Below are 144179 nucleotides of genomic sequence, written 5' to 3'. Positions count from 1 at the left end.
GGAGGCACCGAGCCTCTCAACACAGTGACAGAAGGCGGAGGAGGCACCGAGCCTCTCACCACAGTGACAGAAGGCAGAGGAGGCACCGAGCATCTCACCACAGTAACAGAAGGCGGAGGAGGCAACGAGCCTCTCACCACAGTAACAGAAGGCAGAGGAGGCACCGAGCCTCTCACCACAGTAACAGAAGGCGGAGGAGGCACCGAGCCTCTCACCACAGTGACAGAAGGCAGAGGAGGCACCGAGCCTCTCACCACAGTGACAGAAGGTGGAGGAGGCACCGAGCCTCTCATCACAGTGACAGAAGGTGGAGGAGGCACCGAGCCTCCTCACCACAGTGACAGAAGGCGGAGGAGGCACAGAGCCTCTCACCACAGTGACAGAAGGCGGAGTAGGCACCGAGCCTCTCACCACAGTGACAGAAGGCGGAGGAGGCACCGAGCCTCTCACCACAGTGACAGAAGGCAGAGGAGGCACAGAGCCTCTCACCACAGGAACAGAAGGCGGAGGAGGCACCGAGCCTCTCACCACAGTGACAGAAGGCAGAGGAGGCACAGAGCCTCTCACCACAGGAACAGAAGGCGGAGGAGGAACCGAGTCTCTCACCACAGTAACAGAAGGCGGAGGAGGCACCGAGCCTCTCACCACAGTGACAGAAGGTGGAGGAGGCACCGAGCCTCTCATCACAGTGACAGAAGGTGGAGGAGGCACCGAGCCTCCTCACCACAGTGACAGAAGGCGGAGGAGGCACAGAGCCTCTCACCACAGTGACAGAAGGCGGAGGAGGCACCGAGCCTCTCACCACAGTAACAGAAGGCGGAGGAGGCACCGAGCCTGTCAACAGTGACAGAAGGCGGAGGAGGCACCGGGCCTCTCACCATAGAGACTGAAGGCGGAGGAGGCACCGAGCCTCTCACCACAGTGACAGAAGGCAGAGGAGGCACCGAGCATCTCACCACAGTAACAGAAGGCGGAGGAGGCAACGAGCCTCTCACCACAGGAACAGAAGGTGGAGGAGGCACCGAGCCTCTCACCACAGTGATACAAGGCGGAGGAGGCACCGAGCCTCTCACCACAGTAACAGAAGGCGGAGGAGGCACCGAGCCTCTCACCAGTGACAGAAGGTGGAGGAGGCACCGAGCCTCTCATCACAGTGACAGAAGGCGGAGGAGGCACAGAGCCTCTCACCAGTGACAGAAGGCGGAGGAGGCACAGAGCCCCTCACCACAGTGACAGAAGGCACCGAGCCTCTCACCACAGAGACAGAAGGCGGAGGAGGCACCGAGCCTCTCACCACAGTGACAGAAGGTGGAGGAGGCACCGAGCCTCTCACCACAGTGACAGAAGGCGGAGGAGGCACCGAGCCTCTCACCACAGTGACAGAAGGCGGAGGAGGCACCGAGCCTGTCAACAGTGACAGAAGGCGGAGGAGGCACCGGGCCTCTCACCATAGAGACTGAAGGCGGAGGAGGCACCGAGCCTCTCACCACAGTAACAGAAGGCAGAGGAGGCACCGAGCCTCTCACCACAGTAACAGAAGGCGGAGGAGGCACCGAGCCTCTCACCACAGTATCAGAAGGCGGAGGAGGCACCGAGCCTCTCACCACAGTGACAGAAGGAGGAGGAGGCACCGAGCCTCTCACCACAGTAACAGAAGGCAGAGGAGGCACCGAGCCTCTCAACACAGTGACAGAAGGCGGAGGAGGCACCGAGCCTCTCACCACAGTGACAGAAGGCAGAGGAGGCACCGAGCATCTCACCACAGTAACAGAAGGCGGAGGAGGCAACGAGCCTCTCACTACAGTAACAGAAGGGGGAGGAGGCACCGAGCCTCTCACCACAGTAACAGAAGGCAGAGGAGGCACCGAGCCTCTCACCACAGTAACAGAAGGCGGAGGAGGCACCGAGCCTCTTACCACAGTGACAGAAGGCGGAGGAGGCACCGAGCCTCTCACCACAGTGACAGAAGGAGGAAGAGGCACCGAGCTTCTCACCACAGTAACAGAAGGCGGAGGAGGCACCGAGCCTCTCACCACAGTAACAGAAGGCAGAGGAGGCACCAAGGCTCTCACCACAGTGACACAAGGTGGAGGAGGCACCGAGCCTCTCACCACAGTGACAGAAGGCGGAGGAGGCACCGATCCTCTCACCACAATGACAGAAAGCGGAGGAGGCACCGAGCCTCTCACCACAGTAACAGGAGGCGGCGGAGGCACCGAGGCTCTCACCACAGTAACAGAACGCGGAGGAGGCACCGAGCCTCTCACCACAGTAACAGGAGGCGGCGGAGGCACAGAGCCTCTCAACACAGTGAAAGAATGCGGAGGAGGCACCGAGCCTCTCACCACAGTAACAGAAGGCGGAAGAAGCACGAGCCTCTTACCACAGTGACAGAAGGCGGAGGAGGCACCGAGCTTCTCACCACAGTAACAGAAGGCGGAGGAGGCACCGAGCCTCTCACCACAGTAAAAGAAGGCAGAGGAGGCACCGAGCCTCTCACCACAGTGACAGAAGGCGGAGGAGGCACCGAGCCTCTCACCACAGTGACAGAAGGCGGAGGAGGCACCGAGCCTCTCACCAGTGACAGAAGACGGAGGAGGCACCGAGCCTCTCGCCACAGTGACAGAAGGCGGAGGAGGCACCGAGCCTCTCGCCACAGTGACAGAAGGCGGAGGAGGCACCGAGCCTCTCACCACAGTGACAGAAGGCGGAGGAGGCACCGAGCCTCTCACCACAGAGACAGAAAGCGGAGGAGGCACCGAGCCTCTCACCACAGTAACAGAAGGCGGAGGAGGCACCGAGCCTCTCACCACAGTAACAGAAGGCGGAGGAGGCACCGAGCCTCTCACCACAGTGACAGAAGGCAGAGGAGGCACAGAGCCTCTCACCACAGTAACAGAAGGAGGAGGAGGAACCGAGTCTCACCACAGTAACAGAAGGCGGAGGAGGCACCGAGCCTCTCATCACAGTGACAGAAGGTGGAGGAGGCACCGAGCCTCCTCACCACAGTGACAGAAGGCGGAGGAGGCACAGAGCCTCTCACCACAGTGACAGAAGGCGGAGGAGGCACCGGACCTCTCACCATAGAGACTGAAGGCGGAGGAGGCACCGAGCCTCTCACCACAGTGACAGAAGGCAGAGGAGGCACCGAGCATCTCACCACAGTAACAGAAGGCGGAGGAGGCAACGAGCCTCTCACCACAGGAACAGAAGGTGGAGGAGGCACCGAGCCTCTCACCAGTGACAGAAGGATGCACCGAGCCTTTGACGACAGTGACAGAAGGCGGAGGAGGCACCGAGCCTCTCACTACAGTAACAGAAGGGGGAGGAGGCACCGAGCCTCTCACCACAGTGACAGAAGGCGGAGGAGGCACCGAGCCTCTCACCACAGTGACAGAAGGCAGAGGAGGCACCGAGCCTCTCACCACAGTGACAGAAGGTGGAGGAGGCACCGAGCCTCTCACCACAGTAACAGAAGGCGGAGGAGGCACCGAGCCTCTCACCACAGTAACAGAAGGCGGAGGAGGCACCGAGCCTCTAACCACAGTGACAGAAGGCGGAGGAGGCACCGAGCCTCTCACCACAGTGACAGAAGGCAGAGGAGGCACCGAGCCTCTCACCACAGTGACAGAAGGCAGAGGAGGCACCGAGCATCTCACCACAGTGACAGAAGGTGGAGGAGGCACAGAGCCTCTCACCACAGTGACAGAAGGCGGAGGAGGCACAGAGCCCCTCACCACAGTGACAGAAGGCACCGAGCCTCTCACCACAGAGACAGAAGGCGGAGGAGGCACCGAGCCTCTCACCACAGTGACAGAAGGCGGAGGAGGCACCGAGCCTCTCACCACAGTGACAGAAGGCGGAGGAGGCACCGAGCCTCTCACCACAGTGACAGAAGGCGGAGGAGGCACCGAGCCTCTCACCACAGTGACAGAAGGCGGAGGAGGCACCGAGCCTGTCAACAGTGACAGAAGGCGGAGGAGGCACCGGGCCTCTCACCATAGAGACTGAAGGCGGAGGAGGCACTGAGCCTCTCACCACAGTAACAGAAGGCAGAGGAGGCACCGAGCCTCTCACCACAGTAACAGAAGGCGGAGGAGGCACCGAGCCTCTCACCACAGTATCAGAAGGCGGAGGAGGCACCGAGCCTCTCACCACAGTGACAGAAGGAGGAGGAGGCACCGAGCCTCTCACCACAGTAACAGAAGGCAGAGGAGGCACCGAGCCTCTCAACACAGTGACAGAAGGCGGAGGAGGCACCGAGCCTCTCACCACAGTGACAGAAGGCAGAGGAGGCACCGAGCATCTCACCACAGTAACAGAAGGCGGAGGAGGCAACGAGCCTCTCACCACAGTAACAGAAGGCGGAGGAGGCACCGAGCCTCTCACCACAGTAACAGAAGGCGGAGGAGGCACCGAGCCTCTCACCACAGTGACAGAAGGCAGAGGAGGCACCGAGCCTCTCACCACAGTGACAGAAGGAGGAGGAGGCACCGAGCCTCTCATCACAGTGACAGAAGGTGGAGGAGGCACCGAGCCTCCTCACCACAGTGACAGAAGGCGGAGGAGGCACAGAGCCTCTCACCACAGTGACAGAAGGCGGAGTAGGCACCGAGCCTCTCACCACAGTGACAGAAGGCGGAGGAGGCACCGAGCCTCTCACCACAGTGACAGAAGGCAGAGGAGGCACAGAGCCTCTCACCACAGGAACAGAAGGCAGAGGAGGCACCGAGCCTCTCACCACAGGAACAGAAGGCAGAGGAGGAACCGAGTCTCTCACCACAGTAACAGAAGGCGGAGGAGGCACCGAGCCTCTCACCACAGTGACAGAAGGTGGAGGAGGCACCGAGCCTCTCATCACAGTGACAGAAGGTGGAGGAGGCACCGAGCCTCCTCACCACAGTGACAGAAGGCGGAGGAGGCACAGAGCCTCTCACCACAGTGACAGAAGGCGGAGGAGGCACCGAGACTCTCACCACAGTAACAGAAGGCGGAGGAGGCACCGAGCCTGTCAACAGTGACAGAAGGCGGAGGAGACACCGGGCCTCTCACCATAGAGACTGAAGGCGGAGGAGGCACCGAGCCTCTCACCACAGTGACAGAAGGCAGAGGAGGCACCGAGCATCTCACCACAGTAACAGAAGGCGGAGGAGGCAACGAGCCTCTCACCACAGGAACAGAAGGTGGAGGAGGCACCGAGCCTCTCACCACAGTGATACAAGGCGGAGGAGGCACCGAGCCTCTCTCCACAGTAACAGAAGCCGGAGGAGGCACCGAGCCTCTCACCACAGTGACAGAAGGCGGTGGAGGCACCGAGCCTCTCACCAGTGACAGAAGGAGGCACCGAGCCTCTGACCACAGTGACAGAAGGCGGAGAAGGCACCGAGCCTCTCACTACAGTAACAGAAGGGGGAGGAGGCACCGAGCCTCTCACCACAGTGACAGAAGGCGGAGGAGGCACCGAGCCTCTCACCACAGTGACAGAAGGCAGAGGAGGCACCGAGCCTCTCACCACAGTGACAGAAGGCGGAGGAGGCACCGAGCCTCTCACCACAGTGACAGAAGGCGGAGTAGGCACCGAGCCTCTCACCACAGTAACAGAAGGCGGAGGAGGCACCGAGCCTCTCACCACAGTGACAGAAGGCGGAGGAGGCACCGAGCCTCTCACCACAGTGACAGAAGGCAGAGGAGGCACCGATCATCTCACCACAGTAACAGAAGGCGGAGGAGGCAACGAGCCTCTCACCACAGTGACAGAAGGTGGAGGAGGCACCGAGCCTCTCATCACAGTGACAGAAGGCGGAGGAGGCACCGAGCCTCCTCACCACAGTGACAGAAGGCGGAGGAGGCACAGAGCCTCTCACCACAGTGACAGAAGGCGGAGGAGGCACAGAGCCCCTCACCACAGTGACAGAAGGCACCGAGCCTCTCACCACAGAGACAGAAGGCGGAGGAGGCACCGAGCCTCTCACCACAGTGACAGAAGGCGGAGGAGGCACCGAGCCTCTCACCACAGTGACAGAAGGCGGAGGAGGCACCGAGCCTCTCACCACAGTAACAGAAGGCGGAGGAGGCACCGAGCCTCTCACCACAGTAACAGAAGGCGGAGGAGGCACCGAGCCTCTCACCACAGTGACAGAAGGCGGAGGAGGCACCGAGCCTCTCACCACAGTGACAGAAGGCGGAGGAGGCACCGAGCCTCTCACCACAGTGACAGAAGGCAGAGGAGGCACCGAGCATCTCACCACAGTAACAGAAGGCGGAGGAGGCAACGAGCCTCTCACCACAGTGACAGAAGGTGGAGGAGGCACCGAGCCTCTCATCACAGTGACAGAAGGCGGAGGAGGCACTGAGCCTCCTCACCACAGTGACAGAAGGCGGAGGAGGCACAGAGCCTCTCACCACAGTGACAGAAGGCGGAGGAGGCACAGAGCCCCTCACCACAGTGACAGAAGGCACCGAGCCTCTCACCACAGAGACAGAAGGCGGAGGAGGCACCGAGCCTCTCACCACAGTGACAGAAGGCGGAGGAGGCACCGAGCCTCTCACCACAGTGACAGAAGGCGGAGGAGGCACCGAGCCTCTCACCACAGTGACAGAAGGCGGAGGAGGCACCGAGCCTCTCACCACAGTGACAGAAGGCGGAGGAGGCACCGAGCCTGTCAACAGTGACAGAAGGCGGAGGAGGCACCGGGCCTCTCACCATAGAGACTGAAGGCGGAGGAGGCACTGAGCCTCTCACCACAGTAACAGAAGGCAGAGGAGGCACCGAGCCTCTCACCACAGTAACAGAAGGCGGAGGAGGCACCGAGCCTCTCACCACAGTATCAGAAGGCGGAGGAGGCACCGAGCCTCTCACCACAGTGACAGAAGGAGGAGGAGGCACCGAGCCTCTCACCACAGTAACAGAAGGCAGAGGAGGCACCGAGCCTCTCAACACAGTGACAGAAGGCGGAGGAGGCACCGAGCCTCTCACCACAGTGACAGAAGGCAGAGGAGGCACCGAGCATCTCACCACAGTAACAGAAGGCGGAGGAGGCAACGAGCCTCTCACCACAGTAACAGAAGGCAGAGGAGGCACCGAGCCTCTCACCACAGTAACAGAAGGCGGAGGAGGCACCGAGCCTCTCACCACAGTGACAGAAGGCAGAGGAGGCACCGAGCCTCTCACCACAGTGACAGAAGGTGGAGGAGGCACCGAGCCTCTCATCACAGTGACAGAAGGTGGAGGAGGCACCGAGCCTCCTCACCACAGTGACAGAAGGCGGAGGAGGCACAGAGCCTCTCACCACAGTGACAGAAGGCGGAGTAGGCACCGAGCCTCTCACCACAGTGACAGAAGGCGGAGGAGGCACCGAGCCTCTCACCACAGTGACAGAAGGCAGAGGAGGCACAGAGCCTCTCACCACAGGAACAGAAGGCGGAGGAGGCACCGAGCCTCTCACCACAGTGACAGAAGGCAGAGGAGGCACAGAGCCTCTCACCACAGGAACAGAAGGCGGAGGAGGAACCGAGTCTCTCACCACAGTAACAGAAGGCGGAGGAGGCACCGAGCCTCTCACCACAGTGACAGAAGGTGGAGGAGGCACCGAGCCTCTCATCACAGTGACAGAAGGTGGAGGAGGCACCGAGCCTCCTCACCACAGTGACAGAAGGCGGAGGAGGCACAGAGCCTCTCACCACAGTGACAGAAGGCGGAGGAGGCACCGAGCCTCTCACCACAGTAACAGAAGGCGGAGGAGGCACCGAGCCTGTCAACAGTGACAGAAGGCGGAGGAGGCACCGGGCCTCTCACCATAGAGACTGAAGGCGGAGGAGGCACCGAGCCTCTCACCACAGTGACAGAAGGCAGAGGAGGCACCGAGCATCTCACCACAGTAACAGAAGGCGGAGGAGGCAACGAGCCTCTCACCACAGGAACAGAAGGTGGAGGAGGCACCGAGCCTCTCACCACAGTGATACAAGGCGGAGGAGGCACCGAGCCTCTCACCACAGTAACAGAAGGCGGAGGAGGCACCGAGCCTCTCACCAGTGACAGAAGGTGGAGGAGGCACCGAGCCTCTCATCACAGTGACAGAAGGCGGAGGAGGCACAGAGCCTCTCACCAGTGACAGAAGGCGGAGGAGGCACAGAGCCCCTCACCACAGTGACAGAAGGCACCGAGCCTCTCACCACAGAGACAGAAGGCGGAGGAGGCACCGAGCCTCTCACCACAGTGACAGAAGGCGGAGGAGGCACCGAGCCTCTCACCACAGTGACAGAAGGCGGAGGAGGCACCGAGCCTCTCACCACAGTGACAGAAGGCGGAGGAGGCACCGAGCCTGTCAACAGTGACAGAAGGCGGAGGAGGCACCGGGCCTCTCACCATAGAGACTGAAGGCGGAGGAGGCACCGAGCCTCTCACCACAGTAACAGAAGGCAGAGGAGGCACCGAGCCTCTCACCACAGTAACAGAAGGCGGAGGAGGCACCGAGCCTCTCACCACAGTATCAGAAGGCGGAGGAGGCACCGAGCCTCTCACCACAGTGACAGAAGGAGGAGGAGGCACCGAGCCTCTCACCACAGTAACAGAAGGCAGAGGAGGCACCGAGCCTCTCAACACAGTGACAGAAGGCGGAGGAGGCACCGAGCCTCTCACCACAGTGACAGAAGGCAGAGGAGGCACCGAGCATCTCACCACAGTAACAGAAGGCGGAGGAGGCAACGAGCCTCTCACTACAGTAACAGAAGGGGGAGGAGGCACCGAGCCTCTCACCACAGTAACAGAAGGCAGAGGAGGCACCGAGCCTCTCACCACAGTAACAGAAGGCGGAGGAGGCACCGAGCCTCTTACCACAGTGACAGAAGGCGGAGGAGGCACCGAGCCTCTCACCACAGTGACAGAAGGAGGAAGAGGCACCGAGCTTCTCACCACAGTAACAGAAGGCGGAGGAGGCACCGAGCCTCTCACCACAGTAACAGAAGGCAGAGGAGGCACCAAGCCTCTCACCACAGTGACACAAGGTGGAGGAGGCACCGAGCCTCTCACCACAGTGACAGAAGGCGGAGGAGGCACCGATCCTCTCACCACAATGACAGAAAGCGGAGGAGGCACCGAGCCTCTCACCACAGTAACAGGAGGCGGCGGAGGCACCGAGGCTCTCACCACAGTAACAGAACGCGGAGGAGGCACCGAGCCCCTCACCACAGTAACAGGAGGCGGCGGAGGCACAGAGCCTCTCAACACAGTGAAAGAAGGCGGAGGAGGCACCGAGCCTCTCACCACAGTAACAGAAGGCGGAAGAAGCACGAGCCTCTTACCACAGTGACAGAAGGCGGAGGAGGCACCGAGCTTCTCACCACAGTAACAGAAGGCGGAGGAGGCACCGAGCCTCTCACCACAGTGACAGAAGGCGGAGGAGGCACCGAGCCTCTCACCACAGTGACAGAAGGCGGAGGAGGCACCGAGCCTCTCACCAGTGACAGAAGACGGAGGAGGCACCGAGCCTCTCGCCACAGTGACAGAAGGCGGAGGAGGCACCGAGCCTCTCGCCACAGTGACAGAAGGCGGAGGAGGCACCGAGCCTCTCACCACAGTGACAGAAGGCGGAGGAGGCACCGAGCCGCTCACCACAGAGACAGAAAGCGGAGGAGGCACCGAGCCTCTCACCACAGTAACAGAAGGCGGAGGAGGCACCGAGCCTCTCACCACAGTAACAGAAGGCGGAGGAGGCACCGAGCCTCTCACCACAGTGACAGAAGGCAGAGGAGGCACAGAGCCTCTCACCACAGTAACAGAAGGAGGAGGAGGAACCGAGTCTCACCACAGTAACAGAAGGCGGAGGAGGCACCGAGCCTCTCACCACAGTGACAGAAGGTGGAGGAGGCACCGAGCCTCTCATCACAGTGACAGAAGGTGGAGGAGGCACCGAGCCTCCTCACCACAGTGACAGAAGGCGGAGGAGGCACCGAGCCTCTCACCACAGTGACAGAAGGCAGAGGAGGCACCGAGCATCTCACCACAGTAACAGAAGGCGGAGGAGGCAACGAGCCTCTCACCACAGGAACAGAAGGTGGAGGAGGCACCGAGCCTCTCAACAGTGACAGAAGGATGCACCGAGCCTTTGACCACAGTGACAGAAGGCGGAGGAGGCACCGAGCCTCTCACTACAGTAACAGAAGGGGGAGGAGGCACCGAGCCTCTCACCACAGTGACAGAAGGCGGAGGAGGCACCGAGCCTCTCACCACAGTGACAGAAGGCAGAGGAGGCACCGAGCCTCTCACCACAGTGACAGAAGGTGGAGGAGGCACCGAGCCTCTCACCACAGTAACAGAAGGCGGAGGAGGCACCGAGCCTCTCACCACAGTAACAGAAGGCGGAGGAGGCACCGAGCCTCTAACCACAGTGACAGAAGGCGGAGGAGGCACCGAGCCTCTCACCACAGTGACAGAAGGCGGAGGAGGCACCGAGCCTCTCACCACAGTGACAGAAGGCAGAGGAGGCACCGAGCATCTCACCACAGTGACAGAAGGTGGAGGAGGCACAGAGCCTCTCACCACAGTGACAGAAGGCGGAGGAGGCACAGAGCCCCTCACCACAGTGACAGAAGGCACCGAGCCTCTCACCACAGAGACAGAAGGCGGAGGAGGCACCGAGCCTCTCACCACAGTGACAGAAGGCGGAGGAGGCACCGAGCCTCTCACCACAGTGACAGAAGGCGGAGGAGGCACCGAGCCTCTCACCACAGTGACAGAAGGCGGAGGAGGCACCGAGCCTCTCACCACAGTGACAGAAGGCGGAGGAGGCACCGAGCCTGTCAACAGTGACAGAAGGCGGAGGAGGCACCGGGCCTCTCACCATAGAGACTGAAGGCGGAGGAGGCACTGAGCCTCTCACCACAGTAACAGAAGGCAGAGGAGGCACCGAGCCTCTCACCACAGTAACAGAAGGCGGAGGAGGCACCGAGCCTCTCACCACAGTATCAGAAGGCGGAGGAGGCACCGAGCCTCTCACCACAGTGACAGAAGGAGGAGGAGGCACCGAGCCTCTCACCACAGTAACAGAAGGCAGAGGAGGCACCGAGCCTCTCAACACAGTGACAGAAGGCGGAGGAGGCACCGAGCCTCTCACCACAGTGACAGAAGGCAGAGGAGGCACCGAGCATCTCACCACAGTAACAGAAGGCGGAGGAGGCAACGAGCCTCTCACCACAGTAACAGAAGGCGGAGGAGGCACCGAGCCTCTCACCACAGTAACAGAAGGCGGAGGAGGCACCGAGCCTCTCACCACAGTGACAGAAGGCAGAGGAGGCACCGAGCCTCTCACCACAGTGACAGAAGGAGGAGGAGGCACCGAGCCTCTCATCACAGTGACAGAAGGTGGAGGAGGCACCGAGCCTCCTCACCACAGTGACAGAAGGCGGAGGAGGCACAGAGCCTCTCACCACAGTGACAGAAGGCGGAGTAGGCACCGAGCCTCTCACCACAGTGACAGAAGGCGGAGGAGGCACCGAGCCTCTCACCACAGTGACAGAAGGCAGAGGAGGCACAGAGCCTCTCACCACAGGAACAGAAGGCAGAGGAGGCACCGAGCCTCTCACCACAGGAACAGAAGGCGGAGGAGGAACCGAGTCTCTCACCACAGTAACAGAAGGCGGAGGAGGCACCGAGCCTCTCACCACAGTGACAGAAGGTGGAGGAGGCACCGAGCCTCTCATCACAGTGACAGAAGGTGGAGGAGGCACCGAGCCTCCTCACCACAGTGACAGAAGGCGGAGGAGGCACAGAGCCTCTCACCACAGTGACAGAAGGCGGAGGAGGCACCGAGACTCTCACCACAGTAACAGAAGGCGGAGGAGGCACCGAGCCTGTCAACAGTGACAGAAGGCGGAGGAGACACCGGGCCTCTCACCATAGAGACTGAAGGCGGAGGAGGCACCGAGCCTCTCACCACAGTGACAGAAGGCAGAGGAGGCACCGAGCATCTCACCACAGTAACAGAAGGCGGAGGAGGCAACGAGCCTCTCACCACAGGAACAGAAGGTGGAGGAGGCACCGAGCCTCTCACCACAGTGATACAAGGCGGAGGAGGCACCGAGCCTCTCTCCACAGTAACAGAAGGCGGAGGAGGCACCGAGCCTCTCACCACAGTGACAGAAGGCGGTGGAGGCACCGAGCCTCTCACCAGTGACAGAAGGAGGCACCGAGCCTCTGACCACAGTGACAGAAGGCGGAGAAGGCACCGAGCCTCTCACTACAGTAACAGAAGGGGGAGGAGGCACCGAGCCTCTCACCACAGTGACAGAAGGCGGAAGAGGCACCGAGCCTCTCACCACAGTGACAGAAGGCAGAGGAGGCACCGAGCCTCTCACCACAGTGACAGAAGGCGGAGGAGGCACCGAGCCTCTCACCACAGTAACAGAAGGCGGAGGAGGCACCGAGCCTCTCACCACAGTAACAGAAGGCGGAGGAGGCACCGAGCCTCTCACCACAGTGACAGAAGGCGGAGGAGGCACCGAGCCTCTCACCACAGTGACAGAAGGCAGAGGAGGCACCGAGCATCTCACCACAGTAACAGAAGGCGGAGGAGGCAACGAGCCTCTCACCACAGTGACAGAAGGTGGAGGAGGCACCGAGCCTCTCATCACAGTGACAGAAGGCGGAGGAGGCACCGAGGATCCTCACCACAGTGACAGAAGGCGGAGGAGGCACAGAGCCTCTCACCACAGTGACAGAAGGCGGAGGAGGCACAGAGCCCCTCACCACAGTGACAGAAGGCACCGAGCCTCTCACCACAGAGACAGAAGGCGGAGGAGGCACCGAGCCTCTCACCACAGTGACAGAAGGCGGAGGAGGCACCGAGCCTGTCACCACAGTGACAGAAGGAGGAGGAGGCACCGAGCCTCTCACCACAGTAACAGAAGGCAGAGGAGGCACCGAGCCTCTCACCACAGTGACAGAAGGCGGAGGAGGCACCGAGCCTCTCACCACAGTGACAGAAGGAGGAGGAGGCACCGAGCCTCTCACCACAGTAACAGAAGGCAGAGGAGGCACCGAGCCTCTCACCACAGTGACAGAAGGCGGAGGAGGCACCGAGCCTCTCACCAGTGACAGAAGGCAGAGGAGGCACCGAGCCTCTCACCACAGTGACAGAAGGCGGAGGAGGCACCGAGCCTCTCACCACAGTAACAGAAGGCGGAGGAGGCACCGAGCCTCTGACCACAGTGACAGAAGGCGGAGGAGGCACCGAGCCTCTCACTACAGTAACAGAAGGGGGAGGAGGCACCGAGCCTCTCACCACAGTAACAGAAGGCAGAGGAGGCAACGAGCCTCTCACTACAGTAACAGAAGGGGGAGGAGGCACCGAGCCTCTCACCACAGTAACAGAAGGCAGAGGAGGCACCGAGCCTCTCACCACAGTAACAGAAGGCGGAGGAGGCACCGAGCCTCTTACCACAGTGACAGAAGGCGGAGGAGGCACCGAGCCTCTCACCACAGTGACAGAAGGAGGAAGAAGCACCGAGCCTCTCACCACAGTAACAGAAGGCAGAGGAGGCACCGAGCCTCTCACCACAGTAACAGAAGGCAGAGGAGGCACCAAGCCTCTCACCACAGTGACACAAGGTGGAGGAGGCACCGAGCCTCTCACCACAGTAACAGAAGGCGGAGGAGGCACCGAGCCTCTTACCACAGTGACAGAAGGCGGAGGAGGCACCGAGCCTCTCACCACAGTGACAGAAGGCGGAGGAGGCACCGAGCCTCTCACCAGTGACAGAAGGCGGAGGAGGCACCGAGCCTCTCACCACAGTGACAGAAGGCGGAGGAGGCACCGAGCCTCTCGCCACAGTGACAGAAGGCGGAGGAGGCACCGAGCCTCTCGCCACAGTGACAGAAGGCGGAGGAGGCACCGAGCCTCTCACCACAGAGACAGAAAGCGGAGGAGGCACCGAGCCTCTCACCACAGTAAGAGAAGGCACCGAGCCTCTCACCACAGTAAGAGAAGGCAGAGGAGGCACCGAGCCTCTCACCACAGTAACAGAAGGCGGAGGAGGCACCGAGCCTCTCACCACAGTGACAGAAGGCAGAGGAGGCACAGAGCCTCTCACCACAGGAACAGAAGGCGGAGGAGGAACCGAGTCTCTCACCACAGTAACAGAAGGCGGAGGAGGCACCGAGCCTCTCACCACAGTGACAGAAGGTGGAGGAGGCACCGAGCCTCTCATCACAGTGACAGAAGGCGGAGGAGGCAACGAGCCTCTCACCACAGGAACAGAAGGCGGAGGAGGCACCGAGACTCTCACCACAGTGATACAAGGCGGAGGAGGCACCGAGCCTCTCACCACAGTAACAGAAGGTGGAGGAGGCACCGAGCCTCTCACCACAGTGACAGAAGGCAGTGGAGGCACCGAGCCTCTCACCAGTGACAGAAGGAGGCACCGAGCCTCTGACCACAGTGACAGAAGGCGGAGGAGGCACCGAGCCTCTCACCACAGTAACAGAAGGGGGAGGAGGCACCGAGCCTCTCACCACAGTAACAGAAGGCAGAGGAGGCAACGAGCCTCTCACTACAGTAACAGAAGGGGGAGGAGGCACCGAGCCTCTCACCACAGTAACAGAAGGCGGAGGAGGCACCGAGCCTCTCACCACAGTAACAGAAGGCGGAGGAGGCACCGAGCCTCTTACCACAGTGACAGAAGGCGGAGGAGGCACCGAGCCTCTCACCACAGTGACAGAAGGAGGAAGAGGCACCGAGCCTCTCACCACAGTAACAAAAGGCGGAGGAGGCACCGAGCCTCTCACCACAGTAACAGAAGGCGGAGGAGGCACCAAGCCTCTCACCACAGTGACACAAGGCGGAGGAGGCACCGAGCCTCTCACCACAGTAACAGAAGGCGGAGGAGGCACCGAGTCTCTTACCACAGTGACAGAAGGCGGAGGAGGCACCGAGCCTCTCACCACAGTGACAGAAGGCGGAGGAGGCACCGAGTCTCTCACCAGTGACAGAAGGCGGAGGAGGCACCGAGCCTCTCACCACAGTGACAGAAGGCGGAGGAGGCACCGAGCCTCTCGCCACAGTGACAGAAGGCGGAGGAGGCACCGAGCCTCTCGCCACAGTGACAGAAGGCGGAGGAGGCACAGAGCCTCTCGCCACAGAGACAGAAAGCGGAGGAGGCACCGAGCCTCTCACCACAGTAACAGAAGGCGGAGGAGGCACCGAGCCTCTCACCACAGTAACAGAAGGCAGAGGAGGCACCGAGCCTCTCACCACAGTAACAGAAGGCGGAGGAGGCACCGAGCCTCTCACCACAGTGACAGAAGGCAGAGGAGGCACAGAGCCTCTCACCACAGGAAGAGAAGGCGGAGGAGGAACCGAGTCTCTCACCACAGTAACAGAAGGCGGAGGAGGCACCGAGCCTCTCACCACAGTGACAGAAGGTGGAGGAGGCACCGAGCCTCTCATCACAGTGACAGAAGGCGGAGGAGGCACCGAGCCTCCTCACCACAGTGACAGAAGGCGGAGGAGGCACCGAGCCCCTCACCACAGTGACAGAAGGCACCGAGCCTCTCACCACAGAGACAGAAGGCGGAGGAGGCACCGAGCCTCTCACCACAGTGACAGAAGGCGGAGGAGGCACCGAGCCTCTCACCACAGTGACAGAAGGCGGAGGAGGCACCGAGCCTCTCACCACAGTAACAGAAGGCGGAGGAGGCACCGAGCCTGTCACCACAGTGACAGAAGGCGGAGGAGGCACCGAGCCTGTCAACACAGTTACAGAAGGCGGAGGAGGCACCGGGCCTCTCACCATAGAGACTGAAGGCGGAGGAGGCACCGAGCCTCTCGCCACAGTGACAGAAGGCGGAGGAGGCACAGAGCCTCTCGCCACAGAGACAGAAAGCGGAGGAGGCACCGAGCCTCTCACCACAGTAACAGAAGGCGGAGGAGGCACCGAGCCTCTCACCACAGTAACAGAAGGCAGAGGAGGCACCGAGCCTCTCACCACAGTAACAGAAGGCGGAGGAGGCACCGAGCCTCTCACCACAGTGACAGAAGGCAGAGGAGGCACAGAGCCTCTCACCACAGGAACAGAAGGCGGAGGAGGAACCGAGTCTCTCACCACAGTAACAGAAGGCGGAGGAGGCACCGAGCCTCTCACCACAGTGACAGAAGGTGGAGGAGGCACCGAGCCTCTCATCACAGTGACAGAAGGCGGAGGAGGCACCGAGCCTCCTCACGACAGTGACAGAAGGCGGAGGAGGCACAGAGCCTCTCACCACAGTGACAGAAGGCGGAGGAGGCACCGAGCCCCTCACCACAGTGACAGAAGGCACCGAGCCTCTCACCACAGAGACAGAAGGCGGAGGAGGCACCGAGCCTCTCACCACAGTGACAGAAGGCAGAGGAGGCACCGAGCCTCTCACCACAGTGACAGAAGGCGGAGGAGGCACCGAGCCTCTCACTACAGTAACAGAAGGCGGAGGAGGCACCGAGCCTGTCACCACAGTGACAGAAGGCGGAGGAGGCACCGAGCCTGTCAACACAGTTACAGAAGGCGGAGGAGGCACCGGGCCTCTCACCATAGAGACTGAAGGCGGAGGAGGCACCGAGCCTCTCACCACAGTAACAGAAGGCGGAGGAGGCACCGAGCCTCTCACCACAGTATCAGAAGGCGGAGGAGGCACAGAGCCTCTCACCGCAGTAACAGAAGGCGGAGGAGCACCGAGCCTCTCACCACAGTAACAGAAGGCGGAGGAGGCACCGAGCCTCTCACCACAGTAACAGAAGGCGGAGGAGCCACCGAGCCTCTCACCACAGTAACAGAAGGCGGAGGAGGCACCGAGCCTCTCACCACAGTAACAGAAGGCGGAGGAGGCACCGAGCCTCTCACCACAGTAACAGAAGGCGGAGGAGGCAACGAGCCTCTCACCACAGTAACAGAAGGCGGAGGAGGCACCGAGACTCATCACAGTAACAGAAGGCGGAGGAGGCACCGAGCCTCTCACCCCAGTAACAGAAGGCGGAGGAGGCACCGAGCCTCTCACCCCAGTAACAGAAGGTGGAGGAGGCACTGAGCCTCTCACCACAGTAACAGAAGGCGGAGGAGGCACCGAGCCTCTCACCACAGTAACAGAAGGCAGAGGAGGCACCGAGCCTCTCACCACAGTAACAGAAGGCAGAGGAGGCACCGAGCCTCTCACTACAGTAACAGAAGGCGGAGGAGGCACCGATCCTCTCACCAAAGAGACAGGAGGCGGAGGAGGCACCGAGCCTCTCACCACAGTAACAGAAGGCGGAGGAGGCACCGAGCCTCTCACCACAGTGACAGTAGGCGGAGGAGGCACCGAGCCTCTCACCACAGTAACAGAAGGCAGAGGAGGCACCGAGCCTCTCACCACAGTGACAGAAGGCGGAGGAGGCACCGAGCCTCTCACCACAGTGACAGAAGGCAGAGGAGGCACCGAGCATCTCACCACAGTAACAGAAGGCGGAGGAGGCAACGAGCCTCTCACCACAGGAACAGAAGGCGGAGGAGGCACCGAGCCTCTCACCACAGTGATACAAGGCGGAGGAGGCACCGAGCCTCTCACCACATTGACAGAAGGCGGAGGAGGCACCGAGCCTCTCACTACAGTAACACAAGGGGGAGGAGGCACCGAGCCTCTCACCACAGTAACAGAAGGCAGAGGAGGCACCGAGCCTCTCACTACAGTAACAGAACGGGGAGGAGGCACCGAGCCTCTCACCACAGTAACAGAAGGCAGAGGAGGCACCGAGCCTCTCACCACAGTAACAGAAGGCGGAGGAGGCACCGAGCCTCTCACCACTGTGACAGAAGGAGGAGGAGGCACCGAGCCTCTCACCACAGTGACAGAAGGCGGAGGAGGCACCGAGCCTCTCACCACAGTAACAGAAGGCGGAGGAGGCACCGAGCCTCTCACCACAGTAACAGAAGGCGGAGGAGGCACCAAGCCTCTCACCACAGTGACACAAGGCGGAGGAGGCACCGAGCCTCTCACCACAGTAACAGAAGGCAGAGGAGGCACCGAGCCTCTTACCACAGGGACAGAAGGCGGAGCAGGCACCGAGCCTATTACCACAGGGACAGAAGGCGGAGGAGGCACCGAGCCTCTGACCACAGTGACAGAAGGAGGAGGAGGCACCAAGCCTCTCACCACAGTTACAGAAGGCGGAGGAGGCACCAAGCCTCTCACCAGTGACAGAAGTAGGCACCGAGCCTCTGACCACAGTGACAGAAGGCGGAGGAGGCACCGAGCCTCTCACTACAGTAACAGAAGGGGGAGGAGGCACCGAGCCTCTCACCACAGTAACAGAAGGCAGAGGAGGCACCGAGCCTCTCACTACAGTAACAGAAAGGGGAGGAGGCACCGAGCCTCTCACCACAGTAACAGAAGGCAGAGGAGGCACCGAGCCTCTCACCACAGTGACACAAGGCGGAGGAGGCACCGAGCCTCTCACCACAGTAACAGAAGGCGGAGGAGGCACCGAGCCTCTTACCACAGGGACAGAAGGCGGAGGAGGCACCGAGCCTATTACCACAGGGACAGAAGGCGGAGGAGGCACCGAGCCTCTGACCACAGTGACAGAAGGAGGAGGAGGCACCAAGCCTCTTACCACAGTTACAGAAGGCGGAGGAGGCACCAAGCCTCTCACCAGTGACAGAAGTAGGCACCGAGCCTCTGACCACAGTGACAGAAGGCGGAGGAGGCACCGAGCCTCTCACTACAGTAACAGAAGGGGGAGGAGGCACCGAGCCTCTCACTACAGTAACAGAAAGGGGAGGAGGCACCGAGCCTCTCACCACAGTAACAGAAGGCAGAGGAGGCACCGAGCCTCTCACTACAGTAACAGAAAGGGGAGGAGGCACCGAGCCTCTCACCACAGTAACAGAAGGCAGAGGAGGCACCGAGCCTCTCACCACAGTAACAGAAGGCGGAGGAGGCACCGAGCCTCTCACCACAGTGACAGAAGGCGGAGGAGGCACCGAGCCTCTCACCACAGTGACAGAAGGCGGAGGAGGCAACGAGCCTCTCACCACAGTAACAGAAGGCGGAGGAGGCACCGAGCCTCTCACCACAGTGACACAAGGCGGAGGAGGCACCGAGCCTCTCACCACAGTAACAGAAGGCGGAGGAGGCACCGAGCCTCTCACCAGTGACAGAAGGAGGCACCGAGCCTCTGACCACAGTGACAGAAGGCGGAGGAGGCACCGAGCCTCTCACTACAGTAACAGAAGGGGGAGGAGGCACCGAGCCTCTCACCACAGTAACAGAAGGCAGAGGAGGCACCGAGCCTCTCACTACAGTAACAGAAGGGGGAGGAGGCACCGAGCCTCTCACCACAGTAACAGAAGGCAGAGGAAGCACCGAGCCTCTCACCACAGTAACAGAAGGCGGAGGAGGCACCGAGCCTCTCACCACAGTGACAGAAGGCGGAGGAGGCACCGAGCCTCTCACCACAGTGACAGAAGGCGGAGGAGGCACCGAGCCTCTCACCACAGTAACAGAAGGCGGAGGAGGCACCGAGCCTCTCACCACAGTGACACAAGGCGGAGGAGGCACCGAGCCTCTCACCACAGTAACAGAAGGCGGAGGAGGCACCGAGCCTCACCACAGTGACAGAAGGCGGAGGAGGCACCGAGCCTCTCACCACAGTAACAGAAGGCGGAGGAGGCACCGAGCCTCTCACCACAGTGACAGAAGGCGGAGGAGGCACCGAGCCTCTCACCACAGTAACAGAAGGCGGAGGAGGCACCGAGCCTCTCACCACAGTGACAGAAGGCGGAGGAGGCACCGAGCCTCTCACCACAGTAACAGAAGGCAGAGGAGGCACCGAGCCTCTCACCACAGTAACAGAAGGCGGAGGAGTCACGGAGCCTCTCACTACAGTAACAGAAGGAGGAGGAGGCACCGAGCCTCTCACCACAGTAACAGAAGGAGGAGGAGGCACCGAGCCTCTCACCACAGTAACAGGAGGAGGAGGCACCGAGCCTCTCACCACAGTAACAGAAGGAGGAGGCACCGAGCCTCTCACCACAGTAACAGAAGGAGGAGGAGGCACCGAGCCTCTCACCACAGTAACAGGAGGAGGAGGCACCGAGCCTCTCACCACAGTAACAGAAGGAGGAGGCACCGAGCCTCTCACAACAGTAACAGAAGGAGGAGGAGGCACCGAGCCTCTCACCACAGTAACAGGAGGAGGAGGCACCGAGCCTCTCACCACAGTAACAGAAGGAGGAGGAGGCACCAAGCCTCTCACCACAGTAACAGAAGGAGGAGGAGGCACCAAGCCTCTCACCACAGTAACAGAAGGAGGAGGAGGCACCAAGCCTCTCACCACAGTAACAGAAGGAGGAGGAGGCACCGAGCCTCTCACCACAGTAACAGGAGGAGGAGGCACCGAGCCTCTCACCAGTGACAGAAGGCGGAGGAGGCACCGAGCCTCTCACCAGTGACAGAAGGCGGAGGAGGCACCGAGCCTCTCACCACAGCAACAGAAGGAGGAGGAGGCACCGAGCCTCTCACCACAGTGACAGAAGGCGGAGGAGGCACCGAGCCTCTCACCACAGTGACAGAAGGCGGAGGAGGCACCGAGCCTCTCACCACAGTGACAGAAGGCAGAGGAGGCACCGAGCCTCTCACCACAGTGACAGAAGGCGGAGGAGGCACCGAGCCTCTCACCACAGTAACAGAAGGCGGAGGAGGCACCCAGCCTCTCACCACAGTAACAGAAGGCGGAGGAGGCACCGAGCCTCTGACCACAGTGACAGAAGGCGGAGGAGGCACCGAGCCTCTCACTACAGTAACAGAAGGGGGAGGAGGCACCGAGCCTCTCACCACAGTAACAGAAGGCAGAGGAGGCAACGAGCCTCTCACTACAGTAACAGAAGGGGAAGGAGGCACCGAGCCTCTCACCACAGTAACAGAAGGCAAAGGAGGCACCGAGCCTCTCACCACAGTAACAGAAGGCGGAGGAGGCACCGAGCCTCTCACCACAGTAACAGAAGGCGGAGGAGTCACGGAGCCTCTCACTACAGTAACAGAAGGAGGAGGAGGCACCGAGCCTCTCACCACAGTAACAGAAGGAGGAGGAGGCACCGAGCCTCTCACCACAGTAACAGGAGGAGGAGGCACCGAGCCTCTCACCACAGTAACAGAAGGAGGAGGCACCGAGCCTCTCACCACAGTAACAGAAGGAGGAGGAGGCACCGAGCCTCTCACCACAGTAACAGGAGGAGGAGGCACCGAGCCTCTCACCACAGTAACAGAAGGAGGAGGCACCGAGCCTCTCACAACAGTAACAGAAGGAGGAGGAGGCACCGAGCCTCTCACCACAGTAACAGGAGGAGGAGGCACCGAGCCTCTCACCACAGTAACAGAAGGAGGAGGAGGCACCAAGCCTCTCACCACAGTAACAGAAGGAGGAGGAGGCACCAAGCCTCTCACCACAGTAACAGAAGGAGGAGGAGGCACCAAGCCTCTCACCACAGTAACAGAAGGAGGAGGAGGCACCGAGCCTCTCACCACAGTAACAGGAGGAGGAGGCACCGAGCCTCTCACCAGTGACAGAAGGCGGAGGAGGCACCGAGCCTCTCACCAGTGACAGAAGGCGGAGGAGGCACCGAGCCTCTCACCACAGCAACAGAAGGAGGAGGAGGCACCGAGCCTCTCACCACAGTGACAGAAGGCGGAGGAGGCACCGAGCCTCTCACCACAGTGACAGAAGGCGGAGGAGGCACCGAGCCTCTCACCACAGTGACAGAAGGCAGAGGAGGCACCGAGCCTCTCACCACAGTGACAGAAGGCGGAGGAGGCACCGAGCCTCTCACCACAGTAACAGAAGGCGGAGGAGGCACCCAGCCTCTCACCACAGTAACAGAAGGCGGAGGAGGCACCGAGCCTCTGACCACAGTGACAGAAGGCGGAGGAGGCACCGAGCCTCTCACTACAGTAACAGAAGGGGGAGGAGGCACCGAGCCTCTCACCACAGTAACAGAAGGCAGAGGAGGCAACGAGCCTCTCACTACAGTAACAGAAGGGGGAGGAGGCACCGAGCCTCTCACCACAGTAACAGAAGGCAAAGGAGGCACCGAGCCTCTCACCACAGTAACAGAAGGCGGAGGAGGCACCGAGCCTCTCACCACAGTAACAGAAGGCGGAGGAGGCACCGAGCCTCTCACCACAGTGACAGAAGGCGGAGGAGGCACCGAGCCTCTCACCACAGTGACAGAAGGAGGAAGAGGCACCGAGCCTCTCACCACAGTAACAGAAAGCGGAGGAGGCACCGAGCCTCTCACCACAGTAACAGAATGCGGAGGAGGCACCAAGCCTCTCACCACAGTGACACAAGGCGGAGGAGGCACCGAGCCTCTCACCACAGTAACAGAAGGCGGAGGAGGCACCGAGTCTCTTACCACAGTGACAGAAGGCGGAGGAGGCACCGAGCCTCTCACCACAGTGACAGAAGGCGGAGGAGGCACCGAGCCTCTCACCAGTGACAGAAGGCGGAGGAGGCACCGAGCCTCTCACCACAGTGACAGAAGGCGGAGGAGGCACCGAGCCTCTCGCCACAGTGACAGAAGGCGGAGGAGGCACCGAGCCTCTCGCCACAGTGACAGAAGGCGGAGGAGACACCGAGCCTCTCGCCACAGTGACAGAAGGCGGAGGAGGCACCGAGCCTCTCGCCACAGTGACAGAAGGCGGAGGAGGCACCGAGCCTCTCACCACAGTAACAGAAGGCGGAGGAGGCACCGAGCCTCTCACCACAGTAACAGAAGGCAGAGGAGGCACCGAGCCTCTCACCACAGTAACAGAAGGCGGAGGAGGCACCGAGCCTCTCACCACAGTGACAGAAGGCAGAGGAGGCACAGAGCCTCTCACCACAGGAACAGAAGGCAGAGGAGGAACCGAGTCTCTCACCACAGTAACAGAAGGCGGAGGAGGCACCGAGCCTCTCACCACAGTGACAGAAGGTGGAGGAGGCACCGAGCCTCTCATCACATTGACAGAAGGCGGAGGAGGCAACGAGCCTCTCACCACAGGAACAGAAGGCGGAGGAGGCACCGAGACTCTCACCACAGTGACAGAAGGCGGAGGAGGCACCGAGCCTCTCACCACAGTGACAGAAGGCAGAGGAGGCACAGAGCCTCTCACCACAGGAACAGAAGGCAGAGGAGGAACCGAGTCTCTCACCACAGTGATACAAGGCGGAGGAGGCACCGAGCCTCTCACCACAGTAACAGAAGGCAGTGGAGGCACCGAGCCTCTCATCACAGTGACAGAAGGCGGAGGAGGCAACGAGCCTCTCACCACAGGAACAGAAGGCGGAGGAGGCACCGAGACTCTCACCACAGTGATACAAGGCGGAGGAGGCACCGAGCCTCTCACCACAGTAACAGAAGGCAGTGGAGGCACCGAGCCTCTCATCACAGTGACAGAAGGCGGAGGAGGCAACGAGCCTCTCACCACAGGATCAGAAGGCGGAGGAGGCACCGAGACTCTCACCACAGTGATACAAGGCAGAGGAGGCACCGAGCCTCTCACCACAGTGACAGAAGGCAGTGGAGGCACCAAGCCTCTCACCAGTGACAGAAGGAGGCACCGAGCCTCTGACCACAGTGACAGAAGGCGGAGGAGGCACCGAGCCTCTCACCACAGTAACAGAAGGGGGAGGAGGCACCGAGCCTCTCACCACAGTAACAGAAGGCAGAGGAGGCAACGAGCCTCTCACTACAGTAACAGAAGGGGGAGGAGGCACCGAGCCTCTCACCACAGTAACAGAAGGCAGAGGAGGCACCGAGCCTCTCACCACAGTAACAGAAGGCGGAGGAGGCACCGAGCCTCTTACCACAGTGACAGAAGGCGGAGGAGGCACCGAGCCTCTCACCACAGTGACAGAAGGAGGAAGAGGCACCGAGCCTCTCACCACAGTGACAGAAGGAGGAAGAGGCACCGAGCCTCTCACCACAGTAACAGAAGGCGGAGGAGGCACCGAGCCTCTCACCACAGTAACAGAAGGCGGAGGAGGCACCAAGCCTCTCACCACAGTGACACAAGGCGGAGGAGGCACCAAGCCTCTCACCACAGTGACACAAGGCGGAGGAGGCACCGAGCCTCTCACCACAGTAACAGAAGGCGGAGGAGGCACCGAGTCTCTTACCACAGTGACAGAAGGCGGAGGAGGCACCGAGCCTCTCACCACAGTGACAGAAGGCGGAGGAGGCACCGAGCCTCTCACCAGTGACAGAAGGCGGAGGAGGCACCGAGCCTCTCGCCACAGTGACAGAAGGCGGAGGAGGCACCGAGCCTCTCGCCACAGTGACAGAAGGCGGAGGAGGCACCGAGCCTCTCGCCACAGTGACAGAAGGCGGAGGAGGCACCGAGCCTCTCGCCACAGAGACAGAAAGCGGAGGAGGCACCGAGCCTCTCGCCACAGTAACAGAAGGCGGAGGAGGCACCGAGCCTCTCACCACAGTAACAGAAGGCAGAGGAGGCACCGAGCCTCTCACCACAGTAACAGAAGGCGGAGGAGGCACCGAGCCTCTCACCACAGTGACAGAAGGCAGAGGAGGCACAGAGCCTCTCACCACAGGAACAGAAGGCGGAGGAGGAACCGAGTCTCTCACCACAGTAACAGAAGGCGGAGGAGGCACCGAGCCTCTCACCACAGTGACAGAAGGCGGAGGAGGCACCGAGCCTCTCATCACAGTGACAGAAGGCGGAGGAGGCACCGAGCCTCCTCACCACAGTGACAGAAGGCGGAGGAGGCACAGAGCCTCTCACCACAGTGACAGAAGGCGGAGGAGGCACCGAGCCCCTCACCACAGTGACAGAAGGCACCGAGCCTCTCACCACAGAGACAGAAGGCGGAGGAGGAACCGAGCCTCTCACCACAGTGACAGAAGGCGGAGGAGGCACCGAGCCTCTCACCACAGTAACAGAAGGCGGAGGAGGCACCGAGCCTGTCACCACAGTGACAGAAGGCGGAGGAGGCACCGAGCCTGTCAACACAGTGACAGAAGGCGGAGGAGGCACCGGGCCTCTCACCATAGAGACTGAAGGCGGAGGAGGCACCGAGCCTCTCACCACAGTAACAGAAGGCGGAGTAGGCACCGAGCCTCTCACCACAGTATCAGAAGGCGGAGGAGGCACCGAGCCTCTCACCACAGTAACAGAAGGCGGAGGAGGCACCGAGCCTCTCACCACAGTAACAGAAGGCGGAGGAGGCACCGAGCCTCTCACCACAGTAACAGAAGGCGGAGGAGGCACCGAGCCTCTCACCACAGTAACAGAAGGCGGAGGAGGCAACGAGCCTCTCACCACAGTAACAGAAGGCGGAGGAGGCAACGAGCCTCTCACCACAGTAACAGAAGGCGGAGGAGGCACCGAGACTCATCACAGTAACAGAAGGCGGAGGAGGCACCGAGACTCATCACAGTAACAGAAGGCGGAGGAGGCACCGAGACTCATCACAGTAACAGAAGGCGGAGGAGGCACCGAGCCTCTCACCCCAGTAACAGAAGGCGGAGGAGGCACCGAGCCTCTCACCCCAGTAACAGAAGGCGGAGGAGGCACCGAGCCTCTCACCCCAGTAACAGAAGGCAGAGGAGGCACCGAGCCTCTCACCACAGTAACAGAAGGCGGAGGAGGCACCGAGCCTCTCACCACAGTAAGAGAAGGCAGAGGAGGCACCGAGCCTCTCACCACAGTAACAGAAGGCAGAGGAGGCACCGAGCCTCTCACCACAGTAACAGAAGGCGGAGGAGGCACCGATCCTCTCACCATAGAGACAGGAGGCGGAGGAGGCACCGAGCCTCTCACCACAGTAACAGAAGGCGGAGGAGGCACCGAGCCTCTCACCACAGTGACAGTAGGCGGAGGAGGCACCGAGCCTCTCACCACAGTAACAGAAGGCAGAGGAGGCACCGAGCCTCTCACCACAGTGACAGAAGGCGGAGGAGGCACCGAGCCTCTCACCACAGTGACAGAAGGCGGAGGAGGCACCGAGCATCTCACCACAGTAACAGAAGGCGGAGGAGGCAACGAGCCTCTCACCACAGGAACAGAAGGCGGAGGAGGCACCGAGCCTCTCACCACAGTGATACAAGGCGGAGGAGGCACCGAGCCTCTCACCACAGTAACAGAAGGCGGTGGAGGCACCGAGCCTCTCACCAGTGACAGAAGGAGGCACCGAGCCTCTGACCACAGTGACAGAAGGCGGAGGAGGCACCGAGCCTCTCACTACAGTAACAGAAGGGGGAGGAGGCACCGAGCCTCTCACCACAGTGACAGAAGGCGGAGGAGGCACCGAGCCTCTCACCACAGTGACAGAAGGCGGAGGAGGCACCGAGCCTCTCACCACAGTGACAGAAGGCAGAGGAGGCACCGAGCATCTCACCACAGTAACAGAAGGCGGAGGAGGCACCGAGCCTCTCACCACAGTGACAGAAGGTGGAGGAGGCACCGAGCCTCTCATCACAGAGACAGAAGGCGGAGGAGGCACCGAGCCTCCTCACCACAGTGACAGAAGGCGGAGGAGGCACAGAGCCTCTCACCACAGTGACAGAAGGCAGAGGAGGCACCGAGCCTCTCACCACAGTAACAGAAGGCGGAGGAGGCACCGAGCCTTTCACCACAGTGACAGAAGGCAGAGGAGGCACAGAGCCTCTCACCACAGGAACAGAAGGCGGAGGAGGAACCGAGTCTCTCACCACAGTAACAGAAGGCGGAGGAAGCACCGAGCCTCTCACCACAGTGACAGAAGGTGGAGGAGGCACCGAGACTCTCATCACAGTGACAGAAGGTGGAGGAGGCACCGAGCCTCCTCACCACAGTGACAGAAGGCGGAGGAGGCACAGAGCCTCTCACCACAGTGACAGAAGGCGGAGGAGGCACCGAGCCTCTCACCACAGTAACAGAAGGCGGAGGAGGCACCGAGCCTGTCAACAGTGACAGAAGGCGGAGGAGGCACCGGGCCTCTCACCACAGTGACAGAAGGCAGAGGAGGCACCGAGCATCTCACCACAGTAACAGAAGGCGGAGGAGGCAACGAGCCTCTCACCACAGGAACAGAAGGTGGAGGAGGCACCGAGCCTCTCACCACAGTGATACAAGGCGGAGGAGGCACCGAGCCTCTCTCCACAGTAACAGAAGGCGGAGGAGGCACCGAGCCTCTCACCACAGTGACAGAAGGCGGTGGAGGCACCGAGCCTCTCACCAGTGACAGAAGGAGGCACCGAGCCTCTGACCACAGTGACAGAAGGCGGAGGAGGCACCGAGCCTCTCACTACAGTAACAGAAGGGGGAGGAGGCACCGAGCCTCTCACCACAGTGACAGAAGGCGGAGGAGGCACCGAGCCTCTCACCACAGTGACAGAAGGCAGAGGAGGCACCAAGCCTCTCACCACAGTGACAGAAGGCGGAGGAGGCACCGAGCCTCTCACCACAGTAACAGAAGGCGGAGGAGGCACCGAGCCTCTCACCACAGTAACAGAAGGCGGAGGAGGCACCGAGCCTCTCACCACAGTGACAGAAGGCGGAGGAGGCACCGAGCCTCTCACCACAGTGACAGAAGGCGGAGGAGGCACCGAGCCTCTCACCACAGTGACAGAAGGCAGAGGAGGCACCGAGCATCTCACCACAGTAACAGAAGGCGGAGGAGGCACCGAGCCTCTCACCACAGTGACAGAAGGTGGAGGAGGCACCGAGCCTCTCATCACAGTGACAGAAGGCGGAGGAGGCACCGAGCCTCCTCACCACAGTGACAGAAGGCGGAGGAGGCACAGAGCCTCTCACCACAGTGACAGAAGGCGGAGGAGGCACAGAGCCCCTCACCACAGTGACAGAAGGCACCGAGCCTCTCACCACAGTGACAGAAGGCGGAGGAGGCACCGAGCCTCTCACCACAGTGACAGAAGGCGGAGGAGGCACCGAGCCTGTCAACAGTGACAGAAGGCGGAGGAGGCACCGGGCCTCTCACCATAGAGACTGAAGGCGGAGGAGGCACCGAGCCTCTCACCACAGTGATACAAGGCGGAGGAGGCACCGAGCCTCTCACCACAGTAACAGAAGGCGGTGGAGGCACCGAGCCTCTCACCAGTGACAGAAGGAGGCACCGAGCCTCTGACCACAGTGACAGAAGGCGGAGGAGGCACCGAGCCTCTCACTACAGTAACAGAAGGCAGAGGAGGCACCGAGCCTCTCACCACAGTAACAGAAGGCAGAGGAGGCACCGAGCCTCTCACCACAGTAACAGAAGGCGGAGGAGGCACCGAGCCTTTCACCACAGTGACAGAAGGCAGAGGAGGCACAGAGCCTCTCACCACAGGAACAGAAGGCGGAGGAGGAACCGAGTCTCTCACCACAGTAACAGAAGGCGGAGGAGGCACCGAGCCTCTCACCACAGTGACAGAAGGTGGAGGAGGCACCGAGACTCTCATCACAGTGACAGAAGGTGGAGGAGGCACCGAGCCTCCTCACCACAGTGACAGAAGGCGGAGGAGGCACAGAGCCTCTCACCACAGTGACAGAAGGCGGAGGAGGCACCGAGCCTCTCACCACAGTAACAGAAGGCGGAGGAGGCACCGAGCCTGTCAACAGTGACAGAAGGCGGAGGAGGCACCGGGCCTCTCACCATAGAGACTGAAGGCGGAGGAGGCACCGAGCCTCTCACCACAGTGACAGAAGGCAGAGGAGGCACCGAGCATCTCACCACAGTAACAGAAGGCGGAGGAGGCAACGAGCCTCTCACCACAGGAACAGAAGGTGGAGGAGGCACCGAGCCTCTCACCACAGTGATACAAGGCGGAGGAGGCACCGAGCCTCTCTCCACAGTAACAGAAGGCGGAGGAGGCACCGAGCCTCTCACCACAGTGACAGAAGGCGGTGGAGGCACCGAGCCTCTCACCAGTGACAGAAGGAGGCACCGAGCCTCTGACCACAGTGACAGAAGGCGGAGGAGGCACCGAGCCTCTCACTACAGTAACAGAAGGGGGAGGAGGCACCGAGCCTCTCACCACAGTGACAGAAGGCGGAGGAGGCACCGAGCCTCTCACCACAGTGACAGAAGGCAGAGGAGGCACCAAGCCTCTCACCACAGTGACAGAAGGCGGAGGAGGCACCGAGCCTCTCACCACAGTAACAGAAGGCGGAGGAGGCACCGAGCCTCTCACCACAGTAACAGAAGGCGGAGGAGGCACCGAGCCTCTCACCACAGTGACAGAAGGCGGAGGAGGCACCGAGCCTCTCACCACAGTGACAGAAGGCGGAGGAGGCACCGAGCCTCTCACCACAGTGACAGAAGGCAGAGGAGGCACCGAGCATCTCACCACAGTAACAGAAGGCGGAGGAGGCACCGAGCCTCTCACCACAGTGACAGAAGGTGGAGGAGGCACCGAGCCTCTCATCACAGTGACAGAAGGCGGAGGAGGCACCGAGCCTCCTCACCACAGTGACAGAAGGCGGAGGAGGCACAGAGCCTCTCACCACAGTGACAGAAGGCACCGAGCCTCTCACCACAGAGACAGAAGGCGGAGGAGGCACCGAGCCTCTCACCACAGTGACAGAAGGCGGAGGAGGCACCGAGCCTCTCACCACAGTGACAGAAGGCGGAGGAGGCACCGAGCCTCTCACCACAGTGACAGAAGGCGGAGGAGGCACCGAGCCTCTCACCACAGTGACAGAAGGCGGAGGAGGCACCGAGCCTGTCAACAGTGACAGAAGGCGGAGGAGGCACCGGGCCTCTCACCATAGAGACTGAAGGCGGAGGAGGCACCGAGCCTCTCACCACAGTAACAGAAGGCAGAGGAGGCACCGAGCCTCTCACCACAGTAACAGAAGGCGGAGGAGGCACCGAGCCTCTCACCACAGTATCAGAAGGCGGAGGAGGCACCGAGCCTCTCACCACAGTGACAGAAGGAGGAGGAGGCACCGAGCCTCTCATCACAGTAACAGAAGGCAGAGGAGGCACCGAGCCTCTCAACACAGTGACAGAAGGCGGAGGAGGCACCGAGCCTCTCACCACAGTGACAGAAGGCAGAGGAGGCACCGAGCATCTCACCACAGTAACAGAAGGCGGAGGAGGCAACGAGCCTCTCACCACAGTAACAGAAGGCAGAGGAGGCACCGAGCCTCTCACCACAGTAACAGAAGGCGGAGGAGGCACCGAGCCTCTCACCACAGTGACAGAAGGCAGAGGAGGCACCGAGCCTCTCACCAGTGACAGAAGGCGGTGGAGGCACCGAGCCTCTCACCAGTGACAGAAGGAGGCACCGAGCCTCTGACCACAGTGACAGAAGGCGGAGGAGGCACCGAGCCTCTCACTACAGTAACAGAAGGGGGAGGAGGCACCGAGCCTCTCACCACAGTGACAGAAGGCGGAGGAGGCACCGAGCCTCTCACCACAGTGACAGAAGGCGGAGGAGGCACCGAGCCTCTCACCACAGTGACAGAAGGCGGAGGAGGCACCGAGCCTCTCACCACAGTGACAGAAGGCGGAGGAGGCACCGAGCCTCTCACCACAGTAACAGAAGGCGGAGGAGGCACCGAGCCTCTCACCACAGTAACAGAAGGCGGAGGAGGCACCGAGCCTCTCACCACAGTGACAGAAGGCGGAGGAGGCACCGAGCCTCTCACCACAGTGACAGAAGGCGGAGGAGGCACCGAGCCTCTCACCACAGTGACAGAAGGCAGAGGAGGCACTGAGCATCTCACCACAGTAACAGAAGGCGGAGGAGGCAACGAGCCTCTCACCACAGTGACAGAAGGTGGAGGAGGCACCGAGCCTCTCATCACAGTGACAGAAGGCGGAGGAGGCACCGAGCCTCCTCACCACAGTGACAGAAGGCGGAGGAGGCACAGAGCCTCTCACCACAGTGACAGAAGGCGGAGGAGGCACAGAGCCCCTCACCACAGTGACAGAAGGCACCGAGCCTCTCACCACAGAGACAGAAGGTGGAGGAGGCACCGAGCCTCTCACCACAGTGACAGAAGGCGGAGGAGGCACCGAGCCTCTCACCACAGTGACAGAAGGCGGAGGAGGCACCGAGCCTCTCACCACAGTGACAGAAGGCGGAGGAGGCACCGAGCCTCTCACCACAGTGACAGAAGGCGGAGGAGGCACCGAGCCTGTCAACAGTGACAGAAGGCGGAGGAGGCACCGGGCCTCTCACCATAGAGACTGAAGGCGGAGGAGGCACTGAGCCTCTCACCACAGTAACAGAAGGCAGAGGAGGCACCGAGCCTCTCACCACAGTAACAGAAGGCGGAGGAGGCACCGAGCCTCTCACCACAGTATCAGAAGGCGGAGGAGGCACCGAGCCTCTCACCACAGTGACAGAAGGAGGAGGAGGCACCGAGCCTCTCACCACAGTAACAGAAGGCAGAGGAGGCACCGAGCCTCTCAACACAGTGACAGAAGGCGGAGGAGGCACCGAGCCTCTCACCACAGTGACAGAAGGCAGAGGAGGCACCGAGCATCTCACCACAGTAACAGAAGGCGGAGGAGGCAACGAGCCTCTCACCACAGTAACAGAAGGCAGAGGAGGCACCGAGCCTCTCACCACAGTAACAGAAGGCGGAGGAGGCACCGAGCCTCTCACCACAGTGACAGAAGGCAGAGGAGGCACCGAGCCTCTCACCACAGTGACAGAAGGTGGAGGAGGCACCGAGCCTCTCATCACAGTGACAGAAGGTGGAGGAGGCACCGAGCCTCCTCACCACAGTGACAGAAGGCGGAGGAGGCACAGAGCCTCTCACCACAGTGACAGAAGGCGGAGGAGGCACCGAGCCTCTCACCACAGTAACAGAAGGCGGAGGAGGCACCGAGCCTGTCAACAGTGACAGATGGCGGAGGAGGCACCGGGCCTCTCACCATAGAGACTGAAGGCGGAGGAGGCACCGAGCCTCTCACCACAGTGACAGAAGGCAGAGGAGGCACCGAGCATCTCACCACAGTAACAGAAGGCGGAGGAGGCAACGAGCCTCTCACCACAGGAACAGAAGGTGGAGGAGGCACCGAGCCTCTCACCACAGTGATACAAGGCGGAGGAGGCACCGAGCCTCTCTCCACAGTAACAAAAGGCGGAGGAGGCACCGAGCCTCTCACCACAGTGACAGAAGGCGGTGGAGGCACCGAGCCTCTCACCAGTGACAGAAGGAGGCACCGAGCCTCTGACCACAGTGACAGAAGGCGGAGGAGGCACCGAGTCTCTCACTACAGTAACAGAAGGGGGAGGAGGCACCGAGCCTCTCACCACAGTGACAGAAGGCGGAGGAGGCACCGAGCCTCTCACCACAGTGACAGAAGGCAGAGGAGGCACCGAGCCTCTCACCACAGTGACAGAAGGCGGAGGAGGCACCGAGCCTCTCACCACTTTAACAGAAGGCGGAGGAGGCACCGAGCCTCTCACCACAGTAACAGAAGGCGGAGGAGGCACCGAGCCTCTCACCACAGTGACAGAAGGCGGAGGAGGCACCGAGCCTCTCACCACAGTGACAGAAGGCAGAGGAGGCACCGAGCATCTCACCACAGTGACAGAAGGCGGAGGAGGCAACGAGCCTCTCACCACAGTGACAGAAGGTGGAGGAGGCACCGAGCCTCTCATCACAGTGACAGAAGGCGGAGGAGGCACAGAGCCTCTCACCACAGTGACAGAAGGCGGAGGAGGCACAGAGCCCCTCACCACAGTGACAGAAGGCACCGAGCCTCTCACCACAGAGACAGAAGGCGGAGGAGGCACCGAGCCTCTCACCACAGAGACAGAAGGCGGAGGAGGCACCGAGCCTCTCACCACAGTGACAGAAGGCGGAGGAGGCACCGAGCCTCTCACCACAGTGACAGAAGGCGGAGGAGGCACCGAGCCTCTCACCACAGTGACAGAAGGCACCGAGCCTCTCACCACAGTGACAGAAGGCGGAGGAGGCACCGAGCCTCTCACCATAGAGACTGAAGGCGGAGGAGGCACCGAGCCTCTCACCACAGTAACAGAAGGCAGAGGAGGCACCGAGCCTCTCACCACAGTAACAGAAGGCGGAGGAGGCACCGAGCCTCTTACCACAGTGACACAAGGCGGAGGAGGCACCGAGCCTCTCACCACAGTAACAGAAGGCGGAGGAGGCACCGAGCCTCTCACCACAGTAACAGAAGGCAGAGGAGGCACCAAGCCTCTCACCACAGTGACACAAGGCGGAGGAGGCACCGAGCCTCTCACCACAGTAACAGAAGGCGGAGGAGGCACCGAGTCTCTTACCACAGTGACAGAAGGCGGAGGAGGCACCGAGCCTCTCACCACAGTGACAGAAGGCGGAGGAGGCACCGAGCCTCTCACCAGTGACAGAAGGCGGAGGAGGCACCGAGCCTCTCACCACAGTGACAGAAGGCAGAGGAGGCACAGAGCCTCTCACCACAGGAACAGAAGGCGGAGGAGGAACCGAGTCTCTCACCACAGTAACAGAAGGCGGAGGAGGCACCGAGCCTCTCACCACAGTGACAGAAGGTGGAGGAGGCACCGAGCCTCTCATCACAGTGACAGAAGGCGGAGGAGGCAACGAGCCTCTCACCACAGGAACAGAAGGCGGAGGAGGCACCGAGACTCTCACCACAGTGATACAAGGCGGAGGAGGCACCGAGCCTCTCACCACAGTAACAGAAGGTGGAGGAGGCACCGAGCCTCTCACCACAGTGACAGAAGGCAGTGGAGGCACCGAGCCTCTCACCAGTGACAGAAGGAGGCACCGAGCCTCTGACCACAGTGACAGAAGGCGGAGGAGGCACCGAGCCTCTCACCACAGTAACAGAAGGGGGAGGAGGCACCGAGCCTCTCACCACAGTAACAGAAGGCAGAGGAGGCAACGAGCCTCTCACTACAGTAACAGAAGGGGGAGGAGGCACCGAGCCACTCACCACAGTAACAGAAGGCAGAGGAGGCACCGAGCCTCTCACCACAGTAACAGAAGGCGGAGGAGGCACCGAGCCTCTTACCACAGTGACAGAAGGCGGAGGAGGCACCGAGCCTCTCACCACAGTGACAGAAGGAGGAACAGTCACAGAGCCTCTCACCACAGTAACAGAAGGCGGAGGAGGCACCGAGCCTCTCACCACAGTAACAGAAGGCGGAGGAGGCACCAAGCCTCTCACCACAGTGACACAAGGCGGAGGAGGCACCGAGCCTCTCACCACAGTAACAGAAGACGGAGGAGGCACCGAGCCTCTTACCACAGTGACAGAAGGCGGAGGAGGCACCGAGCCTCTCACCACAGTGACAGAAGGCGGAGGAGGCACCGAGCCTCTCACCAGTGACAGAAGGCGGAGGAGGCACCGAGCCTCTCACCACAGTGACAGAAGGCGGAGGAGGCACCGAGCCTCTCGCCACAGTGACAGAAGGCGGAGGAGGCACCGAGCCTCTCGCCACAGTGACAGAAGGCGGAGGAGGCACCGAGCCTCTCGCCACAGAGACAGAAAGCGGAGGAGGCACCGAGCCTCTCACCACAGTAACAGAAGGCGGAGGAGGCACCGAGCCTCTCACCACAGTAACAGAAGGCAGAGGAGGAACCGAGTCTCTCACCACAGTAACAGAAGGCGGAGGAGGCACCGAGCCTCTCACCACAGTGACAGAAGGTGGAGGAGGCACCGAGCCTCTCATCACAGTGACAGAAGGCGGAGGAGGCACAGAGCCTCCTCACCACAGTGACAGAAGGCGGAGGAGGCACAGAGCCTCTCACCACAGTGACAGAAGGCGGAGGAGGCACCGAGCCCCTCACCACAGTGACAGAAGGCACCGAGCCTCTCACCACAGAGACAGAAGGCGGAGGAGGCACCGAGCCTCTCACCACAGTGACAGAAGGCGGAGGAGGCACCGAGCCTCTCACCACAGTGACAGAAGGCGGAGGAGGCACCGAGCCTCTCACCACAGTAACAGAAGGCGGAGGAGGCACCGAGCCTGTCACCACAGTGACAGAAGGCGGAGGAGGCACCGAGCCTGTCAACACAGTGACAGAAGGCGGAGGAGGCACCGGGCCTCTCACCATAGAGACTAAAGGCGGAGGAGGCACCGAGCCTCTCACCATAGAGACAGAAGGCGGAGGAGGCACCGAGCCTCTCACCACAGTATCAGAAGGCGGAGGAGGCACCGAGCCTCTCACCACAGTAACAGAAGGCGGAGGAGGCACCGAGCCTCTCACCACAGTAACAGAAGGCGGAGGAGGCACCGAGCCTCTCACCACAGTAACAGAAGGCGGAGGAGGCACCGAGCCTCTCACCACAGTAACAGAAGGCGGAGGAGGCAACGAGCCTCTCACCACAGTAACAGAAGGCGGAGGAGGCAACGAGCCTCTCACCACAGTAACAGAAGGCGGAGGAGGCACCGAGACTCATCACAGTAACAGAAGGCGGAGGAGGCACCGAGACTCTCACCCCAGTAACAGAAGGCGGAGGAGGCACCGAGCCTCTCACCCCAGTAACAAAAGGCAGAGGAGGCACCGAGCCTCTCACCACAGTAACAGAAGGCGGAGGAGGCACCGAGCCTCTCACCACAGTAACAGAAGGCAGAGGAGGCACCGAGCCTCTCACCACAGTAACAGAAGGCAGAGGAGGCACCGAGCCTCTCACCACAGTAACAGAAGGCGGAGGAGGCACCGATCCTCTCACCATAGAGACAGGAGGCGGAGGAGGCACCGAGCCTCTCACCACAGTAACAGAAGGCGGAGGAGGCACCGAGCCTCTCACCACAGTGACAGTAGGCGGAGGAGGCACCGAGCCTCTCACCACAGTAACAGAAGGCAGAGGAGGCACCGAGCCTCTCACCACAGTGACAGAAGGCGGAGGAGGCACCGAGCCTCTCACCACAGTGACAGAAGGCAGAGGAGGCACCGAGCATCTCACCACAGTAACAGAAGGCGGAGGAGGCAACGAGCCTCTCACCACAGGAACAGAAGGCGGAGGAGGCACCGAGCCTCTCACCACAGTGATACAAGGCGGAGGAGGCACCGAGCCTCTCACCACAGTAACAGAAGGCGGTGGAGGCACCGAGCCTCTCACCAGTGACAGAAGGAGGCACCGAGCCTCTGACCACAGTGACAGAAGGCGGAGGAGGCACCGAGCCTCTCACTACAGTAACACAAGGGGGAGGAGGCACCGAGCCTCTCACCACAGTAACAGAAGGCAGAGGAGGCACCGAGCCTCTCACTACAGTAACAGAACGGGGAGGAGGCACCGAGCCTCTCACCACAGTAACAGAAGGCAGAGGAGGCACCGAGCCTCTCACCACAGTAACAGAAGGCGGAGGAGGCACCGAGCCTCTCACCACTGTGACAGAAGGCGGAGGAGGCACCGAGCCTCTCACCACAGTGACAGAAGGCGGAGGAGGCACCGAGCCTCTCACCACAGTAACAGAAGGCGGAGGAGGCACCGAGCCTCTCACCACAGTAACAGAAGGCGGAGGAGGCACCAAGCCTCTCACCACAGTGACACAAGGCGGAGGAGGCACCGAGCCTCTCACCACAGTAACAGAAGGCGGAGGAGGCACCGAGCCTCTTACCACAGGGACAGAAGGCGGAGGAGGCACCGAGCCTATTACCACAGGGACAGAAGGCGGAGGAGGCACCGAGCCTCTGACCACAGTGACAGAAGGAGGAGGAGGCACCAAGCCTCTCACCACAGTTACAGAAGGCGGAGGAGGCACCGAGCCTCTCACCAGTGACAGAAGGAGGCACCGAGCCTCTGACCACAGTGACAGAAGGCGGAGGAGGCACCGAGCCTCTCACTACAGTAACAGAAGGGGGAGGAGGCACCGAGCCTCTCACCACAGTAACAGAAGGCAGAGGAGGCACCGAGCCTCTCACCACAGTAACAGAAGGCGGAGGAGGCACCGAGCCTCTCACCACAGTGACAGAAGGCGGAGGAGGCACCGAGCCTCTCACCACAGTGACAGAAGGCGGAGGAGGCACTGAGCCTCTCCCCACAGTAACAGAAGGCGGAGGAGGCACCGAGCCTCTCACCACAGTGACACAAGGCGGAGGAGGCACCGAGCCTCTCACCACAGTGACACAAGGCGGAGGAGGCACCGAGCCTCTTACCACAGGGACAGAAGGCGGAGGAGGCACCGAGCCTCTTACCACAGGGACAGAAGGCGGAGGAGGCACCGAGCCTCTCACCACAGTGACAGAAGGAGGAGGAGGCACCGAGCCTCTCACCACAGTAACAGAAGGCGGAGGAGGCACCGAGCCTCTCACCACAGTAACAGAAGGCGGAGGAGGCACCGAGCCTCTCACCACAGTAACAGATTGCGGAGGAGGCACTGAGCCTCTCACCACAGTGACAGAAGGCGGAGGAGGCACCGAGCCTCTCACTACAGTAACAGAAGGAGGAGGAGGCACCGAGCCTCTCACCACAGTAACAGAAGGAGGAGGAGGCACCGAGCCTCTCACCACAGTAACAGGAGGAGGCACCGAGCCTCTCACCACAGTAACAGAAGGAGGAGGCACCGAGCCTCTCACCACAGTAACAGAAGGAGGAGGAGGCACCGAGCCTCTCACCACAGTAACAGGAGGAGGAGGCACCGAGCCTCTCACCACAGTAACAGAAGGAGGAGGCACCGAGCCTCTCACCACAGTAACAGAAGGAGGAGGAGGCACCAAGCCTCTCACCACAGTAACAGAAGGAGGAGGAGGCACCAAGCCTCTCACCACAGTAACAGAAGGAGGAGGAGGCACCGAGCCTCTCACCACAGTAACAGGAGGAGGAGGCACCGAGCCTCTCACCAGTGACAGAAGGCGGAGGAGGCACCGAGCCTCTCACCAGTGACAGAAGGCGGAGGAGGCACCGAGCCTCTCACCACAGCAACAGAAGGAGGAGGAGGCACCGAGCCTCTCACCACAGTGACAGAAGGCAGAGGAGGCACCGAGCCTCTCACCACAGTGACAGAAGGCGGAGGAGGCACCGAGCCTCTCACCAGTGACAGAAGGCGGAGGAGGCACCGAGCCTCTCACCACAGTGACAGAAGGCGGAGGAGGCACCGAGCCTCTCGCCACAGTGACAGAAGGCGGAGGAGGCACCGAGCCTCTCGCCACAGTGACAGAAGGCGGAGGAGGCACCGAGCCTCTCGCCACAGTGACAGAAGGCGGAGGAGGCACCGAGCCTCTCGTCACAGTGACAGAAGGCGGAGGAGGCACCGAGCCTCTCACCACAGTAACAGAAGGCGGAGGAGGCACCGAGCCTCTCACCACAGTAACAGAAGGCAGAGGAGGCACCGAGCCTCTCACCACAGTAACAGAAGGCGGAGGAGGCACCGAGCCTCTCACCACAGTGACAGAAGGCAGAGGAGGCACAGAGCCTCTCACCACAGGAACAGAAGGCAGAGGAGGAACCGAGTCTCTCACCACAGTAACAGAAGGCGGAGGAGGCACCGAGCCTCTCACCACAGTGACAGAAGGTGGAGGAGGCACCGAGCCTCTCATCACAGTGACAGAAGGCGGAGGAGGCAACGAGCCTCTCACCACAGGAACAGAAGGCGGAGGAGGCACCGAGACTCTCACCACAGTGATACAAGGCGGAGGAGGCACCGAGCCTCTCACCACAGTAACAGAAGGCAGTGGAGGCACCGAGCCTCTCATCACAGTGACAGAAGGCAACGAGCCTCTCACCACAGGAACAGAAGGCGGAGGAGGCACCGAGACTCTCACCACAGTGATACAAGGCGGAGGAGGCACCGAGCCTCTCACCACAGTAACAGAAGGCAGTGGAGGCACCGAGCCTCTCATCACAGTGACAGAAGGCGGAGGAGGCAACGAGCCTCTCACCACAGAAACAGAAGGCGGAGGAGGCAACGAGCCTCTCACCACAGAAACAGAAGGCGGAGGAGGCACCGAGACTCTCACCACAGTGATACAAGGCGGAGGAGGCACCGAGCCTCTCACCACAGTGACAGAAGGCAGTGGAGGCACCGAGCCTCTCACCAGTGACAGAAGGAGGCACCGAGCCTCTGACCACAGTGACAGAAGGCGGAGGAGGCACCGAGCCTCTCACCACAGTAACAGAAGGGGGAGGAGGCACCGAGCCTCTCATCACAGTGACAGAAGGCGGAGGAGGCAACGAGCCTCTCACCACAGGAACAGAAGGCGGAGGAGGCACCGAGACTCTCACCACAGTGATACAAGGCGGAGGAGGCACCGAGCCTCTCACCACAGTAACAGAAGGCAGTGGAGGCACCGAGCCTCTCATCACAGTGACAGAAGGCGGAGGAGGCAACGAGCCTCTCACCACAGGAACAGAAGGCGAAGGAGGCACCGAGACTCTCACCACAGTGATACAAGGCGGAGGAGGCACCGAGCCTCTCACCACAGTAACAGAAGGCAGTGGAGGCACCGAACCTCTCATCACAGTGACAGAAGGCGGAGGAGGCAACGAGCCTCTCACCACAGGAACAGAAGGCGGAGGAGGCACCGAGACTCTCACCACAGTGATACAAGGCGGAGGAGGCACCGAGCCTCTCACCACAGTGACAGAAGGCAGTGGAGGCACCGAGCCTCTCACCAGTGACAGAAGGAGGCACCGAGCCTCTGACCACATTGACAGAAGGCGGAGGAGGCACCGAGCCTCTCACCACAGTAACAGAAGGGGGAGGAGGCACCGAGCCTCTCACCACAGTAACAGAAGGGGGAGGAGGCAACGAGCCTCTCACTACAGTAACAGAAGGGGGAGGAGGCACCGAGCCTCTCACCACAGTAACAGAAGGCAGAGGAGGCACCGAGCCTCTCACCACAGTAACAGAAGGCGGAGGTGGCACCGAGCCTCTTACCACAGTGACAGAAGGCGGAGGAGGCACCGAGCCGCTCACCACAGTGACAGAAGGAGGAAGAGGCACCGAGCCTCTCACCACAGTAACAGAAGGCGGAGGAGGCACCGAGCCTCTCACCACAGTAACAGAAGGCGGAGGAGGCACCAAGCCTCTCACCACAGTGACACAAGGCGGAGGAGGCACCGAGCCTCTCACCACAGTAACAGAAGGCGGAGGAGGCACTGAGTCTCTTACCACAGTGACAGAAGGCGGAGGAGGCACCGAGCCTCTCACCACAGTGACAGAAGGCGGAGGAGGCACCGAGCCTCTCACCAGTGACAGAAGGCGGAGGAGGCACCGAGCCTCTCACCACAGTGAGAGAAGGCGGAGGAGGCACCGAGCCTCTCGCCACAGTGACAGAAGGCGGAGGAGGCACCGAGCCTCTCGCCACAGTGACAGAAGGCGGAGGAGGCACCGAGCCTCTCGCCACAGAGACAGAAAGCGGAGGAGGCACCGAGCCTCTCACCACAGTAACAGAAGGCGGAGGAGGCACCGAGCCTCTCACCACAGTAACAGAAGGCAGAGGAGGCACCGAGCCTCTCACCACAGTAACAGAAGGCGGAGGAGGCACCGAGCCTCTCACCACAGTGACAGAAGGCAGAGGAGACACAGAGCCTCTCACCACAGGAACAGAAGGCGGAGGAGGAACCGAGTCTCTCACCACAGTAACAGAAGGCGGAGGAGGCACCGAGCCTCTCACCACAGTGACAGAAGGTGGAGGAGGCAAAGAGCCTCTCATCACAGTGACAGAAGGCGGAGGAGGCACCGAGCCTCCTCACCACAGTGACAGAAGGCGGAGGAGGCACAGAGCCTCTCACCACAGTGACAGAAGGCGGAGGAGGCACAGAGCCTCTCACCACAGTGACAGAAGGCGGAGGAGGCACCGAGCCCCTCACCACAGTGACAGAAGGCACCGAGCCTCTCACCACAGAGACAGAAGGCGGAGGAGGCACCGAGCCTCTCACCACAGTGACAGAAGGCGGAGGAGGCACCGAGCCTCTCACCACAGTGACAGAAGGCGGAGGAGGCACCGAGCCTGTCACCACAGTGACAGAAGGCGGAGGAGGCACCGAGCCTGTCAACACAGTGACAGAAGGCGGAGGAGGCACCGGGCCTCTCACCATAGAGACTGAAGGCGGAGGAGGCACCGAGCCTCTCACCACAGTAACAGAAGGCGGAGGAGGCACCGAGCCTCTCACCACAGTAACAGAAGGCGGAGGAGGCACCGAGCCTCTCACCGCAGTAACAGAAGGCGGAAGAGGCACCGAGCCTCTCACCACAGTAACAGAAGGCGGAGGAGGCACCGAGCCTCTCACCACAGTAACAGAAGGCGGAGGAGGCACCGAGCCTCTCACCACAGTAACAGAAGGCGGAGGAGGCACCGAGCCTCTCACCACAGTAACAGAAGGCGGAGGAGGCACCGAGCCTCTCACCACAGTAACAGAAGGCGGAGGAGGCAACGAGCCTCTCACCACAGTAACAGAAGGCGGAGGAGGCACCGAGACTCATCACAGTAACAGAAGGCGGAGGAGGCACCGAGACTCCTCACAGTAACAGAAGGCGGAGGAGGCACCGAGACTCATCACAGTAACAGAAGGCGGAGGAGGCACCGAGACTCTCACCCCAGTAACAGAAGGCGGAGGAGGCACCGAGCCTCTCACCCCAGTAACAGAAGGCGGAGGAGGCACCGAGCCTCTCACCCCAGTAACAGAAGGCGGAGGAGGCACCGAGACTCATCACAGTAACAGAAGGCGGAGGAGGCACCGAGACTTATCACAGTAACAGAAGGCGGAGGAGGCACCGAGCCTCTCACCCCAGTAACAGAAGGCGGAGGAGGCACCGAGCCTCTCACCCCAGTAACAGAAGGCGGAGGAGGCACCGAGCCTCTCACCACAGTAACAGAAGGCGGAGGAGGCACCGAGCCTCTCACCACAGTAAGAGAAGGCAGAGGAGGCACCGAGCCTCTCACCACAGTAACAGAAGGCAGAGGAGGCACCGAGCCTCTCACCATAGAGACAGGAGGCGGAGGAGGCACCGAGCCTCTCACCACAGTAACAGAAGGCGGAGGAGGCACCAAGCCTCTCACCACAGTGACAGTAGGCGGAGGAGGCACCGAGCCTCTCACCACAGTAACAGAAGGCAGAGGAGGCACCGAGCCTCTCACCACAGTGACAGAAGGCGGAGGAGGCACCGAGCCTCTCACCACAGTGACAGAAGGCAGAGGAGGCACCGAGCATCTCACCACAGTAACAGAAGGCGGAGGAGGCAACGAGCCTCTCACCACAGGAACAGAAGGCGGAGGAGGCACCGAGCCTCTCACCACAGTGATACAAGGCGGAGGAGGCACCGAGCCTCTCACCACAGTAACAGAAGGCGGTGGAGGCACCGAGCCTCTCACCAGTGACAGAAGGAGGCACCGAGCCTCTGACCACAGTGACAGAAGGCGGAGGAGGCACCGAGCCTCTCACTACAGTAACACAAGGGGGAGGAGGCACCGAGCCTCTCACCACAGTAACAGAAGGCAGAGGAGGCACCGAGCCTCTCACTACAGTAACAGAACGGGGAGGAGGCACCGAGCCTCTCACCACAGTAACAGAAGGCAGAGGAGGCACCGAGCCTCTCACCACTGTGACAGAAGGCGGAGGAGGCACCGAGCCTCTCACCACTGTGACAGAAGGCGGAGGAGGCACCGAGCCTCTCACCACTGTGACAGAAGGCGGAGGAGGCACCGAGCCTCTCACCACAGTAACAGAAGGCGGAGGAGGCACCAAGCCTCTCACCACAGTGACACAAGGTGGAGGAGGCACCGAGCCTCTTACCACAGGGACAGAAGGCGGAGGAGGCACCGAGCCTATTACCACAGGGACAGAAGGCGGAGGAGGCACCGAGCCTATTACCACAGGGACAGAAGGCGGAGGAGGCACCGAGCCTCTGACCACAGTGACAGAAGGAGGAGGAGGCACCAAGCCTCTCACCACAGTTACAGAAGGCGGAGGAGGCATCGAGCCTCTCACCAGTGACAGAAGGAGGCACCGAGCCTCTGACCACAGTGACAGAAGGCGGAGGAGGCACCGAGCCTCTCACTACAGTAACAGAAGGGGGAGGAGGCACCGAGCCTCTCACCACAGTGACAGAAGGCGGAGGAGGCACCGAGCCTCTCACCACAGTGACAGAAGGCGGAGGAGGCACCGAGCCTCTCACCACAGTGACAGAAGGCGGAGGAGGCACCGAGCCTCTCACCACAGTGACAGAAGGCGGAGGAGGCACCGAGCCTCTCACCACAGTAACAGAAGGCGGAGGAGGCACCGAGCCTCTCACCACAGTGACACAAGGCGGAGGAGGCACCGAGCCTCTCACCACAGTAACAGAAGGCGGAGGAGGCACCGAGCCTCTCACCACAGGGACAGAAGGCGGAGGAGGCACCGAGCCTCTCACTACAGTAACAGAAGGGGGAGGAGGCACCGAGCCTCTCACCACAGTAACAGAAGGCAGAGGAGGCACCGAGCCTCTCACCACAGTAACAGAAGGCGGAGGAGGCACCGAGCCTCTTACCACAGGGACAGAAGGCGGAGGAGGCACCGAGCCTATTACCACAGGGACAGAAGGCGGAGGAGGCACCGAGCCTATTACCACAGGGACAGAAGGCGGAGGAGGCACCGAGCCTCTGACCACAGTGACAGAAGGAGGAGGAGGCACCAAGCCTCTCACCACAGTTACAGAAGGCGGAGGAGGCATCGAGCCTCTCACCAGTGACAGAAGGAGGCACCGAGCCTCTGACCACAGTGACAGAAGGCGGAGGAGGCACCGAGCCTCTCACTACAGTAACAGAAGGGGGAGGAGGCACCGAGCCTCTCACCACAGTAACAGAAGGCGGAGGAGGCACCGAGCCTCTCACCACAGTGACAGAAGGCGGAGGAGGCACCGAGCCTCTCACCACAGTGACAGAAGGCGGAGGAGGCACCGAGCCTCTCACCACAGTAACAGAAGGCGGAGGAGGCACCGAGCCTCTCACCACAGTGACACAAGGCGGAGGAGGCACCGAGCCTCTCACCACAGTAACAGAAGGCGGAGGAGGCACCGAGCCTCTCACCACAGGGACAGAAGGCGGAGGAGGCACCGAGCCTCTCACTACAGTAACAGAAGGGGGAGGAGGCACCGAGCCTCTCACCACAGTAACAGAAGGCAGAGGAGGCACCGAGCCTCTCACCACAGTAACAGAAGGCGGAGGAGGCACCGAGCCTCTCACCACAGTGACAGAAGGCGGAGGAGGCACCGAGCCTCTCACCACAGTGACAGAAGGCGGAGGAGGCACCGAGCCTCTCACCACAGTGACAGAAGGCGGAGGAGGCACCGAGCCTCTCACCACAGTGACAGAAGGCGGAGGAGGCACCGAGCCTCTCACCACAGTGACACAAGGCGGAGGAGGCACCGAGCCTCTCACCACAGTAACAGAAGGCGGAGGAGGCACCGAGCCTCTCACCACAGGGACAGAAGGCGGAGGAGGCACCGAGCCTCTCACCACAGGGACAGAAGGCGGAGGAGGCACCGAGCCTCTCACCACAGTGACAGAAGGAGGAGGAGGCACCGAGCTTCTCACCACAGTAACAGAAGGCGGAGGAGGCACCGAGCCTCTCACCACAGTAACAGAAGGCGGAGGAGGCACCGAGCCTCTCACCACAGGGACAGAAGGCGGAGGAGGCACCGAGCCTTTCACCACAGTGACAGAAGGCGGAGGAGGCACCGAGCCTTTCACCACAGTAACAGGAGGAGGAGGAGGCACCGAGCCTCTCACCACAGTAACAGAAGGCGGAGGAGGCACCGAGCCTCTCACCACAGTAACAGAAGGCGGAGGAGGCACCGAGCCTCTCACCACAGTAACAGAAGGCGGAGGAGGCACCGAGCCTCTCACCACAGGGACAGAAGGCGGAGGAGGCACCGAGCCTCTCACCACAGTAACAGAAGGAGGAGGCACCGAGCCTCTCACCAGTGACAGAAGGCGGAGGAGGCACCGAGCCTCTCACCACAGCAACAGGAGGCACCAAGCCTCTCACCACAGTAACAGAAGGCGGAGGAGGAGGCACCGAGCCTCTCACCACAGTAACAGAAGGAGGAGGAGGAGGCACCGAGCCTCTCACCACAGTAACAGAAGAAGGAGGCACCGAGCCTCTCACCACAGTAACAGAAGGCGGAGGAGGCATCTGAGGGCTGAGAGACAGCGGAGCAGAAACCACCGCAGAGACAACAGCGAAGAACCAGCTACAACCAGCAGAGGGCGCAGCAACACACAGCAACAGCGTCATGTGATCAGAGGCGGAGCTCTGATGGAAGAGCGGGAGGACCTGCAGGGACGTCATCATTATCACCGGTCCTTCACCACTTCTCTCCTGAACTCCGCCCCCTGATCACATGGCGGTGACGTCACCACAGGTCCTCCCGCTCTCAGTGCAGCAGCTCCGTCCTGGGTGTGCGCAGCTCTTGCTCTCTGGTATCAGCCAGCAGCAGGTTTCCGCTTCCCGCCATTCCGGTGAGATTACAGGGAGGGTTTGTGGTGAATCTGTGAGAGGAGAGTGTGGGGTGAGATCAGAGCTGTTCCTGTGGAGGCTCCTGCTCCATGTGACTGCGGCTCCTCAGTGTTGTATGGGGGATGTGCAGCGGCTCCTCCTCACCTCACCGCCCCCGCTGGAGGTGGAGTTACCACGGTGACCGTCCCCCGCTGGAGGTGGAGTTACCACGGTGACCGTCCCCCGCTGGAGGTGGAGTTACCACGGTGACCGACCCCCGCTGGAGGTGGAGTTACCACGGTGACCGACCCCCGCTGGAGGTGGAGTTCCCACGGTGACCGTCCTCCGCTGGAGGTGGAGTTCCCACGGTGACCGTCCTCCGCTGGAGGTGGAGTTCCCACGGTGACCGTCCTCCGCTGGAGGTGGAGTTCCCACGGTGACCGTCCTCCGCTGGAGGTGGAGTTCCCACGGTGACCGTCCCCGCTGGAGGTGGAGTTCCCACGGTGACCGTCCCCCGCTGGGGGTGGAGTTACCACGGTGACCGTCCCCCGCTGGGGGTGGAGTTACCACGGTGACCGCCCCCCCGCTGGAGTTACCACGGTGACCGTCCACCGCTGGAGGTGGAGTTACCACGGTGACCGTCCCCCGCTGGAGGTGGAGTTACCACGGTGACCGTCCTCCGCTGGAGGTGGAGTTACCACGGTGACCGTCCTCCGCTGGAGGTGGAGTTACCACGGTGACCGTCCTCCGCTGGAGGTGGAGTTACCACGGTGACCGTCCTCCGCTGGAGGTGGAGTTACCACGGTGACCGTCCTCCGCTGGAGGTGGAGTTACCACGGTGACCGTCCTCCGCTGGAGGTGGAGTTACCACGGTGACCGTCCTCCGCTGGAGGTGGAGTTACCACGGTGACCGTCCCCCGCTGGAGGTGGAGTTACCACGGTGACCGTCCCCCGCTGGAGGTAGAGTTACCACGGTGACCGTCCCCCGCTGGAGGTGGAGTTACCACGGTGACCGTCCCCCGCTGGAGGTGTAGGTACCACGGTGACCTTCCCCCGCTGGAGGTGCAGTTACTACGGCGATCGACCTCTGCTTGCGGTTTAGTTGCCATGGTGACCGACCTCCTACGAGGCTGATAATCAGCGGTCAGATCGGTGGAGGAGGCCGCGGTGGAGTTTGTGGCTTTTCCTCCAGATTCTTCCTGATAAATGTCGGATATTTGGGGCAGAATTCAGTGATTGTCGTTATATCGTCCCCTGTGATCTCCATCTTCTCCTTTATCATGAAGATGCCGGCAGGACGAGATCCCTCCAGCTGATCCAGTGCTCAACCCACCTTCTCCTGAATGACCCCGAGGATGGACGAGGACGAGACCACCAGAAGATTATTACACTTCACCCTGGAGATCATCTCCCTGCTGAGCGGAGAGGTAACTCCTCTACATTTCTATCAGCTTTATTGTGTTATGTAACAAGTCCGACATCGGGAAGAGGAAATCCAGAAGAGGAAGAGAAGGATTCTTTACTGTAAGAGCAGTGATTGTGTGCAGCTCTCTGCCAGGAGGAGTTGTCATGGGGATTCCCTATAAGAGCTGTAGAGGGGCCTGGATGTCTGTCCTGAGTGTAATAATATTCCAGGTTATGGCCCCAGATTACTGGAGACGGTTATTGATCCCGGGATTTCTACTGATTGTCAGATCTGGAGTCGGGAAGGAATTCTTCTCCCTAAGTGTCTCTCTCCATACACAGGATTACACAATAGTGAGGAAGACACCGGGGGAGGGTGTGACTCCCATCATCCATCACCAGGAGTCAGGAGGGCGGAGCCCGGGCCCCATCACAGAGACTCCCCCGCACCCCCTGATACATGAGAGGAAGAAGAAGATCCTAGAGCTCAGCAACAAGATGATTGAGCTGCTGAGCGGAGAGGTGACTGCTGGGACATTATACAGGACAGCACTGGAGGATTCTGGGTGATGACCGGAGAGGTGACTGCTGGGACATTATACAGGACGGCACTGGGGGATTCTGGGTGGTGAGCGGAGAGGTGACTGCTGGGACATTATACAGGACAGCACTGGAGGATTCTGGGTGGTGAGCGGAGAGGTGACTGCTGGGACATTATACAGGACAGCACTGGAGGATTCTGGGTGGTGAGCGGAGAGGTGACTCCTGGGACATTATACAGGACAGCACTGGAGGATTCTGGGTGATGAGTGGAGAGGTGACTGCTGGGACATTATACAGGACAGCACTGGAGGATTCTGGGTGATGAGTGGAGAGGTGACTGCTGGGACATTATATAGGACAGCACTGGAGGATTCTGGGTGATGAGTGGAGTGGTGACTGCTGGGACATTATACAGGACGGCACTGGAGGATTCTGGGTGATGAGCGGAGAGGTGACTGCTGGGACATTATACAGGACGGCACTGGAGGATTCTGGGTGATGGCCGGAGAGGTGACTGCTGGGACATTATACAGGACAGCACTGGAGGATTCTGGGTGATGAGCGGGGAGGTGACTGCTGGGACATTATACAGGACAGCACTGGAGGATTCTGGGTGATGACGGTGTCGTTGTTGTCAGGTTCCTATAAGGTGTCAGGACGTCGCTGTCTATCTCTCCATGGAGGAGTGGGAGTATCTAGAAGGACACCAGGATCGGTACCAGGAGGTGATGATGGAGGAGCTCCGGCCTCTGACATCACCAGGTGAGAGGAGACTCTTGTTTGCTCCGGGGGATGTGATGACGTCTCTCGGCCTCGTCCTATAATAGATGATTTTTCTCCAGACTTGCTCTGGTTTTCTTTACATTTTCTCACAGCTTTCATTCCCTGATTCTTCTCTTCTGATCTGTGAGTCGCGGTTTCTCCGCTGTCGTCTTCATCAGTCTTGAGTCTTCGTCCTCGGTGGCTTCTTTCAGAATCTTTCCCCTTCCTTAGAGCATCGGTCACATTTTGTCTGCAGATGTCCCAGCGCTTCTGTCCGTTCTCTCCTGTGAGATCTTTCGGTTCCTGAGTCTGTCATGGATTGTTACTCAGCAGAGTCGGGGTTAATTTACTGATGATTTTCCCCCTAATCCGCTGTCGCTCGTCCGTCCCTCAGAATCAGTGCAGGCTCAATGTCGTCATCAGTCGTGGTCGGGCGTCCGGCTCCTCCCTCTTGGCTGACATTTGTGTGACCTTCCTTGGTCTCCTCCGTTCATTCTTCTTCTTTGTGACAAATCACTTTCTCCGTACTGAGCACAAAGTCCTGGATAAATATCGGCACCGGACCTTCCCTCAGACCCCGAAACACGAGTCCTGACATGAAGATGGAGCGTGGTGGAGCCGATCACCCACCAGAGCCGGACATGGAGGCTCCAGCAGTTCTCCGGCCCCGCGTCTATTCACCCACCAGAGCCTGACATGGGGGCTCCAGCAGTTTTCGGCCCCCGCGTCTATTCACCCCCCAGAGCCTGACATGGAGGCTCCAGCAGTTCTCGGCCCCCGCGTCTATTCACCACTCGCTCTGCAGGCGGAGAAGCACAGAACTTTCCGTACTGGAGGAGAAGGTCGGATCACCGCGCATCTTCTCTATAGGGGGAATGTGTCTCCTGGAGGAGAGCGGCGATTCTGAGTACAGAGAGTTATAGCCCATGCAATGCCCCATGGGAAATAGGATATGCAGAGAACGGGGTCTCTAGCGCCACCTACAGGAGGCGGTATTCCTAGGAGTCAATATCAATGTTTCATCCTCTTCCTGATGGGGCAAATTTCCATCTTTGCATTTCTCCTCCCCTTCTTCCATTAGATATAATTGTTGTATTTTTCCGCGGACGTCGCGTTCTCTGCTGGATGAAGTCTGCATTTTACCGTATAATGTGCTGAAAACAGGAACAAATTAGAAGTGAAGTCAAACAGTTAAAACCCCACAATTCCACATTTATATTTTGGGTTTTGTTTCTCGGCATTTATTGGGTGATTTCCCAGGTCCGTTATGGCGACACCAATCTTGTGTGTTTGGGGTTTTTTAGAATATATTTCACTGGTTAAATATCCAGAATTTTCCCTGAGACCCCTCACTTTATCTTCTGTTATCTTCTAGAATACAGCGCTGACCTTTATTGGTACCAATTTTGGGTATCTTGGGCCATTTGATCTTTTTTATGGCGTTTACCGTGTGGGATAAATCCTGAGGTGACAATGACAAATGTGTTTCTTTTTTATTTTATTCCATTTTTTTTTTGTTCTTATTTTGGTAACAATCTAAGATAATGGGGCCTTCAACCTGCGATCCTATAAGTGCCTGGCTTCATAGGAAAACCTTGGCGGCAGAGACAGGGGTCTTCTACAGGCCCCCGGCAGTTATGGTAGCCTTGTTGGGACCCTGCGATCGAGTACTTTTTTTTTTCTCTAATTTTATTCTCTATATTTTTCATAGTAAATTTGATAATAGATAGTTCCCTTTCCACTCGGCCCACACAATACAGGTGTAAAAGCTCCACTTACACATCCGCCTGGGGAGAAGAATATAATAATAATGGCCCATTGTGAAGAAGCCGCTGTTCAGCTGAGGAGGCCGACGCTTTCCTTTCTCCGACACAGATTCAGTGAGGACGATCCCACCTTCCTCTATTCTTCCTCCTCCTCCTCATGTAGTGAGGCCGGACCCCCAGCCCGGCATCCTAGGAGGGAGGCAGCCCCTTCAGCAATCGATCCCATATGGATTCCACCCCCGAATATTATCGGCATCTTATTCCGGATTTCTTGGACGGCTCAGGAATCCAGGTTTTTCGGTACAGGGTGAAATTGGCTTCTTCAGTGAGGATATAATAAATCTTATGGCGCCCAGACAGAATTATACACCCAAAATCCATCATCATCATCCTCATCATCATCATCCTCCAGATGGAACCCTGTAAATGCAGCAGAAATACAGCACGCTATATACTGTACAGCACGCTATATACACAGCACACTATATACTGTACAGCACACTATACACAGCACACTATATACTGTACAGCACACCGGTATCCGTATGGCTGTGACAAGGTCATGATATGAAGCGATACAAACCTGTTTGCATTATACTGATGATGCGCTTTGTCCTCCTGAGAAGATCCCAACTCTGATCGTCTATATAACTTTCGGCCGGTAGTTGAAAACTTCTACAGAAACATTTGCTGCGGCCACAACCTCCACAGGGACATCGCTATAGAGGAATCTCTGGGTCATTTCACAGGAGGCTGAAACTCCCACAATACCGGCCCAGTAAGAGGAGAAGGTACGGAGCTGAGCTGTGCGAGAGCACCTCAGGGTAACCACAGGTTTAGGGTGTATGAAGGGAGGGACACCTGGAGTGACCCCGTACAGGTCCAGGGGGTGAGTGGGAAAATTGTGTGGGACTTGCTGCACCCACTGCTGGATCAGGGTTATCACCGCTACGTAGATAACGTCTACACCATCATCCTGCTCTTTAGGACCCTCTGCCAGACATACAGGTACATGAGGCACCGTGCGAAGAAATCACAGAGGCCTCCCTAATCCGATAAATGGGCAACTGCTGAGAAAGGGCGAAAGCAGAGGCCAATGTAGCGACAACCTGATGGTGGTCACTAATAAGGACAGGGGGGATGTCCTTACCTTCACCACTGTACACCGTGACCACAGCTCTTCTGTCACTGTCTGAGGTCCCACAACACAAGTCCCAAAGCCAGATTGTATCCTGGATTATAATAAGTATCGGGGGTGTAGATCTCTCCGATCAGGTCCTCAAACCATACGATGCCATGCGAAAAGCTACAGTATGGTACAAACAGCTGGCTGTGCACATTGTACAGATGTACAAGGCTTCTGTGCTGTGTCAATGTGCAGGCAATACGGGGACCTTCCTTCAGATTCAGGACTTGGTCATCAAGGCCCTAATGTTTGGCACTCGGGAAGGTGAAGGTCCCAGTATTTCTGAAACTGATGGAGCCATATCATACCAGGGGGACATTTTCCAGGTTCCCCAACTACGAGGAATGGAAGAACACAGAAAAGCTGCAGAGTATGCTCCGAGCGGGGAATACGAAAGACACAATTTACCATTGTGAAACCTGCCCTGAGAAACCTGGCCTCTGCATTAAGGATTGCTTCACAGCGTCCCACACGTCCACGAATTGATAAAATCTGATTTCACAACACCTTTTTATGATCTGGTGTACTGCGCTCAACTTACACATAACACCACATTATAAATTCATACACCAGTAAAACCAAAAGCATTATTATCATTACATATCTAGATAAGTTCCTTGAGGGTTGTAGTTTCCATAATGGTGTCACTTGTGGGGGATGTCCACTGTTTAGTCACATCAGGGGCTCTCCAAACACGACATGAATGCGCTATCTATTCTAGAAAATTTTGTGCTTCAAAAGTCAAATGGCGCTCATTCCAAGCCCTGCCATGCGCCCAAACAGTAGTTTTCCCCCACATATGGGGTATTGGTGTACGATAAATTTTGGGGTCCATTTTCACCTATTACCCATTTGAAACTGGAAAATTTGGGGCTAAAGCAAAACCTTTGTGGAAAAATCTTGCTTTAATTCCCGTAAAGCACCTGAAGGGTTAATAAACTTATTGAATGTGGTTTTGAGGGCTGCAGTTTTTAGAATATCCCTTTTTGGTATTTTCTGTCATATAGGCCCCTCAAAGTCACTTCAAATGTGATGTGGTCCCTAAATAAATTGATTTTGTAAATTTTTTGGGGAAAAATTAGAAATCGCTGATAAACTTTTAAACCTTCTAACTTCCTAACAAAAAAAATATGGAGAAAGACAAAAGCAGATAGTCAGCTCACCGTCATAGGAAATCCGCGCTCGGAAGCAGCATTTCAGCAGGAGCCCAATGTAGGAAAGAAGTATGTTCCGGCAGAGCTGTGATTAAAGACGCAGGTCTGAAACGCGTCTGCTAATAACCACGTTTTGTCTGGCTGTGACCTAGGGTGATGTCGTTATCTATTTGTCTGCAATAAATTTTTCAAGTTTTCACCCTATCCTGATGCTGGAACATACTTCTTTCCAACAAAAAAAGTGTTTAAAAAATGATGCAGAGGTAAAGTAGACATGTGGGAAATGTTATTTATTATCCATCTTGTGTGGTATAACTCTCTGGTTTAACCCCTTCCACGTCATATGCCGCCTCCCTGACTTTGATGCGGGCTCACACGCCGAGCCTGCATCTTTCCCTGCACATTATGTCTGATGATCTTGTGCCTTTAATAGTGGTGGCTGGAGCTGAGCTCCATCCACGATTCTTTACCTGTCACATCCCGCTATCAATCCCTGACAACGGTGTTTACCGTGCGCCGGCAGGGGGTGCGTCTTTCCACCCTTTGGGTTGTCATGACAGCTAGGGGGTCTGCTGAAGACCTCCATGCCTGTCATTATTATCCTCCTGTGAAAGCCAGCCCATGGCCGTCCTTCATAGATCGTGATTTTCACTATACATAGCATTGCTGATGTGCTGCTATGTATAGCACAAGCGATCAGACGATTGCAGCTTAAAGTCCCCTAAGGGGACTACAATACAGTAAGAAATGGGAAAGAAAAAGGTTTTTGAAAAACATGAATAAAAAAACTCATCACGTCCCTTTTGCCCCTTTTGAAAATAGAACAATTAAAATAAATCCACATCTTTGGTATCTCTGCGTTCAGAAATGGCCGATCTATAAAAATATAAAGTAAATTAATCCATCAGTAAATGGCGTAATGAGAAGAGAAATGGAAACGCCAGGATTATGGTTTTTAGGCCGCCGCAACATTGCAATAAGAGGCGATCAACACATCGAACCTACCCCAAAATTGTATCAACAAAAACATCCTCTCAGGGCACAAAAAATAAGCCCCCGCCCGGCCCCAGATCCCGAAACATGAAAGCGTTATGGTTCTTGGAAAATGGCGACCCAAGAAAGGACTTTTTTTTTCTGTACGTGTTTGGTATCTGTGTACTCGTACTGACCTGGGGAATCATAATGCCAGCTCAGTTTTACTGTATCGTGACCTAGTAAATAGTAAAAAACCCAAAAAACAATTGTGAAATTGCTCTTATTTTGTAACTGTCCCATAAAAAAGAGCCCTCGTACTGCTATGAGGACAGAAAAATCAAAAATATAAAGTTATGACTATATCAAGGCAGATGTGGAGATTTATCTCTATTTAAAGAAGAATAAATTTGCAGTAACTCGTCTTTTAATAGTAGGACGGCAGGTTCTCTCCAGAGGATCCTGTCCAGGAGGGAGGCAGTGTCCTCATGGTGACATCATGAGCTCTCAAAATACAATCACTGGTAAATGGTCACCGTCCTTCCCCCAACCTCCATAACGGGGAATTAGAAGTGAAGAAACCGTAGGATGGAAATGTGGAGCTTTCCCCAGCTCCTCTGTGGTTCCATCCCTGGTGGAGACAAGACTTGGAGAAGTTGTGTTTCTTAGTACGGCTCCTTCATCTGACTGACGAGGGTCTTCTCTGCCCCTCTCCTCAGGGTCCTCATCCTCCGAGTGCAGAGCTGAGAGCATTAGGCTTTGGCCTCGCTGATTATCACTTCATACTTGGGTCCCACAATGCGCTGGGACCTCGGTACCAGTGGTGCCGACCACAACAATGTAATTTAGTCCCTGATACATATATAGACAGATACATGGCAGGTCATGTATTCAATCTCTGTGTGTTTCCCACAGATGGATCCAGGAGGAGAAATCCACCAGAGAGATGTCCCCGTCCTCTGTATTCCCCGGACTGTCCAGAGGAGAATCACAACATCCCAGAGGATCATCAGGTAGATGACACTGAAGTCCCCACAACATCTGACCATGAAGTGATTGGACCTGAGCTCATCTTACATTGTTCTTTTTAGGGTGAAGATCTGATTGATATTAAGGTTGAGGTTATACATGGAGCACAAGAGGCGACCGCAATATGGGCCGATCAGCAGGGTGAGGAGGGAGACTGTCATGTCTGTTCTGTGGTCGCCTACTACTACTCCCATTATCTCATCATCACATGACACAATCTGTTCCGTCACTGTCTGTTTCCTACAGATGGATCCAGGAGGAGAAATCCACCAGAGAGATGTCCCCGTCCTCTGTATCCCCAGGACTGTCCAGAGGAGAATCACAACATCCCGGAGAGTCATCAGGTAGACGACGCTGAGCCCTGTACTGGATCTGTATATGGGGGGACATTTCTGATCGAGGTCATAGATGTCACAGATTTTGGTGGTTTCTTGTATTGTGCTGATTGTTACATCTGATATATCAGGAGGAAGATCCGACTAAGAATAAAGAGGAGGACGAGACAGAAGAAGAAGCGATGACGAGGGGGGATCAGCCGTGTGTGAGTGACGGGAAGGAGGAGATTCCGGTAGATGTTTCCACAGGTGTGTAATAATGACCGGCATGTCTGACGATGACCGGCGTGTGATGATGATGATGATGATTGTCAGGCAAATATTGAGAAATATTGAACATATTCTTTCTTTCTTCCCCTGAACCCCCTCACCCCTTCCCTTTTCCACCACTTGTCACAAGACAAGAGCTGTCTGCAGGTAAATCTCCGCACAAAAACCCAATTAACACACTCATGAGTAAGGCCTTACACAAATGCTGGCAAGATAGATGTCACTAACCGAATTAAAATGCAAGGGTTTTTTTCCCCTGGAAAAGGCAGGGGACAATTTACAGATAAATGTTGAAATCTCACTCCTGAGCTTCAAAAGGAATTTATTAGAGGTCTTGCAGGATTTTCGGAGCCGATACGAAATGGGGCATAACTAAAGTTCCATACGTCCGATAATAACGAGACCTATATGTTTAGTGGCAGGGTCAGCCAAGGAACGTATCCATATTTTCTCGTTGCCGTAAGCTAAACCAGGAAGCTGTGGCGCAAAAGTAGCAAAATAGCAGATGGCAACTGTATCATGTGTGGTCTCTGAACAAAGGTAAAATCATAACGGAAAAAATGGCGTCGTTTTCAAGCTTCTGCGATCAACGAGCGATAAGTTATCGCAGGAGTTAACGTTTTTAAGAAAAATGTACAGTCTGGAGACCAGCCCCATGATGTCAGCACAAGTGGTGTGTGGGTAGGTCTCTCCCTTCAGCATAAAATAGTTTGCTGAGGTTGGGGGAGCATTCATTGCCAGAGGGGTATAAGGACTATAAGCAACGGATCCTGTTCGATAACAGTATAATCAAGTCGGGGAGCCCCTCCTCCACCTATATTGAATCGTCTCAGTGATCGTATAGTAAGTTTCTTCCTTAATCCTTATTATTTTGTGTAACTGCTTATGTATTTTAATGTCTGCTTTGTATAATCCTTTTATATATTTTTTTCCCTAAACACTGCCTCCCTTTTGGATTAAATATAAAATGTAATAGTTCTGTTTCTTTTGTCCTGTAATCGTTCCCTCCCCCGAAGCCATACGCTACCAAAATGCAGACCTCCGCCCAGGCCTGTATTATATATCAAATCTGGACGGTGGTGGCAGATAATATTAATAATTGGGGTATCGTGAAGCTGACAGTGACCGTACGGAGGGCGTAAACACATATTCCATGCGTTGGAATCCCAAGGTGTGACGCCTTACGCTCACTGGTCGCTTGCCGATATCTCCATAGAGAGTAGTGGGGACTGTGTGGTCTCGATTCTGGACAAAATCACTGACATAGTGACTGCACGGTGAGATACGGCGTGAACGCCCCAGTGTCGTTGCTGTGGAATACCTGATAATGATGATGACCGGTGTGTGATATCGTGTGGAGTCTCCGGTGCAGTGAAGCTTTATCCGCTGTCCACATCACGGCAGAAGCGTCCGGTGATGGCACGGCTGCTCCTGTAGAGTCCGGCTGTGCACCGATGAATAACGGAGCCGCCTTCACTCCTTTCTTAATGATTTAGGAAGCGCATATTTTCCTTTACCTTCTATAATCTTCCTTCCATCCTTTATATCCATATTTGTCTTACACAAGTCCCTGCTACCACATAAATGCCTATGAGTGACCGTACATGACAGATGTTTAGTCCTCTGTGCCGGGTGGAGAATTGCTTCATCATAAAAGGGATTAGGAGCTCGTATCTACAAACAGCTGCGATGGCCGCATCTAGAGTTGTCGTTATCTGACATCATGTCGGTTTTTGAGACCTGGTTCAATCAACGTATAAACATGGAGACAAGATACTGCCAGAGGGGGCGCCCTTTACCATGCACGGATTATATCCCCTGTCAGCGTGTTATTTATGGTGGAGATTCACTATATGGAGGAAAGTATTGGGCCACACGCATTAATCACTGCATTCTGGCTTCTCCTTCAGGCCATATTGCCCCCCAGTGTATAAGAACCTGCCCTGTTGTCCCCCAGTATATAACATCCAGCCCCCTTGTCCGCCAGTGTATAACCTCCAGCCCCCTTGTCCCCCAGTGTATAACATCCAGCCCCATTGCCCCTCAGTGTATAACATCCAGCCCTGTTGCCCCCCAGTATATAACATCCAGCCCCGTTGCCCCTGGCATATAACATCCAGCCCTGTTGCCCCCCCAGTGTATAACATCCAGCCCTGTTGCCCCCCAGTGTATAACATCCAGCCCTGTTGCCCCCCAGTGTATAACATCCAGCCCTGTTGCCCCCCCCAGTGTATAACATCCAGCCCTGTTGCCCCCCCAGTGTATAACATCCAGCCCTGTTGCCCCCCCAGTGTATAACATCCAGCCCTGTTGCCCCCCAGTGTATAACATCCAGCCCTGTTGCCCCCCAGTGTATAACATCCAGCCCTGTTGTCCTCCAGTATATAACATCCAGCCCTGTTGCCCCCCGGCATATAACATGTGGCTCCTCGCTGTATATTGGCTCCAGTGGCCTCTGCTGGGTATATAGACCCTGGGGGGCATACTCAGGGGGTGATATGTGCAGAACAGGCCAGATGTTATACAGGGGTTATATTCACAATATCCAGGGTGTACTTTATTATAAGAGCACATTGTGATTTTGGGAACGTCCCTTTAGAAGAATCTTCACTCACGGTCTCTCCAGACAAACAAAATGACGTCTAGAAATCGTCCCCCCATCTGAGCCTCTAACATGAATAAATAATTCTCTTTCAATGGCAAAATACATAAATTCCCAAAAGAAGGTGAGAAGACGTCCTCATCCATGTTCTGAAAAAACATACCACCAATAAATAGGATGAAATTATTTTCCGACAAGAATTGTTACCAAAGAAAGAAACTGCTGCTCAGATTCCCGGCCGTTCCTCCGACATTTATGAATGACACTAGATGGTGGCCCGTTTCTAACGCATCGGGTATTCTAGAATATGTATGCGGCCGACTGGGCGCGACTAATCACGAAGCAGTATTTAAATGGGTTGTGCACTACTTTAAATTAACCCCCCCAATTTATCCCCCCGGGGCCCCTAATGAATTTTGGAGGACTGGGGAGTGAGGCCGCCGGTCAGGGTACTTTTGCTGCGAGCTGCCGGGAGATGACCGGCTAGCACAGGGTGAGCGTGTGAGGGTGTGTGTGTGGAGGTGTGAGTCTGTGAGTGTGAGCGTCTGCGGGTGAGTGTGAGTGGATGAGGGTGAGTGTGAGCGTCTGGGTGAGCGTCTGAGGGTGAGGGTGAGTGTGAGTGTCTGAGGGTGAGCGTTTGAGTGTGAGCGTGAACGTCTGAGAGTGAGTGTGAGGGTGAGCGTCTGAGGGTGAGCTTGAGCATCTGAGGGTGAGCGTGTGAGTGTGAGCGTCTGAGGGTGAGTGGGAGAGTGTGAGTGAGCATCTGAGGGTGAGCGGGTGAGTGAGCGTCTGAGGGTGAGAGTGTGAGCGTGAGAGTCTGAGGGTGAGTGGGAGAGTGTGAGTGTGAGCATCTGAGGGTGAGCGGGTGAGTGAGCGTCTGAGGGTGAGAGTGTGAGCGTGAGAGTCTGAGGGTGAGTGTGAGCATCTGAGGGTGAGCGTGAGCGGATGAGTGTGATTGTGTGAGTGTGAGGGTGAGCATCTGAGGGTGATGGTGTGAGTGGGTGAGAGTGTGAGCATCTGTGGGTGTGCGCGTGTGAGGGCGAGAGTGTAAATTTGGCGCCTATATCACTGATTGGTCAGGGTCGCTGATCTCCCGACGGCAAGTGTGAAGGGAGCACCAGGGAGCAGCGCCGCCTAGGCCGCTGGTCAGGGTACTTATGCTGCGAGCAGCCAGGAGATGACCGGCACCGCTCATCTCCCGGCTGCATCGCCGCTAACGGCCGCCATCTTGTTCTGAAATCCCGCGTCGCTGATTGGCCGCGGCCGGACCAATCAGCGACGCAGGATTTCCTGGACAGACAGACAGACGGGATAAGACGATTATATATATTAGATGATAACTGGGTGTTACCGTTCTCCATACATGTGTCCCCACACTTCTGACACTCAGCGCTGATTGGACAATGTAGGGGAACAATGGTAACGCCCAGTTGTCAGTATTTTCTTACATTTATAGGGTGAATAGCAGAAGAGCTGCACAGCTTAGTGACCAATAACATTATGACTCCAGAAATGTGAGGAGGAAAAATAAAAAAATAAATAATTTGAAAATCAATAAAATAAATGTGTCTGTAAGGCCGATAATGGGGGAAATGTTTTCCACAAGAATCAGCTCTAGTTGTAGATGAAAGACGTCACACAGGAGAGAAGCCGTACTCATGTTCACAATGTGGGAAATGCTTTACAGTTAAGTCTTGTTACACATGAAAAAGTCACAGAAGAACGAAGCTGAAATCATGTTCATGATGTGGGAAATGTTTTATAACTAAATTGCATCATATTAACCTCTTAAACGGGTGTAACGCTGGCGGGAGCGGACCCCACAGGCCGGTCTTATCCTGGAGGGGCGTGACTAAGTGTCTACCGGTATTCACTAGAGCCTCTGATGGTGGATAGGCTGGGCTGCCGGTAGACACCAGGTACCTCTCCAGGGCAGTCCCGGGACTGCAGCAGCTGAGCGGAGGGTCAGAGACTCGGGTACGGGGTACAGGTGGGCGAGGTAGAAGCGTAGTCAGACGGTCCGGGGTCAGGGCGGGATGCACTGGTTCAGAATTCGTAGCCGAGGTCGGGAGCGGAGAGATCAGGATAAACGAGCAGACAAGCCGAGAGATAACAGGAGAGATAAACAACAAAACACCTTAACTGGGAACTAGATGCTGACAGCAAACTGTGACCTGAGCTCAGGCGAGGTGTGGAGGGCGACGCTGCCTGATAGAGCAACTTAAGCCAAGCCAACAAAAAATGAACTGCATGCAAAATAGAAGCATGTTCACACTGGCCTGAAAAGCGACAAAACCCAAAACAGAAACAAAATAAATACCGTGCTGTAAATAAATAAGTAACAGTGCATAGAAATAACATTGGGTAATTAGTAAACACAGTTTTTCATCAAAAAATGCGTAGAAGCCATCCCAGCAACGTCAAGGTGTGCCCAAGTTCAGGATGGTCCTAACCTCTAATATTAAGGCTATGTGCACACATTCAGGATTTTAATGCAGAGAATTCCTTACCATTTCTGCATCTCTTGGCAGGAGAAACACTGCAGAAAAAAAACGTGCGATTTTGATGCATTTTTTATGCGGTTTTGTACATCAATCAATGCTTTTTGGAGTTAAATAAAGATATTTGAAAAAAGAAACTTGGGACATCGCTAAAAACCCTTGGATTACTGTCAGTCCTGGGGTGAGTATATTGGTTAATTTAAATGATTTAAGAATGTGTCTGTTGTATTTCAAAAAAAGTATTTTATTCGCTATATCTGTGTGTGTGTGTGTGTGTGTGTGTGTGTGTGTATGTGTGTGTTTTTTTCTCTTTACTTTATTTAGGGTTAGTAATGAAAGGGTCTGATTGACACCTTTTCATCACCAAACAAAAGGGCTAGGTGTCGGCTAAACCCAATCTCATTGCATTCCCATTCATGTCATTTCTGAAGCAGCTGAGAGCGTCAATTTTTAGCCTAGGAAGGTGCCATTAGGCAAACATGTTCCCTGGCTATTAATAACAGCTCACAGCTGTTTCATTAGCCGCTATGTCCCCACGAGCAGCATCCAGGAGCGCTTTGGACGCAGCGTATTTTAGCTGCGTCCAAAACGCTGTTTTCTAATGCCGCACTTTTGTTAATACTTGCTGATCCACTGCATATGATGACATTTTAATCCGTCAAAATCTGCAGCGGAGACTATCGTGTCTGCTGCAGAAATTGACATGCTGCTGGTGAGTTTGGGTACATGCCCATGATCAGGAGCCGCTGCGGATTTGAAGCTGTATATTTATGCTTAGTCAAACCCACAGCGTCCAGTTGTTGTAGCATAGTGGATGCACTATGAGTGCATCTGAGGCTGCGGATCACCAGTGGACACTGACATGTGGCGTGTCTTTCAGGACCACAGCATGTCAAATTCTCTTGCTTAGTCACAAGTCTCCTCAACAGAACTTTGACCACTAGAATGTATTGAATGCGGTCAATAGAATGCAGCTTTTTGGACGCAGCAAAAATATGCTGCATCAAAATCGCTGCTACGTCCGGATCGTGGACACATAGCCTAAAATTAAAAAAAAATGGCATGGGCTCTCGTCATTTTGATAACCAGTTGAGGGACAGCCGATCGCTGGGAACTGATATTGGTGTCTGGGGAAGGGGCCATTAGCCAAAAAATGTTCCCTGGCTATTAACAGCCCACAGCTGTTTGCTTATCCTCTGCTGGCTAGATTACAGGGGGACCCCAGAAAAAAATTGATGTAGTGTCACCCTATAAAATCTAACCAGAAATGGCAAAACAGACAGCTGCCGGCTGATATTAATAGCCAGGGAAGGGGCCATAGATACTATCCCCCACCGCGGCTAATAATATCAGCTCTCACCAGCCCCAGAAAAGGCGCATCCATAAGATGCGCCAAATCTGGCGCTTAGCTTCCGCTCTTCCCACTGCTGTGTAGCGGTGGCGAGTGGGGTAATAAGGTTGGGGTTCATATCAGCCTTGTATTGGCAGTAGAAATGAAGCCCAGGTTAGTAATGGAGAGGAGTCTATAAGACATCCCCATTACTAACCGCATTGTAAAGGGTTTTGACTGCTTTTTAATAAAGACACGGCCAGAAAAAAAGTATTTTATTTAAATAAAATTCCTCGCAGTTTTAATTAATTAATTAATTTTTTTAAAAAAAACCAGCATATACTGACATAACGCCCAATCACCGGATCCCTCATCTCCTGTATTTAAAAAACAAAACAACCATATCTCTCACCCTCATATGTCCGCTGTTATGATCTCCAGCTGATGAACTCAGGTGAACTCAGTCCCGGCAGCGCAGCGATGTACACTGTCGGGAGCTGTCACACTCCTGTCAGTGTACCGCCGGGTGATTTGGTCGCCGGGGGACATCAGGAGGACGGCAGACAGGTGAGTATTAAAGGTGTTTTTATTTTAATATAGATTTTTAGTTTTTTATTTTGTTTTGTTTTTTAACACAGACACTGGCTGAAGAGACTACTTCTCTCCTCAGCCGCGCCTTCTCTCGTTATCAGCGGGAGCAGCGGTCGGATGATGGGTGGAGTAGTCTTCTTCCCCGGCCCGGGTACCATTCTTTGTGCGCTTTTGCGGCGTATTTGACCCATTGACTTGAATTGAGTCAGTCAGATACGCAGCAAACATCCGCAGCAAATCCGCAAATATTTTTATACCTTCGTTTTTGCTGCAGATTTAACTGACTCAATTCAAGTCTGTGGGTGTAAAACGCTGCAGAAACGCTAAGAAGAATTGACATGCTGCAGATTTAATCGCAATGACAATCCTGACAGGAAAATTCCTGATCATGTGCACAGCACTTCAGGATTGTCATTGCATTACCTGGCACACGGATTGCCTAGCGTTTTTGGTGAATTTCCGCGCAGAAAAAAACACTACAAAAACACATAAAAAAAACGCACAGTGTGCACATAACCTAAAACCTTACCCTGCGTCATAGTGACGTCCTGTGTGAATAAGGGCTGAGCAGCACCAGGTCCCAAACATGGACGCACAGCTAGTGAGAAGCTTTTTATGTGATATCCAGCTGAAATAAAGGGTGGCCACACCCTTACCTGCACTCAATGCAGAAACCTAAAGCTAAACAAAAAAAAAAAGATCTGGAATCAAGTTGGTATGCATGCAAAATAGAAGCACGTTCACACTGGCTAGAAAACAGACAAAGCCCAAAACAGAAGCAAAATAAGTGTTTACTAGAGATGAGAGAATGTTTTGATGTTCGGGTTCATCGACTAAACCCAAACATCAAAAAAAGTTTGTGTTCAGGCACAACCCGAACGGGGCCCCGAACATCCGTAGTTTCCCGCGCTGTCACACAGGGTCTTTGATCGTCAGTAACATAGTTATCGCCGTTCACAGCGCTGCGGGATCATGCAGCGTTATTGCCATAAGGTCTCAGGAGTTCATCAGCTGATGAACTCAAGTGACCTCTCTCCCCACAGCTCAGCGCTATACACTGCAGGAGCGATAACGCTTCTGTCAGTGTATCGCCGTCTGCCCGATAGAGCAGTTACATCAGTGACTGCTGATGTGACTGTTCTATCAATGATCCGATCGCCTTGGGACAATCTGGATTATTTCATCACATCGGACAGGCGAGTATTATGTTGCTTTATTATTTCATTTTTGTTACAGGAGACATGGGCTTCAGTGGATTAGGTGTTCGGTAAATATAATTGTTTTTGGTTAATTAAGAATCTTAAAGGATTGTGTCATTATTTCAAATAAATTACTTTTATTCTGGGTATTTGGTGATTTTTCTTACAATTTTGCTATGGGGTTAGTAATGGGGAAGTCTTATAGACTCCTCTCCATTACTAACCTGGGCTTCATGTCAGCTGCCAATACAAGGCTGACATGAACCCCAACCCTATTACACCACTTGCCACCGCACCAGGACAAGTGGGAAGAGCGGAGGCTAAGCGCCAGAATTGGCATATCTTATGGATGTGCCATTTCTGGGACGGCTGTGAACTGATGTTTTTAGCCTCGGAAGGAGGCCAATATCCATAGCCCCTTTCTAGGCTATTAATAGCCCCCCCAGCTGTCTGCCTAGCCTTTGCTGGTTATTAATTATAGGGGTGGGCACGTCAAAATTTTTTGGGGGTCCCCCATTTTAATAACCAGCTAAGTGTACAGCTGTGAGCTGACATTAATAGCCTGGGAAGCTCCATGGGTATTACCCTCTTCCCAGGCTATAAACATCAGGCCCAGCTTTTGTAAGTAAAGCACAGGTTGCCTTTTCTTAAACAGCTGGTGGACGAGTTTTCTTAAACTGGAAATTCCCTCTATAGACCAGGAGAATTTTTTTTTCGTTGTTGAATTCCATCTTTTATTTATTTTTACTGACCTCGCTGTACGAGGAGCACTATGCATTTACAATTGCTCATTTTCCTTTCTACCAGCTAATTCTTCTCTTTTCCATTAGGTTATCGTTTCATGTGATTAAAAACTGACGAGCTGAATCCTTCTAAGCTCTATGGAGAAACTGGAGGTCAATTTTCCCTGTATGAGTCATAAGTCACTGCAAAAGTCTCTGGCAGGGAAGGAGGGAGCAGCTGTGTCAGGAGGTGAAGAGGGGAATGATAAATGCAGGGACAAGAGACTTCCTGTTTCTACATTGAGCAGAGAAAAGAGAAGAATTAACTTGGTAGAAAGGCAAAATGAGCAATTGTAAGTGCACAGTGCTGTATAATATGGTGACTGCGGGATATTAAGAGGATAAACACTGATGGGGGAAGGAGGAGGAGGAGGACCGCTGCTCTAACAAAGACAAAAAGGAGCAATGAAACCAGGTGCAGAATACATCTGTAACTGGTGACGCCCCGCAGACTGCTGGGAGATTAATAGGATGTGGCGCTGCCCCATAGGTCACAGCACAGGAAAGGCAGGGGAGGGTGGTGTAGACGTATTACTGCACTCCCCATGCCACTGCACTGGCCATCCTGGAAGCCGGGGGAAGGGACCACCGATCTGAGCTGAGGGGGCAGCGGAGGGCAGAGGACCCCATAGGGGGACTGTACAGGGAAATGTGTAGTGTTCAGTCCCAGGGTGGAGGGTCGCTGTAACTGCGGTAATACAACTAATCCAAGCCAATAACAAATATATTTAGTTTTGTGTTACCAAATTCTGATAAGCGATGTATTGTTACATGGTGACAGTATTTCCCATTGTTCCCATATAATATACACAACGTCCTGATCAGTCTTTATTACACAAGAATAAGAGGAATAAACTTCATGAATTGTAAGAATAGACGAGATGGAAATAGGAAACTTTCTCCCCGGAGTCTCCACAGAAATCTGCGTATTTCTTATTCCGTCTCAGGATTCTCGGTTCCGGGGTAAAATCTCTATTCAGTTAGGAAACATTGTTCCATCACTGAGATCGGAGGTGACGGCCGCTACTGATAAGATTCTGTGTAGGGGGAGGGGCGAGGAGGGCGGGGCTAGAGGCTGAGCTCCTCCCATCTACATGGACTCTGACCAGTAGTGAGTGTCCTCTCCTATCTCAGTAATGGGAAAGTCTTCTCATAGCGCCCCCTGCCCCAGCTCTGCCCCAGGAAACTGACGCACAATCACCGGCCGGCCACGTGATGGAAATGTGATTCATTAGAAGAGGCATCTTCTCCTGCTCCATCATCCACTTCTCATACTCCCTTGCCCATTACAAGCACTTTTAGTGGTGGACAGGGGGAGCATGGGCACTAACCATCCAGCATTAACTATTTCAGCGCTTTGTGCTACTCTAGTTTTTTTTTTTCCATGGACCACGGTGCATACTGGGTAAACCAGTTTACTTTTCAGACAATCTGAACTAGTTGCCTTGACGTACGTTGGACAATTTTTCCTGCTTCCAAAACAAATTTTAAAGAGGACTTCATAGAATCATAGAATGGTAGAGTTGGAAGGGACCTCCTGGGTCATCTGGTCCAATCCCCTGCTCAAAGCACGATTCACTAAATCATCTCAGACAGATGTCTGTCCAGCCTCTGTTTGAAGACGTCCATTGAAGGGGAACTCACCACCTCTCGTGGCAGCCTGTTCCACTCATTAATCACCCTAACTGTCAAAAAGTTTTTTCTAATATCTAATCTGTGTCTCCTCCCATTTAGTTTCATCCCGTTGCTTCTAGTCTTTCCCTGTGCAAATGAGAATAAAGATGATCCTTCTACAATGTGACAGCCCTTGACATATTTGTAGACAGCTATTAAGTCTCCTCTCAGTCTTCTTTTTTGCAAGCTAAACATTCCCAAATCCTGTCACTTGCTCCAATAATTTAGTTAAATACCTTTTTTAATTCTTTCGCTGTTTTCCGTTTTTCACTGCGTCACTCTATTGCAGAGATATTCAGATTTGTTCCTTCTGGAGTGCACCATGTGAAATCTCTACTTTGCAGTCCAGCTGGGCTTTCTTCAGAGTCTTCTCTGGGACATTCGCTTTCACCCCTCCCAGAGGCTGCTAATCACAGCTCGGCATCTGATCTAACAGTCTGAGGCTGCCACACTGTGATTGTCAGCACCTGGGAAGACTGGAGAAAGCGAATGTCCCCGAAGACGACTGAAGAACGCAGAGATTTCACATAGTGCGCTCCAGGAGGAACAAATGTAAATATCTCTGCAATGGAGTGACGCAACACAGAAAAGAGCAGAATCAGCCGAGCTCAGGGATTTTTACAATGTGTTTAACTCCATTTTTGTTTTCTAGGACTTACCCCCTTCATGTACCTTCTGTGCTATTTCAGTCTCCTTCTAAGGTTTCCTATCATGCCCTTAGGTGTGCTTTAGACATGATTACGGTGGCTGGAGCTCGACTACTTGTGGATGTAGGGTCGCCTTTGTGACTAGTCAAGTTTTTAATTGCATGGACACTTTTTTACACTAAGGGCATGATAGGAAGCTTGAGAGAGTGAAATGGCACTGGTGGTACATTAAGGGGTAAATCCTGATGACAGGTTCCCTTTAAGAACGGTTTATTTCCTGTCTCATCTCTGCCACCCCTGACTTGTGCCAATGTCACCAGTTTATACGCGTCATTCACTTTACCCGTCATTGTGTTAATGTTATGGCATGTAGTTGTCCTCCTTATTACCGGTACTTTCACTGACGAGGGTCTTCATTTTGAGCTCCATGAAATAAATTTAGAAATCTCTTTTGTGTGGTAGATTAGATGTGATTTTTTTTCTATCTTTCATCCTCATAGGAAATCCTTGTGAGAATAACGGTTTATCACTGAGTTATAAAAAAGAAGATATCAGGAAGGAATCTAATGGAGAAAACCTCATCACCCTTCCTGCACCTTCTGGACTTCACAGCACTTCACTTTCTTATAATCCTCCTAATCATGAGGAACCCTCTCCTGAACAATCTCACATTGTTACCACAACTCCAGGTGACACAGTGAATACAAGATTTCAGTGTGACAAGCAATTTACTAAAATCTCAGCTCAGACACAAAGAAAACACAAAGGAGAAAATCGATACCCCTGTTCAGAATGTGGGAAATGCTTAAATTATAAATCAGAGCTTGTTAAACACCAGAGAATTCACACAGGAGAAAAGCCATTTTCATGTTCAGTATGTGGGAAGTCTTTTACAGATAAATCAAGTCTTATTACACATCAGAGAATTCACAAAGGAGAAAAGCCATTTTCATGTTCAGTATGTGGGAAGTCTTTTACAGTTAATTGGAGTCTTATTAAACACCAGAGAATTCACACAGGAGAAAAGCCATTTTCATGTTCAGAATGTGAGAAGACCTTCACAGATAAATCAAATCTTATTAAACATCAGAGAATCCACACAGGGGAGAAGCTGTATTCATGTTCAGAATGTGGGAAATGCTTTACAGTTAAAGTGAATCTTATTACACATCAGAGAATTCACACAGGAGAAAAGCCATTTTCATGTTCGGAATGTGAGACGTCCTTCACAGATAAAGGGAGTCTTATTAAACATCAGAGAATTCATACTGGAGAGAAGCCGTATTCATGTTCAGAATGTGGGAAATGTTTTAGAAATAATTCAAGTTTTATTAAGCATCAGAGAATGCACATAGGAGAGACTCCGTATTTATGTTCAGAATGTGGGAAATGTTTTAGAAGTAAATCAGATCTTGTTAAACACCAAAGAATTCACACTGGAGAGAAGCCGTATTCATGTTCAGAATGTGGGAAATGCTTTGCAGATAAATCAAGTCTTAATACACATGAGAAAATTCACACAGGAGAGAAGCCGTATTTATGTTCAGAATGTGGGAAATGTTTTAGAAATAAATCACATCTTGTTAAACATCAGAAAATTCACACTGGAGAGACTCCGTATTTATGTTCAGAATGTGGGAAATGTTTTAGAAGTAAATCAGATCTTGATAAACACCAGAGAATTCACACAGGAGAAAAGCCGTATTCATGTTCACACTGTGGTAAATACTTTGCAGATAAATCAAATCTTGTGGCACATGAGAGAATTCACACTGGAGAGAAGCCGTATTCATGTTCACTGTGTGAGAAACGTTTTCTACAAAAATGGAATCTTGTTTTACATCAGAGAACTCATGAAGGAAAGAAACTGTAATGTTCACTTGTGTTTTATAAATTTTAATAAATGGTGGAAGACCTGAGCGTGTCGTAGATGTATTTTCAGGGCAGTTGAAGGTGTTGGAACACTTTAAATTTTTGCTGAATCAATTTGGTTCCGGATCAGATTTTATGGTCAAATCTAATCCAAAACAAATTTGGGGAAGAAAAATTAAAAAAGGAAAAAAATACAATTATTTGGATGTTTAAAGACCTTCCATCAGCTTGAGCATGTTAAACTGGTCACATCATGGAATACTGGCTGCAGAGCTCAATAAAATGACCTTGAGAAGTTATAAGCAGGCACCAAAACGGGCGGACATACAGCCAGTGCAATTGCACTGGGGCCTGGAGGTGGAGAGGGACCCTGGCAGCCAGGCGCATACTACCCATAGCAGCAGCCCACACAGCCGCTATGGAGACACTCAGATTACGGGCAGGAGTGAAAGGGGCCTGGTGTCAAGCAGCATGTGGCCGCTCTCACCTCCACCGGTAATCATTCTGACACCCAGAACCAGGGAGAGAGCAGTGCGCAGAGGGCAGGACTGGGGCCTTCAAAAAGGGGGCGTCATGCAGGCAGAGGGACACTTTCTCCACCAGACTGGTGAGCGCTCGCTGGCTGCTGTGTCTGTCCTCCTGCACGGCACGTCCCAATGGTGAGTGTTCCCCTGTGGTCAGGGGGCCCGGGCTGCACAGCACACTGGGAACAATAGTGGAGGGAGAACAGGACTTACAGTGCGTCTGCTCCTCCCTCCACTGTTCCATTCCCAGCATCATAAAGAAGAGGTCGGCAAGGGGGCTCACTGCACAGGACAGCATGGCAGCAGCAGGGGCTTATGCGTCCGCTCTGCTGTGTCCCCATCCCCCACAGTGGTTTCTGTGGCCCTCTCCAGCTGATCTCTGCACGATGTAGCCAACAACCAACACAGCTCATCATAACACCTGATAGAGTAGTATTTGTGTATGTGTTTATGTATGTTTTTGTGTGTGTGTATCTTTGTGTATGTTTGTACGGTATATGTGTATACATGTGTATGTACGGTATACGTGTTGTAAGGCAGTGACGGGGATCGTATACGAGGGACGTTATATATCCCCCAGAATGTGTACAGAGACCTATTAAACCGATTGGAGTGCATTGCAGTCACAGCTGCGGCTGCAATGCAGGAATGAAGGTGAGCATTGACCTGGTCAGGCCATCTGGCTAAGGCAGATTAGTAAAACCCGGCAGGGCCTTCATTTCTTGGAGGAGGCGACAGGAAGGCAGTGGGGCGGCCTCCTCCCTCCAACCCGGGTTTCCCAGTGGCTATTGCTACAGGTCCTTTAAAAAACCCTGCATTAAGGATTAGTGTTGTTCAGGGTTGGGACCTGCTAGGAGCATAGAAGGAAAGCTCGGCGGACCTGTGAGCAGCTGAACCCACGCCTGGGAAGGCTCTGCACCCGTCAGTCTCTGAGCGGCATGGTGCGGCCATTGCCCACAGCAATCGTAGTTATGGACTTATGTGAACCCGGCTGCGAACCGGAGGACTTTCTGTTTTACCCGTGAGTGCTGAATAAAAGCTGCTTATGTTGGACTTGCTTGGGTCACTGCCTCAGTTACTGCACGGTGTGAACACCACCGCCTTACAGCTTGGTGGAGAATGCGGGCATTGTGACTGAGGCATACCCCACCGGCAGCTGCATGACCACAATCTGGCCTGCCATCTTTCAGCCCAACCCCGTGGACAAAATGGAGGAGCTGTTAAGGCAATTGGTCCTCACACAGCGGCAGCAGCAGGAGCAGTTCAAGCAGCAGCAGCACACCAATAAGCTGATCGTACTGCAGCTCACAGCCCTGTGGGAGACGCCAACGGCACCAGCCCTGGAATGTTGAGAGGCCCGGGACAAGGTTCACTCAGCATTGAGGAAGATGGGACCGGAGGACGACGTGGAAGCCTTCCTGTCCATCTACGAATGTACAGCAGAGCGGGAAAACCTACCAGCCGGCCAGTGGGCGGAAGTGGTGGCTCCGTTTTTGGTCGGCGACGCCCAGAAGGCCTACTTCGACCTCAGTCGAGAGGACGCCCAGGACTACCAGAGACTGAAAGGTGAGATCCTTGCCTGACTGGCGGTCAATACATACGTGAGGGCTCAGCGTGTATTTTCATGGGCCTATGTGGAGACCCGACTCGCCTGGTCTCAGGCTTATGACCTTTTACAGCTGGTCCAGAGGTGGCTCCAGCCTGAGTCTTTGACTCCAGCCCAGATGGTGGAGAGGGTGGTGGTCAACCGGCTGGTGAGGACTCTGCCGGCCGCTATCCAACGTTGGGTGGGGCAAGGGGACCCGGGCACCCTCGACCAGGTGGTCAGCCTGATCGAGCGCTACTCGGCCACTTAGGACTTTATCCGGGATCCTGCCCCCTCGCGGCTGTCACGCCGATCCCTGCCAACCCAGGAACCGGGAAAGGGGTCGCGTCCCTCAAATGAGGACAGTCAGCACCATACCCGTGCTGAAGGGGTACCCCGGAGTGAGAGTAGCAGGAGACTGGTTCCCTCCCAAACGGTCATAAGAACTAATAGTACCCCCACCATTAGGTGCTGGCGGTGTCAGGGGCCGGGACATGTGGTTGCTAACTGCCCCCTGAGTACGGAGCCCATGGACTGCGGGTATAACCGCCGGGTCTCAATGTACGCCCAGACTGTCTGCACTGTGAGTGCCGACCCCTCGGACAGTGAACCCCAACTGTGCCAGGTACTAGTTAATGGGTACCCCACGGAGGCCCTCCTAGATTCGGTGAGCCTACTGACTTTGGTACATGGGTCGCTGGTGGCAGGAGACAACCTTAGTGGACGGACAGTCTGGGTTGTGTGTATCCATGGGGACCTCCGAGAGTACCCAACCGCGGAGGTAGTTTTGTCCATGCCATGTGGAAACATAAACATGTGGTGGGGGTGGTAAAACTCTTCCCTATGGGACTGTGTTGGGAAGAGACTTGCCCCTGTTCTGGACTCTGTGGAAAAACAAAATCCACTCTCCCCCGGTAAAAGTTATTACGGGCGCTGTACCCGACGAACCCGAGTCAGGGGTACCTGCCTTAGGGGTGTCCGCCTAGGGATAGAGTGTGACCCCGATAGGTCTCCCCTAGAGGTGCTGGCAGGAGAGGTCGAGGAGACCCCATCGATCCCCGAGCTGGAAGTGTCCCGGGACACGTTTGGCACAGCTCAGCTACAGGATCCCACCCTGACTCGGGCAGTGGAAAGGGTGTTAGAGGTAAATGGCGTAGCTCAACAGCCCGGTGCAGATACTGTGTTTCCACGCATGGTGGTCAACGTTGAGTTGCTCTATAGGGTAGACAAAATCAGGGACGAGGTTGTGGAACAGTTAGTGGTACCTCAGTCGTACCGTCGGGCGGTTCTGGAGATGGCACACACACACCTGCTGGGTGGACACTTAGGGGTTAAAAAGATGCAAGAACATATCTTGCAGCGGTTCTTTTGTCCTGGGATTTATGCGGAGGTCCAAAAGTCCTGCGAATCCTGCCCCGAATGTCAACTGACCACACCCACTGCCAGTTACCGTAGCCTATTGGTACCTCTGCCAGTGATAGAGGTACCTTTTGAACGGATTGCAATGGACCTGGTCAGACTATCTGGCTAAGGCAGATTAGTAAAACCTGGCAGGGCCTTCTTTTCTTGGAGGAGGCTACAGGAAGGTAGTGGGACGGCCTCCTCCCTCCTACCCGGGTTTTCCAGTGGCTCTTGCCACAGGTCCTTTAAAAAACCCTGCATTAAGGATTAGTGTTGTTCAGTGTTGGGACCTGCTAGGAACATAGCAGGAAAGCTCAGCAGGATTGAGTGTGGCTGAACCCACGCCTGGGAAGGCCCTGCACCCGTCAGGCTCTGAGCGGCCCGGCGCGGCCGTTGCCCACAGCAACCGTTGTTATGGACTCATGTTAACCCGGCTGTGAACCGGAGGACTTTCTGTTTTACCCGTGAGTTCTGAATAAAAGCTGCTTATGTTGGACTTGCTTGGGTCACTGCCTCAGTTACTGCACGGTGTGAACACTGCCTCCTTACAGTGTATATATGTACAGTATGTGTATGTACAGTGTGCGTGTATTTACGGTATGTATATGTACATTGTGAGTGCATGTACAGTGTATGTGTACATACATGTGTGTGTAGGTACGGTGTATGTGTGTAGGTATGGTGTACGTGTGTGTAGGTACGGTGTATGTGTACGTACGTGTGTGTGTGTGTAGGTACGGTGTATGTGTACGTACATGTGACGTGTGTGTGTAGGTACTGTGTGTGTATACGTACGTGTGTAGGTACGGTGTATGTGTACGTACGTGTGTGTGGAAGTACTGTGTGTGTATACGTGTGTGTAGGTACGGTGTATGTGTACGTACGTGTGTGTGTACGTACGTGTGTGTGTGTAGGTACTGTGTGTGTATACGTACGTGTGTGTATACGTACGGTGTGTGTGTAGGTACGGTGTATGTGTAGGTACGTGTGTGTAGGTACGGAGTATGTGTACATATGTGTGTGTGTGTGTGTGGGGGGGTACGGTGTGTGTACGTACGTGTGTGTGGGTACGATGTATGTGTTGTGGTGTAGCAGACATCCCTTTAATGGTTCGGTGTGTTTTTGAATGACCATGTACCTTCCCCTTTAACGGACTGGTCACATGACTGTGACATCACACAGGTCCTTATGCACACAGAGGGTGTGGACACATGACTCTGACATCAGTTAAGGTCCTATCTGTGAGTGTGCTGCAAGATATATAAACCCTGTGTGTTCCGGTGTGTAGGAGTTCCTATGTGTTGGGAGCTCCTGTGTGGGCACCGTGTGTCAGGCACGAGGCTGTTCCCTGTGTGTGTGTGTGGGGACACCGCTCCTGTGAGGCCTGGTGAGGCCTGGTGGACTCCGGTGGAGGTGAAGCCTGGATCCCTGTGTGTGTGTGTGTGTGGGATGCCAGTAAGCCCCGGAGTGCCACATAAGCGTCCTGGAGGGCAGAGCCTGGATCTGGGTATGTGAGAGATGCCAGTGGCCTTGGACGGGTGGAGGGCTGGAGACCACGTGTGGTCAAGCCTTAGAGTCACAGTGGTGAAATGGACTAAAAACAGCTGAAAGCCGATAAAGGTAATACTCTTTATGTTATGGACATTTTCATGGACATTGTTTTATTACCTTGCGGAAGGCTGTAATTAGAGCCAAGTGGGCCGGTCTGCCACTTGGGCTCGGGGACATTATGTACAGTACAGACCAAAAGTTTGGACACATCTTCTCATTTAAAGATTTTTCTGTATTTTCATGACTATTAAAATTGTACATTCACACTGAAGGCATCAAAACTATGAATTAACACATGTGGAATTATATACTTAACAAAAAAGTGTGAAACAACTGAAAATATGTCTTATATTCTAGGTTCTTCAAAGTAGCTACCTTTTGCTTGGATGACTGCTTTGCACACTCTTGGCATTCTCTTGATGAGCTTCAAAAGGTAGTCACTGGAAATGGTTTTCACTTCACAGGTGTGTCCTGTCAGGTTTAATAAGTGGGATTTCTTGCCTTATAAATGGGGTTGGGACCATCAGTTGTGTTGTGCAGAAGTCTGGTGGATACACAGCTGATAGTCCTACTGAATAGACTGTTAGAATTTGTATTATAGCAAGAAAAAAGCAGCTAAGTAAAGAAAAACGAGTGGCCATCATTACTTTAAGAAATGAAGGTCAGTCAGTCCGAAAAATTGGGCAAACTTTGAAAGTGTCCCCAAGTGCAGTTGCAAAAACCATCAAGCGCTACAAAGAAACTGGCTCACATGAGGACCGCCCCAGGAAAGGAAGACCAAGAGTCACCTCTGCTTCTCAGGATAAGTTTATCCGAGTCACCAGCCTCAGAAATCGCAGGTTAACAGCAGCTCAGATTAGAGACCAGGTCAATGCCACACAGAGTTCTAGCAGCAGACACAACTCTTCAACAACTGTTAAGAGGAGACTTTGTGCAGCAGACCTTCATGGTAAAATAGCTGCTAGGAAACCACTGCTAAGGACAGGCAACAAGCAGGAGAGACTTGTTTGGGCTAAAGAACGCAAGGAATGGACATTAGACCCGTGGAAATCTGTGCTTTGGTCTGATGAGTCCAAATTTGAGATCTTTGGTTCCAACCACCGTGTCTTTGAGCGACGCAGAAAAGGTGAACGGATGGACTCTACATGCCTGGTTCGCACCGTGAAGCATGGAGGAGGAGCTGTGATGGTGTGGGGGTGCTTTGCTGGTGACACTGTTGGGGATTTATTCAAAATTGAAGGCATACTGAACCAGCATGGTTACCACAGCATCTTGCAGCGGCATGCTATTCCATCCGGTTTGCGTTTAGTTGGACCGTCATTTATTTTTCAACAGGACAATGGCCCCAAACACACCTCCAGGCTGTGTAAGGGCTATTTGACCAAGAAGGAGAGTGATGGGGTGCTACGCCAGATGACCTGGCCTCCACAGTCACCAGACCTGAACCCAATCGAGATGGTTTGGGGTGAGCTGGACCGCAGAGTGAAGGCAAAAGGGTCAACAAGTGCTAAGCATCTCTGGGAACTCCTTCAACATTGTTGGAAGACCATTTCCGGTGACTACCTCTTTAAGCATAACAAGAGAAAGCCAAGAGTGTGAAAAGCAGCCATCAAAGCAAAAAGTGGCTACTGTGAAGACCCTAGAATATAAGACATATTTTCAGTTGTTTCACACTTTTTTGTGAAGTATATAATTCCACATGTGTTAATTCATAGTTTTGATGCCTTCAGTGTGAATGTACAATTTTCATAGTTATGAAAATACAGAAAAATCTTTAAATGAGAAGGTGTGTCCAAACTTTTGGTCTGTACTGTATGTGAAATACGGTTTATGACGTGTAATAAACTGTGGATTGTGAAACACGGCAAAGTAGTTGCTGGTGTGCAGTGATTGACGCAGCAAAGCGAGTATCCCCCAGGATAATAAGTAGCGCTGCCTTACAGTGTACATACGTGTGTGTGTAGGTACGGTGTATTTGTACATATGTGTGTGTGTGTAGGTACGGTGTATGTGTACATACGTGTGTGTGTGTGTAGGTACGGTGTATGTGTACATACGTGTGTGTGTGTAGGTACGGTGTACGTGTGTGTGGGTACGATGTATGTGTACATACGTGTGTGTGTAGGTACGGTGTATGTGTGCGTACGTGTGTGTAGGTACGGTGTATGTGTATGTACGTGTGTGTAGGTACGGTGTGTGTGTGTGGGTACGATGTATGTGTACATATGTGTGTGTAGGTACGGTGTGTGTGTGTGTGTGTAGGTACGGTGTATGTGTAGGTACGGTGTGTGTGTGGGTATGATGTATGTGTACATACGTGTGTGTGTGTAGGTACGGTGTATGTGTATAGGTACGGTGTATGTACATGTGTGCATAGGTACGGTGTCTGTGTACGTACGTGTGTGTATAGGTACGGTGTATGTGTACGTGTGTGTGTGTAGGTACGGTGTCTGTGTATGTACATGTGTGTAGGTACGGTGTCTGTGTACGTACGTGTGTGTGTAGGTACGGTGTATGTGTGTGTGTAGGTACGGTGTATGTGTACGTACGTGTGTGTGAACATATTTGTTCTCGGTTTATGTATGATACTGTAATTGTAAAGAATATTAGAATAAGGTTAAGTGCACACGAAGCGTTTTTGCGTCGTTTTTTCCGGTTGCGGAAACGCTGCAAAAACGCTTGTTAATAGGTCTGCCATGCACAGCAATGTAAATTCGGATGTGCTGTAATTAACGCGCCAAATTCACATTGCAAATCGCAGCAGGACCATTTCGCGATCCCACCGCAAATTCGCAGCCATTGAGGAACATTGAAACGCATCAAATCTGCAAGTATTGAAAAATACTAGCGTATTTGCTGCGCATTTGCTGCGTTCTTGTTCCACAAAAACGCAGCAAATAGGAAGTGACCTCAGTGGGCGGGAATGCCATCCCATGAGCATCCCATAATCCAGGAAGTAGAGAATCCCATAGAAGATTCCCGACTTCCTGAATCATGGCCGCTCTTCCAGCCTGGTACAGCCGAATGAAGATAAACGTCCCCCTGCTGACCCAGCTGGTAAGTGTACCCGTGTGTGTGTCCGGTGGTCTGTGTGGCGTCTGGTTGTGTCCTGTGCCAGTCCGGGTGTTCGTGCTTGCAGCCAGACGTAGGCCGATGAGAGACTACTACTTCCATCGGCCTACGTCTCTCCCCCTGTGCTGCAGTGAGGGCAGGAGCAGCTCGATGGGAGTAGTTCCCATCAGCGTGCTCCTGCTTAGTGGCCAGTATTAAAAATAAATATTGCCCCCCAAAAAATTTAAATAATAAATTTGTGCCCAATAAATATATATTTTTTCAATTTAAAATACATTTGTGCCCAATAAAAATAAATAAATAAATAAATGTAGTTCATACTTACCTGTCCCCGACGTTATCGCCCACTAAAAAAAATACAAAAAAAAAAACTACTATACTCACCTTACACCTAAATACCTGAAGCCCATGATCTCCTGTAATAAATAAAAAATAAAAAACCAACTTCATCCTCACCTTTCTGTCGCAGTCCAAGTAAAATAAATCAAGTGTCTCACGAAGATCCAAAGCTTAGAGCAGCCACTTAAAATGTGACCGCTCTAAACCACCGCCGGCGATACACTGACAGGGATGTAAAGCGCTCCCGCCAGTGTCTCGCGGGGTTCAGTCAGCGCTGCTCCGGTGATCTCCTTTACTGCCCCGGTGCTCCGTGAGAAATTCCCACGGTACGCCAGGGCCGTAAAGGAGGTCACCGGAGCAGTGCTGACTGACTGCACTCCGGTGACCTCAGTTAGTGCTACACACTGCCGGGAGTGATCCCGTTCCTGGCAGTGTGAGCTTACAGCAGCCATGACAGCTGTCACATCTCCAAATGTGACAGCAGTTCATGTCAGATCTGCGTGGGAATGTGACAGGTGAGTATTTTTTGTGGTTTTTTTTATTTTTTGAAGACAAGGGAATCGGGGATTAGGTGTTGAGGTTTGTTTGTTTTTTCTCCGTAAAATAAGAATTTAATTAAAAAAAAAAGTATCATTTATTTCAATAATTTTTTTTTCTTGGTGTTGGTGTTTTTTTTTTTTTTAACTCTTTCTTTAGGTTAGTAATGGGGGCGTCTTATAGACGCCATCCATTACTGACCTGGGCTTCATGCCAGCCGCAGCTGACATGAACCCCAACCCAATTCCCCCACTGCCACCGCTACAGGGCAGTGGGAAGAGCGAGGCTAAACGCCAGATTTGGCGCACAAAATTGATGCGCCAAATCTGGGGTGGCTGAGAGATATTATATAGCCTGGGGGGGCCAATATCCATGGCCCCTTTCTAGGCTATTAATATCAGCTTGCAGCTGTCTGCTTAGCCTTTGCTGGTTACAATTTATAGGGGGACCCCACGTCATTTTTTTTCTGGCGTCCCCCTGTAAAGTAGCCAGGAAAGGCGAAGCAGCTAGCCTTTGCTGGTTACAATTTATAGAGGGACCCCACTTCATTTTTTTTCTGGGGTCCTCCTGTAAAGTAACCAGGAAAGGCTAAGTAAATAGCTGCGGGCTGGTATTAATAGCCAGGGAAGGGGCCATGACTATTAGCTACTTCCCAGAGTATAACATCAGCTCTTAACCATCTGCTTTCCCTCTGCTGGGTATTAAAATTACGCGGAAGCCCACGTAAAAAAAATGTTTAAAATATTTAAACGAACATGTACAATGGTGCACACAGGTTCATGTATTGTACAGCGTATGTAGGTTCATTCCGTGAAAGATTCTACATAGGCTGGCCAGTTTCACACATCCGAATATCTCCAGAACAGGAAAAAACATTACCGAAGATATGTGTTCAAGTGTTATACATGTGTGGCAACTGTGTGCTGCACGTGTACAGCAACAGGATCCCACGGACCAGCGCTGGGAAATCTGAGCTATAGGTAGCGCTGTTCACAGGCGCTGGAGCTGAACCATGATGAGGGCACTGTTCAGCACTGGCACCTGTGAACAGCGCCTTTCCCAGCTGCCGGATGTCATCCATATGGTACGTTTTGTGTACCATGTGTTTTCCAAAAAACGTTTTTGATTTTTTTTGGAACACACGGGCCATCAAAATACACTGAGTTGTGCACAAATGAATGGGTCTGCGTGTGTCAGTGTCTCTGGTACGTGTGGAAACTGTCGCCACTCGTACCGGAGATACTGATGTGTGAAAGAGCTATTAATGGGTGTGTGTGTGTGTTTATCCACACACATGCCAACATATCTGTATATCTTTTGTGTGTGTTTCTGTGTATGTATGTGTGTGTATAGATATATATATACTGCTCACAAAAATAAAGGGAACACTTAAACAACAGAATATAACTCCAAGTAAATCAAATTTCTGTGAAATCAAACTGTCCACTTGGGAAGCAACACTGATTGATTGTCAATCTCACATGCTGTTGTGCAAATGGAATAGACAATAGATGGAAATTATTGGCAATTATCAAGACACCCTCAATAAAGGAGTGGTTCTGCAGGTGGGGACCACAGACCACATCTCAGTACCAATGCTTTCTGGCTGATGTTTTGGTCACTTTTGAATGCTGGTCGTGCTTTCACACTCGTGGTAGCATGAGACGGACTCTACAACCCACAGAAGTTGCTCTGGTAGTGCAGCTCATCCAGGATGGCACATCAATGCGAGCTGTGGCAAGAAGGTTTGCTGTGTCTGTCAGCATAATGTCTAGAGGCTGGAGGCGCTAGCAGGAGATAGGCTAGTACACTAGGAGAAATGGAGGGGGCCGTAGGAGGGCAACTACCCAACAGCAGGACCGCTACCTCCACCTTTGTTCAAGGAGGAACAGGAGGAGCACTGCCAGAGCCCTGCAAAATGACCTCCAGCAGGCCACAAATGTGCATGTGTCTACACAAACGGTTAGAAACCGACTCCATGAGGGCCCGACGTCCACAGATGGGGGTTGTGCTCACAGCCCAACACCGAGCAGGACGCTTGGCATTTGCCACAGAACAACAGGATTGGCAAAGTCGCCACTGGCGCCCTGTGCTCTTCACAGACGAAAGCAGGTTCACACTGAGCACATGTGACAGACATGACAGAGTCTGGAGATGCCGTGGAGAGCGATCTGCTGTCTGCAACATCCTTCAGCATGACTGGTTTGGCAGTGGGTCAGTAATGGTGTGGGGTGGCATTTCTTTGGAGGGCCGCACAGCCCTCCATTTGCTCGCCAGAGGTAGCCTGACTGCCATTAGGTACCGAGATGAGATCCTCAGACCGCTTGTGAGACCATATGCTGGTGTGGTTGGCCCTGGGTTCCTCCTAATGCAGGACAATTCCAGACCTCATGTGGCTGGAGTGAAGGCATTGAAGCTATGGACTGGCCGCCCGTTCCCCAGACCTGAATCCGATTGAGCACATCTAGGACATCATGTCTCGCTCCATCCATCAATGTCACGTTGCACGACAGATTGTCCAGGAGTTGGCAGATGCTTTAGTCCAGGTCTGGGAGGAGATCCCACAGGAGACCATCCGCAACCTCATCAGGAGCATGCCCAGGCATTGTAGGGAGGTCATACAGGCACGTGGAGGCCACACACAATACTGAGCCTCATCAGGAGCATGCCCAGGCATTGTAGGGAGGTCATACAGGCACGTGGAGGCCACACACAATACTCAGCCTCATCAGGAGCATGCCCAGGCGTTGTAGGGAGGTCACACAGGCACGTGGAGGCCACACACAATACTGAGCCTCATCAGGAGCATGCCCAGGCATTGTAGGGAGGTCATACATGCACGTGGAGGCCACACACAATACTCAGCCTCATCAGGAGCATGCCCAGGCATTGTAGGGAGGTCATACAGGCACGTGGAGGTCACACACAATACTCAGCCTCATCAGGAGCATGCCCAGGCATTGTAGGGAGGTCATACAGGCACGTGGAGGTCACACACAATACTCAGCCTCATCAGGAGCATGCCCAGGCGTTGTAGAGAGGTCATACAGGCACGTGGAGGCCACACACAATACTCAGCCTCATCAGGAGCATGCCCAGGCATTGTAGGGAGGTCATACATGCACGTGGAGGCCACACACAATACTCAGCCTCATCAGGAGCATGCCCAGGCATTGTAGGGAGGTCATACAGGCACGTGGAGGCCACACACAATACTCAGCCTCATCAGGAGCATGCCCAGGCGTTGTAGGGAGGTCATACAGGCACGTGGAGGCCACACCCAATACTGAGCCTCATCAGGAGCATGCCCAGGCGTTGTAGGGAGGTCATACAGGCACGTGGAGGCCACACACAATACTGAGCCTCATCAGGAGCATGCCCAGGCGTTGTAGGGAGGTCATACAGGCACGTGGAGGCCACACACAATACTCAGCCTCATCAGGAGCATGCCCAGGCGTTGTAGAGAGGTCATACAGGCACGTGGAGGCCACACACAATACTCAGCCTCATCAGGAGCATGCCCAGGCGTTGTAGGGAGGTCATACAGGCACGTGGGGCCACATACAATACTCAGCCTCATCAGGAGCATGCCCAGGCATTGTAGGGAGGTCATACAGGCACGTGGAGGCCACACACAATACTGAGCCTCATCAGGAGCATGCCCAGGCATTGTAGGGAGGTCATACAGGCACGTGGAGGCCACACACAATACTCAGCCTCATCAGGAGCATGCCCAGGCGTTGTAGGGAGGTCATACAGGCACGTGGAGGCCACACACAATACTCAGCCTCATCAGGAGCATGCCCAGGCGTTGTAGGGAGGTCATACAGGCACGCGGAGGCCACACACAATACTCAGCCTCATCAGGAGCATGCCCAGGCGTTGTAGGGAGGTCATACAGGCACGTGGAGGCCACACACAATACTGAGCCTCATTTTGACGTGTTTTAAGGACATTACATCAAAGTTGGATCAGCCTGTAGTGTGTTTTTCCACTTTAATTTTGGGGGTGACTCCAAATCCAGGCCTCCATTGGTTAATAAATTTGATTTCCATTGATAATAATATTTTTTTATTTTTATATATATTTTTTTATTTTTATAGCACCAACATATTCCGCAGCACTTTACAAATTTTAGGGGGGGCTTATACAGACAATACAGAATAAGCATATCTCATATCGAAAGGAGTGAGGGTCCGGCTGCTCGCACGCTTACAGTCTATGAGGAAATGGGGGAGACACAAAAGGTAGAATGTACATATATTGTATAATGCAGCCTTAATATACTAAATAGGATAATTAATACATGGACTGGTCGCCTGCCAGTATGTGTACAGTCCTGACCGAGGCTATTATGTGCATGGTTGGTATGAACCTGAAATTGAAGATTTTAATATGGAGGAAAACTGGGACGGACAGATAGTGTGTGGAGGCGATACGCCAGTCTAAAGAAATGGGTTTTTAGGGTCAGCTTGAAAAATAATAATAATTTTTAATTGATGATTTTTGTGTGATTTTTGTTGTCAGCACATTCAACTTTGTACAGAACAAAGTATTCAATGAGAATATTTCATTCATTCAGACCTAGGATGTGTTATTTCAGTGTTCCCTTTATTTTTTGAGCAGTGTAAATACTGTATATATATATTTAGATATATGTACATAAATATGTATATATAATATACGCACATTTTAGGTTTGACGTTGTTTTATTGACGTTACGTTATAGATTTTAGGTCGAGCAATATGAAGAACTGTGGGATCCTGCAAGTCCTAGATATAAGGACAAAATAAGGCGGGATCAGTGCTGGAACTCTGCTTCCAAAGCACTTTATCCTGAATTTGAGGAAGCTTCCAAAGCCGTGCAGGAACAAATTGGTAAAAAAAAATGTATTTAAATATTTTTTGGGGATGTCCAAAATGCAGTAAATAAACAGTGATTTTGTATTGCAGAAAAGGACGTAAGAAACAGATGGTGTTCAGTCACAGGCAGCTACGTGAGGGCCCAGTCAGGGAAAAGCGCCTCGGGCTGACAACGGAAAGTGCCTTATGGTGATCTGCTGGGGTTCATTGCCACCAGCCGGAGTTTATGGAGGTAATTTTATAATATATCTTTTTTAAATTTTGTAAAATGTATATTTTTGTTAACATGCATGTTTTTGTCTATTTCTCACAGTACGGAAGGAAATATTCCTGCTGCTAGTCCAGCTGAGGGTGAGGAAGAGGAGGTCACCATGGAGGTTGCAGCAGGCCAGGAATCAGACGACATCTTCATGGCATCCTCTCCTGATCCTGACGCCGCTGCTGCTTCCACTTCAGCCAGTGCTGGTCCGTGTTCTGCCAGTGCTGGTCCGTGTTCTGCCAGTGCTGGTCCGTGTTCTACCGCTGCTGGAAGAGCTGCTGTCGTTGGTTCAGGGGCCACACTGATGGACGCTGGTACTGCCTGTCCCATGGCACAGAGAAGGGCCCTAACTAAAGCTAAACAAAAAATCAGAAGGGCAAAGATGGTGTGAGCGATATTCACGCCCTGACAAGTCACACCCTGAATCTTATTGACAGGAGCCAACAGGGAGGACGAGTTTGACCATTTTGCGGCAGCAGTTGCAGGTCGCCTTTGGGCAATTCCACGGGATAGGTAGTCCATTTTCATGGTGGTGAGCACCTCTTTGCTCATGGCTCTAGAAAGCCCATTGCCTGTGGTCCCTGGGCTGGCCATAATAAATGGTTTATTCAATTTAGTTCAGCCAACTGGACCACCACCAGCAGCTGGAGTACCGCAGCGACATCCACAAGCAGCAGCCTATCGGCCAGAAGGTGGGAGGTGTCTGCCTTCTATGGCAACCCACCGGCTCTGGATCTGCTGTGCAGCGTGCTGATCCCTCCCCAAATGTGAGCTATTCACAGGAGCTTTTCCCCAGTTATGGTTATGAACCTGATTATCATCAATTTCATTAAAATGGTATTCTACCTGTCATCAGTTTTGGACCATAAAAACTACGGCCAGCACCTGTAGGTCCTTATATCCACCATTTTGGAATGATGTTAACACTGTAGGAAAAAACACCTTTTATTATAGTCACCTACACCAGGCTCCAGGCAGATGTGTGTCACAGCTCTTGATCCGGCGCCTCCTCACTGCTTGTCATGTTCGTCCTCCTTCATGTGGATGATGCTTCTCTGTGCTGAGGAGGGTAGAAAGTGATTCAGCTTTGAGCGCCATACAAGAAGCATCATCCACATGAAGGACAGCCACTGCGGGTCTGGAGGAAGTGTCAGACCAAGACACTCATCAAACTGGATTATGGCGTAGACGATTTTAATAAAAGGTGTTTCGTTTTATATCCTATAAACAGAAAGTGCCTACAGGTGCTGGCCGTACTTTCTATGGACCAAAACTGTTGACGGGTTGCAAAATATATTTTTTTCCTGTTTGGAAAAGTTAAGAGGGTTGTATGACAATGTTTGTCATTAGTAGTTTAGGAATAATTGTTATATTTGGGTTCAGGTTTAATGACAATGTTTGCCATCATTAGTTTATTATGTTTTTGTCATTATGTATTACAGTTATTTGTTCTAAAATAAAATTATATTTAAACATTTGTGTTGATTTTTCAGAAAGAAATAAAAAGGGTCTATACATGGCATGTATTCTAAAATGCAAGAGATACTTGGGTCCCAATTACAGCTATTTCATCTTGTATGTGCTTGGTTGGGTGTATAAAAAAAAAAAAAAAAAAAGAGTGGGCCCCAGACCTACACTGACCTCAGGTCGCCTCTAACGAGGTGATTGCAATGTTTTTTTATGTAATTTTCACACGGGTTTAGAAAAACAGCGAATGAATGCTACTCTCAACATTGTCCCTTGCTAGTGCTGCTCACAAGTGCGCGCAAGCAAGGGACAATGGTGAGTGATTCCTTCAGCACACAGTACTTGGGAAGAGCGCTTTTCTGCTGCAGATTCCCAAACACCGGTACGTGTGAGTGGTGCCACACACGTATTATGAAACAGTCCCACATGAACATGGACATCTCAGGTATGTTTTTTTTTTTGCAGTACCTGAAATATCAGGACGTTTGAAACATCGTTTACTGGAGCCTATCCCGCACTGCAATGCCATCTTGTGAACACTACTTCTGACTGAGCATAATCACTAATCATAATCATATTTTGAAAAAAATATTATTAGAAATAAAACACTTTTCTTGATGATCTTCTTTTTTTCATTGGGGATCAGATCTCTGCTCGTCAGGCTGCACACCACCAGCACAAGAGTATTGCCGGTGCGTGACACCTTCAGGACTCATGAAGTAGTCAGCGAAGGTTTCTCGCACCATGGCACCAGTGTTGGATGGCCTTCCCGGAGCCAAGTTGACCACTGGAATTAATTCTGACAGCTGTGACTCATCTACCTCAGTGCTGTACTCACGAGCATAGTTGTGGAGTACACAGCATGCCTTAATTACATTGTCAACAGTTTGTGTATCCAACTGGATGGGTGTGTGAAAGATCCTCCACTGACTACACGATTCCGAAGGTGCATTCCACATATCTGCATGCACGACTCAGCCGATAATTAAAAATTCTCCACCGGGCATTCAGTCCCCTTCGTGGATTGGTCATTAAGGGAAATGCCTCATCCGATACCATCATAAAGGGAACTGGATGTGTGGAATCTGGCAAAGGTCTTGGGGCTGGGAGTGTCCCTCCATCTTGAAGAATTTGCCGCCCAATTTGTGTTGATTGCAACACCCGAGAGTCCCCAGTACTGCCCATAAGCACCAACGTCAATGGCAACAAATTTGTAATGTGCATCAGCTACATCAGCCATCAGGACTACAGAAAAATATTTCTTATAAGAAGGGTGATCCTGATCGTGGTGGCTGCTGAACCCTCACATGTTTGCCATCAACAGCACCTATGCAGTTGGGAAAATTGGCCAGTTTGAAAGCCTGCTGCAAACTGCAGCCAAGGTCTCCTCGGTTGGGGAAGGCATCACGATGGGCTGCAACTTCTGCCAGATGACGGTACATGTGCACCTCGCAATTTGGGAAATGGTGGATTTACCAACCCTAATTTAGAGGTGCAGTGATGTATAGCTCTCTCCTGTGGCGAGAAATCTGCAAAGGAAAATAAGATGATTAGAAAAGCCAAAAAAGGGAATACAAGACAACATTATTACATTAAGGCCACGGCCCCGCTATCAGTATTCGGCCAGTATATTTTCTCAGGAGTGGGTGATAAATGCAGAATTGGTGACTTGTTTCTATTATACATTTTCTCTGAGTGTTCCTCACCTGGTTTTGGCTCCCACTCCTGAGAAAAAATACTGACCGAATACTGATAGTGGGGCTGTGGCCTGAAAAGCTTATTTTGTTTGGATTTTTAATAAAAAAATTAGGTAAACAAAAGAAATTAAGACATGAAATGACTGATAAAGTCATCGGATGCAGGTAATGGCTGCAGTTAAATGCAGCTGACAGCGGGATTTAAGATGTGGTGGCTGGAAGTGCATTCGTGTAGACAAGAATAGTTGCACCCATGACGTGATGAAGTGGCACCTATGCATTGCCATAACAGTACTGGTGTCACATGATGCCCCCTGTTGCTGCCATGAACACCCTCCTTTGAACAGCGGCCTGTGGCCACTATTCAAAGGAGACGTTCGTTTTTGTTGTTCACAACAGAGCTTTCGTCACATTTTAAAAAAAAGCCAAAGAAAAAGGTAGTGATAAAATATATATACTTTTCTTACTGCAAGGTGATGAGCAGCCTTTCCTTAACAGAGATGGCCCTTCTCATTATGGTGTTGCTGCAGTCCAGCTGGGGTGGTAGAATATTCAGCAGACGGTCAAACGCATGTATAGGTATGCAACAAAATGGCAAAACTTTTACCGGATATCTTGAAAAAAATATATATATATATTAGTGTCAGGAAGGACAGTGACGACACCGGGGAGATCACACAATATCCCTCCACTGCCGTCACTCTGTCAAGATTGAGCAGGGATTCGCGCACACTCGATCCCGATTACCCACTATGTAGCTATCGGCAAGTGAGCAGAAAGCGTATGACGTACACACCTCCGGATTCCAAAGCATGGAATATGTGTATATGCCCCCATACGGTTACTGCCAACTTCACCATAGCTCAATTATTATTATTCGCTGCCACCACTGACTAGATTTGAAATATAATACAGGCCTGGTCAGACGCCTGCGTTTTGATAGCGTATGGCCTCGGGGGAGGGAACAATTACAGAGCAAAAGAAACAGGACTATTAAATTTTATATTTAATCCAAAAGGGAGGCAGTGTTTATGAAAAATATACAAAAGGTTTTACAAAAGGAGAAATTTACAGAACAGAATATACAGTTTACACCAAAATAAACAGATATTTAAGAAGACTTACTATAAAGATCGCAGAGACTATTCCGTATAGCTGGAGGGAGGGCGCTACAATCTGATTTGACCATTATCGAACATGATCCTTTGCTTATAGAATCTATACCCCCAAGCAATGAACACTGTCCCCACTTCAGCTGTGTCTTTTATGGTGAAGGGGGGAAACCTGCCCACACTGTGATGACCTCAAGTGGGCTGGGCTCCAGCCTTCATATTTTTATTAGAATCTCTGACTTCTGGGATAACTTATCGCTGGTTGATTGCAGAAGCTTGCAAGTGACGCAATATTTTCCATTATGAATTTACCTTTCTTTAGATACCACACATAACATAGCTACGGTCTGTTATTTTGTACTTTTGCATTGCTGCTCACCGGGGAAGGGGGGCATACAGCTACGGAAAATTATCCATATTGCTCCTTAGCTGACCCTGCCACTAAAATATGGGTCCTATTATTATCGGAAGTATGTAACTTCAGATATTCCATATTTCGCGTCAGTACCGGACAGACTGAAGCGCAAGGATTTTGCAAATGAGGGTGACTCTGCCATTGTGTGGAGTGTGACAGAGTTCCTTTGAAGCACAAGAGCAACAGCCTCTGTCTTTCAATCTCTGGCCCATCTGCTCAAAGGTGTCCATTTCTCACAGGTTGGTGCTAAGAGGAACTGCATTCATATGCTAAGTAGAATGGTCTATTGAGCTTCTTGTACTGCTATTTGCATACCGACAGCTTCATAAATTGTCCATTCTTCTCTTGTGACAAATGGTAGATAGGGGTTTCAGGGGGAGAGAGATATCCCTAATATTTTCTTAATATTTTTATGACAATTAGGTACACACGGATGACCATATACTTTTTTTTTCCATATGATAACTTACCTCCTTAGATCTTGATATAGCACATTGAAGGGCCCTTTGTCACATCTCTCCTGCACTATAGGGTGCACTCAGCGTTTTATCGGTCTTCTTCTAGACCGCTCCTATGGAACAATAATTGGTTAGTGCACACCTGAGATAAAAATAAAATGAAATATACATTCTACCTACATTTATCTTACCTGCTCGCTGTGCAGACGCAAGATATTTAGTACACTAATTAATAGCAGGTTCATATTCGGCCTGCGGAGACGCAGGGGCTGCTCTTCATGTGGCATTGTTACTTGTAAAATGCAGAATGGAAAAGAGGGGTTAGGCAAGGAAATTACATCAACATTTCTGTACAAAAAAAGACTTCAAAAATTGCTTAAAAAAACGCATAAAAAAAACACGGCAAAAACGATGCAAAACCTCACGTTTTTTTTCCGCAGCGTTTTTCCTGCCAAGGAGATGCAGAAACGCTGCCGAAATTTCTGCTTCAAATCCTGAACGTGTCATCACCAAACAAAAGATCTAGGTATCAGCTAATCCCAATCACCCAATCTTCATTAGCATTCCCATTCATGTAATTTCTGGGGCAGCTGGGAGCTGCTATTTTTAGCCTAGGAAGGTGCCATCTTCAGCTGAGAGCTCACGTGACCGCAGGTCCTGGCAGCGCAGCAATGTACACTGCTGGGAGCGAGCACGCCGCCGGGAGGTTGACATCGTGAGGACCGAGGACCAAGAGTGCACCGGGGGGAAATGGACAGGTGAGCATAGTGTGTTGTTTTTTTTTACCACTGCGCGCAGTCCCGGCTTGGCTGATGAGACTATTACTCCTCTCAGCCGTGCCGCTGTCGGGAGTAATAGTCCTCCTCAGCCGACTCGGGTACCACTCACAGCTTTTCCACGGCCCATTGACTTTAATTGAACTGCAGCAAATCTGCAGGTATAAATATTATACCCGCGAATTTGCTGTAGTTCAATTAAAGTCAATGGGCGGGAAACGCTGCATAGAAAGGACATGCTGCGTTTTAAAACACAGGATTGCATTGCAATAGCTGGCAGACCGATTACCAAGCGTTTTTTATGCGCTTCTACGCCGAAAACGCAACAGAATCAACGGCTACTCGTCGCTAATTTGGGGGTCTCTGCAGGTAGGTCTTTCCAGCCTGAACCCAAAGTTGTCCCTCCTGGACAGGTTTTCAGGAGGTAGGGACAAGTGTTTTGTATTCAAGGAGGCCAGCAAACTTTATTTTAAACTTCGTCCTTACTCTTCCGGAGCAATGAGTGGGAATTGTGATCTCACTGCTGCAGGGCGATCCGCAATGCTGGGCTTTGTCTTTACCACAGGATTCAGTTTGTCTCCATTCTGTAGAGTTTTTTTTTTGGGGCCCTGGCCCTCATCTATGATGACCCTGACCGAGTCACCTTGACTGAGTCTAGGTTACGTCGCCTTCAGCAGGGGCATCAGTCAGTGAGACGTACAGTTCTGAATTCCGTAGATGGGCAACAGATTCTAAATGGAATGACTCAGCCCTTAGAAACCAATTTTGTGAGGGGCTTACTGAAAGGTTGAAAGATGCCTTGGCAGTATATGAAACCCCTGAGTCCAGGGAGGCGGCCATGTCGTTGGCTATACGTATTAATAAGACGCCTTCGGGATAGATGGGTGAGACCACCTTCTCCGGGTCCTTCTCTGCCGGGGGAGCAGTCTGGCGGTGAACCATTGCTGGGGGAGGTGGAGGAACCCTAGCAGTTAGGGGCTGTCTCTGCATCATACTTCTCCACAGAGATTCGCAATAAAAAAAGCGTATGTTTTCTATCTAGTATCGTTCTCACGTGTGGTCTGAGGCACAGCAGGCACAATGTAGTACCGTCCTCACGTGTGGTCTGAGGCACAGCAGGCACAATGTAGTAATGTCCTCACGTGTGGTCCGAGGCACAGCAGGCACAATGTAGTAACATCCAGTCCCATGGATGTCGCTGGTCTTCATCCGGCACCATTTTCCTCTGCTTCGTGTGGATTACACGCCCCACGTCATCCACACAGCCTCTCCCATCATGCTCCTGCGCAGGCACACTTCTCTGCTCTGTGAGGGGAAAGGGCAGAGAGAAGTGCGCATGCGCAGGAGCGCAATGGAAGTCACTGTGTGGATGAGGTAGGACACGTCATCGGCTTGAAGAAAGAAGGATGGCAATCTCAGGAAGAGGAGGTTCCGGATTAACACTAGCGAAGCCCATTGGACGGGACCACCCTATAGGTGAGTCTAATATAAGGTTTTTTTTTTATGCTATGCAGATCGGCTTGGGAACTTTATATACCATTCTAGAATGCTGTATATAAAATGCTATCTGGTGCTTTGCTTATGTATTCATATGTCTGACTTCTGACAGGTCACTGTGCATTCAGTGACCTGCCTCCTACTTTAAATACAGCCTATGTAATTTGCGTGGCAAACATGAAATTTACATGCACCAAAATGGCCCCTGTCGCCCGCACTTGTGCAGTAGCATCTCTAGTGTAGTAATATGGCGCCGTGCATGCACAGTAGCATCTCTCGGCAAACGTGCATTTTATTAGCATTGAAAACTTTATACCTTTGCTTGTTTCATTTTATGCATTTCTGATGTATTGTAAAACTGTGTAATAAGCTGTTAGTGCATAAGGACAAAATTGCGGGCAGGGTCTCTGGCTTTGCCCTGGCCCCTCAGCCTGCCTACAGTGTCTGATGTTTCGGAGTCATGAGATCATGATGGCCGCTTTAGATAGCAAATCAATAGCCTTGAAAACTCCAGGAATAAGAAACATCCCAGGTGTGGAACACCCCGTCATACCAAAGAAAATCTGCTAGGTCCGGGCCTGGCAGACCGGCGCTGGTGGGTTCATTGACACCAGGAAGGAGCTAGCCTGAAGGAAGGTCTCTTCTTTTCCTGGCGGGCCGGAGAGTTGTCCTGTTGGTTGCTGTACTAGACTAAAAATTTCCAAAAGGACCAAAACTGGACTGTGTGTCTCTTGGGAGGAGGGCGTTTAGCCCTCTGTTGCGGAAGCAAAATACTCTTACCCCCCATTGGCATTAGAGATCATCTTATCTAGCTCTTTGAAAAGGCAGGAGCCCTGGAAGGTGAGGCTGGTAAGGGACTTTTTGGAATCTGAATCCACATTCCATGATTTCAGCCATAAGGATGGTGAGGTTTCCAGCTGCCAGGGCTGAATGGGAGTGACACTCCCTGGGGTTAGGCATAGAGACAATAGAAAGATACAGGTGCTAGTGAGCTAAGCTGGAGATAAAGAGCTGCCCCCGGTGGCAGAGCTTACTCAGTCCCTGCATCCTGAGGACCTGGAGAGGCTGAAGGTGGCGGTGATCTGGCAGAACCAGTCGATGAGGCAGCAGAGTTCAGGTGAGCTGCGGCAGTGTTATAAACTGGCGACAGAAAGATGGCACTGAGCAGAAGAAGGAGGAGCAAGAGGCGTCAAGAAAAACACAAGCAGGGTTCTCGCGCTCCAGAATGCAAAGTGCGCCCAGATAGGTGGAAGGCGGAAAGCGCTAGAGAGCCGACGTGTGTGATTATTGGGGGTGTGGCCCGGCCACCGGAGAAGGCCTAGACCGGAACCTGGATATTTTTTCCTTTTTTAAAGAGAGGGGCCGCAGGAGACTTTGGAAAATGCAGAGGTGGCGTCCCTTCTTTTTTCTTTAGATATTTTTTTTCTGTATTGAAGACCCCTCACTGCCTGGTAGGATATACCTGTCCTGAAGATCCTGAATTCTTCTTCGCAGACTGATGATGAAGATGGGCATGAGAACCTGGACACAGACCTTCGGGCGGCTGGCAGGGAACAGATCAGTCTTCCCTCCCTGCACCTTCTGGCTCTGGGGGGCGAGCGGGCAGTGGATTAGTTGCAAGGACCGTCTGCCGGGGAACCCCAAACACTCTTGATGTGTTAGGGTCCTGCCTCGTAGACCCCAGAGAATACAGTAGTGAAACAATTTGAGGTGGGTGATCAGAGTGACACAATTTCACTGTTGCTCTCACAAACCGTATCTGAATGAAAAAGGGAAATCATTAATAAAACAAAAAAAACAACCTAAGGCTACGTACACATTGCGTTCTGTGTCCCAGTCGGGGTATACGTCCGAAATCCCCAGCAAAACGGGGTCTGGACGTATGTGATGACTGGGGCCATAGACTGCAATGGTGACGGCAGAGCAACACTAAGCTAAAACTGATGAGCTTTGTGTCAGGTGATGATGCACCCTTCTGAGGAAAAGAGAACTTTTTTTTATTGCATAGTGTCAGCAGCATACAAACATGGTTATCTGTGTCCCCCAATGAAACATTAACCGACCCACCCCAAAATCCCCCCCCAGCATTAACACCCCCCACAGAGGTCCCCCAGGATTAATCCCCCCACATCATAGACCCCCACCCCAGCCCCATCTCAAGTGTAAAGCCCCACCAGACCATAACCCTCTAACCCCCCCGACGCCTCCCCCACCAAGCATAAACCACAACCCCAAAGCCCACCAGACACCCCACTACAAGCCTGTTGTTCCTGAATCAGGTGTACCCCCCCCCCCAGAGCCCCCATTATCCCTGAATTATTCTCCAGAGCCCCCTAACATCTCCATAAGCATTAATTAACCCCTCCAGAACTCCTGTTTCTTAGGACACTGACCTCCTCCTGCAGCTTCACCGGCAGCTGTGTGTCTGCATAAGACTATGGAGCCCGATGCTGAACTAGAACACGCCCAGAATGTAGTCAGAACACGCCCCGGAAATGACGTAATACCAGGTAGGAGCGCATACATTCTAGGGTCTACAAGTCACAACACAGGTGCTTCATCACTTCTCTCTAGAGCCCCCGCCCCCTGATCACATGGCGGTGACGTCCCACAGGTCCTTCACGATTTCTCTCATGAGCTCCGCCCCCTGATCACATGGCGGTGACGTCACCACAGGTCCTCCCGCTCTCAGTGCAGCAGCTCCGTCCTGGGTGTGCGCAGCTCTTGCTCTCTGGTATCAGCCAGCAGCAGGTTTCCGCTTCCCGCCATTCCGGTGAGATTACAGGGAGGGTTTGTGGTGAATCTGTGAGAGGAGAGTGTGGGGTGAGATCAGAGCTGTTCCTGTGGAGGCTCCTGCTCCATGTGACTGCGGCTCCTCAGTGTTGTATGGGGGATGTGCAGCGGCTCCTCCTCACCTCACCGCCCCCGCTGGAGGTGGAGTTACCACGGTGACCGTCCCCTGCTGGAGGTGGAGTTACCATGGTGACCGTCCCCCGCTGGAGGTGGAGTTACCACGGTGACCTGGAGTTACCACGGTGACCATCCCCCGCTGGAGGTGGAGTTACCACGGTGACCGTCCCCCGCTGGAGGTGGAGTTACCATGGTGACCGTCCCCCGCTGGAGGTGGAGTTACCACGGTGACCTGGAGTTACCACGGTGACCATCCCCCGCTGGAGGTGGAGTTACCACGGTGACCGTCCCCCGCTGGAGGTGGAGTTACCACGGTGACCGTCCCCTGCTGGAGGTGGAGTTACCACGGTAACCGTCCCCTGCTGGAGGTGGAGTTACCACGGTGACCGTCCCCTGCTGGAGGTGGAGTTACCACGGTGACCGCCCCCGCTGGAGGTGGAGTTACCACGGTGACCGTCCCCCACTGGAGGTGGAGTTACCACGGTGACCGTCCCCCGCTGGAGGTGGAGTTACCACGGTGACCGTCCCCCGCTGGAGGTGTAGTTACTACGGTGACCATCCCGCGCTGGAGGAGCAGTTATCACGGTGACCGCCCTCCTGCTGGAGGTGTAGTTACCATGGTGACCGTCCTCCTACGAATCTGATAATGAGCGGTCAGGTCGGTGGAGGAGGCCGCGGTGGAGTTTGTGGCTTTTCCTCCAGATTCTTCCTGATAAATGTCGGATATTTGCGGCAGAATTCAGTGATTGTCGTTATATTGTCCCCTGTGATCTCCATCTTCTCCTTTATCATGAAGACGCTGGCAGGACGAGATCCCTCCAGCTGATCCAGTGTTCATCCCTCCTTCTCCTGAATGACCCCGAGGATGGACGAGGACGAGACCACCAGAAGATTATTACACTTCACCCTGGAGATCATCTCCCTGCTGAGCGGAGAGGTAACTCCTCTACATTTCTATCAGCTTTATTGTGTTATGTAACAAGTCCGACATCGGGAAGAGGAAATCCAGAAGAGGAAGAGAAGGATTCTTTACTGTAAGAGCAGTGATTGTGTGCAGCTCTCTGCCAGGAGGAGTTGTCATGGGGATTCCCTATAAGAGCTGTAGAGGGCCTGGATGTCTGTCCTGAGTGTAATAATATTCCAGGTTATGGCCCCAGATTACTGGAGACGGTTATTGATCCCGGGATTTCTACTGATTGTCAGATCTGGAGTCGGGAAGGAACTCTTCTCCCTAAGTGTCTCTCTCCATACACAGGATTACACAATAGTGAGGAAGACACCGGGGGAGGGTGTGACTCCCATCATCCATCTCCAGGAGTCAGGAGGGCGGAGCCTGGGCCCCATCACAGAGCCTCCCCCGCACCCCCCGATACATGAGAGGAAGAAGAAGAAGATCCTAGAGCTCAGCAACAAGATGATTGAGCTGCTGAGCGGAGAGGTGACTGCTGGGACATTATACAGGACGGCACAGGAGGATTCTGGGTGATGAGCGGAGAGGTGACTGCTGGGACATTATACAGGACAGCACTGGAGGATTCTGGGTGTTGAGCGGAGAGGTGACTGCTGGGACATTATACAGGACAGCACTGGAGGATTCTGGGTGATGACCGGAGAGGTGACTGCTGGGACATTATACAGGACGGCACTGGAGGATTCTGGGTGATGACCGGAGAGGTGACTGCTGGGACATTATACAGGACGGCACTGGAGGATTCTGGGTGATGACCGGAGAGGTGACTGCTGGGACATTATACAGGACGGCACTGGAAGATTCTGGGAGATGACCGGAGAGGTGACTGCTGGGACATTATACAGGACAGCACTGGAGGATTCTGGGTGATGACCGGAGAGGTGACTGCTGGGACATTATACAGGACAGCACTGGAGGATTCTGGGAGATGACCGGAGAGGTGACTGCTGGGACATTATACAGGACAGCACTGGAGGATTCTGGGAGATGACCTGAGAGGTGACTGCTGGGACATTATACAGGACAGCACTGGAGGATTTTGGGAGATGACCGGAGAGGTGACTGCTGGGACATTATACAGGACGGCACTGGAGGATTCTGGGAGGTGACCGGAGAGGTGACTGCTGGGACATAATACAGGACAGCATTGGAGGATTCTGGGTGATGAGCGGAGAGGTGACTGCTGGGACATTATACAGGACAGCACTGGAGGATTCTGGGTGATGAGCGGAGAGGTGACTGCTGGGACATTATACAGGACAGCACTGGAGGATTCTGGGTGATGAGTGGAGAGGTGACTGCTGGGACATTATACAGGACAGCACTGGAGGATTCTGGGTGATGACGGTGTCGTTGTTGTCAGGTTCCTATAAGGTGTCAGGACGTCGCTGTATATCTCTCCATGGAGGAGTGGGAGTATCTAGGAGGACACCAGGATCGGTACCAGGAGGTGATGATGGAGGAGCTCCGGCCTCTGACATCACCAGGTGAGAGGAGACTCTTGTTTGCTCCGGGGGATGTGATGACGTCTCTCGGCCTCCTCCTATAATAGATGATTTTTCTCCAGACTTGCTCTGGTTTTCTCTACATTTTCTCACAGCTTTCATTCCCTGATTCTTCTCTTCTGATCTGTGAGTCGCGGTTTCTCCGCTGTCGTCTTCATCAGTCTTGAGTCTTCGTCCTCGGCGGCTTCTTTCAGAATCTTTCACCTTCCTTAGAGCATCGGTCACATTTTGTCTGCAGATGTCCCAGCGCTTCTGTCTGTTCTCTCCTGTGAGATCTTTCGGTACCTGAGTCTGTCGTGGATTGTTAGCAGAGTCGGGGTTAATTTACTGATGATTTTCCCCCTAATCCGCTGTCGCTCGTCCGTCCCTCAGAATCGGTGCAGGCTCAATGTCGTCATCAGTCGTGGTCGGGCGTCCGGCTCCTCCCTCTTGGCCGACGCTTGTGTGACCTTCCTTGGTCTCCTCCGTTCATTCTTCTTCTTTGTGACAAATCACTTTCTCCGTACTGAGCACAAAGTCCTGGATAAATATCGGCACCGGACCGTCCCTCAGACCCCGAAACACGAGTCCTGACATAAAGATGGAGCGTGGTGGAGCTGATCACCCACCAGAGCCTGACATGGAGGCTCCAGCAGTTCTCCGGCCCCCGCGTCTATTCACCCCTCGCTCTGCAGACGGAGAAGCACAGAACTTTCCGTACTGGAGGAGAAGGTCGGATCACCGCGCACTCCTCTCTATAGGGGGAATGTGTCGCCTCTCCCCGTATGCAGAGAACGGCGTCTCTAGCGCCACCTATAGGAGGCTGCAGTCCTAGGAGTCAATATCAATGTTTCATCCTCTTCCTGATGGGGCAAATTTCCATCTTTGCATTTTTCCTCCCCTTCTTCCATTAGATATAATTGTTGTATTTTTCCGCGGACGTCGCGTTCTCTGCGGGATGAATTCTGCATTTTACCGTATAATGTGTTGAAAACAGGAACAAATTAGAAGTGAAGTCAAACAGTTAAAACCCCACAATTCCACATTTATTTTTTGGGGTTTTGTTTCTCGGCATTTATTGGGCGGTAAGAACGACCTCGCTGCGATTTCCCAGGTCCGTTATGGCGACACCAATCTTGTGTGTTTGGTTTTTTTTTAGAATATATTTCACTGGTTAAATATCCGGAACTTTCCCTGAGACCCCTCACTTTATCTTCCCTTATCTTCTAGAATACCGCGCTGACCTTTATTGGTACCATTTTGGGTATCTGGGACTTTTTGATCTTTTTTATGGCGTTTACCGTGTGGGATAAATCCTGAGGTGACAATAACAAATGTGTTTGTTTTTTATTTTATTCCATTCTTTTTGTTCATATTTTGGGAACAATCTAAGATAATGGGGCCTTGAACCTGTGATCCTATAAGTGCCGGGCTTCATAGGAAAACCTTGGCGGCAGAGACAGGGGTCTTCTACAGGCCCCCGGCAGTTATGGCAGCCTTGTTGGGACCCTGCGATCAAGTACTTTCTTTTTTTTCTCTAATTTTATTTTATACTTTTTATAGTAAATTTGATAATAGATATTTCCCTTTCCACTCGCCCACACAATACAGGTGTAAAAGCTCCACTTACACATCCGCCTGGGGAGAAGAATATAATAATAATGGCCCATTGTGAAGAAGCCGCTGTTCAGCAGAGGAGGCCGACGCTTTCCTTCTCTTTAACTGTCCCATAAAAACAGAGCCCTCGTACTGCTATGGGGACGGAAAAATAAAAAATATAAAGTTATGGCTATATCAAGGCGGATATTGAGATTTATCTCTATTTAAAGAAGAATACATTTGCAGTAACTCTTCTTTTAATAGTAGGACGGCAGGTTCTCTCCAGTGGATCCTGTCCAGGAGGGAGGCCGTGTCCTCATGGTGACATCATGAGATCTCAAAATACGATCACTGGTAAATGGTCACCGTCCTTCCCCCAATCTCCATAACGGGGAATTAGGAGTGAAGAAACCGATGGATGGAAATGTGGAGCTTTCTCCAGCTCCTCTGTGGTTCCATCCCTGGTGGAGACGAAACTTGGAGAAGTTGTGTTTCTTAGCACGGCTCCTCCATCTGTCTGACGAGGGTCTTCTCTGTCCCTCTCCTCAGGGTCCTCATCCTCCGAGTGCAGAGCAGAGAGCATTGGGCTTTGGCCTCGCTGATTATCACTTCATACTTGAGGTCCACAATGTGCTGGGACCTCGGTACCGGTGGTGCCGACCACAACAATGTAGCTTAGTCCCTGATACATATATAGACAGATACACAGTAAGTCATGTATTCAGTCTCTGTGTGTTTCCCACAGATGCATCCAGGAGGAGAAATCCACCAGAGAGATGTCCCCGTCCTCTGTATTCCCAGGACTGTCCAGAGGAGAATCACAACATCCCGGAGAGTCATCAGGTAGACGGTGCTGAGCCCTGTACCGGATCTGTATATGGGGGGACATTTCTGATCGATGTCATAGATGTCACAGATTTTGGTGGCTTCTTGTATTGCGCTGATTGTTACATCTGATATATAAGGAGGAAGATCCGACTAAGAATAAAGTGAAGGACGAGACAGAAGAAGAAGCGATGACGAGGGAGGATCAGCCGTGTGTGAGTGACGTGAAGGAGGAGATTCCGGTAGATGTTTCCACAGGTGTGTAATAATGACCGGCGTGTCTGATGATGACCGGCGTGTGATGATGATGATGATGATGGTGATTGTCTGGAAAATATTGAGAAATATTGAACATATTCTTTCTTTCTTCCCCTGAAGTCCCCTGACCCCTTCCCTTATCCACCACTTGTCAAAAGACAAGAGCTGTCTCTAGGTAAATCTCCGCACAAAAACCCAATTAACACACTCATGAGTAAGGCCTTACACAAATGCTGGCAAGATAGGTGTCACCAACCTAACCTAATTAAAATGCAATGGTTCTTTCCCCTGGAAAAGGCAGGGGACAATTTACAGATAACTGTTGAAATCTCACTCCTGAGCTTCAAAAGGAATTTATTAGAGGTCTTGCAGGATTTTCGAGCCGATACGAAATAGGGCATACCTAAAGTTCCATACAATCGATAATAAAGGGACCTATATTTTTAGTGGCAGGGTCAGCCAAGGAACGTATGCATATTTTCTGATTGCCGTAAGTTAAACCAGGAAGCTGTGGCGCAAAAGTAGCAAAATAGCAGACGACAACTGTATCATGTGTGGTCTCTAAACAAAGGTAAAATCATAACGGAAAAAATGGCATCGCTTGCAAGCTTCTGCGATAAACGAGCAATAAGTCCTCTCAGGAGTTAGCTTTTTTTATAAAATGAACAGGCTGGAGACGAGCCCCATGATGTCAGCACAAGTGGTGTGTGGGTAGGTCTCTCCCTTCAGCATAAAATAGTTTGCTGAGGTTGGGGGAACATTCATTGCCAGAGGGGTATAAAGACAATAAGCAACGGATCCTGTTCGATAACAATATAATCAAGTCGGGAAGCCCCTCCTCCACCTATACTGAATCGTCTCAGCGATCGTATAGTAAGTTTCTTCCTTAATCCTTATTATTTTGTGTAACTGCTAATGTATTTTAATGTCTCCTTTATATAATCCTTGTATACAGTACAGACCAAAAGTTTGGACACACCTCATTTAAAGATTTTTCTGTATTTTCATGACTATGAAAATTGTACATTCACACTGAAGGCATCAAAACTATGAATTAACACATGTGGAATTATATACTTAACAAAAAAGTGTGAAACAACTGAAAATATGTCTTATATTCTAGGTTTTTCAAAGTAGCCACCTTTTGCTTTGATGACTGCTTTGCACACTCATGGCATTCTCTTGATGAGCTTTAAGCTTCAAGGTTTTGTCTGTTTTCAGCCAATGTTAACGTGCTTCTATTTTGCATCCATACTAACTTGATTCCAGTTTAGCTTTAGGTTTCTGCATTGAGTGCAGGTAAGGGTGTGGCCACCTTTATTTCAGCTGGATATCACATACATAAAGCTTCTCACTAGCTGTGTGTCCATGTTTGGGTCCTGGTGCTGCTCAGCACTAATTCACACAGGATGTTACTATGACGCAGGGTAAGGTTTTAGGTTATGTGCACAGTGTGTGTTTTTGATGCGCTTTCGTGGTATTTTTTTCCACGCGGAAATTCACCAAAAACGCTAGGTAATCCGTGTGCCAGGTAATGCAATGACAATCCTGAAGTGCTGTGCACATGATCAGGAATTTTCCTGTCAGGATTGTCATTGCAATTAAATCTGCAGCATGTCAATTCTTTTTAGCGTTTCTGCAGCGTTTTACACCCACAGACTTGAATTGAGTCAGTTAAATCCGCAGCAAAAACGAAGGTATAAAAATATTTGCGGATTTGCTGTGGATGTTTGCTGCGTATCTGACTGACTCAATTCAAGTCAATGAGTCAAATACGCCGCAAAAACGCAAAAAGAATGGTACCCGGGCCGGGGAAGAAGACTACTCTTCCCATCTTCCGACCGCCGCTCCCGCTAATAACAACGAGAGAAGGCGCGGCTGAGGAGAGAAGTAGTCTCATCAGCCAGCGTCTGTGTTAAAAAAACAAAATAAAATAAAAAAATAAAAATCTATATTAAAATAAAAACACCTTTAGTACTCACCTGTCCGCCGTCCTCCCGATGTTCCCCGGCGACCAGATCACCCGGCGATACACTGACAGGAGTGTGACCCTTCCGGACAGTGTACATTGCTGCGCTGCCGGGACTGAGTTCACCTGAGTTCATCAGCTGGAGATCATGACAGCGGACATATGAGGGTGAGGGATATGGTTTTTTTGTTTTTTTTACAGGAGACGAGGGATCCGGGGATTGGGCGTTATATCAGTACATGCTGTTTTTTTAAAAAAATAAATTTTTAAAACTGCGAGGAATTTTATTTAAATAAAAGACTTTGTTCTGGCCATGTCTTTCTTGAAAAACTGTCAAAACCCTTTACAATGTGGTTAGTAATGGGGACGTCTTATACACTTCTCTCCATTACTAACCTGGGCTTCGTATTAGCCGCCAATACAAGGCTGACATGAACCCCAATCTTATTATCCCACTCGCCACTGCTACACGGCAGTGGGAAGAGCGGAAGATAAGCGCCAGATTTGGCACATCTTATGGATGCGCCTTTTCTGGGGCTGGTGAGAGCTGATATTATTTGCCGCGGAGGGGGCTAGTATGTATGGCCCCTTCCCTGGCTATTAATATCAGACGGCAGCTGTCTGTTTAGCCTTTTCTGGTTACATTTTATAGGGGGACACTACGTCAATTTTTTTCTGGGGTAATCTAGCCAGTAAAGGCTAAGCAAACAGCTGTGGGCTGTTAATAGCCAGGGAACATTTTTTGGCCCCTTCTCCGGCTACTAATATCAGCTCCCAGCGGTCGGCTTTCCCTCAACTGGTTATGACAATGACGAGAGAGCGCATGCCATTTTTTTTAAATTTTAGGCTATGTGACCATGCTGCTTCAAACCCGCAGCGGCTCCTGATCATGGGCATGTACCCAAACTCACCAGCAGCATGTCAATTTCTGTAGCAGACACGATAGTCTCCGCTGCAGATTTTGACGGATTAAAATGTCATTATATGCAGTGGATCAGCAAGTATTGACAAAAGTGCGGCATTAGAACACCGAGTTTTGGACGCAGCTAAAATACGCTTGTGGTTGCTGATCGTGGGGACATAGCGGCTAATGAAACAGCTGTGAGCTGTTATTAATAGCCAGGGAACATGTTTGTCTTCCTAGGCTAACAATTGAAGCTCTCAGCTGCTTCAGAAATGACATGAATGGGAATACAATGAGATTGGGTTTAGCTGACACCTAGCCCTTTTGTTTGGTGATGAAAAGGTGTCAATCAGACCCTTTCATTACTAATCCCAAGTGAAGAGTTAAATAAACACACACACACACACACACACACACACACACACACACACACACACACACACACACACACACACACACACACACACACAGAGAATAAAATACTTTTTTTGAAATACAACAAACACATTCTTAGGTCATTTAAATTAACCAATATACTCACCCCAGGTCTGACGGTAATCCAAGGGTCCCAAGTTTGATGTACAAAAACCGCATAAAAAATTTCATCAAAGTCGCAGCAAAAAGCACGTTTTTTTTCTGCAGTGTTTTTCCTGCCAAGAGATGCAGAAACCATAAGGGATTTTCTGCATTAAAATCCTGAACGTGCACACAAAGACTTAATATTAGAGGTTAGGACCATCCTGAACTTGGGCACACCTTGACGTTGCTGGGATGGCTTCTACGCTTTTTTTGATCAAAAACTGTGTTTACTAATGACCCAATGTTATTTCTATGCACTGTTACTTATTTATTTACTGCAGGGTATTTATTTTATTTCTGTTTTGGGTTTTGTCTGTTTTCAGGCCAGTGTGAACATGCTTCTATTTTGCATGCAGTTCATTTTTTTGTTGGTTTGGCTTAAGATGCTCTATCAGGCAGCGTCGCCCTCCACACCTCGCCTGAGCTCAGGTCACAGTTTGCTGTCGGCATCTAGTTCCCAGTTAAGGTGTTTTGTTGTTTATCCCTCCTGTTATCTCTCGGCTTGTCTGCTCGTTTATCCTGATCTCTCCGCTCCCGACCTCAGCTACGAATTCTGAACCAGTGCAGCCTGCCCTTACCTCGGACCGTCTGACTACGCTTCTACCTCGCCCACCTGTACCCCGTACCCGAGTCTCTGACCCTCCGCTCAGCTGCTGCAGTCCCGGGACTGACCTGGAGTGGTACCTGGTGTCTACCGGCAGCCCAGCCTATCCACCATCAGAGGCTCTAGTGAATACCGGTAGACACTTAGTCACGCCCCTCCAGGATAAGACCGGCCTGTGGGGTCCGCTCCCACCAGCTCATGTCAAGCTTATATCTTTATGTTTGAAGCCAGAAATGTGGCAAAAGCTAGAAAAGTTCAAGGGGGACAAATATTTTATATTAATATATTACTGCACTCCCCATGCCACTGCACTGGCCATCCTGGAAGCCGGGGGAAGGGACCACCGATCTGAGGGGGCAGCGGAGGGCAGAGGACCCCATAGGGGACTGTACAGGGAAATGTGTAGTGTTCAGTCCCGGGGTGGAGGGTCGCTGTAACTGCGGTAATACAACTAATCCAAGCCAATAACAAATATATTTAGTTTTCTGTTGCCAAATTCTGATAAGTGATGTATTGTTACATGGTGACAGTATTCCTCATTGTTCCCATATAATATACACAACGTCCTGATCAGTCTTTATTACACAAGAATAAGAGGAATAAACTTCATGAATTGTAAGAATAGACGAGATGGAAATAGGAAACTTTGTCCCCGGAGTCTCCACAGAAATCTGCGTATTTCTTATTCCGTCTCAGGATTCTCGGTTCCGGGGTAAAATCTCTATTCAGTTAGGAAACATTGTTCCATCACTGAGATCGGAGGTGACGGACGCTACTGATAAGATTCTGTGTAGGGGGAGGGGAGAGGAGGGCGGGGCTAGAGGCAGAGCTCCTCCCATCTACATGGACTCTGACCAGTAGTGACTGTCCTCTCCTATCTCAGTAATGGGAAAGTCTTCTCATAGCGCCCCCTGCCCCAGCTCTGCCCCAGGGAACTGACGCACAATCACCGGCCGGCCACGTGATGGAAATGTGATTCATTAGAAGAGGCCATCTTCTCCTGCTCCATCATCCACTCCTCACACTCCCTTGCCCATTACAAGCACTTTTAGTGGTGGACAGGGGGAGCATGGGCACTAACCATCCAGCATTAACTATTTCAGTACTTTGTACTCCTGTAGGTTTTTTTCCATGGACCACGGTGCATACTGGGTAAACCAGGTTACTTTTCAGACAATCTGAACTAGTTGCCTTGACATACGTTTTACAATTTTTCCTGCTTCCAACACAAATTTTAAAGAGGACTTGTCACTTGCTCCAATAATTTAGTTATACCTTTTTTAATTATTTTGCCGTTTTCCGTTTTGCACTGTGTTACGGATCCGGTTGGTGGAACCTCTGTGCTGCGGTGCAAGGAGGGACCAGAGGGGCGTAACTAGTTATCAACTCGGACCGACCAAGATCGTACAGCGGCTCAATCGACTCCGTGACCAGGGAAGGACTGAGCAGAGGGACCAGGTGCTACTCTGGGGACCGACCTTGTATGAGAGCAGGTGACTCCCACGGGTCAGAAGGCAGGGACTGACCGGTACAGCAGATGAGCACGGCAGGCAGGCTGATGGGTGATCCGGGCAGACTGGCTGGCAGGCATGGCAGGTAACAGGCAGGAGCCTCCAGGTAGGAGCCTCCAGGTAGGCTGGCTGGCAGACACGGCAGGTAACGGGCAGGAGCCTCCAGGTAGGCTGGCTGGTAGGCACGGCAGGTAACAGGCAGGTGCTTCTAGGTATGCGAGCTGGCAGGCACGGCAGGTAACAGGAAGGAGCCTCCAGGTAGGCTGGCTGGCAGGTACGGCAGGTAACGGGCAGGTGCTTCCAGGTAAGCAGGCGGCAAAGCCCCTAGACAGACTGGCGGACTGGACTGAAGACAGACTGTCGGGCTGGAGAGTAGTCAGGCTGGCGGGCTGGACTTGTAGTCAGGCTGGCGGGCTGGACTTGTAGTCAGGCTGGCGGGCTGGACTTGTAGTCAGGCTGGCGGGCTGGACTTGTAGTCAGGCTGGCGGGCTGGACTTGTAGTCAGGCTGGCGGGCTGGACTTGTAGTCAGGCTGGCGGGCTGGACTGGTAGTCAGGCTAGCAGTGGGACCTGAGGGCTGAAGCAGAGTATAACACACAAAGCTACAACCTTGCACGGGCACCTCCATATTGGAGAAGGTGCCTTTTAATAGGGGAAGTCCTCCATTGGCCGGGGACTTTTTAGGACGGCACGCGCGGCCCCTTCAAGAGGGAGGGAGCGCGCGTGTGCGCCCTAAGCACAGAGCAGGGAAGCTGCGTGCACCAGCAGCAGCTGCAGGGAGGCCAGAAGACGCTGGAGCAGGACCGCGGCGGTAAAGGCGACGGCGTCTCTGCCGGGCAGGAGGCAGAGACGCCAATGCTACAGTACCCTCCCCCCCCTTTACGCCCCCTCTTTTTCAGGCCGGCAAGAAATTTTTTAAGGAGAAGCGGGGCTTGGATGTTCTCCCTGGGTTCCCAAGTTCTCTCCTCTGGGCCAAACCCCTTCCAATCCACCAGAAAAAAGGTTTTTCCTCTTACCCTCTTGGTGGCCAGAATGTTCTCTACCTCATAGACATCCTCAGCGGAGACCGGAGCTGGGGAGGTACCTGGATTGTCGGAAAAATAATTAAGCACAACTGGTTTGAGGAGAGATACGTGGAAGGAGTTGAGAATCCGTAAGGTGGCCGGGAGTTTTAACTTGTAGGCTACTGGGTTGATTTGCTTGAGGACTTCAAATGGGCCGATGAACCGTGGACCCAACTTATAGGAGTGTATTTTGAGACAAACATGTTTGGAGGAGAGCCAAACCTTGTCTCCCGGACTGAATTGAGGTGGATCCAGACGTCTCTTATCAGCATGTCTCTTCATCCGCTCGGAGGATTGAAGAAGTGCGGATCTAGTGTCCTCCCAAATAGTGGAAAATTCGCTGACCAGAGACTCCGCGGCCGGGTTGTCCACAGAAGCGGAAATGGGAAACGGAGTCTGGGGATGTTGACCATAGACCACAAAGAACGGGGACTTGGAAGAAGATTCGCTCTCATGGTTGTTGTAGGAGAACTCGGCCTAAGGTAGGAGCTCCACCCAATCGGTATGGTGAGCGTTGACAAAGTGCTGGAGGTAGCTGGTAAGGATCTGGTTGATACGCTCCACTTGGCCATTGGACTGCTGATGGTAAGCGGAGGAGAAATCCAGGGTGACATCCATCAGCTTACACGTAGCTCTCCAGAAGCGCAAAGTGAACTGAACCCCTCGATCAGACACAATGTGGAGGGGTAGGCCGTGGAGACGAAAGATGTGATGGATGAAGTCCTTAGCCAGCACAGATGCAGAGGGATGAAGTGGGCCATTTTAGAAAAGCGGTCAGCGACCACCCAAATGATCGTACAACCGGCAGAAACAGGGAGATCCGTAATAAAGTCCATAGCAATGTGTTGCAACGGGGCAGCAGGTACGGGAAGAGGCAGGAGACGGCCGACAGGAAGATGTCTGGGAACCTTGTTGCGGGCACAGGACGAACAGGCCGTGACGAAGTCTACCACATCCTGGTGCAGGGTAGGCCACCAGTAATGCCGGGTAATGAGCAGGAAGCTCTTCTTCTGGCCAGCATGGCCGGCTAGTTTAGATGAATGACCCCATTGAAGAACCTTCTTACGATCCGGAACCGCTACAAACGTCTTACCGGGTGGGAGACGAGACAGATCCAAGGGGGCCACATTCATCACTTTGGAGGGATCGATGATATGCATAGGCTCCTCCTCTTGATCGGAAGACAGGAAGGATCGGGACAAGGCGTCTGCTTTAACGTTCTTGTCCGCCGGGCGGTAATGTAGGGTAAAGTTAAAGCAGGCAAAGAACAAAGACCACCGGGCCTGACCCGGATTGAGTCTTTGGGCGTTCTGAAGATAAGCCAAGTTTTTGTGGTCAGTAGAGATGACCACCAGGTGCAGAGTCCCCTCGAGCAGGTAACGCCACTCCTCCAGCGCCAATTTGATGGCTAGCAGTTCTCGATCTCCTATGGAGTAGTTGCGCTCAGACGAGGAGAAGAGCTTGGAGAAGAAGCCGCAGGTTACCATTCTCCCGGATGGAGATTTCTGGGTGAGCACCGCTCCGGCTCCGGAAGAGGAAGCATCGACCTCCAGAAAGAATTGTTTGTTGTTATCCGGACGGTGCAGCACAGGGGCAGAAGAGAAGGCTTGTTTTAAAGAGAGGAAGGCCTCCTCCGCTTCGGACGGCTCTTCCTTAGGATTTGCTCCCTTACGGGTGAGCGCAGAGATGGGAGCAGTCCGGGAAGAGAAATGTGGGATGAAGAGACGGTAATAGTTGGCGAAGCCCAGGAATCGCTGAATCGCCTTCAACCCCTCCGGACGGGGCCACTTTAATACGGCAGAGACCTTCTCGGGGTCCATCCGTAGACCTGTCTTAGAGATAATATAGCCCAGGAACGGAAGAGAGGGCTGTTCGAAGAGGCATTTCTAAAATTTTGCATATAGGTGATTCTGCCTGAGCCTAAGCAGGACCTGACGAACATCCCTCCGATGTGAGGGAAGATCCGGAGAGAAGACCAAGATGTCGTCCAGGTACACCACAACGCAAGAATATAAGAGGTCACGGAAGATGTCATTAACTAATTCTTGGAAGACGGCGGGAGCATTACAGAGACCGAAGGGCATCACACGGTATTCATAGTGACCGTCCCGGGTATTGAATGCCGTCTTCCACTTGTCTGCTTGGCGGACCCGGACCAGGTTATACGCCCCACGAAGATCGAGCTTGGTGAAGATCTTCGCGCCTTTAAGACGGTCGAACAGCTCAGAGATGAGCGGCAGGGGGTATTTGTTTTTGACAGTGATTTGGTTGAGTCCTCTATAGTCGATACATGGACGTAGTGGACCGTCTTTCTTTTTAACGAAGTAGAATCCGGCTCCAGCTGGGGAGAAAGATTTCCGGATGAATCCCCTAGCCAGATTTTCTTCGACGTACTCCTACATGGCCCGGGTTTCGGCCAACGACAACAGGTAGAAACGTCCACAGGGTGGAGTGGCACCAGGTATCAGGTCGATAGGGCAATCATATGGCCTATGGGGTGGCAGAGTCTCTGCCTCCTTCTTGTCGAAGACATCAGCATAGGGCCAGTAGGGTGCCGGTAGACCGGGTAAATTAGTCGGAGTAGATAGGGGGGCGAACCGTAACCAGGCAGGTCTCATGGCAATCCTGCCCCTAACGGAGCAATTCACCGGATTGCCAGTTCAGAACGGGTTCATGTTTCTGTAGCCAGGGTAGACCTAGCAAAAGGGGGTGAGAGAGTCCAGAAAGCACATGGAAGGAAATCCTCTCGGAGTGCAACATTCCCACCTGCAGGATTACGGGCTCTGTCACGAGCAAGATGGTCACCGGAAGGAGTCTTCCATCCACGGAAGCGACTGCCAATGGTTCGGCCAGAGGTTTGGTAGGAATCTGATACTTCTCTACAAGGGACTGGGATATGAGATTCCCAGCGGCTCCTGAATCCATATGTGCGGTTTCAAAGAAGCGGTTCTCTCCACAGGAAACAGAGATGGATAAAGTCAAGAATGGAGAGGATTTGCTTTTGCCTAGGACGACCTCTCCGAGCGGTCCTAGACACTGGAGTTTCCCGGCTTCACCGGGGAGGAACGAATCAGGTGCTCCTTACTGCCACAGTAGAAACAGCTCCCCTCGGCTCGGCGTGTCTCTTGGTGAGATTTGACCATCTTGGTCTGGTCGATCTGCATAGGTTCGGGCGAGCGTGCCCAGGGAGTTGCAGGTTGGGAAGCAGGTCTCTGGAAAGCAGGAGCAAGACGAGGAACTCTTCTCTCCTGGGTAGTCTCCTTAGCACGTTCTAGGAAACGGATGTCAATCCGGGTTGCTAGTGACACCAGGTCATCCAGGGTGGTAGGAATGTCCCGGCCGGCTAACTCGTCCTTAATCCGACCGGAATGGCCCTCCCAGAAGGTGGACACCAGGGCCTCGTTGTCCCAGGCAAGCTCAGAAGCGAGGGTACGGAACCGTATGGCATACTGGGCCACGGTGAGACTCCCTTGGCGGAGATGGAGCAATGAGGAGGCAGTAGAGGTCCTTCGTCTGGGTTCATCGAAGACCTTCCGGAAGGCAGTGAGGAAAGCCGGAAGATCGGACACCAGGGAATCCCCTCTCTCCCATAGAGGGTTAAGCCATGCCAATGCTTCCCCGGTGAGGTGAGACATGATGAACGCCACCTTGGCCCGGTCGGAGGGAAACTGATGTGGCAGAAGTTCAAAGTGCAGCGTGCACTGGTTCAGAAAGCCCCGACATAGGACGGGGTCACCTCCAAAACGAGGAGGCGCAGAAAGCCGGGGTCCTAGGCTGGATGCCGTGGTATTGGTAGGTAGCGGAGCTGCCGGAGCGGGTGTCGCTCAACTTGGGGCGGACACAGGTGGAACAGACAGCGTGTCCAGGCGAGTGTTGACAGACCGCAGGTAGGTCAGGATGGTTTCCTGTTGGGATCTCTGACGAGAAACCTCCTGGTACAAGTCAGCAAGCGAAGGGGCCTGGGGGCTACAGGGTTCCATGGCCCGTGCAAACTGTTACGGATCCGGTGGTGGAACCTCTGTGCTGCGGTGCAAGGAGGGACCAGAGGGGCGTAACTAGGTATCAACTCAGACCGACCAAGGTCGTACGGTGGCTCAATCGACTCCGTGACCAGGGAAGGACCGAGCAGAGGGACCAGGTGCTACTCTGGGGACCGACCTTGTATGAGAGCAGGTGACTCCCACGGGTCAGAAGGCAGGGAAAGACTGGTACAGCAGATGAGCACGGCAGGCAGGCTGACGGGTGATCCGGGCAGACGGGCTGGCAGGCAACGGGCAGGAGCCTCCGGGTAGGCTGGCTGGTAGGCACGGCAGGTGCTTCTTGGTAAGCGAGCTGGCAGGCACGGCAGGTAACAGGCAGGAGCCTCCAGGTAGGCTGGCTGGCAGGTAACGGGCAGGTGCTTCCAGGTAAGCAGGCGGACAGAGCCCCTAGACAGACTGGCGGACTGGACTGAAGACAGACTGTCGGGCTGGAGAGTAGACAAGCAGGCGGACTGGACTTGTAGTCAGGCTGGCGGGCTGGACTTGTTGTCAGGCTGGCGGGCTGGACTTGTAGTCAGGCTGGCGGGCTGGACTTGTAGTCAGGCTGGCGGGCTGGACTGGTAGTCAGGCTAGCAGCGGGACCTGAGGGCTGAAGCAGAGTATAACACACAAAGCTACAACCATATTGGAGGAGGTGCCTTTTATAGGGGAAGTCCTCTGGCCATTGGCCGGGGACTTTTTAGGACGGCGCGCGCGGCCCCTTTAACAGGGAGGGAGCACGCGCGCGCCCTAAGCACAGAGCCAGGGAAGCTGCGTGCACCAGCAGCAGTTGCAGGGAGGCCAGAAGACACCGGCGCAGGACCGCGGTGGTAAGGGGGACGGCGTCTCTGCCGGGCAGGAGGCAGAGACGCCGATTTTACACACTGCGTCACTCTATTGCAGAGATATTCAGATTTTTTCCTTCTGGAGTGCACCATGTGAAATCTCTACTCTTCAGTCCAGCTGGGCTTTCTTCAGAGTCTTCTCTGGGGACATTCGCTTTCACCCCTCCCAGATGCTGCTAATCACAGCTCGGCATCTGACCTAGCAGTCTGAGGCTGCCAAGCTCTGATTGTCAGCATCTGGGAAGACTGGAGAAAGCACATGTCTCCAAGATGACTGAAGAAGGCAGAGATTTCACATAGTGCTCTCCAGGAGGAACAAATGTAAATATCTCTGCAATGGAGTGACGCAACACAGAAAAGAGCAGAATCAGCAGAGCTTAGGGATTTTTACAATGTGTTTAACTCCATTTTTTGTTTTCTAGGACTTACCCCCTTAATGTGCCTTCTCTGCTATTTCAGTCTCCTTCTAAGGTTTCCTATCATGCCCTTAGGTGTGCTTTAGACATGATTACGGTGGCTGGAGCTCGACTACTTGTGGATGTAGGGTCGCCTTTGTGACTAGTCAATCATTTGCATGAAATATTAAAACTCAATTTTTAATTGCGTGGACATTTTTTTACACTAAGGGCATGATAGGAAGCTTGAGAGAGTGAAATGGCACTGGTGCTACATTAAGGGTTAAATCCTGATGACAGGTTCCCTTTAAGAATGGTCTATTTCCTGTCTCATCTTTGCCACCCCTGACTTGTGCCAATGTCACCAGTTTATAAGTGTCATTCACTTTGCCCATCATTGTGTTAATGTCATGGCATGTAGTTGTCTTCCTTATTACCGGTACTTTCACTGACGAGGGTCTTTATTGTGAGCTCCATGAAATAAATGTAAAAATCTCATTTGTGTTGTAGATTAGATGTGATTTTTTTTTGTCTTTTATTCTTATAGGAAATCCTTGTGAGAATAACGGTTTATCACTAAGTTATAAAAAAGAAGATATCAGGAAGCATTCTAATGGAGAAAACCTCATCACCCTTCCTGCACCTTCTGGACTTCACAGCACTTCACTTTCTTATAATCCTCCTGATCATGAGGAACCCTCTCCTGAACAATCTCACATTGTTGCCACAACTCCAGGTGACAAAGTGGATAAAAGATTTCAGTGTGACAAGCAATTTACTAAAAGCTCAGCTCAGGCACAAAGAAAGCACAAAGGAGAAAATCGATACCCCTGTTCAGAATGTGGGAAATGCTTAAATTATAAATCACGTCTTGTTAAACACCAGAGAATTCACACAGGAGAAAAGCCATTTTCATGTTCAGTATGTGGGAAGTCTTTTACAGATAAATCAAGTCTTATTACACATCAGAGAATTCACAAAGGAGAAAAGCCATTTTCATGTTCAGTGTGTGGGAAGTCTTTTACAGTTAAGTGGAGTCTTATTACACATCAGAGAATTCATACAGGAGAAAAGCCATTTTCATGTTCAGAATGTGAGAAGACCTTCACAGATAAATCAGATCTTATTAAACATCAGAGAATCCACACAGGGGAGAAGCTGTATTCATGTTCAGAATGTGGGAAATGCTTTACATTTAAAGTGAATCTTATTACACATCAGAGAATTCACACAGGAGAAAAGCCATTTTCATGTTCGGAATGTGAAAATTCCTTCACAGACAAAGGGAGTCTTATTAAACATCAGAGAATTCATACTGGAGAGAAGCCGTATTTATGTTCAGAATGTGGGAAATGTTTTAGAAATAATTCAAGCTTTGTTAAGCATCAGAGAATTCACATAGGAGAGACTCCATATTTATGTTCAGAATGTGGGAAATGTTTTAGAAATAAATCAGATCTTGTTAAACACCAGAGAATTCACACTGGAGAGAAGCCGTATTCATGTTCAGAATGTGGGAAATGCTTTGCAGATAAATCAAGACTTAATACACATGAGAAAATTCACACAGGAGAGAAGCCGTATTCATGTTCAGAATGTGGGAAATGTTTTCGAAATAAATCAGATCTTGTTAAACACCAGAGAATTCATACTGGAGAAAAGCCGTATTCATGTTCACACTGTGAGAAATGCTTTGCAGATAAATCAAATCTTGTGGCACATGAGAAAATTCACACTGGAGAGAAGCCGTATTCATGTTCATTGTGTGAGAAACGTTTTATACAAAAATGGAATCTTCTTTTACATCAGAGAACTCATGAAGGAAAGAAACTGTAATATTCACTTGTGTTTTATAAATTTGAATAAACTGTGGGAGGCCTGAGAGTGTCGTAGATGTATTTTCAGGGCAGTTGAAGGCGTTGGAACACTTTAAACTTTACATTTTTGCTGAATCGATTTGGTTCCGAATGAGATTTTATGGTCAAATCTAATCCAAAACAAAATTGGGGAAGAAAAATTTAAAAAAGGAAAAAAATAAAATGATTTGGATGTTTAAAGAGGATCTTCCACCAGCTTGAGCATTTTAACTGGTCACATTATGGAATAGTGGCTGCAGAGGTCAATAAAATGACCTTGAGAAGTCATAAGCAGGCAGCAAAATGGGCGGACATACAGCCAGTGAAACTGCAGGCAGGCGCATACTACCCATAGCAGCAGCCTACACAGCCACTATGGAGACACTCAGATTATGGGCGGGAGTGAAAGGGGCCTGGTGTCAAGCAGCACGTGGCCGCTCTCACCTCCACCGGTAATCATTCTGACACCCAGGAGAGAGCAGTGCGCAGAGGGCAGGACTGGGGACTTCAAAAAGGGGGCGTCATGCAGGCAGAGAGATGCTGGCCAATGAACGCTTTCCCCACCAGACTGGTGAGCGCTCACTGGCTGCTGTCTCTGTCCTCCTGCACGGCACGTCCCAATGGTGAGTGTTCCCCTGTGGTCAGGGTGCCCGGGCCGCACAGCACACTGGGGACAATAGTGGAGGAAGAGCAGGACTTACAGTGCGTCTGCTCCTCCCTCCATGTTCCATTCCCAGCATCATATCATAAAGAAGAGGTCGGTCGAGGAGGCTCACTGCACAGGACAGCATGGCAGCAGCAGGGGCTTATGCGTCCGCTCTGCTGTGTCCCCATCCCCCACAGTGGTTTCTGCAGCCTTCTCCAGCTGATCTCTGCACGATGTGGCCAACAACCAACACAGCTCATCCGAACACCTGATAGAGTAGTATTTGTGTATGTGTTTATGTATGTTTTTGTGTGCTTGTATATGTGTGAGTGTATCTTTGTGTATGTTTCTACGGTATATGTGTGCATGTGTATACATGTGTATGTACGGTATATGTGTTGTGAGGCAGTGACGGGGATCGTATACGAGGCACGTTATATATCCCCCAGAATGTGTACAGAGACCTATTAAACCCACTGAAGTGCATTGCAGTCACAGACACACCTGCGGCTGCAATGCAGGAATGAAGGTGAACATTGACCTGGTCAGGCCATCTGGCTAAGGCAGATTAGTAAAACCCGGCAGGGCCTTCATTTCTTGGAGGAGGCTACAGGAAGGCAGTGGGGCGGCCTCCTCCCTCCAACCTGGGTTTCCCAGTGGCTATTGCCACAGGTCCTTTAAAAAACCCTGCATTAAGGATTAGTGTTGTTCAGTGTTGGGACCTGCTAGGAACATAGCAGGAAAGCTTGACTGGCCTGTGAGTAGCTGAACCCATGCCTGGGAAGGCTCTGCACCCGTCAGGCTCTGAAAAGCCCGGCGCGGCCGTTGCCCACAGCAACCGTTGTTATGGACTTGTGTTAACCCAGCTGCGAACCGGAGGACTTTCTGTTTTACCCGTGAGTGCTGAATAAAAGCTGCTTATGTTGGACTTGCTTGGCTCACTGCCTCAGTTACTGCACGGTACAGCTTGGTGGAGAATGCGGGCATTGTGACTGAGGCATACCCCACTGGCAGCTGCATGACCACAATCCGGCCTGTCACCTTTCAGCCCAACCCTGTGCACAAAATGGAGGAGCTGTTAAGGCAAATGGTCCTCACGCAGCGGCAGCAGCAGGAGCAGTTCAAGCAGCAGCAGCACACCAATGAGCTCATCATGCAGCAGCTCACAGCCCTGCGGGAGACGCCAACGGCACCAGCCCCGGAACGTCGAGAGGCCCGAGACAAGGTTCGCTCAGCATTGAGGAAGATGGGACTGGAGGACGACGTGGAAGCCTTGCTGTCCATCTACGAACGTACAGCAGAGCGGGAAAACCTACCAGCCGGCCAGTGGGCGGAAGCGGTGGCTCCATTTTTGGTCAGCGAAGCGTAGAAGGCCTACTTCGACCTCAGTTGGGAGGATGCCCAGGACTACTAGAGGTTCAAAGGTGAGATCCTTGCCCGACTGGGGGTCAATACATACGTGAGGGCTCAGCGTGTATTTTCATGGACCTATGTGGAGACCCGACTGGCCCGGTCTCAGGCTTATGACCTTTTGCAGCTGGTCAAGAGGTGGCTCCAGCCTGAGTCTTTGACTCCAGCCCAGATGGTGTAGGGGGTGGTGGTCGACCGGCTGGTGAGGACTCTGCCAGCATCTATCCAACGTTGGGTGGGACAAGGGGACCTCGGCAACCTCGACCAGGTGGTCAGCCTGATCGAGCGCTACTCGGCCACTCAGGACTTTATCTGAGACTCTGCCCCCTCGCGGCTGTCACGCCGATCCCTGCCAACCCAGGAACCAGGAAAGGGGTCGCGTCCCCCTGCTGCGGAGAGTCAGCACCGTACCCATGCTGAAGGGGTACCCCGGAGTGACAGTAGCAGGAGACCGGTTCCCTCCCAAACGGTCATAAGGATTAACAGTACCCCCACCATTAGGTGCTGGCGGTGTCAGGGGCCGGGACATGTGGTTGCTAACTGCCCCTCACTACGGAGCCCATGGACTGCGGGTATAACCGCCGGGTCTCAATGTACGCCCAAACCGTATGCACTGTGAGTGCCGACCCCTTGGACAGTGAACCCCAACTGTGCAAGGTACTGGTTAATGGGTTCCCCATGGAGGTCCTCCTAGATTTGGGGAGCCTAGTGACTTGGGTACATGGGTCGCTGGTGGCAGGAGACAACCTCAGTGGACGGACAGTCGGGGTTGTGTGTATCCATGGGGACCTCCGAGAGTACACAACCGCGGGAGGTAGTTTTGTCCACGCCATGTGGAGACATAAAACATGTGGTGGGGGTGGTAAAAACTCTTCCCTATGGGACTAAATTTGAATCTCACTGGCAATGTGAAGAGCCTTTGCTGTCTATTCCAAAATTCTCCTTAATAACAAAGAGGGTCTCCATAACATCCTCTACAGCCAATATCTCAAGTTGACAGCTCTGCTTGTGTGCAGTGTGTACACTGTACTGCCGGCATCTCTGCCTCCTACCCACATTCCCTGGCAGAGACACTTTCTGTAGTTCCAGGTCCCAGTACATGGACCTGTCTGCCTATCAGCCGTGTCAGTCTGTGCCTGTCTCCAGTCCTTGGGGGTCAGCTGCCTACCATCCGAGGTCAGTTCCGCAGTAGCACCTGGTCCCTCCTTGGATCACGGAGTCGTTAAGCCATGGATCTAGGGTTGGATTCGGTGAGGCACCTAGTTACGCCCCTCCGGTCTCTTTTTGCACAGTAGTTCCACCACCCATCCCGTTACAGTTTGCACAGGACATGGAATCAACTGGCTCCCGGGCTCCCTCCCTTACAGACTTGTACCAGGAGGTCTCCGGCCAGAGGTCTCAACAGGACACAATTCTGTCATTTTTGCAGACTGTGAACTCCCGCAGCACCTGCCCCTATATGGGTGGTAACTACTCCGGCGGCATCTCACCCCTTTAATGGTCCGGGACTACGACTGTCTGCTCCTCTCCGCTATGGTGGAGGATCCTGCTCAATACCAAGCATTCGTGAATCAGTACACGCTGCACTTCAAAGTTTTAGCTTCCATGTTCCCGTCAGATCGGGTCAAAGTAGCCTTCATCATGTCCCATCACCGGTGAAGCGCTGACATGGCTCAATTCCCTATGGGAGAGAGGGGAACCTCTGATGTCAAACCTTCCGTCCTTTTTTTTTTTTTTTCATTTATTAACAAATAGACATTTTACATTGAGAATAATGAATATTCAACTGATAGATAGTATAGTACAGTTCTCCACCCTCCAACCTTAAGAAGCATTAAACTTGAGTTATTTATACATCTTGGCTCTGCAAAACCAGCATAATTAGATGAACAAATATTTGAACATAGTAACAATAGTCAATCCAATTACATATAACTTGTGGAAGTGCTAATAACATTTTAATTAATTTTCAAAGAAGTTTAATTTGAAGCATCATATAAATGTAACTCAAAGCAAGCCGAGGCGAAATCTCCTCAGTTCCCTAGATGTCAAACCAGAGTCATCAATCCATAGACCCCATATCTTGTCAAATTTAGAGATAGCATCTCTTTTTAGGTATATGCCTTTTTCCAAATTTACTAGCCAGTTAACTTTATCAATAAATTCTGATATCATAGGCTCCTGATCTGCTATCCATTTTTGGGCTATCAATTTTCTTGCCATATATAACACACGTGCTGCCGCAATTTTGCCGTACTCATCAACAGTCAGATCTTCAACATATCCCAATACACATACTAATGGGAAAGCTCCACGTCAATTGAATAAACCCTGTTAATTACTGCTACAACACTCTTCCAAAAGGACACCAAGTTAGGACAGTTGCACATCATATGAAGCATATCCGCTATGTTAGTTTTGCAGCTAGGACAGTGGGGACTTGAATGAAATCTCATGTTCAATAAGAATTGAGGTGTCCTGTATACCTGGTGTATCACATATATATGGGAGAATTTATGGGATTCACTTAAAGACAGCTGTGGGACTCTTTCCAGTGTATCTGACCAGTGATTTTCCGCTATGGTCCCATTACACTCTCCCATTTCTCTTTTGATCGCATCGGCTGATTTGTCAACATAATGTCATAAAGTAATGAGATCAGTCCACGAGAACTGTGTAGATTAGCTATTCTCTGTATTATTGAGTTTCGGGGTACCCTCCTTCCAGAACAATGCCTTCCCCCCGATACGCGTGCCTAAATTGTAAGTATTAATAGAATTCAGAGGGAGGTAACCCATATTCATTGTGTAGCTGTGAGAATTCCTTAATCACATCACCTATCAGCACTTGATTAAGTCTGGTTAAACCCTTGGCACTCCAGGAGCCAAATCCCAACAGTTGGTATAGATTTGGAAGCCATGGAGTGTTCCATAATGAAGGAAATTGCTAAACACCTTCTATTCCTTGTAATTTTTTCACTGTTCCCCAAAGTTTGTGACAAAACAGCATAGTCGGTATTTTGCCTCCAAGTGTCCCAAACGTAAGCGCCTCCAATACCTCATACAGTTTATCTGATTGGAAATAATGCTGTAGCAACATACGCTGAGCTCCCCCTCCCCCAGGGTCGTCCCATCCCCACATACGCTGACCTCCCCCTCCCCCAGGGTTGTCCCATTCCCACATACGCTGAGCTCCCCTCCCCCAGGGTCGTCCCATCCCCACATACGCTGAGCTCCCCCTCCCCCAGGGTCGTCCCATCCCCACATACGCTGACCTCCCCCTCCCCCAGGGTCGTCCCATCCCCACATACGCTGAGCTCCCCTCCCCCAGGGTCATCCCATCCCCAGATATGTTGAAGCTGAGATGCCACATAATACACCCATGGGTTAGGAACTGCAAGCCCTCCCATTGTTTTGTTTCTTAGAAATGTTTCTCCAGTTTAATTCTCGGAGTCTCTTTGCCCCATATTAATTTTCTAAATTCCTGACTGACTTTAAAGAAAAACCTCTGATTTATCCATATTGGGGAGTTGTGTAGGACATACAGCAGTTGTGGCATCCGGATCATTGTGACCAGGTTAGCACGGCCCACCACCGACAACGGTAACTTAGACCAGGCGCCTAGTTTACCTCTAAATTTAATTAAGACTGGATCAAGATTCAACTTCTCATAATCATTTATTTTTGCCGATATATTGATGCCTAAATATTTAAACTCCGATATCACTTGTAAACCCGAGTTAATGTAGTGGGAAGCATTCTCATTTGTATTATCCAATGGAAGTATAACTGATTTGCTCCAGTTTATCTTCAGACCAGAGTATTTTCCAAATGTTTCTATCGTTTCCATTGCTGTAGGAAGGGACTCAGAAGTTTTAGCCAGAAATAATGAAGTGTCATCAGCGTATAACGCGACCTTCTCTTCACTGTTCCCTCTACGAAACCCAACTATTCCTGGATGCTCCCTGGTAACTGATGCCAGGGGTTCAATGCCCAGTGCAAAGAGCAGGGGGGATAACGGGCAACCCTGCCGCCGCGTACCTCTACTCAGTCCAAAAGCCGGGGAGAGGTGTCCATTTACCCGTATTCTAGCCATCGGCTCACCATACAGCAGTTTAACCCATGAGATAAAACGAGGTCCTATACCAAACTTTTCCAACACCGCCCATAAATATTCCCACTCAACAGAATCGAACACCGTCCAGAGAACCTACAGCCCTGTCCTCATCACCATCCACCGGCAATTGAAGATTAAGAAACAATCTCCAGATATTAACAGCTGTGGATCTAGCCGGCAAGAAGCCTGACTGGTCAGTATGGATTACTGTAAAAATTACTGTATTCAATCTCGACGCCAGAACCTTCACAATAATTTTAACATCAGCTGACAAAGATATGGGCCTAGGTATGGCTTAGGTATGACTACTATCACCGCCTCTTGCATTGAATGGGGTAGGGTTCCCCTCCTCACCGCCTCCTCAAAGGTAGCCAGTAAGTGGGGAAGTAGAATATTTCCAAATTTCTTATATATTTCTGTGGGAAGCCCGTCTAGTCCTGGCGATTTGTTATTAGCCATAGAGGCTACTGACATTTGTAACTCCTTCAGCTGTAGTGGTCTATTTAATAATTCTTGATCTTTACCGCTGAATGTCGGTAGTTTGATTTCCCTCAAGTAGGATAAGATTTGTCCTCTATTAAATTGCCGTTTGGATGTACAGTGTATAGATCTTTATAAAATTCTAGTAGAGTGTTTGAGATCTGGTCAGTCTGGTTTACGACCGCTCCTTCCCTGTCCTTCAGCACCAATAATAGACCTCCCCGTCTGGGCTCTTGCTATCACGCCAATAAGTGTCCTGCCTTCTCACCCTCCTCGAAGAAGTGTGTTTGGGCAAACATGCGTTTGTTTTTAGCTTTTTCCTTGATATGTGTGGTGTACTCTTCTTGTGTCTCTCCCCACTCCATCAGGTCCTCTTTTACACCGTTTAGCACAAATTTCTCTTCTGTAGATCTAACTCTATCCCGAAAACCCCCCCACACTGTTTTGTCTTAGGTTTGGATCTGTTAATGGCCTGTATTAAGACTCCTCGTAAGCCGCTTTCATGACATCCCATAGTGTGCTTTGCGACACTCGTTTGTCATTCTCCTTAAATAGTGTTCTAAGGTCGATGTGATCAGCGGAATATCTATAATTTGAAGCCAGAAGGTATTCATGGCCCCCATAGTCAGAGAATCCAGTGGTCTGGGTGAAAAACAAAGAGTAGTCAGCGACGGTGAATGATCTGATAGCGATCTGGGTAAATATTCCAATGTTCTTACCAAGGGAGATGTTCTGTGCCCAATACCATATCTATACATGATAATGTTTTATGTGTCTTAGAATAGCAAGAAAATTGTCTAGTGTTAGGATATGTGAGACGCCATTTGTCCACTAATGACAGTTCTGATAGTATTTCTCCAAACTTAGTTATGGGGGCAGTTTTTGTAGCAGTGTCTGATTTATCTCTATCCCAATATGGATGAACAACATTATTGAAATCTCCCATGAAAAGGACTGGATCTCCCGGTATCTTATTCATTAGTGAAGCAATATCCTTCAAAGTAATGTTGTTATATGGAGGAGGAACATAGACGGCCACAAGTAGAATTTCTTTTGTGAATATTTTACAGTGAATACCCAGAAATCTGCCTTCTCCATCTATCTTGGAATCAATTAATTCAAAAGGGATAGTCCTATGGACTAGGATGCTGACCCCCCTAGAATATGTGGAGAAGGCAGAGTGGAAGCTGTGGCTGATCCATGAATATTTCATGCCCACAACACTGTTTTTCCCAAAGTGCGTTTCCTGCAGACACCACTGTGTAACGGGTCTGGGAGGCGGAACCTCTGAGCTACTATACAAGGGGGCAGTCCTTGTAAGGGAGCGGGTGGCGACCAGGGAAGACGGGCAGGAGGTCACAGCAGGTGACCGGGACAGTCTCTGAGTGAACGGGCTGGAGGTCACGGCAAGTGACCGGGGCAGTCTCTGGATGAACGGGCTGATGGTCACGGCAAGTGACCGGGGCAGTCTCTGAATGAACGGGCAGATGGTCACGGCAAGTGACCGGGGCAGTCTCTGGATGAACGGGCAGATGGTCACGGCAAGTGACCGGGGCAGTCTCTAGGTAAAGGGTTGGTACGACCTGTGGCTGCTGATGATAGACGTGGGCTCCCAGGTGAGCAGGCGAGAGTCTCTGGATGAACGGGTGGTCACAGCATGTGACGGCGGAGCCTCCAGGAAGACCAACAGACAGGCGGCAGATGAGCGCTCCCAGGTGAGCAGGCAGAAGTCTCTGGACAGGCGGGTGGTCACAGCACGTGACGGCAGAGCCTCCAGGTAGGCTAGCAGACAGGCAACAGATGAGCGCTCCCAGGTGAGCGAGCAGGAGTCACTGGACAGGCAGGTGGTCACAGCACGTGACGGCGGAGCCTCCAGGTAGACTAGCAGGCAGGTAGCAGGTGTGTGCTCCCAGGTGAGCGGGCAAGCTGGTCCATAGACAGACTGACAGGAGTTGGAAGGCAGACCGTCGGACCTCGGGCAAGCAGGCAGGTGGCTGATGTGCGCTCCCAGGTGAGCGGGCAGACTGGTCCTTAGACAGACTGACAGGAGTAGTAAGGGAGACCGTCGGACCTCAGACTAGCAGGCAGGTAGCAGATAATCAGGCAGGAATCTGGCAGGTAACTGGCAACGGGACCTGAGGGCTGAAGCAGAGTAGTAAACAGTGCAACAACATTGCTCGGGCACCTCCATTTTGGAGGAGGTGCCTTATATATGGTGAAGTCCTCCGGCCATTGGCCGGGGACTCCTTAGGACGGCGCGCGCGGCCCCTTTAAGAGGGAGGGAGAGCGCGCGCGCCCTAAGCACAGTGGCCGGGAAGGAGCGCGCGCTGCCAGCAGAGCGGGAGGAGGACGCCGGGCACGGAGCAGGGAGGTGAGGGGAACAGCGTCCCTGCCTGGCAGAGGGCAGGGACGCCGGCGCTACAGTACCCCCCCCTTTAGGCCCCCCCTTTTTTAGGCCAGACAGAAATTTAGCTAGGATAAGAGGGGCATGGATGTTCTCCCGGGGCTCCCACGTTCTCTCCTCAGGACCAAACCCCCTCCAATCTACTAGAAAAAAGGTCTTTCCTCTTACCCTTTTGGTGGCAAGAATGTTCTCTACCTCAAACTCGTCCTCAGCAGAAACCGGAGCAGGAGGCGTACCTGTAGACTTGGAAAAAGAGTTAAGTACCACAGGTTTGAGGAGAGATACATGGAAGGAGTTAGGGATCCGTAAGTTGGCCGGGAGTTTTAATTTATAGGCCACCGGGTTGATCTGACTGATGACCTCCAGAGGACCGATGAACCGAGGCCCTAACTTGTAAGAAGGTATCTTGAGTCGGACATATTTAGATGAGAGCCAGACTTTATCTCCAGGACGAAATTGTGGAGGATCCAGGCGTTTTTTGTCAGCGTGTCTTTTCATCCGTTCGGACGACTGAAGGAGTGCGGATCGGGTACTCTCCCAAATGGAGGAAAATTTGCTAACGAGAGATTCCGCAGCCGGGTTGTCCACAGAGGTGGAGACAGGAAAGGGAATCCGAGGATGCTGACCGAAGACTACAAAAAACGGGGATTTGGAGGAGGATTCGCTCTCGTGATTGTTATAGGAGAACTCGGCCCATGGTAGGAGATCCACCCAGTCAGAATGATGGGCATTAACGAAGTGCCGGAGGTAACTGGTCAGGTTCTGATTGATCCGCTCCACTTGACCATTGGACTGTGGGTGGTAAGCGGAAGAGAAATCCAGGGTGACGTCTAGCAGTTTACAAGTGGCTCTCCAGAAACGTGAGGTGAACTGTACCCCACGATCCGACACGATGTGGAGGGGCAGGCCATGAAGATGGAAGATGTGGCGGATAAAGTCTTTAGCCAGCTCGGGTGCAGACGGGAGACCAGGCAGGGGAATAAAGTGAGCCATCTTGGAAAAGCGGTCAGCGACCACCCAAATGACCGTACAACCGGCAGAGACGGGGAGATCAGTTATGAAGTCCATAGCAATATGCTGCCAGGGGGCAGCAGGCACAGGAAGCGGAAGAAGGCGACCGGCTGGCAGGTGTCTCGGGATTTTGTTGCGGGCGCAGGACACACAGGCAGAAACAAAGTCTATTACGTCCTTGTGCAGGGTAGGCCACCAGTAGTGCCGGGCAATAAGCTGGAGGGTCTTTTTCTGACCGGCGTGGCCAGCTAGTTTAGACGAGTGACCCCAGTGTAGGATCTTCTCCCGATCAGGTACTGATATGAACGTCTTACCGGGAGGGAGACGATTTAGGCTCACGGGAGCCACCTGCATTACTCTGGCGGGATCGATGATATGTTTAGGTTCCTCCTCGAGATCGGACACCAGAAAGGATCGGGACAAGGCATCTGCTTTGACGTTTTTGTCAGCCGGGCGAAAATGAAGAACAAAATCAAAGCGAGCAAAAAACAAGGACCACCGGGCTTGGCGCGGGTTAAGTCTCTGGGCATGCTGGAGGTAAGCCAAGTTCTTGTGGTCAGTGTAAATTATTACCGGGTGAAGAGCCCCCTCGAGTAGGTAACGCCACTCCTCCAATGCCAGTTTGATGGCCAATAACTCTCGGTCTCCTATGGAATAGTTGCGCTCAGAAGAGGAGAAGAGTTTGGAGAAGAAGCCACAAGTTACCATTCTCCCGGAAGATGATTTTTGAGTAAGTACCGCTCCGGCTCCAGAGGAGGAGGCGTCAACTTCCAGGAAGAACTGCTTGTTGCCGTCCGGGCGATGCAGCACCGGGGCGGAAGAGAAGGCCTCCTCTGCTTCGGGCGGCCACTCTTTGGGATTAGTACCCTTACGGGGTGAGCGCGGAAATTGGGGCAGTCCGGGAAGAGAAGTGTGGTATGAAGAGGCGGTAGTAGTTGGCGAAGCCCAGGAATCGCTGAATGGCCTTCAACCCCTCCGGTCGAGGCCATTTCTCGATGGCAGACAGTTTCTCTGGATCCATTCGTAGGCCGGTCTGAGAAATAATGTAGCCCAAAAACGGAAGCGAGGTCTGCTCAAAGAGGCACTTCTCGTATTTAGCGAAGAGGTGATTCTGCCTGAGCCTGAGCAGGACCTGACGAACGTCCCTCCGGTGAGTCTGGAGATCCGGAGAGAAGACCAAGATGTCGTCCAGGTACACCACTACGCAGGAGTAGAGAAGGTCCCGGAAGATGTCAGCGACCAACTCTTGAAAGACGGCAGGAGCGTTACAGAGACCAAAGGGCATTACCAGATATTCATAGTGGCCGTCCCGGGTGTTGAATGCCGTCTTCCATTCATCCCCCTGACGGATACGAACCAGGTTGTACACCCCACGGAGGTCCAGTTTGGTGAAGATTCTAGCCCCCCTCAGACGATCAAATAACTCCGGAATGAGCGGAAGGGGGTACTTATTCTTCACCGTGATCTGGTTAAGGCCTCTATAGTCTATACAGGGACGGAGAGAGCCGTCCTTCTTTTTGACGAAAAAGAAGCCTGCTCCCGCCGGGGAGGTAGATTTCCGGATGAATCCCCTGGCCAGATTCTCCTCAATATATTCGGACATCGACCGGGTCTCAGCAGCGGATAAAGGATAAATACGCCCACGGGGAGGAGTAGTACCAGGTAACAGGTCGATAGGGCAGTCGTATGGTCTATGAGGAGGTAGTGTCTCTGCTTCCTTTTTATTAAAGACATCAGCATAAGACCAATAAGGAATCGGAAGTCCAGGTAGATTAGCTGGGGTAGGAGAAGGACGGACGGGATGGACGGGAACCAGACAGGTCTTATGGCAGTCCTGTCCCCAGCGAAGGACTTCTCCGGTCTGCCAGTCAAGCACGGGTGCATGTCTCTGGAGCCAAGGTAGGCCTAGCAAGAGGGCGTGAGAGAGTCCAGGCAGAACATGAAAGGAGATACTCTCAGAATGCAGCATTCCCACCTGCAGAGTAATGGATTCGGTGATGAGTTGGATGGGGCGTGGTAAGAGGCCCCCATCCACGGCAGCAACAGACAAGGGTACAGCCAGAGGTTTGGTGGGGATGCGGTATTTCTCTACCAGGGACTGTGAAATAAGATTCCCGGCTGCTCCAGAGTCAAGTTGGGCTAGTTCGAAATAACGGTTCTCCCCGCAGACGATTGAGACTGACAGCAGCAGAGATGGAGAGGATTTATTCTTGTCTAGGTTGACCTCTCTGAGCGAACCTAGACACAGGCGTTTCCCGACCTCTCCGGGCAGGCACGGATCCGGTGCTCCTTACTGCCACAGTAGAAGCAGCTCCCCTCGGCACGGCGTAAGTCCTGACGGGTTTTGACCATCTTGGTCTGGTCGACCTGCATAGGCTCAGGAGAGTGTACCTGGGGAGAGACGGAGGGAGTGACGGGTTTCTGAAAAGTAGGAGCTAGACATGGTAACCTCCTCTCACGGGTGACCTCTTTGGCACGCTCCTGGAACCGTAGGTCAATCCGGGTGGCAAGAGTTATTAGGTCATCGAGAGTGGTAGGAATGTCCCGACCGGCGAGTTCATCTTTAATACGGCCGGACAGACCCTCCCAGAAGACGGATACCAGAGCGTCGTTATCCCAGGCCAGCTCCGAGGCAAGGGTACGGAACCGTATGGCATATTGGCCCACGGTGAGACTTCCCTGACGGAGGCGTAGCAGTGATGATGCGGATGAGGTCTTCCGTCCGGGTTCGTCGAAGACTTTCCGGAAAGCCGTGAGAAAAGCAGGCAAGTTGGACACCAGGGGGTCTCCTCTCTCCCATAGAGGATTTAGCCAGGCCAGGGCCTCCCCGGTGAGATGGGACATGATGAATGCAATTTTGGCCCGGTCGGAGTTAAACTGGTGGGACAATAGTTCAAAGTGCAGGGTGCACTGATTTATGAAGCCCCGAGCCTGGGCGGAGTCGCCTCCGAAGCGAGGAGGTGCAGAAAGCCGGGGTCCGGGGTAGGATACCATGGTATTAGTGGGCAGTGGAGCTGCCGGATTGCGAGACATGGCACTGGCGGAGGTTGCTGGTGGAGCAGTCAGAGTGTCCAGGCGAGTATTGACATTCCGCAGGTGACCCAGGATGGACTCCTGTTGGGACCTTTGACGGGACAGTTCATGACACAGGTCCGAGAGCGAGGGAGCTTGGGTGCCACCGGGTTCCATGGCCCGAGCAAACTGTAACGGGTCTGGGAGGCGGAACCTCTGAGCTACTATACAAGGGGGCAGTCCTTGTAAGGGAGCGGGTGGCGACCAGGGAAGACAGGCAGGAGGTCACAGCAGGTGACCGGGACAGTCTCTGAGTGAACGGGTTGGAGGTCACGGCAAGTGACCGGGGCAGTCTCTGGATGAACGGGCTGATGGTCACGGCAAGTGACCGGGGCAGTCTCTGGATGAACGGGCAGATGGTCACGGCAAGTGACCGGGGCAGTCTCTGGATGAACGGGCAGATGGTCACGGCAAGTGACCGGGGCAGTCTCTAGGTAAAGGGTTGGTACGACCTGTGGCGGCTGATGAGCAGGCGAGAGTCTCTGGATGAACGGGTGGTCACAGCATGTGACGGCGGAGCCTCCAGGAAGACCAACAGACAGGCGGCAGATGAGCGCTCCCAGGTGAGCAGGCAGAAGTCTCTGGACAGGCGGGTGGTCACAGCACGTGACGGCAGAGCCTCCAGGTAGGCTAGCAGACAGGCAACAGATGAGCGCTCCCAGGTGAGCGAGCAGGAGTCACTGGACAGGCAGGTGGTCACAGCACGTGATGGCGGAGCCTCCAGGTAGACTAGCAGGCAGGTAGCAGGTGTGTGCTCCCAGGTGAGCGGGCAAGCTGGTCCATAGACAGACTGACAGGAGTTGGAAGGCAGACCGTCGGACCTCGGGCAAGCAGGCAGGTGGCTGATGTGCGCTCCCAGGTGAGCGGGCAGACTGGTCCTTAGACAGACTGACAGGAGTAGTAAGGCAGACCGTCGGACCTCAGACTAGCAGGCAGGTAGCAGATAATCAGGCAGGAATCTGGCAGGTAACTGGCAGGTAACTGGCAACGGGACCTGAGGGCTGAAGCAGAGTAGTAAACAGTGCAACAACATTGCTCGGGCACCTCCATTTTGGAGGAGGTGCCTTATATATGGTGAAGTCCTCCGGCCATTGGCCGGGGACTCCTTAGGACGGCGCGCGCGGCCCCTTTAAGAGGGAGGGAGAGCGTGCGCGCGCCCTAAGCACAGTGGCCGGGAAGGAGCGCGCGCTGCCAGCAGAGCGGGAGGAGGACGCCGGGCAAGGAGCAGGGAGGTGAGGGGAACAGCGTCCCTGCCTGGCAGAGGGCAGGGACGCCGGCGCTACACACTGCAGGCAGATGATCCCGGATATGCTCCATGACCGCTGCTCTATTTAAGGAGTCCCCCAGACCTCTGACCTGGGCAGCCTTAAGGATGGCACCACTGCAGGCAGATGATCCCGGATATGCTCCATGACCGCTGCTCTATTTAAGGAGTCCCCCAGACCTCTGACCTGGGCAGCCTTAAGGATGGCACCACTGCAGGCAGGTGATCCCGGATATGCTCCATGACCACCGCTCTCTTTAAGGAGTCCCCCAGACCTCTGACCCGGGCAGCCTTAAGGATGGCACCACTGCAGGCAGGTGATCCCGGATATGCTCCATGACCGCAGCTCTCTTTAAGGAGTCTCCCAGGCCTCTGACCCGGGCAGCCTTAAGGATGGCACCACTGCAGGAAGGTGATCCCGGATATGCTCCATGACAGCCGCTCTACAGTCATATGAAAAAGTTTGGGCACCCCTATTAATCTTAAGCTTAATGTTCTATAAAAATTGGTGTTTTTGCAACAGCTATTTCAGTTTGATATATGTAATAACTGTTGGATACAGTAATGTTTCTGCCTTGAAATGAGGTTCATTGTACTAACAGAAAATGTGCAATCTGCATTCAAACAAAATTTGACAGGTGCATAAGTATGGGCACCTCACCAGAAAAGTGACATTAATAGTTAGTAGATCCTCCTTTTGCAAAAATAACAGCCTCTAGTCGCTTCCTGTAGCTTTTAATGAGTTCCTGGATCCTGGATGAAGGTATTTTTGACCATTCCTCTTTACAAAACAATTCCAGTTCAGTTAAGTTTGATGGTCGCCGAGCATGGACAGCCCTCTTCAAATGATCCCACAGATGTTCAATGATATTCAGGTCTGGGGACTGGGATGGCCATTCCAGAACATTGTAGTTGTTCCTCTGCATGAATGCCTGAGTACATTTGGAGCGGTATTTTGGATCATTGTCTTGCTGAAAGATCCATCCACTTTGTAACTTCATATTTATCACTGATTCTTGAACACTATTGTCAAGAATCTGCTGATACTGAGTGGAATCCATGCGTCCCTCAACTTTAACAAGATTCCCAGTGCCAGCATTGACTACACAGCCCCAAAGCATGATGGAACCTCCACCAAATTTTACTGTGGGTAGCAAGTGTTTTTCTTGGAATGCTGTGTTTTTTTGCCACCATGCATAACGCCTTTTTGTATGACAAAATAACTCAATCTTGATTTCATCAGTCCACAGGACCTTCTTCCAAAAAGAAATTGGCTTCTCCAAATGTGCTTTTGCATACCTCAGCCAACTCTGTTTGTGGCGTGCTTGCAGAAACGGCTTCTTTCGCATCACTCTCCCATACAGCTTCTCCTTGTGCAAAGTGCCTTGTATAGTTGACCGATGCACAGTGACACCATCTGCAGCAAGTTGATGCTGCAGCTCTCTGGAGGTGGTCTGAGGATTGTCCTTGACTGATCTCACCATTCTTCTTCTCTGCCTTTCTGATGTTTTTCTTGGCCTGCCACTTCTGGCCTTAACAAGAACTGTCCCTGTGTTCTTCCATTTCCTTACTATGTTCCTCACAGTGGAAACTGACAGGTTAAATCTCTGAGACAGCTTTTTGTATGCTTCCCCTGAACAACTATGTTGAATAATCTTTGTTTTCAGATCATTTGACAGTTGTTTTGAGGAGCACATGATGCCACTCTTCAGAGGAGATTCAAACAGGAGAACAACTTGCAAATGGCCACTTTAAGTAGCTTTTCTCATGATTGCATACACCTGGCTATAAAGTTCAAAGCTCCATGAGGTTACAAAACCAAAAAAAGTGCTTTAGTAAGTCAGTAAAAAGTAGGTAGGAGTATTTAAAACAAGAAAATGATAAGGGTGCCCATACTTATGCACCTTTCAAATTTAGTTTGAATGCAGATTGCACATTTTCTGTTAGTACAATAAACCTCATTTCAAGGCAGAAACATTACTGTGTCCAACAGTTATTACATATATCAAACTGAAATAGCTGTTGCAAAAACACCATTTTTTATAAAACATTAAGCTTAAGATTAATAGGGGTGCCCAAACTTTTTCATATGACTGTATTTAAGGATTCCCCCAGACCTCTGACCTGGGCAGCCTTAAGGATGGCTCCACTGCAGGCAGGTGATCCCGAATATGCTCCATGACCGCTGCTCTCTTTAAGGAGTCACCCAGACCTCTGACCCGGGCAGCCTTAAGGATGGCACCACTGCAGGCAGGTGATCCCGGATATGCTCCATGACAGCCACTCTATTTAAGGAGTCACCCAAACCTATGACCCGGGCAGCCTTAAGGATGGCACCACTGCAGGCAGGTGATCCCGGATATGCTCCATGACAGCCGCTCTATTTAAGGATTCCCCCAGACCTCTGACCTGGGCAGCCTTAAGGATGGCTCCACTGCAGGCAGGTGATCCCGGATATGCTCCATGACCGCTGCTCTCTTTAAGGAGTCACCCAGACCTCTGACCCGGGCAGCCTTAAGGATGGCACCACTGCAGGCAGGTGATCCCGGATATGCTCCATGACAGCCACTCTATTTAAGGAGTCACCCAAACCTATGACCCGGGCAGCCTTAAGGATGGCACCACTGCAGGCAGGTGATCCCGGATATGCTCCATGACAGCCGCTCTCTTTAAGGATTCCCCCAGACCTCTGACCCGGGCAGCCTTAAGGATGGCACCACTGCAGGCAGGTGACCCCCGATATGCTTCATGACCGCTGCTCTCTTTAAGGAGTCCCCCAGACCTCTGACATTCCATGAAAGGAATTTTACTTTATCAGCCATTATATCTAATTATATAGGGATTGAAAAATACAGGTGACTTGTAAGGTATCTCGCCTTTCTCTTCCCTTTTATAACCCCTTTTACAGTATTTTCACTTAGTTGGCTTGACCGCTAGTATTTGCAGAACCAGACAAGTTATAGAGACAAAAACCCCACAAACACATTTAAACAAATGAACATTAATCCATCCATTCAATCTGGATGAAGAAAGACACTAGTCCATCCTGTAGCCGTATACAAGGAAAGCGAACAATCAACCTAGAACAAAAAGGGTTAAACACTTCCTGGGGGCCTGCAATATTTGGATATATCTCAGGATAGATGTGTCCTCTGGGCCGTGGGCTAGGCAGTAAAGGATATGACCCCAACAGTCTATCGGGAAACTCCGGCCGGGAGGATACCGGAGAGGTGAGTATACAGTTGTTTTTTTTTTTTTAACTCTCTAATTAATTATTTTTTACTATGGATGCAGCATGTAAAGCATCGAAGTTGGTCACACAATATAAATCCATGCCAGTTGCATGGATTTATATTGTGTGACCAACTTGTCAAGCACTTTTCCAAGTGATGCTCAAAATCGCTTGGAAAAGTGCTTGAAAAAACGCATGCGAAAACGCTTCTCTCTGGCAGAAAAAACGCATGTAAATTTGCACGCGTTTTTTTCTGCCAAAGAGAGGCAAAAACGCTCTGCATCAAATCTGCTACGTGGGCACATAGCCTTATGGTGGGAAGCAGTGATTTCTGTCTCCGGCAGCGGGGCACAGGAATTTGCAAAGTCATTATCAGCAGTGTTATTGAATTCCTCTGAGCCCAGAGAAAGGATTAGACACCTCAATGATTTGTGTCTGTGCCTCATTGCCAGTGCTGGCTCCTGTGCTTGGAGCTCTAAGAAATCCAGCCAGCCTCAGTGCTGTGCCTGCAGCCACTGACTTCCCTGCTCTGGTACCTGCTGCAGAGGAGCCTGCGCCATCTTGGATGCTTCCATTCCCACCTGCTGCTGCTGCTCCTCCGGCCATGGTCACTCCTCCTATGCACACCGGTAAGTGCTAGGACATGTATAGAAGGGGTAATACCGCTTTTTATGAAGTTAGGAGCTCAGTGGATCCTGCGGCTTATCCCAGGAGCTCTTCTAGCACACTTCCACTCACATGTTCGGCCAGGCCACGCCCCTCCAGATAGTATAGATTTTTACATTAATAAAGCAGAATATTCATAGAAATGAATTATTTATGTATTTTCCAATTTCACAACCATATATTGTACACAAGGTTTAGAAAATCAATTAACTTATTGTTTCAAGTTTGTTTACGTGTGATTACCCAGAATGACGTCTAACAAAACAAGTGTTCTCTAAAACTACTAAAAAAAAAACCTGTTTTGTTACCAAAATTATCCTATTTAGAGTTTTAGAAAAATAATTAAAGTTGCTGTGTTTATGGTATAACCAAAATTACATATAAGTCAGTTTACCTTTCGTTTTATTCGTCATTATATCTCAAATCATTATCTGTTTGTTGGGACAATAAGATGAGACGAATTCCAGAGATCCCAGATCTTACTAAATTTCTCCAAACATCCTCTATTCTGATAAACCGTTCGTTCATATTGTATTGTATATTGAATTACCCATCCAGTGTAGAGCTAGTCTAGAGCATTTCCCAGGAAAATTTTAGTATGATGTTGCAATCACTCTTCCTCCAGAACACCAAAAAAGCAAATTAACGGGTCAAGGGGAATTGGAATAGATATTAGGGAAGATAGTAGTGAAGTAAACTCATTCCAAAAAGAAAGAATAGTTGGGCATTTCCACACCATGTGTAGGCTCAGGGGGTGATCCCGCAGGAGGAGGAGACTCAGGGGGTGATCCCGCAGGAGGAGGAGGCTCAGGGGGTGATCCCGCAGGAGGAGGAGGCTCAGGGGGTGATCCCACAGGAGGAGGGGGCTATCCCGCAGGAGGAGGGGGCTCAGGGGGTGATCCCGCAGGAGGAGGGGGCTCAGGGGGTGATCCCGCAGGAGGAAGAGGCTCAGGGGGTGATCCCGCAGGAGGAAGAGGCTCAGGGGGTGATCCCGCAGGAGGGGGCTATCCCGCAGGAGGAGGGGGCTCAGGGGGTGATCCCGCAGGAGGCTCAGGGGGTGATCCCGCAGGAGGAAGAGGCTCAGGGGGTGATCCCGCAGGAGGAAGAGGCTCAGGGGATGATCCCGCAGGAGGAAGAGGCTCAGGGGGTGATACCGCAGGAGGAGGGGGCTATCCCGCAGGAGGAGGGGGCTCAGGGGGTGATCCCGCAGGAGGAGCAGGCTCAGGGGGGGTGATCCTACATCAGGAGGAGGCTCAGGGGGGTGATCCCGCATCAGGAGGAGGCTCAGGGGGTGATCCCGCATCAGGAGGAGGCTCAGGGGGTGGAGGAGGGGGCTCGGCAGGAGGAGGAGGCTCAGGGGGTGGAGGAGGCTCGGCACTGCGGACTCCTCTGCTCCGGACTCGGTGCTGTCAGCTCTGTGCTCTGCGCATGCTCCGCAGGAGGAGACGCTGTTGAGTCCCAGAAACCTGTATAGGAACAGCGGCTCCCTCAGCTGAGGCGGCAGCACCGGCCCCGGGGGAGTGACCACAGTATGAGGCTCCGCCGCCCTCCTCACCATCATCTCTCGGGCTGCAGCTCTAGTATCCGCTGTGCGGCCTCATGTGTTACCATGGTGACGGCGGCCTCACTGCAGCGGAGAGGAGTCACGTGATGGATGAGGGGGAGGAGCCGATATCAGTGTACAGCAGACAGCAACTGGCTGATACCAGAGAGAACAAGACGTCACCAGGGAGACAGAACAGATCTGCTGCACGGTATATAAGAACGTGTGATGACGTCACCGCCATGTGATCAGTGCAGAAGGGGGCGGATCTCAGGAGAGAACTGGTGAAGGACCTAGAATCAATCAAGCAGGGATCCCATGGCGGTGACGTCACCACAGATCCTTCCCCCTTAGCTCCGCCCCCTGGGCACATGGCGGTGACGTCACCAAAAGTCTTTCACATCTCTCCTGAGCTCCGCCCCCTCCTCACATGGCGGTGACGTCACCACAGGCCTGTCCCCACTTCTCCCTTAGCTCCGCCCCCTGAGCACATGATGGTGACGTCACCACAGGTCCTTCACCACTTCTCTCCTGAGCTCCGCCCCCTGAGCACATGGCGGTGACGTCACCATAAGGCCTTCGCCACATCTCTCCTGAGCTCCGCCCCCTGATCACATGGCGGAGACGTCACCACAGGTCCTTCACCACTTCTCTCCTGAGCTCCGCCCCCTGATCACATGGCGGTGACGTCACCACAGGTCCTCCCGCTCTCAGTGCAGCAGCTCCGTCCTGGGTGTGCGCAGCTCTTGCTCTCTGGTATCAGCCAGCAGCAGGTTTCCGCTTCCCGCCATTCCGGTGAGATTACAGGGAGGGTTTGTGGTGAATCTGTGAGAGGAGAGTGTGGGGTGAGATCAGAGCTGTTCCTGTGGAGGCTCCTGCTCCATGTGACTGCGGCTCCTCAGTGTTGTATGGGGGATGTGCAGCGGCTCCTCCTCACCTCACCGCCCCCGCTGGAGGTGGAGTTACCACGGTGACCGTCCCCCGCTGGAGGTGGAGTTACCACGGTGACCGTCCCCCGCTGGAGGTGGAGTTACCACGGTGACCGCCCCCGCTGGAGGTGGAGTTACCACGGTGACGTCCCCCGCTGGAGGTGGAGTTACCACGGTGACTGTCCCCCGCTGGAGGTGGAGTTACCACGCTGACCGTCCCCGCTGGAGGTGGAGTTACCACGCTGACCGTCCCCCGCTGGAGGTGGAGTTACCACGGTGACCGTCCCCCGCTGGAGGTGGAGTTACCACAGTGACCGCCCCCCGCTGGAGGTGGAGTTACCACGGTGACCGTCCCCCGCTGGAGGTGGAGTTACCACGGTGACTGTCCCCCGCTGGAGGTGGAGTTACCACGCTGACCGTCCCCGCTGGAGGTGGAGTTACCACGCTGACCGTCCCCCGCTGGAGGTGGAGTTACCACGGTGACCGTCCCCCGCTGGAGGTGGAGTTACCACGGTGACCGCCCCCCGCTGGAGGTGGAGTTACCACGGTGACCGTCCCCCGCTGGAGGTGGAGTTACCACGGTGACCGTCCCCCGCTGGAGGTGGAGTTACCACGGTGACCGCCCTCCGCTGGAGGTTAGTTACCACGGTGACCGCCCTCCGCTGGAGGTTAGTTACCACGGTGACCGTCCTCCGCTGGAGGTTAGTTACCACGGTGACCGTCCCCCGCTGGAGGTGGAGTTACCACGGTGACCGTCCCCCGCTGGAGGTGGAGTTACCACGGTGACCGTCCCCCGCTGGAGGTGGAGTTACCACGGTGACCGTCCCCCGCTGGAGGTGGAGTTACCACGGTGACCGTCCCCCGCTGGAGGTGGAGTTACCACGGTGACCGCCCCCCGCTGGAGGTGGAGTTACCACGGTGACCGCCCCCCGCTGGAGGTGGAGTTACCACGGTGACCGTCCCCCGCTGGAGGTGGAGTTACCACGGTGACCGTCCCCCGCTGGAGGTGGAGTTACCACGGTGACCGCCCTCCGCTGGAGGTTAGTTACCACGGTGACCGCCCTCCGCTGGAGGTTAGTTACCACGGTGACCGCCCTCCGCTGGAGGTTAGTTACCACGGTGACCGCCCTCCGCTGGAGGTTAGTTACCACGGTGACCGCCCTCCGCTGGAGGTTAGTTACCACGGTGACCGCCCTCCGCTGGAGGTTAGTTACCACGGTGACCGCCCTCCGCTGGAGGTTAGTTACCACGGTGACCGCCGTCCGCTGGAGGTTAGTTACCACGGTGACCCTCCTCCGCTGGAGGTTAGTTACCACGGTGACCCCGTCCCCCCGCTCAGAGGTGTAGTTACCACGGTGACCCCGTCCCCCGCTGACTCTGTAGTTACCACAGTGACCGTCCCCCGCTGAAGGTTTAGTTACCAGGGTGACCGTCCTCCGCTGGAGGCTTAGTTACCACGGTGACCGTCCTCCGCTGGAGGCTTAGTTACCACGGTGACCGTCCTCCGCTGGAGGCTTAGTTACCACGGTGACCGTCCTCCGCTGGAGGCTTAGTTACCACGGTGACCGTCCTCCGCTGGAGGTGTAGTTACCACGGTGACCGTCCCCCGCTGACTGTAGTTACCACGGTGACCGTCCCCGCTGGAGGTGTAGTTACCACGGTGACCGACCTCCTACGAGGCTGATAATGAGCGGTCAGGTCGGTGGAGGAGGCCGCGGTGGAGTTTGTGGCTTTTCCTCCAGATTCTTCCTGATAAATGTCTGATATTGGGGGCAGAATTCAGTGATTGTCGTTATATCGTCCCCTGTGATCTCCATCTTCTCCTTTATCATGAAGACGCCGGCAGGACGAGATCCCTCCAGCTGATCCAGTGTTCATCCCTCCTTCTCCTCAATGACCCCGAGGATGGACGAGGACGAGACCACCAGAAGATTATTACACTTCACCCTGGAGATCATCTGCCTGCTGAGCGGAGAGGTAACTCCTCTACATTTCTATCAGCTTTATTGTGTTATGGAATAAGTCCGACATCGGGAAGAGGAAATCCAGAAGAGGAAGAGAAGGATTCTTTACTGTAAGAGCAGTGATTGTGTGCAGCTCTCTGCCAGGAGGAGTTGTCATGGGGATTCCCTATAAGAGCTGTAGAGGGGCCTGGATGTCTGTCCTGAGTGTAATAATATTCCAGGTTATGGCCCCAGATTACTGGAGACGGTTATTGATCCCGGGATTTCTACTGATTGTCAGATCTGGAGTCGGGAAGGAATTCTTCTCCCTAAGTGTCTCTCCCCATACACAGGATTACACAATAGTGAGGAAGACACCAGGGGAGGGTGTGACTCCCATCATCCATCTCCAGGAGTCAGGAGGGCGGAGCCCGGGCCCCATCACAGAGCCTCCCCCGCACCCCCCGATACATGAGAGGAGGAAGAAGATCCTAGAGCTCAGCAACAAGATGATTGAGCTGCTGAGCAGAGAGGTGACTGCTGGGACATTATACAGGGTAGCACTGGAGGATTCTGGGTGATGAGCGGAGAGGTGACTGCTGGGACATTATACAGGACAGCACTGGAGGATTCTGGGTGATGAGCGGAGAGGTGACTGCTGGGACATTATACAGGACAGCACTGGAGGATTCTGGGTGATGACCGGAGAGGTGACTGCTGGGACATTATACAGGACGGCACTGGAGGATTCTGGGTGATGACCGGAGAGGTGACTGCTGGGACATTATACAGGACGGCACTGGAGGATTCTGAGTGATGACCGGAGAGGTGACTGCTGGGACATTATACAGGACGGCACTGGAGGATTCTGGGTGATGACCGGAGAGGTGACTGCTGGGACATTATACAGGACAGCACTGGAGGATTCTGGGTGATGAGCGGAGAGGTGACTGCTGGGACATTATGCAGGACAGCACTGGAGGATTCTGGGTGATGACCGGAGAGGTGACTGCTGGGACATTATACAGGACAGCACTGGAGGATTCTGGGTGATGACGGTGTCGTTGTTGTCAGGTTCCTATAAGGTGTCAGGACGTCGCTGTCGATCTCTCCATGGAGGAGTGGGAGTATCTAGAAGGACACCAGGATCGGTACCAGGAGGTGATGATGGAGGAGCTCCGGCCTCTGACATCACCAGGTGAGAGGAGACTCTTGTTGGCTCCGGTGGATGTGATGACGTCTCTCGGCCTCGTCCTATAATAGATGATTTTTCTCCAGACTTGCTCTGGTTTTCTCTACATTTTCTCACAGCTTTCATTCCCTGATTATTCTCTTCTGATCTGTGAGTCGCGGTTTCTCCGCTGTCGTCTTCATCAGTCTTGAGTCTTCGTCCTCGGCGGTTTCTTTCAGAATTTTTCACCTTCCTTAGAACATCGGTCACATTTTGTCTGCAGATGTCCCAACTAGTGATGAATGAGCCTGCTCGCCACTGCTCCATACTTGATCGAGTATCCCTTGTGCTCGAGTCCCCACCCTGCATGTTTCTCTGCTGTTCTTCAGCCACTAAACAAGCAGGGATTGCCTGCCAATTATGGTAATGCCGCAGCCATGTTGGTTGTGACATTACAGTGATTGGCCGGCCGCATCACGTCATCGGGTCTATATAAGACCCGGTGATGCGATGCTCTCCACACTCTACCCTGGAAACAGAGTAGGAAGAGTTGCTGGAGAAGGGAGAGTTTGCATTACAGGCCTTGCTGCTGAAACCTATAACAAAATAGTCCTTTTCAGGGCTACTTCTATGGTCGTGTGTGATAATGGTAGCGGTGGCGGCTCTGAAGCTTGGCAAGCTCGCACTTGTACCATGCCTGGCCCACCCAGATTTGCTTGAGCTACTTGTGGAGGTTCGCTGCGTGTGCTTCCATTTCCGCAAGTCACCTACCACTGCCGCCAGTCTGGCAGTACTGCAGCAGTGCTTGCAAGTGCCAGCTCACCGACTGGGGCACAACATGACCACTCACTTCAACTCAACATTACAGATGTTGCCACGGCTTTGTGAGCAGTCGAGGGCAGTAGTTGAATATCAGCTACAACATGCCCTTTGGTATTCTGGTCAGCCTTCACCCATAATAACCAACGAGTGGGCATGGATATCTGACATCTGTAAGGTTCTACAAAACTTTGAAGAATCAACAAAGATGGTGAGCGGGGATGACTCCATAATCAGCATAATGATCCCTCTTCTGTGCCTACTCACACTCTCGCTGCTCACAAGTAAAGTAGAAGCTTTGCATGTAGACCAGGTGGAGATGGTAGGCAGAAAGTACACAGGGTGATACTACATAGCCCAGCCTCATCTCATTGTGGATTGGAGGAGGAGGAGGAGGATCAGGAGATGGTTGTCTGCACTATAGAGGTTACTACCCACACCAGCTTTATCCCTTCTGTTCAGACTGAAAAGGAGGAAAAGGAGGAGATGAATAGTCGTCCTCTTGTTGGCAGTCTGGCACACATGGCTGACTCTATGTTTCGCAGCCTCGCCTGTGTCCATCGCTTTATACCCATTTTGGCCAACACTGATTACTGCTTGTTCATCAAAAGAATGGTCTATTCTCATCAGATCTATATCCATAGGTGTACCCCACCAAAATAGTCATTTAAGATAGGGAAAGGGGAAAGTAGGAAAAGTGTGGATATAAAGAAATTTAAAATGCATAAACTTTATTGATTAATTAAAATCCTATAGATGTAAAATTGCTCATGCATCTATAGATGCATAAAAGGTAACCACCTACTGATTGAAAAAGTGGTTCCCACTAATAGATCTGGCTGGATGTAGTGTAGGGCAAATTTTGGGACACCTCAGTTGAGTCCCTCTAATGTAGGACCGAGGTTATATATATATATATGTGATATCCCCATATATTGGAATAGCCTAAATATGAATGTCAGGTGGAACAATTAAAGTTTAGAAAAATAGTTGCTATAGTAGCAGAATGTACATATATAAGTCTGCCTTAGGGCATTACTATTCACCACCTGACGGACATATATATATATATATATATATATATATATATATATATATATATATATATATATATATATATATATATATATATATATATATATATATAGGCTTGCATAAATCCAGTTGTTTTAAGTATTGTAACAGTGGGAGATGTCAGACATCAGCACTCACTCTCTGCTCAATCACACAGTTGCACAGTATATGTATTTAGACTGCTTATTAATGAGCCGGCACTGTTCAAAATCATTAGCAGGAGGAGATCACACTGCCGGGCGATCGTCTCCTCTGTTACACTGAGGAGCCGCCGCTGCACCGAGCGACTCCTCACATGTCAGAGGTTAATGATCACACTGTAATTCAGCCTGTCCAGCTGTACGGTCCATCGCCTGAGTGAGGAGCAGTCTATTATCCCCTGTCTCATTCCCCGCACACACGTGCTCGGCGTGCCCAGCACAAACAGCTGATCGCTGCAGTGTGGAGCGGTCCGCTGTCTCGTAGCTGCACACGTGTTAGATGTGTCTGACTCAGACAGCCGATCACGGCGGTTATACTCTTTATAAGAGTGCTGACACAGTTCTCCCTATTATTGAAATGCCGCCATAATGTGCATATTGCTAGGGTTAATTCTCATTCCCCCCTACACTATCATGCAGCTCAGATAAGTTCCCTGACGCGCGTTTCGCCGGTTTACCGGCTTTTTCCTAAGGGTGAGGTCGGCCTCCAACTCCGGATCTTTATACCATCCAGAGTGATTGACAGGAGGATCGACCAATCATATTGTGTTAATCAAAAGAAAAAGAAATTTCTTTTCTCTAAATTAAATGACTCTTATGTGTGTAAATCATACTGCTTGAACAATATTAGGACAGGCAAATTGTCCATTTGTATAACCCACATCATTGATTATAGGAATAGCACAAGAAGGAGAGTAAAATGAAGGTAATTCAAGAGATTAATACTCTAGAGATCAGTACTCATACTTTACAATTGATTGATCTTTCAGTATTGAATATATTTGGAGTAGCTCCTCTAGATAAATTCGCAGAGAGATGACAAAGAGGGAGATATAGTATGCAGGGAAAAACAATGAAAAAATGAAAAAATTATTAAAAAGTTATTAGATTATTGAATTATTAGAAGGGGAAAATTGGCAATAGAAATGATTCAGATCTCATTATAAATTATTTTCATTATTATTGCTATTAATTTTTTCTCTGTCTCTTGTTTTTACAAATGACACCTATTTCCATATATTCCCTATCATATTAATGTGTATAGGAACTATGATGAGTATGTCCCACATACCACAATAAAGAAGGATTTTTAATAAAATTTAAGTTACAAAAAGCATCCAAAATTGAAGCTCTCATTTAGTCCGTGTGGATTCACAGAATTACATCTAAAAATCCACTCACTTTCTTTTTTCAAAAGCATGGAATCCAAATCTCCGCCTCTATTGTCCAATTTTATTTGACAAATTGCCCAACCTTTCACATCTTTCCATTCTGATTGATGTTTAATCTTGAATTGTCTGGCGATCGGTGTTGGGGTAAATACTTTCCCCTGCTCCTGACTCCTCTTCTCGTCCCTGTCATAATTAACAATGCTTTGAATAGGTTCCCTTATACGGGTTCTCAGATCCCTTATTGTTTTCCCAACATATTTAAGCCCACAGGTACATTCAAGGCAATAAACCACCCCACTGGTGGCACAGTTAATATGTTGGTGAATTGTATATTTCTTCCCAATGGCGTCCATGAACCATTTTCTAGGAACTAAAACCCGACATGCCTTACACATTTTGCATGGGAAAAAAACGGGATCTCTTGTTCTTATAGACACATTGTCCCTCTTAAAATGACTGGATACTAGAAAACTTGAAATTGAAGTACTTTTTCTATAACCAGAAGAAGCTCGTGATGTTACACAATTTCTCAAATCCACATCTGATCGAATAATGTCCCAATGTTTATTAAGGATATCCAGCATCGTTGGCCATTCCTCGTGAAATTCTGTAATGAATCTCACGACATTATTGTCATCTCTATTTTTCTTCTTGGACCAGGAGCTCATTTCTCTCCACTCTTATTTTACATCTATAGGATTTTAATTAATCAATAAAGTTTATGCATTTTAAATTTCTTTATATCCACACTTTTCCTACTTTCCCCTTTCCCTTATCTTACACGACTATTTTGGTGGTGTACACCTGTGGATATAGATCTGATGAGAATAGACCACTCTTTTGATCATTGTATGGTGTCCTGCTAGGATACATTTCTGTCTATATCTCTAGACAATATTTTGAGGCATAATTTACAAATAAATTGCCCTGTGTATAACTTTTGGACTATTAACATTATACTATGGCTACATCTAAAATAACGCATCAGTTGCGTACGAGGTCTACTAGACAAAAAGATGATGTTAAAGCCCTATTCAATGAAGAATCGTATAGTAAAGGAGAATCGTCCACGGCATATATTGAGATTGATGATGTCTTGAGGAGATTCAGAGATATGCAAATTAAACATGTGCAAGCTACCTGGACCAAATTAAGCCTTGAACAATACCTAGAACAGGGTTTAATTTCCAGGGGTTTGCGTGTTCCTATTTTTCCCTCGTATGATCTGACTAAATTGGGCTTGAAAGAAAGATTGGAGGCCTGCTTAACGAAATGTTCTCGTAATTTGATGAAAATTCTCATTGAAGATGAGATACACATCATAGAAAAATTGGAGAGGGAACTCGAGGAGATTACTCCAATAATGGATAAGATGGAAGCAAAATTAGAGTTTGAGGAGGGCTTTAAACAGACCATGGTATATGTTGACAAAGTAGAGGCCAAGATTAAGACACGTAAAAGAAGAAAGTATCTGAGGGATAAATCTGACCTCAATAAAGGACAGGTTTATATCTGGGGTAGAAAACAATCGCAGAGATTAGCAAAATCTAGGACTAGGAAAGCAGACGATTTTAGGAGAGAATTTTCGGGGACAGATGCACAAAATAGTAATATTTCAGACTCTGATACAGAACAAGCTCCTGGCAGGAGTGGTAGAACTGAACCGATGGGCAATTATAATCCTGATATGCCTTTTTTTACGCGATCGAGGACGGTGGGGCTTCAGAGGTTCAGCGAAAAACAGGAACAGGAGGAAATAACAGAGCGAAACAACGCTAGTTCCCTGTGGATAATCAATCTGTCTGACCATGTGATTACAGATGCACAGGTGAATATCCTCAAAAAAGGACTTAACGTCTGTCTGCCAACGCGTCTTAACAAATTTAATATTATTAAAGATTTACATCTTTTTTGGACGCAAACTAATCTATAGAAAGATCTTTGCACAAAAACACCATGATTTCACTACAACACAAGAAAACGTAGACCCCTCTGACTTATCCAGTCAAGAACGACAGGTATTGGAAATTTTGGAAGAGTTGGATACTGATAACTCTCAAGAAGCAATTAATTTGGAATGCAATCGGGATGGATGTAAATGGGAGAAAAAGATTATGAAACCGAAATCCGCCAATATGCCCTCCTTACAAACATGCCCTGTGGTACAGGTCTTCGTAGATCTTGTCTCTCGAGATATATTGGCTCTACCAGAAAGAATGGCTAGCTCTCCAATTAATTTGAAATATAGAGAGCGTATTGATGAATTGAAAAGTTGGGATGATGTCGTTTTCAAATCTAGCGACAAGGGTGGTAACATTGTTATCTGGCCAAAGGATAAATATATCCAGGAAGCCAAAAAACAGCTGATGAATAAACAATGTTATAGACCCCTTTGGATTGATCCCACAGAGCAATTTTTGGATGAGTATAGACAGATTATACAACAGTGTTGGGACAGTGGAGCAATTTTAAAACATGAGAAGGATTTTCTTTCAGTTAAGAATCCTAGAGTGGCAACATTCTACATGCTCCCTAAGGTCCATAAGAGTCTTGAAAGCCCACCTGGTAGGCCTATTGTCTCTGGTATAGGAAACTTGACAGAAAAAGCAAATCAATGGCTTGATCAAGAATTAAGGGGATATGTATACGATCTTCCCTCCTATACCAGAGACACTATGCAGATTCTACAGGAACTAGAGGGCTATCAAATGGAGGAACAGGAAATATTTGTTACTTGTGATGTAGAGAGTCTCTATACGAGCATAGATCAAGAGATGGGCTGTAAAGCAGTGGAATTTTTTCTTAATAAGGATCAAGAATACAACTCTATATGGAAAAAATTTGTTCTTGGTCTTTTGAAATTTACTTTGAAGCATAATTTCTTTCTCTTTGATGGCCGCATCTATCTTCAAATGCAGGGTACCGCGATGGGTGCGGCCGTAGTACCTACATTCGTCACCAATCTATATCTAGAATGGTGGGAGGAGGAGATAGTTTTTGCCGAAAATATGTCAACATTTGTGGATTGTATTGTAACTTGGAAACGTTACATAGATGACGTGCTGATACTGTGGAGGGGAACGGAAGATAAACTACGTGAATTTATAAACATACTGAATAACAATTCCCTCAATTTAACACTTACACTGGCTCTCCACAGGCAAAAGATCCCCTTCCTAGATATAATGATTCAAAGAGACGTAAATAACTTAGCACAGACTGATTTGTACAGGAAAGAGACATCCACCAATAGCATCTTGGATGCCAAAAGTGCCCATTCGATCAGTACTATTAGAGCAATTCCGAAAGGAGAATTTCTACGTTTACGACGGAACTGCTCAACTTTTGAGCTTTTCAAAGAACGGGCTCGAGAACTGAAACTTAGACTCTTGGAGAGAAGCTACTTAGGGAGCATGATTAAAAAGGCATATAATCATGCCCTAAGAGTAGAGAGAAATGAGCTTCTGGTCCCTAAGAAGAAAAATAGAGATGACAATAATGTCGTGAGATTCATTACAGAATTTCACGAGGAATGGCAAACGATGCTGGATATCCTTAATAAACATTGGGACATTATTCGATCAGATGTGGATTTGAGAAATTGTGTAACATCACGAGCTTCTTCTGGTTATAGAAAAAGTACTTCAATTTCAAGTTTTCTAGTATCCAGTCATTTTAAGAGGGACAATGTATCTATAAGAACAAGAGATCCCGTTTTTTTCCCATGCAAAATGTGTAAGGCATGTCGGGTTTTAGTTCCTAGAAAATGGTTCATGGACGCCTTTGGGAAGAAATATACAATTCACCAACATATTAACTGTGCCACCAGTGGGGTGGTTTATTGCCATGAATGTACCTGTGGCTTAAATATGTTGGGAAAACAATAAGGGATCTGAGAACCCGTATAAGGGAACCTATTCAAAGCATTGTTAATTATGACAGGGACGAGAAGAGGAGTCAGGAACAGGGGAAAGTATTTACCCCAACACCGATTGCCAGACATTTCAAGATTAAACATCAATCACAATGGAAAGATTTGAAAGGTTGGGCAATTTGTCAAATAAAATTGGACAATAGAGGCGGAGATTTGGATTCCATGCTTTTGAAAAAAGAAAGTGAGTGGATTTTTAGATGTACTTCTGTGAATCCACACGGACTAAATGAGAGCTTCAATTTTGGATGCTTTTTGTAACTTAAATTTTATTAAAAATCCTTTTTTTTTGTGGTATGTGGGACATATGTGCCCATTACTAAAGTGAATGAATATTCACCCCTCTCCAAGACCAATGGCAGTTGAGAGGAGTGAATATTCATTCTCCTTAATAGCGCAGTGTGAGTCTCAGCGACTCGGCGATCCTGTGTGTCCGATAATAGAGAGAATGAATATTCTTTCTTCTCCACGCCCATGGGCGTGAATATTCATTTTCTTTAGCAGCGGGCACATGTGATCGTTGAGCCGCTTCAGCAAGCGGCAGCTATGACTTACACTGCGCTACTAAGGAGAATGAATATTCACTCCACTCCACACCCATATTCCCAGCGTGGAGAGGAGTGAATATTCCCGCATCTGAGGTGAGATGCAGGCAGACAGGACGGAGCGCTGGAGCAGAGGAGAGGAAGGTGAGTAGGAGTGTTTATTTTTTTTCATCTGTGCAGTGATGGGGGGCCATGCATACCAGGATTGGGGACGAGGGGTTTGGGGCCATGCATACCAGGATTGGGGATGTGGGGTGCCATGCATCCCAGGATTGGGGGTGAGGGGTGCCATGCATCCCAGGATTGGGAATGAGGGTTGCCATGCATCCCAGGATTGGCAATGATGGTTGCCATGCATCCCAGGATTGGGAATGAGGGGTGCCATGCATCCCAGGATTGGGAATGAGGGGTGCCATGCACCCCAGGATTTGGAATGGGGGTGCCATGCACCCCAGGATTTGGAATGAGGGGTGCCATGCATACCAGGATTGGGGTTGAGGGGGCAATACTTGGGAAATTTACCAGTAGCTGCTGCCTTTCCCACCCTAGGCTTATGCTCAAGTCAATAAGTTTTCCCAGTTTTTTGTGGTAAAATTAGGTGCCTCGGCTTATAGGGTCAGATTATACTCGAGTATATACGGTACTGGTAAATGGTCACCGTCCTTCCCCCAATCTCCATAATGGCTAGAAGAAACCGATGGATGGAAATGTGGATCTTTCTCCAGCTCCTCTGTGGCTCCATCCCTGGTGGAGACAAAAGTTGGAGAAGTTGTGTTTCTTAGTACGGCTCCTTCATCTGACTGACGAGGGTCTTCTCTGTCCCTCTCCTTGGGGTCCTCATCCTCCGAGTGCAGAGCAGAGAGCATTGGGCTTTGGCCTCGCTGATTATTACTTCATACTTGGGGCCCACAATGTGCTGGGACCTCGGTACCCGTGGTGAGGACCACAACAATGTAATTTATTCCCTGATACATAAACATAGAATTACTGGTTCTGAGAGACGAGTCTCGTATATAGACAGATACACGGCAGGTCATGTATTCAGTCTCTCTGTGTCTCCACAGATGGATCCAGGAGGAGAAATCCACCAGAGAGATGTCCCCGTCCTCTGTATCCCCAGGACTGTCCAGAGGAGAATCACAACATCCCGGAGGATCATCAGGTAGACGGCGCTGAAGTCCCCACAACATCTGACCATGAAGTGATGGGACCTGAGCTCATCTTACATTGTTCTTTTTAGGGTGAAGATCTGATTGATATTA

General features: G+C 52.5%; 2 protein-coding genes and 1 long non-coding RNA gene across 4 annotated transcripts in view; 2 read left to right on the top strand and 1 right to left on the bottom strand.

Annotated features, from left to right (window-relative positions):
- Positions 1-44987: 44987 nt before the first annotated feature.
- LOC141272976 (uncharacterized) lies at positions 44988-111333 on the top strand. The gene is made up of 11 exons (XM_073684223.1): positions 44988-45349; positions 46613-46753; positions 47073-47252; positions 47912-48035; positions 54029-54126; positions 54205-54283; positions 54389-54486; positions 54609-54726; positions 66574-67866; positions 90570-90575; positions 110272-111333. The coding sequence occupies exons 2-11, from the start codon at positions 46670-46672 to the stop codon at positions 111267-111269; spliced, it is 3078 nt and encodes a 1025-aa protein (XP_073540324.1). The 5' UTR covers positions 44988-45349; positions 46613-46669; the 3' UTR covers positions 111270-111333.
- Positions 81233-92102, bottom strand: LOC141272982 (uncharacterized). Of its 2 annotated transcripts, XR_012322048.1 has the most exons (7): positions 91892-92102; positions 90961-91257; positions 87417-87517; positions 87238-87338; positions 85708-85854; positions 85024-85072; positions 81233-82432 (listed from the first exon to the last, which is right to left on the bottom strand). It is a non-coding gene; the product is annotated as an uncharacterized lncRNA (long non-coding RNA). The 2 variants fall into 2 exon arrangements; XR_012322047.1 differs by having other exon boundaries at positions 81233-85072.
- Positions 111334-133903: 22570 nt separating the features above from the next.
- LOC141272967 (uncharacterized) overlaps positions 133904-144179 on the top strand; it is a 180612-nt gene continuing 170336 nt past the window's right edge. The window contains exon 1 of the mRNA XM_073684210.1: positions 133904-134039. Within this exon, the coding sequence (XP_073540311.1) occupies positions 133956-134039 (84 nt within the window). The 5' untranslated portion in view covers positions 133904-133955. The remainder of the gene's footprint in view (positions 134040-144179) is intronic.

Source organism: Phyllobates terribilis, unplaced genomic scaffold, assembly GCF_046119375.1.
Source record: "Phyllobates terribilis strain yellow unplaced genomic scaffold, ASM4611937v1 Scaffold_1__5_contigs__length_1240528914, whole genome shotgun sequence".
Taxonomy (NCBI): Eukaryota; Metazoa; Chordata; class Amphibia; order Anura; family Dendrobatidae; genus Phyllobates; species Phyllobates terribilis.
Note: the sequence above shows the minus strand (reverse complement) of the source record. Positions and strands in the feature narration are given on the sequence as shown.

What these genes read in the sequence shown, in the direction of transcription:
- LOC141272976 (XM_073684223.1), top strand. Translation starts at nt 46,670, where the DNA reads ATGACCCCGAGGATGGACGAGGACGAGACCACCAGAAGATTATTACAC. An exon ending in TTGAGCTGCTGAGCGGAGAG is followed by an intron (nt 47,253 to 47,911) that starts GTGACTGCTGGG and finishes CGTTGTTGTCAG; the next exon opens with GTTCCTATAAGGTGTCAGGA. An exon ending in CCGGCCTCTGACATCACCAG is followed by an intron (nt 48,036 to 54,028) that starts GTGAGAGGAGAC and finishes TGTTTCCCACAG; the next exon opens with ATGGATCCAGGAGGAGAAAT.